Source organism: Salvelinus fontinalis, chromosome 27, assembly GCF_029448725.1.
Source record: "Salvelinus fontinalis isolate EN_2023a chromosome 27, ASM2944872v1, whole genome shotgun sequence".
Taxonomy (NCBI): Eukaryota; Metazoa; Chordata; class Actinopteri; order Salmoniformes; family Salmonidae; genus Salvelinus; species Salvelinus fontinalis.
Genome location: NC_074691.1, coordinates 17996721 through 18140899, shown reverse-complemented (window position 1 = coordinate 18140899; position 144179 = coordinate 17996721). Strand labels below are relative to the sequence as shown.

The 144179-nt window shown below is 44.0% G+C and overlaps 3 protein-coding genes across 5 annotated transcripts; all 3 read left to right on the top strand.

Moving 5' to 3' along the window:
- Positions 1-69457: 69457 nt before the first annotated feature.
- Positions 69458-89554, top strand: LOC129825202 (adenylate cyclase type 3-like). The gene is made up of 20 exons (XM_055885103.1): positions 69458-71292; positions 73118-73267; positions 74258-74388; positions 74592-74703; positions 75357-75484; positions 75654-75812; positions 75936-76101; positions 76238-76339; positions 76444-76553; positions 76670-76831; positions 85579-85666; positions 85766-85882; positions 86757-87028; positions 87150-87231; positions 87441-87599; positions 87765-87911; positions 88144-88260; positions 88370-88496; positions 88559-88683; positions 88854-89554. Exons 1-20 carry the CDS (start codon positions 70615-70617, stop codon positions 89040-89042), a joined length of 3321 nt encoding a protein of 1106 aa, XP_055741078.1. The 5' UTR covers positions 69458-70614; the 3' UTR covers positions 89043-89554.
- A 5483-nt stretch (positions 89555-95037) lies between these two features.
- On the top strand, positions 95038-116412 carry LOC129825199 (WD repeat-containing protein 26-like). 2 transcript variants are annotated; one of them, XM_055885100.1, is made up of 14 exons: positions 95038-95784; positions 97745-97844; positions 98418-98474; positions 102292-102428; positions 102950-103047; positions 110003-110159; positions 110746-110884; positions 111174-111314; positions 111666-111785; positions 112207-112352; positions 112645-112723; positions 112853-112982; positions 113301-113495; positions 113583-116412. In XM_055885100.1, the coding sequence occupies exons 1-14, from the start codon at positions 95501-95503 to the stop codon at positions 113606-113608; spliced, it is 1809 nt and encodes a 602-aa protein (XP_055741075.1). In that variant the 5' UTR covers positions 95038-95500; the 3' UTR covers positions 113609-116412. The 2 variants fall into 2 exon arrangements, with proteins under 2 accessions (XP_055741075.1, XP_055741074.1); XM_055885099.1 differs by having other exon boundaries at positions 110003-110177.
- A 904-nt stretch (positions 116413-117316) lies between these two features.
- On the top strand, positions 117317-143875 carry LOC129825200 (fasciculation and elongation protein zeta-2-like). 2 transcript variants are annotated; one of them, XM_055885102.1, is made up of 9 exons: positions 117317-117730; positions 129718-129826; positions 130037-130153; positions 130289-130430; positions 131290-131555; positions 134622-134702; positions 140006-140081; positions 140280-140345; positions 140784-143875. In XM_055885102.1, the coding sequence occupies exons 1-9, from the start codon at positions 117429-117431 to the stop codon at positions 140798-140800; spliced, it is 1176 nt and encodes a 391-aa protein (XP_055741077.1). In that variant the 5' UTR covers positions 117317-117428; the 3' UTR covers positions 140801-143875. The 2 variants fall into 2 exon arrangements, with proteins under 2 accessions (XP_055741077.1, XP_055741076.1); XM_055885101.1 differs by lacking the exon at positions 134622-134702 and having other exon boundaries at positions 117329-117730.
- Positions 143876-144179: the final 304 nt, after the last annotated feature.

Here is a 144179-nt window from a genome sequence, read left to right as displayed (position 1 = left end):
ACATATTGCAGCTTTAATACATTTATTAACCCTGACTGTGCTTTACTGAGCATAGTGTGTGTGTGTGTGTGTGTGTGTGTGTGTGTGTGTGTGTGTGTGTGTGTGTGTGTGTGTGTGTGTGTGTGTGTGTGTGTGTGTGTGTGTGTGTGTGTGTGTGTGTGTGTGTGTGTGTGTGTGTGTGTGTATTTATCATGTGCAAATAAATAGTATTGATGCTGAGGGAGAAGCATGAGAAAGTGGGAAGAAGTATATCTGGTGAGTATATCATGCGAAGTCAGTATTTGTGAGATAAAGACATTGGAGTGAGTGTTTAACAGTATGTAAGGCTCAGTACCGACAGAGGGTACGTCAACTAAACATACAGTAATAATCCCCCTAAGCCTCACAAACAGAAATATTACACCTGTAGCACAACAGTTATTGGACATAAACAAATCACAGAATAACCTGAAACAGAACATAAAAGCAGATTACATCACAAGGAACTGACACACTACCACAGTGTGTCATTGGGTTCTATTATTCTATGGTTACCTTCTAATTCCACATGCATTAAGTGTGACCTTGTCGCATTACGCTACATGTCGATCATGTATTGCCTATGCATTAGGATCATATACTCTAACACTAAGGGGATTAGCTGTAATCTCCTTACTACATACTTTAGTTTAATGTTCATGGATGGATAGCTATCGCCAAATCCATTCAAGAAATATAGCACCCATCAGTCAGACATGGGCTGTGTATTAAGCTGCGTTAGAGGGCCCACTGCTATGTCAGAGAACCTCAGGACACTCACCTCGCCAGGGGGCTTGCTACGTTACAGAGCTTATGCTCAGCATTTGAGAAGGGAAAGCTGATAATTTAGACGTGAATGTATTTGGAGGTTGTGTCCCAATACTCTTACCAAGGCAGCATTTCCTTATATCCTTTATCTACAGTACATATATAATGAAAGAAGGTCATTTGAAGGTATTGAAAGTATTGTTCAACCTGAAATATGAAGTGGTAGATTCCTCCCCGTTTGCCTAAAATGTCCTGTTGCAGTTTGCGATCATGCTCCAGTTTGTCTGGTTGGCTTGAGCCCAAGGTCAGACATAATACACACACACACACACACACACACACACACACACACACACACACACACACACACACACACACACACACACACACACACACACACACACACACACACACACACACACACACACACACACACACACACACACAGTCTAGACTAGACTAAATTAAATATTTGTCATATTCAGATGAGTGTGTACCTCAGAGAGAGGAGATTAAACATTTACTCACACAGACATATTCCAGTAACTTCTGTTGGAATGTGACGTTTGTATAGCACATGTGATAGAATATTGAGTATTGAGATATCAATACCAAATGTCTTAAATCTGCAATATATGAGATAAAGAGAGAGAGAGAAGGACAGAGGACTGGGGGAATCGAGTTTATTGTTAATGATTACTACACCTGTCTCTCTCTCTCTCTCTCTCTCTCTCTCTCTCTCTCTCTCTCTCTCTCTCTCTCTCTCTCTCTCTCTCTCTCTCTCTCTCTCTCTCTCTCTCTTTAACTGAAATAGGAGACCCCTACCCTCCTAAAGGTGGTACATGTACTCGTTGACACTAGATCACTGGCCCCTCTTTTTATACTTCATTCTCTTCCACTCCCCCTCTAGTTCCCTCTTTCCTATATTCTACACTCCTAGAAAAAAGGGTTCCAAAAGGGTTATTTATGGAACCCAAAAGTGTTCTACCAGGAACCAAAAGGGTTCTTCTACCGGGAACCAAAAAGGGTTCTCCAAAGGGTTCTCCTATGAGGACATCCAAATAACCCTTTTGGGTTCTAGATATCACTTTATTTTCTTTCCCTTTGCACCCTTTCCTACTCTACCCCTCGCACACTCTACCCCCCTCTCCTCCCCTTTCTGCTGTAAGGGTGTCTTATTTTAGCAACATGTGTCTCTGTAAGCTAAGAGCTGTTGGCTTCCTCAGGACCCTTCCAACAACACATAGCCTGAGGCATCGTACATGTATGTGTAACACGGTCCATCTCTACCACAGTGGGTCACAACAACACAACGTTTTATTAAACTACCAACATCTTGCTAAACATATGCCCCCAACTGGTCAGTCTGTGCAGAGAGAAGAAGTGAAGATTAGCTGGAGGGCAGAGTGGATCGTGCTTTACAGGTTATTGTTAATATACGGCTCGAAGGACCATGATAAAGAGTGCTCCCCAATTAAAGAGGTTTCTTCTATACATGTGAGGACGCTGTGCTGTACAGAGGCGATGCATGGCAAAAAAAAGTGAAGGTACCAAGACAACTGCAGGTTGCTATACTGAAACAGATGTTGTTTGGGTGCTACTGTCCAAATGGACCATAATCAAGGAATTATGTGTCCGTTGTTCTGGTTGACTTATGCCTGCAGCGTTTTCTGTGCTCCCTATGAAATGGACAGAGAACGATTTTATCTCTGCGAACTCTGAAACTCTTCAACATCAGGCACAGCCAGAAGAGGTCTGGCCAGCCCTCTGAGCCTGGTTCCTCTCTAGTTTCTTCCTTGGTTCCTGCTTTCTAGGGAGCTTTTCCTAGTCATTGTGCATCTGCATTGCTTTCTCTTTAGGGTTTTAGGCTTTGTATCTGTATAGCACTTTGTGACAACTGCTGATGTAAAAGGGCTTATAAATACATTGATTGATTGAAACCCTTCCCTGAAAAACCTTCACATAGTCATTCCCTACACACCCCATGCTGCTGCTCAGGTATCAGTATATTAAAGAGAATAGAGAGTGCCAACCAATTCCTGGCAATGCACGGTGACTGTGTACGATGGCTGCACTGCTGTGTGTGTGTGTGTGTGTGTGTGTGTGTGTGTGTGTGTGTGTGTGTGTGTGTGTGTGTGTGTGTGTGTGTGTGTGTGTGTGTGTGTGTGTGTGTGTGTGTGTGTGTGTGTGTGTGTGTGTGTGTGTGTGTGTGTGTGTGTGTGTGTGTGTGTGTGTGTGTGTGTGTGTGTGTGTGTGAATACCACAGAGTTCTAAGAGGAACACCATGCAGTGGACACCAGTAGAAGTAAGACTGAGCATAAAAGGCCAAGGTGAGTATGAAGGACAGGGGAGAGACATGGAAAATATCCCCTGCTCACACTGATAGACCGACACACACACACGAAAACTAATGAATCAGCACGATAGATTAACCTTTTTTCTGTCTTCTGTCTATCCGTCTCTGTGCCCTTAGCTGTCCCTCTCTTTCTCTCTCTCTTTTGTCTCTCTTGCTCCCTCTGTCTCTTTTCCATCTCCCTCTGTCCCCCTTCCCTTCCTATTCGTCTCTCCCTCCCTTTCTCCATCACTCTAGCATTATCCTTTGTTGTACTCTGTGTGTATTACTCTCTCGCTATCCTCCAGTCTAACCCTTAGTATTCATTGCGCTCTCTCTCTCTCTCTCTCTCTCTCTCTCTCTCTCTCTCTCTCTCTCTCTCTCTCTCTCTCTCTCTCTCTCTCTCTCTCTCTCTCTCTCTCCTGGCTTGGTGTAATTGCTAAAGTCATTGTAAATACCTAAACCCTCTCCCCCAAAATGTCTCCAGTATTACACCATCCTGCCTGGTTGGCAGGACAAATGGCAGTTTACAAACGAGGGCAGAGAGGAGAGAGAAGCCAAATATAACTCAGAATGTTGGCAGGAAAGAGCTAGGGGAAAGAGAAAGTGCCTCTGCTCTGATGGCGTGGTAGTTCTGGAACTGTCCTCCCCCATCTTTTCTTTATAATTCTCACTCCATTTTAATGTTTGTTCTCCCGTTTCCTTGCATTAACCTTGATGTAACTGAATGAGGGATATGATGTGTGGGACACAGTATAACATGCCATATACACAGGATACACATGCTAGGTTAGCCAAGGGAAGTACCATCTGACACACACACACACACGCATGAACACACACACACACATACACACACACACACACACACACGCAGAGAGAGAGAGAGACACACAGAGACATACCTAAAGTCACCCACTCCAGTAATTAGGGCTAGTGTAATTGGGGCCTGCTGTAAAGTGGCAGGGCTGAGTTGCTAAGGAAGATAGATGGTGTGTTTACCCGTGGGCTTATGGCAGTCAACAATATAGCCTTTAATGACATGTGTTTATCTACGTTTCCCAACGGATAAGGAAAAATGTGGACCTGTAAAACTCTGGCCAAGGAGATGACATCATAATCTCTGGATCATCATCATAATTCCCACCTGTATCCATATCCCCATTACAATTATTTGTCATTATCGTTATAATGATCAGTGAGTTAAGAATAAGTATCAAGGCATGATACATTAATAAGAATGGTATGGTAGTAGGACAGATAGTGGTGATACACATAGCAGTGCAGAACATAAACAGACATTATAACACCGCATTTGAAGAGCAAGCAGTAAGTTACCATAATGGAGCTCCCACTAAACAAACTCCCCTAGTATAACAAGCAAACCACCATTAGAGAGAGAGAGAGAGAAAGAGAGCGAGAAAGAGACAGAATGAAAGACAGAGAGAGAGAGAGTGAAAGAGAGAGAAACAGAAACAGATAGAGAGAGAGAGAGAGAGAGAGAGAGAGAGAGAGAGAGAGAGAGAGAGAGAGAGAGAGAGAGAGAGAGAGAGAGAGAGAGAGAGAGAGAGAGAGATAGAGAGAGAGAGAGAGAGAGAGAGAGAGAGAGAGAGAGAGAGACAGAGAGAGGCATTGCCTGATTGCTGTGAAGTCTTGTAACCAATAAGGTTGTCATATTTTCTACATGTTTAGAATACTAAACCTCATGCTATCATCCTAAACATCCCCAGACAGCGTGTGCTTGCATGGGAGGTGGAAACAGGCATAGTACAGGATTTCCAGACAGGGTGAAGTATGGTGGGTGACGCTGCTACGCAGCACTACTCACCCGGGCCACCACAGTTACCATGTAGGCTTTGCAATGGACAAAAATCTCATTAACTAAGTGACCTCCTAATAGGAATCAACAATCGTTTTAGGACTCTACACCTGAAACGCCTAAAAATCAACATGCAACCATTATCAGCACCTATGCACCAACACTATACTCTGAGGAAGACACCAAAGATAATGCCAAAATACTCCAAAATACGCCAAAATACCAGCAACAGTGTGTGAAGACCTTGTGAAGACTTACAGAAAACGTTTGACCTCTGTCATTGCCAACAAAGGGTATATAACAAAGTATTGAGATAAACTTTTGTTATTGACCAAATACTTATTTTCCACCATAATTTGCAAATAAATTCATAAAAAATCCTACAATGTGATTTTCTAGGTTTTTTCTCATTTTGTCTGTCATAGTTGAAGTGTACCTATGATGAAAATTACAGGCCTCTCTCATCTTTTTAAGTGGGAGAACTTGCACAATTCGTGGCTGACTAAATACTTTTTTGCCCCACTGTATATATACACCGCTCAAAAAAATAAAGGGAACACTTAAACAACACAATGTAACTCCGAGTCAATCACACTTCTGTGAAATCAAACTGTCCACTTAGGAAGCAACACTGATTGACAATAAATTTCACATGCTGTTGTGCAAATGGAATAGACAAAAGGTGGAAATTATAGGCAATTAGCAAGACACCCCCCAAAACAGGAGTGATTCTGCAGGTGGTGACCACAGACCACTTCTCAGTTCCTATGCTTCCTGGCTGATGTTTTGGTCACTTTTGAATGCTGGCGGTGCTCTCACTCTAGTGGTAGCATGAGACGGAGTCTACAACCCACACAAGTGGCTCAGGTAGTGCAGTTCATCCAGGATGGCACATCAATGCGAACTGTGGCAAAAAGGTTTGCTGTGTCTGTCAGCGTAGTGTCCAGAGCATGCAGGCGCTACCAGGAGACAGGCCAGTACATCAGGAGACGTGGAGGAGGCCGTAGGAGGGCAACAACCCAGCAGCAGGACCGCTACCTCCTCCTTTGTGCAAGGAGGTGCACTGCCAGAGCCCTGCAAAATGACCTCCAGCAGGCCACAAATGTGCATGTGTCTCCTGGTAGCTCCTGGTCTCCTGGTACATTTTACTAAACACAAGTCATCATGTATTAAAGTAAAGGTCAATTCGGGGTCTGTGTATTTTAATTGTTTTATCAATGTGAATTCGCTTCTGAATCTCAGTCTTTTCAGCCCAGTGAGTGGGTTTATGACTCGTATTATGTGTCGTATTACATTGCATAGCCACCACTGCTTATTTCATTTGTTGAGAGGCCTGTCACTATTTGGCAGAAAGATACACTGGGAATCAATCTACATAAACTAGTCCAGGCATTGTTCTTTGACGAACACATAAGGATGCATATGAATTCAATAGAAGACAACACAGAGAGAGGGAAAGAGAGAGGCTGCCAGTTCCTTAATGTAGCCATTGGCTGTATTATACAGCAAAACATTTAGGAACTGGCAGCCTCTTTCTCTCCTTATCTCACTCTGTTTTTTTCTATTGAATTATATGTAGCCTAATATTTAAACACTTAGCTAAGTGGGTAGGGAGGAACACTTGACATGCACTAATTCAAAATATGTAGATAGGCTGTTATAAGGTATTATATAAACCATTTAGAAGGCATTTAGAAATTGTGTGTTCACCATTTACTAACAATTTATCCCACATTAATGAGCAATTTACTAATCACTAGTAAAGCATTTTTGCAGTCCCTGACCTAAAGTGAGTGCAATCTATACTTTCAATACCTTCAAACTCAACTCTGGACCTCGAAGCCAGTTCCACTGCATTTTTGCCTTGCACCTCTCTAATAAGTGACTGGTTTAGACCTGGGACACCAGGTGTGTGCAATTCAATATCAGGTGGAAAAGAAAACCAGCAGGCTCCAGACCTTGTAGGGTAAGAGCTGAATACCCCTGCCCTAGAAGGTATGTTGCTGTGCCCATCTCATGCAGCGCGGTCCCCTGGTCTTCTGGTCCCGGTGATGCTAGGCTTAGCAGCACAGACAGCTCAGCACAGACATCAGTCAAGTGTAGTGGACGTAGGGAGAAAACAGAGCGAGAGAGAGACTGACACATGTACTGGCAGTTTATTGATATTCTGGCTCTATATTATACACTAAGTGAACAAAACATTAGGAACACCTGCTCTTTCCATGACATAGACTGGCCAGGTGAATCCAGGTGAAATCTATGATCCATTATTGATGTCACTTGTTAAATCCACTTCAATATAGATGAGGGGTAGGAGACAGGTTAAAGACAGATTTTTAAGCCTCGAGACAATTGAGACATGGATTGTGTATGTGTGCCATTCAGCCAACTTGAACTGTGGGAAGCATTGGAGTCAACACCAGCTTGCATCCCTATGGAATGCTTTTAACAGCTTGTAGAGTCCGTGCCCCGATAAATTGACAAATTGTTCTGAGGGCAACAGGGGGTGCAACTCAATATATGTACTTAAGTACTTATGCTAAATAAGTAGTTGGGCTTTCATAAGGTATTATGAGCGAATGGTCATCTATTAGGTATTTATTCAGTGATCTCTCCTCTTTATCTAATAAATGTGTTTATTCCTTCACAACTAGGATGTTGCTGGGCCCAGTACAGGCAGTGGGGTCCCCTGGTCTTATGGTCCCAGGCAGTGGGGTCCCCTGGTCTTCTGGTGCCAGGCAGTGGGGTCCCCTGGTCTTCTGGTCCCAGGCAGTGGGGTCCCCTGGTCTTCTGGTGCCAGGCAGTGGGGTCCCCTGGTCTTCTGGTGCCAGGCAGTGGGGTCCCCTGGTCTTCTGGTACCAGGCAGTGGGGTCCCCTGGTCTTCTGGTACCAGGCAGTGTGGTCCCCTGGTCTTCTGGTGCCAGGCAGTGGGGTCCCCTGGTCTTCTGGTACCAGGCAGTGTGGTCCCCTGGTCTTCTGGTACCAGGCAGTGGGGTCCCCTGGTCTTCTGGTACCAGGCAGTGGGGTCCCCTGGTCTTCTGGTACCAGGCAGTGGGGTCCCCTGGTCTTCTGGTACCAGGCAGTGTGGTCCCCTGGTCTTCTGGTGCAAGGCAGTGGGGTCCCCTGGTCTTCTGGTGCCAGGCAGTGGGGTCCCCTGGTCTTCTGGTGCCAGGCAGTGGGGTCCCCTGGTCTTCTGGTACCAGGCAGTGGGGTCCCCTGGTCTTCTGGTACCAGGCAGTGGGGTCCCCTGGTCTTCTGGTACCAGGCAGTGGGATCCCCTGGTCTTCTGGTGCCAGGCAGTGGGGTCCCCTGGTCTTCTGGAACCAGGCAGTGGGGTCCCCTGGTCTTCTGGTCCCAGGCAGTGGGGTCCCCTGGTCTTCTGGTACCAGGCAGTGGGGTCCCCTGGTCTTCTGGTACCAGGCAGTGGGGTCCCCTGGTCTTCTGGTGCCAGGCAGTGGGGTCCCCTGGTCTTCTGGTCCCAGGCAGTGGGGTCCCCTGGTCTTCTGGTCCCAGGCAGTGGGGTCCCCTGGTCTTCTGGTGCCAGGCAGTGGGGTCCCCTGGTCTTCTGGTGCCAGGCAGTGGGGTCCCCTGGTCTTCTGGTCCCAGGCAGTGGGGTCCCCTGGTCTTCTGGTGCCAGGCAGTGGGGTCCCCTGGTCTTCTGGTACCAGGCAGTGTGGTCCCCTGGTCTTCTGGTACAAGGCAGTGGGGTCCCCTGGTCTTCTGGTACCAGGCAGTGTGGTCCCCTGGTCTTCTGGTCCCAGGCAGTGGGGTCCCCTGGTCTTCTGGTCCCAGGCAGTGGGGTCCCCTGGTCTTCTGGTCCCAGGCAGTGGGGTCCCCTGGTCTTCTGGTGCCAGGCAGTGGGGTCCCCTGGTCTTCTGGTCCCAGGCAGTGGGGTCCCCTGGTCTTCTGGTGCCAGACAGTGGGGTCCCCTGGTCTTCTGGTCCCAGGCAGTGGGGTCCCCTGGTCTTCTGGTGCCAGGCAGTGGGGTCCCCTGGTCTTCTGGTACCAGGCAGTGGGGTCCCCTGGTGTTCTGGTACCAAGCAGTGGGGTCCCCTGGTCTTCTGGTGCCAGGCAGTGGGGTCCCCTGGTCTTCTGGTACCAGGCAGTGGGGTCCCCTGGTCTTCTGGTGCCAGGCAGTGGGGTCCCCTGGTCTTCTGGTCCCAGGCAGTGGGGTCCCCTGGTCTTCTGGAACCAGGCAGTGGGGTTCCCTGGTCTTCTGGTACCAGGCAGTGGGGTCCCCTGGTCTTCTGGTACCAGGCAGTGGGGTCCCCTGGTCTTCTGGTACCAGGCAGTGGGGTCCCCTGGTCTTCTGGTGCCAGGCAGTGGGGTCCCCTGGTCTTCTGGTCCCAGGCAGTGGGGTCCCCTGGTCTTCTGGTGCCAGGCAGTGGGGTCCCCTGGTCTTCTGGTGCCAGGCAGTGGGGTCCCCTGGTCTTCTGGTCCCAGGCAGTGGGGTCCCCTGGTCTTCTGGTGCCAGGCAGGGGGGTCCCCTGGTCTTCTGGTACCAGGCAGTGTGGTCCCCTGGTCTTCTGGTACAAGGCAGTGGGGTCCCCTGGTCTTCTGGTACCAGGCAGTGTGGTCCCCTGGTCTTCTGGTCCCAGGCAGTGGGGTCCCCTGGTCTTCTGGTCCCAGGCAGTGGGGTCCCCTGGTCTTCTGGTCCCAGGCAGTGGGGTCCCCTGGTCTTCTGGTCACAGGCAGTGGGGTCCCCTGGTCTTCTGGTCCCAGGCAGTGGGGTCCCCTGGTCTTCTGGTGCCAGGCAGTGTGGTCCCCTGGTCTTCTGGTCCCAGGCAGTGGGGTCCCCTGGTCTTCTGGTCCCAGGCAGTGGGGTCCCCTGGTCTTCTGGTCACAGGCAGTGGGGTCCCCTGGTCTTCTGGTCACAGGCAGTGGGGTCCCCTGGTCTTCTGGTCCCAGGCAGTGGGGTCCCCTGGTTTTCTGGTCACAGGCAGTGGGGTCCCCTGGTCTTCTGGTCCCAGGCAGTGGGGTCCCCTGGTCTTCTGGTCCCAGGCAGTGGGGTCCCCTGGTCTTCTGGTGCCAGGCAGTGGGGTCCCCTGGTCTTCTGGTACCAGGCAGTGTGGTCCCCTGGTCTTCTGGTGCAAGGCAGTGGGGTCCCCTGGTCTTCTGGTGCCAGGCAGTGGGGTCCCCTGGTCTTCTGGTGCCAGGCAGTGGGGTCCCCTGGTCTTCTGGTACCAGGCAGTGGGGTCCCCTGGTCTTCTGGTACCAGGCAGTGGGGTCCCCTGGTCTTCTGGTACCAGGCAGTGGGATCCCCTGGTCTTCTGGTGCCAGGCAGTGGGGTCCCCTGGTCTTCTGGAACCAGGCAGTGGGGTCCCCTGGTCTTCTGGTCCCAGGCAGTGGGGTCCCCTGGTCTTCTGGTACCAGGCAGTGGGGTCCCCTGGTCTTCTGGTACCAGGCAGTGGGGTCCCCTGGTCTTCTGGTGCCAGGCAGTGGGGTCCCCTGGTCTTCTGGTCCCAGGCAGTGGGGTCCCCTGGTCTTCTGGTCCCAGGCAGTGGGGTCCCCTGGTCTTCTGGTGCCAGGCAGTGGGGTCCCCTGGTCTTCTGGTGCCAGGCAGTGGGGTCCCCTGGTCTTCTGGTCCCAGGCAGTGGGGTCCCCTGGTCTTCTGGTGCCAGGCAGTGGGGTCCCCTGGTCTTCTGGTACCAGGCAGTGTGGTCCCCTGGTCTTCTGGTACAAGGCAGTGGGGTCCCCTGGTCTTCTGGTACCAGGCAGTGTGGTCCCCTGGTCTTCTGGTCCCAGGCAGTGGGGTCCCCTGGTCTTCTGGTCCCAGGCAGTGGGGTCCCCTGGTCTTCTGGTCCCAGGCAGTGGGGTCCCCTGGTCTTCTGGTGCCAGGCAGTGGGGTCCCCTGGTCTTCTGGTCCCAGGCAGTGGGGTCCCCTGGTCTTCTGGTGCCAGACAGTGGGGTCCCCTGGTCTTCTGGTCCCAGGCAGTGGGGTCCCCTGGTCTTCTGGTGCCAGGCAGTGGGGTCCCCTGGTCTTCTGGTACCAGGCAGTGGGGTCCCCTGGTGTTCTGGTACCAAGCAGTGGGGTCCCCTGGTCTTCTGGTGCCAGGCAGTGGGGTCCCCTGGTCTTCTGGTACCAGGCAGTGGGGTCCCCTGGTCTTCTGGTGCCAGGCAGTGGGGTCCCCTGGTCTTCTGGTCCCAGGCAGTGGGGTCCCCTGGTCTTCTGGAACCAGGCAGTGGGGTTCCCTGGTCTTCTGGTACCAGGCAGTGGGGTCCCCTGGTCTTCTGGTACCAGGCAGTGGGGTCCCCTGGTCTTCTGGTACCAGGCAGTGGGGTCCCCTGGTCTTCTGGTGCCAGGCAGTGGGGTCCCCTGGTCTTCTGGTCCCAGGCAGTGGGGTCCCCTGGTCTTCTGGTGCCAGGCAGTGGGGTCCCCTGGTCTTCTGGTGCCAGGCAGTGGGGTCCCCTGGTCTTCTGGTCCCAGGCAGTGGGGTCCCCTGGTCTTCTGGTGCCAGGCAGGGGGGTCCCCTGGTCTTCTGGTACCAGGCAGTGTGGTCCCCTGGTCTTCTGGTACAAGGCAGTGGGGTCCCCTGGTCTTCTGGTACCAGGCAGTGTGGTCCCCTGGTCTTCTGGTCCCAGGCAGTGGGGTCCCCTGGTCTTCTGGTCCCAGGCAGTGGGGTCCCCTGGTCTTCTGGTCCCAGGCAGTGGGGTCCCCTGGTCTTCTGGTCACAGGCAGTGGGGTCCCCTGGTCTTCTGGTCCCAGGCAGTGGGGTCCCCTGGTCTTCTGGTGCCAGGCAGTGGGGTCCCCTGGTCTTCTGGTCCCAGGCAGTGGGGTCCCCTGGTCTTCTGGTCCCAGGCAGTGGGGTCCCCTGGTCTTCTGGTCACAGGCAGTGGGGTCCCCTGGTCTTCTGGTCACAGGCAGTGGGGTCCCCTGGTCTTCTGGTCCCAGGCAGTGGGGTCCCCTGGTCTTCTGGTCACAGGCAGTGGGGTCCCCTGGTCTTCTGGTCCCAGGCAGTGGGGTCCCCTGGTCTTCTGGTCCCAGGCAGTGTGGTCCCCTGGTCTTCTGGTCCCAGGCAGTGGGGTCCCCTGGTCTTCTGGTCACAGGCAGTGGGGTCCCCTGGTTTTCTGGTCACAGGCAGTGGGGTCCCCTGGTCTTCTGGTCCCAGGCAGTGGGGTCCCCTGGTCTTCTGGTCCCAGGCAGTGGGGTCCCCTGGTCTTCTGGTCCCAGGCAGTGGGGTCCCCTGGTCTTATGGTGCCAGGCAGTGGGGTCCCCTGGTCTTCTGGTACCAGGCAGTGTGGTCCCCTGGTCTTCTGGTGCCAGGCAGTGGGGTCCCCTGGTCTTCTGGTCCCAGGCAGTGGGGTCCCCTGGTCTTCTGGTCACAGGCAGTGGGGTCCCCTGGTCTTCTGGTACCAGTGCTGTGGGACAGGGTGCTAGGCTTAGCAGAGACAGCTCAGAGGTGAGTGCATGTACTGTAGATAGGAAGAAAACAGAGGGACACAGATGTACTGCAAGTTCCTTAATACGTTGGCTCTATATGTAATTGCAAATAACACATAGGAGTGCCAGATGCGCTCGGTATTGTGAGCTGGTGTGGCTCTAATGCCAGGGCTGAAGTTTTGTCCCAGCCCACCCCTGTGTGTGTGTGTGTGTGTGTGTGTGTGTGTGTGTGTGTGTGTGTGTGTGTGTGTGTGTGTGTGTGTGTGTGTGTGTGTGTGTGTGTGTGTGTGTGTGTGTGTGTGTGTGTGTGTGTGTGTGTGTGTGTGTGTGAGACCATGTGTTTACCTGTGACTGCAAGCAGACCGTTACTGAAGGAAACCGGGCATCAGATAATCTACCATCCATCATATCTGCCCTCCATCTCACACTCGATCTGTCACATTCCTACACCAAATATTACCATAATGAACTTTCACAACAATATTTCCATTCTTAACATTTCCACACCAATCACTCAAAGTCCCATATTTCCAACCATTATTCCCATTTACAACATTCTCAAATTCATAGTCCCGTGTCCCATACTTCCAAACATGTTATTCGCTCCAGTGATAAGTCTGCAGAGGATTTTTTCTCTCTCTAAACAACAGCCGCTCTTCAGTAATTCAAAGGAGTGAAGGAGTGAGCAGTTTGCGAGTAGTGACATCAATATCAAGGTGAGAGATTAGGCATATTGCAGCTTTCCTGGAGAAAAACATTAACGTTTCTCCAAGCTGCTGACCCCTGGTTGACTGTATGAGACTGTATGTTGCAACATGTTACATAGACGTTTTTAGGAATAATAAGGACTGGAAGACACATACAGTACACTGGAACGAACTTCAAAAATCACTGAAGCTGGAGACTCATATCTCCCTCACTAGCTTTAAGCACCAGCTGTCAGAGCAGCTCACAGATCACTGCACCTGTACATAGCCCATCCAACTACCTCATCCCCATGCTGTATTTATTTATTTATTTTGCTCCTTTGCACCCCAGTATCTCTACTTACACATTCATCTTCTGCACACCTATCACTCCAGTGTTTAATTGGTATATTGTAATTACTTCGCCACCATGGCCTATTTATTGTTTTACCTCCCTTATCTTAACTCATTTGCACACACTGTATATAGACTTTTTCTACTGTATTATTGACTGTGTGTTTGTTTATTCCATGTGTAACTCTGTGTTGTTGTATGTGTCGATCTGCTTTGCTTCATCTTGGCCAGGTTGCAGTTGTAAATGAGAACTTGTTCTCAACTAGGCCTACCTGGTTAAATAAAGTTGAAATATATATATTTTTTAAATTAACACAGACACTCTACATACATACATACAGTATATACCGATACGCCACACACACACACACACACACACACACACACACACACACACACACACACACACACACACACACACACACACACACACACACACACACACACACACACACACACACACACACACACACACACAAATCGAGTAGGGCACAGTGCCAATGGTATATGTTTCAGTATGTTCAGCATAGCTTCAGAGGGTCCCATTAATATCTACTGTATGTGTAGAAAAGGCTGTCCTGCTTCCCTCCTCTCTACCTAACTTTCCCTCACAGTCCCGTTAGGGCGATATCTCACTATCTCAGCTGTCCAGCAAAACCCTTTGGTTTCAGCCAATCAGCGTGCCTAAATGCTCATCTGGACTCTAACCCCTCCCACCCCAGGTCAGAGTGTTTTTAGTTGTCGAGTGAACAAGACACAAGTTTGGGTTGGAGATTAAAGGCACCCGCAAACTATGTTCAATTTGCTCCTAGCAGATCTCAGCTGTTCTCTCATACTCCCTAAAGACCTTTGCTTGAAAAAACAGTATTACTAAATCAAGTTCTTGCTGAGGAGATTTTAGTTGCACAATTTTGCAGTATTTCTCAAGTAAAAAAAATGTGCGTGAAAAGACTCCTAGACATTTCCACTTCACAATAACAGCACTTACAGTTGACCAGGGCAGCTCTAGCAGAGCAGACATTTGACTAACTGACTTGGAAAGATGGCATCCTATGACAGTGCCACGATGAAAGTCACTGAGCTCTTCAGTAAGGCCATTCTACTGCCAATGTTTGTCTATGGAGATTGAATGGCTGTGTTTTCGATTGGGGTGAAATAGCCAAATCCACTATTTGAAATGGTGTCCCACATACTTTTGTATATATAGTGTATGCGCAAACTTTATCAACTAGGAAGCATACGGTAAGCTTAAGCTTAAATTGACTGTGTTTACTCTGAAGATTGTGCATGCATCTAAGAAAGTGAGTTGTGGCGCCTACTGTTGTGGGGTTTATGCTGCTAAATTATGCTTAGTTACTACTTGTAGCTAATTTTCTACACGTGTAACTGTATTGTAATAGTATTATGCCATCTTGCAGCTAAGGTTTGTGTATATTTTAGATTGCGCATATTGTTTATATTGCCTTAGTGCCGGTATCACCTTGATTGCACAAGTGTTTATGCAGGAAATGCTATTGATAGAGGGCATAGCCTGTATGCACACGCTACCGCTGCATTTTCGTAGTTCATGCTTCCTACTGCCATGCCGAGTTTCTAGAACCTTCTACAAGTTTCAGAGATGGTCCTCAAAGCTCGCATGCAGTCTACGACTCTGTGGCACCAGACACAGATCTGAAAAACTCTCCACCAATAGCCAAAAGTGTGTGATTGTGGGGCATTTTTGCATGTGGGCATTCCATGCAATTACATTGTGGGTCAAAAGGGAAATAAAAGTATTATCTGAGTTTTTCGGAGGCAAAAGGACACTGTCTATTGGTGTCTTAGCTAGCTAGCACTGGTGTCATCCTCACCTCCCGCTTGCTGTGTACCGGTGTCCTCCTAACTAGCTGAATGATACAGGAGCAGAGAGGGAGGGATACTAGCTAGCCTGTCCTTGCCATCATTACCAGAACTGTGGAAAAGCAGTACCCGACATGCAGGGGCAAAGGACACTGAAATATAATGACATTTCAAAAGGAGGAAAATAATTAGTAGGAAAACCTTTTGTCATAAGTTTTATGTTGCCAGATTGACTTTAGATGCATCATAAACTTAGACAGCTAGCTAGCTAAGATTGGGAGGAGACCACCGGATTTTAACTAGCTAACGTTAACGTCAGCATTGCTAGCTATTTTTGACAAACTTTGCTAGCTAATGAAAACATTGCCATCTGTCTAAAGTACATTTGACGATATGATACACATTTGCCTAATTCAGCAATGTAATATTTCCAGGCCACTATAGTATAATTTAGATGAAACTGTCGTTAGCCTCCGTCTAGCATGACTTTTGGACACCACTATGGCGCCGCCTGCAGAGGGTGGCTTGAGAACGTTCATAACAATGGCATGACTTGACCCAGTGACAGAGTTGCAACCTATGAATAGCAACATTTGTTTAGCATTTGTCTTTTTTCCCCAGCTCTCAGACTTTGTCTGTCTGCCTGCCTTCCTTGCCACCCTGTCTGTCTATGAGTTCCAAGAAATGTGGCTAGAGGAGTTGTGGTGGCCACTGGAGGGCAACTTTACTGGAGCACATGTAGGAGCTCATTGTCATTAAGTTAATCTGTAACAGCTGATACAAGTACGCATCCCATATAAGGTACTACTACAGTACTAATTCATATTTCATTAATGTACAGGGTCGACTTTGACCCAAGAGAACAATCCAGAGAGGATTGCAGGAGAGGTGAGCGTGTATCAGATCCCCCTGCTGTTCTTCACCCCTTGGTGCAGTCTGCTGACCATCGCTGAGGCCAGGAAGAAGTCCGCCAGCCGAAGTAGAAGCCAAGTTCATCACCATGCAACGCTCTATTGTCCGAGGTAGGCTATGCTTTGAGTAGCAACTGACAGACAAGTCAGTCAGGCAGGCAGAGGCACACACACTCACATTTGACTTGACCTTATATTTACAGCACTTTACTCACAGATACCCCCCTCTCCCTTTCCCTCCCTTTCATCTCCCCCTTTCTCCACCCGAGGTGCCATGTCGTCTCCCATCTACTTCATAGTGGCCTCAGCTGGACTCCACCGCATAACCTCTTGGTCTAGCCAGATTAATCAAGAGCTTCAATCCGGGCCGGCTTTGGTTTCCAGTTGGGTTACAGTTACAATCCCCATTGCTTCCACCCACCTCAATTATCTACTAGGGGCTTCACATTCTTCTTGAGGCGCTGATATTACTTTCTAAATTAAATGTTATCATGGTCGGATGACTTACAATCGTATATGATTATATTCCCTTAAGGGACAGTACCAGAGACTGTTGCCTTATTAGAAATGTACAGAAGTTATTTTTTGAATAAACTATTTTCTATATTAGTTTTGGGCTAATCTAATCCTGGCCTGACACATGATATTTTGTTTTACAACCGTCAAGAGACTCTGAGAAGGGAGTGGTGGGCAATCTGACCAACGCCATTGCTGTGTGTGGTTAACTCCAGCAGCTCCTCTAGGTGCTCCAGCACACCTCCTCCTGTCTTTTAGATCCTACTGAAACGGGTTAGGGTTAGGGTAATGTGAGATGAAACGGTTCACTATCAGCCAGGCTCTCCATGGAAAAGAAGGGCTGTTGTGGCACCAAAATAGATGAGTTGCCTGGGTAGCACCTCCTTTGTCCAAAAAGTTTAATTTAACTCTGAAAATCTTAGTGCATTAAACGGACAACTATGTACAAGATCAAAGTAGTACTAAAAATAACATAAGGCAGAACAAAAACACAATAAATATAAATAAACAATAAGAAGAACACAAGAAGCTAAGTAAGCTATATACATGGTCAATTCCAATGTCCAGGGATATTGGAGTGACCTTTTTTTTAAAGAAATGCCTTCTGGAACATGTAAACTTTCATGTGCCTTAATTAATATCAAATGTGTATGCCTTATGTAAATACAAATAAAATTGTCAAATTACGAGCCTAGTTGGTTTAGCCACGGGAAAAGACAGAGCAACCTTCCCGCTAGCCATTATTGGCTGAGATCATGGATGAGCTGGACATACTGAGAGATGAGTTCAGAATGGTCTGCCATGTAGCACTCTTCTGTCTATAGCATGAGCTGGTCAGTATTTGTAGGTAATCATTTCTAATACAGCTTTTTTGAAAGATATCACTTAGTACAGTGGTTCCCAAACTTTTTATAGTCCCGTACCCCTTCAAACATTCAACCTCCAGCTGCGTACCCCCTCTAGCACTAGGATCAGCACACTCTCAAATGTTATTTTTTTGCCATCATTGTAAGCCTGCCACACACACTAAACGATACATTGTAAAGGCTGTCGCTTTCCTCATCCTCAGATGAGGTGAGGAGAGAAGGATCTTCAGACCAAAATGCGGAGTCAGGGAAATAAGCCATCTTTTATTTTATAACAACGATGAACTGATGAAGATGGCAATACGAAAAAACAAACACTTTAACAAACTTACAAAATAACAAAACGACGTAGAACGGAACCTGAACATAAACTCACATCACAAACGTAAACTCACGAACAGGAACGTTACATCAAAACACACGAACAGCCAAACAGCTCCGAAAGTGAAAACACATCGAACACAACGAAGACATCACAGGAGACAATCACCCCCAAACAAACAGTGAGAATGCCCTACCTAAATATGACTCTTAATTAGAGGCAAACGCAAACCACCTGCCTCTAATCAAGAGCCATACCAGGCAAACCAAAACCAACATAGAAACAGATAACATAGACTGCCCACCCAAAACACATGCCCTGACCATAAACACATAAAAACAACATAAAACAGGTCAGGACTGTTACAGTACCCCCCCCTCAAGGTGCGCACGCCGGGCGCACCAGCACAAAGTCCAGGGGAGGGTCCGGGTGGGCAGTTGACCACGGTGGTGGTTCCGGCTCAGGACGCTGTCCCCATACCACCATGGTCACTCCCCTCTTCTGTCTACCCCTTCTAATGACCACCCTAACACTACCCTCCCCTAAATAAACGGCCAGCACCGGAACAAGGGGCAGCACCGGGACAATGGGCAGCACCGGGACAAGGGGTAGCACCGGGACAAGGGGCAGCACCGGAACAAGGGGCAGCACCAGGATAAGGACCAGCACCGGAATAAGAGGCAGCACCGGGACAAGGGGCAGCACCGGGACAAGGGGCAGCACCGGGACAAGGGGCAGCACCGGGACAAGGGGCAGCACCGGGACAAGGGGCAGCACCGGGACAAGGGGCAGCACCGGGACAAGGGGCAGCACCGGGACAAGGGGCAGATCCCGGCTGAAGGACTCTGGCAGGTCCTGTTTAGACGGCTCTGGCAGGTCCTGACTGGACGGCTCTGGCAGGACCATGCAGGCTGACGGCTCTCGACGCTCATGGCAGACTGACGGCTCTCTACGCTCACGACAGGCTGACGGCTCTCTACGCTCACGGCAGGCTGACGGCTCTCGACGCTCATGGCAGGCTGACGGCTCTCGACGCTCATGGCAGGCTGACGGCTCTCGACGCTCATGGCTCTCTGACGGCTCTGGCTGCTCATGGCTCTCTGACGGCTCTGGCTGCTCATGGCTCTCTGACGGCTCTGGCTGCTCATGGCTCTCTGACGGCTCTGGCTGCTCATGGCTCTCTGACGGCTCTGGCTGCTCATGGCTCTCTGACGGCTCTGGCTGCTCATGGCTCTCTGACGGCTCTGGCTGCTCATGGCTCTCTGACGGCTCTGGCTGCTCATGGCTCGCTGGCGGCTCTGGCAGATCCTGTCTGGTTGGCGGCTCTGGCAGATCCTGTCTGGTTGGCGGCTCTGGCAGATCCTGTCTGGTTGGCGGCTCTGGCAGATCCTGTCTGGTTGGCGGCTCTGGCAGATCCTGTCTGGCGGGCGGCTCTGGCAGATCCTGTCTGGTTGGCGGCTCTGGCAGATCCTGTCTGGTGGGCGGCTCTGGCAGATCCTGTCTGGCGGGCGGCTCTAGCGGCTCCTGTCTGGCTGACGGCTCTAGCGGCTCCTGTCTGGCGGATGGCTCTGTAGGCTCATGGCAGACGGGCGGCTTTGCAGGCTCATGGCAGACGGGCGGCTTTGCAGGCTCCTGGCAGACGGATGGCTCAGATGGCGCTGGGGAGACGGATGGCTCAGATGACGCTGGGGAGACGGATGGCTCAGATGGCGCTGGGGAGACGGATGGCTCAGATGGCGCTGGGGAGACGGATGGCTCAGATGGCGCTGGGGAGACGGATGGCTCAGATGGCGCTGGGGAGACGGATGGCTCAGATGGCGCTGGGAAGACGGATGGCTCAGATGGCGCTGGGAAGACGGATGGCTCTGTAGGGAGGAGAAGGAGAGACAGCCTGGTGCGTGGTCTAGGCACCGGCTGCGCTGGAGAGGAGGAAACAGCAGGAGAGAGAACCCGGAGAGACAGCCTGGTACGGGGGGCTGCCACCGGAGGACTGGTACATGGAGGTGGCACCGGGTCTACCGGACCGTGAAGGAGGACACGTGCTCTTGAGCACCGAGCCTCCCCAACCCTACCAGGTTGAATGGACCCCGTAGCCCTGCCAGTGCGGCGAGGTGGAATAGCCCGCACTGGGCTATGCAGGCGAACCGGGGACACCACCTGTAAGGCTGGTGCCATGTACACCGGCCCGAGGAGACGTACTGGAGACCAGATACGTTGAGCCGGCCTCATGACACCTGGCTCAATACTCAATCTAGCCCTACCAGTGCGGGGAGGTGGAATAACCCGCACTGGGCTATGCACTCGTACAGGAGACACCGTGCGCTCTACTGCGTAACACGGCGCCTGCCCGTACTCCCGCTTTCCACGGTAAGCCTGGGAAGTGGGCGCAGGTCTCCTACCTGCCCTTGGCCCACTACCTCCTAGCCCCCCCCCAAGAAATTTTTGGGAATTACTTACGGGCTTTTTCGGCTTCCGTGCCAGACGCGTTCCCTCATAGCTCCGGTTCCTCTCTCCGGTAGCCTCCGCTCTCCTCAGTGCCTCCAGCTGTTCCCATGGGAGGCGATCTCTACCAGCTAGGATCTCCTCCCATGTGTAGACACCTTTTCCATCCAATAAATCCTCCCATGTCCATTGCTCCTTCTTCTGTCCCTTACTCCGTTTATTTTTCCCTGACCGCTTGGTCTTAGCGTGGTGGGTGATTCTGTAAAGGCTGTCGCTTTCCTCATCCTCAGATGAGGTGAGGAGAGAAGGATCTTCAGACCAAAATGCGGAGTCAGGGAAATAAGCCATCTTTTATTTTATAACAACGATGAACTGATGAAGATGGCAATACGAAAAAACAAACACTTTAACAAACTTACAAAATAACAAAACGACGTAGAACGGAACCTGAACATAAACTCACATCACAAACGTAAACTCACGAACAGGAACGTTACATCAAAACACACGAACAGCCAAACAGCTCCGAAAGTGAAAACACATCGAACACAACGAAGACATCACAGGAGACAATCACCCCCAAACAAACAGTGAGAATGCCCTACCTAAATATGACTCTTAATTAGAGGCAAACGCAAACCACCTGCCTCTAATCAAGAGCCATACCAGGCAAACCAAAACCAACATAGAAACAGATAACATAGACTGCCCACCCAAAACACATGCCCTGACCATAAACACATAAAAACAACATAAAACAGGTCAGGACTGTTACATACATGAATTAAACATAAGAATGAGTGTGTTTTTGTCGCAACCCCGGCTCGTGGGAAGTGACAAAAAGCTCTTATAGGACCAGGGCACAATTAATAATATAATAATAATCAATAATGTTGCTCTTTATTTAGCAATCTTACATATAAAACTTTATTTGTTCATCGAAAATTGTGAATAACTCACCACAGGTTAATGAGAAGGATGTGCTTGAAAGGATGCACATAACTCTGCAATGTTGGGTTGTCACGCGGGACTAGGTGGGTGAAAGAATCAGACGCAGAGAGAAAGCCGCTTGGGAAAAATATTCCTTTTTACTACTTCACAAAAAATGATGAGCCCGAACATACAGGGCGCAGAGAAACACTTGCAAAACCCAAAACACACGCACGTAACCAAAAGACAATCCCACACAAACAAGGGCGGGTCAAACTCCTAAATATAGGGAAGCTCGTTTACGAAACCAAAAAAAACACAGGTGCAACTAATCAGACAAAACAAACAGACAAACGAAAAAGGGATCGGTGGCGGCTAGTAGGACGGTGACGACGACCGCTGAGCACCGCCCAAACAGGCAGGGGAGTCAACTTCGGCGGAAGTCGTGACATGGGTTGTATTGGAGAGAGTCTCAGTCTTAAATCATTTTCAACACACAGTCTGTGCCTGTATTTAGTTTTCACGCTTGTGAGGGCCGAGAATCCACTCTCACATAGGTATGTGGTTGCCAAGGGCATCAGTGTCCTAACAGCGCAATTTACTAAGTTAGGATACTCTGAGCGCAGCCCAATCCAGAAATCTGGGACTGGCTTTTGATTAAATTGAATTTTCACAGAACTGCTTGTTGCAATTTCAATGAGGCTCTTGTTCATATATCGGTAAGTGAACTGGAGGCAGGGCATGAAAGGGATATCGAATCCAGTTGTTTGTGTCATCCTTTTCGGGAAAGTACCTGCGTAATTGCGCACCCAACTTGCTCAGGTGCTTCGCTATGTCACATTTGACATTGTCCATAAGCTTGAGTTCAATCATACAATGATGGAAAGACCTGTGTATTGTTCTTGTTAATGCAGACAGAGAAGAGCTCCAACTTCTTAATCATAGCCTCAATTTTGTCTCGCACATTGAATATAGTTGCGGAGAGTCCCTGTAATCCTAGATTCAGATCATTCTGTCAAAAAAAAAATGACCCAGACAGGCCAGTCGTGTGAGAAACCCGTCATCATGCAAGCAGTCAGACAAGTGAAAATTATGGTCAATAAAGAAAACTTTAAGCTCGTCTCTCAATTCAAAAAAACGTGTCAATACTTTGACCCTTGATAACCAGCACACTTCTGTATGTTGTAAAAGCGTTACATGGTCGCTGTCCATATCATTGCATAGTGCAGAAAATACATGAGAGTTCAGGGACCTTGCTTTAACCATTTTCACTGCAGTGTCCAAATCATCTTTCAAGCTGTCAGGCAATCCTTTGGCAGCAAGAGCCTCTCGGTGGATGCTGCAGTGTACCGAAGTGGCTTCGGAAGAAACTGCTTGCACGCTCGTTACCACTCCACTATGTCTCCCTGTTATGGCTTTTGTGCCATTAGCACAGATACCAACACATCTTGACCACCAAAGTCCATTTGATGTCACAAAGCTGTCTAGTACTTAAAAAATATCCTCTCCTGTTGTCCTGGTTTCCAGTGGTTTGCAGAAGAGGATGTCTTCCTTAATTGACCCCCCATAAATGTAAGGGACATATACCAGGAGCTGTGCCAGGCCCGCCACGTCTGTTGACTCATCCAGCTGTAACGCATAGAATTCACTGGCTTGTATGCGAAGCAGTAATTGTTTCAAAACATCTCCTGCCATGTCACTGATGTGTCGGGAAACAGTGTTGTTTGATGAAGACTTTGTCTGTATAGTTTTTTGGGGCCTTTTCCCCCAGCATTGTACCAGCCATATCCGCGGCAGCAGGAAGAATTAAGTCCTCCACAATAGTATGGGGCTTGCCTGTCCTAACCACTTGGTAGCTCACCATATAAGATGCTTCTAGCCCCTTCTTATTAATGGTATCTGTTGCTTTCATACATGTCTTACTACTCGAAAGTCATCTTAATTCTCGCTCGAAAAACTCCCGTGGCTTATTTTTCAAATTGGCATGTTTTGTTTCTAAATATCTGCGCAAGAGTGAAGGTTTCATTGAGTTGTACTTTTGCACATATAACACACTGTGGCTGAGGAAGGGCACTACTCCCAATATACACTACCGTTCAAAAGTTTGGGGTCACTTAGAAATGTCCTTGTTTTAAAAGAAAAGCAAGGCCAGCATCCCGGAGTCACCTCTTCACTGTTGACATTGAGACTGGTGTTTTGCGTTCATCCATGTATACTGTTAAGAAAGTCTAGCTACATTTTCAGATATGATACATTTCCAATTTTGTCAGCAAGTCAAGATAAAGCGTACTGTTAGCTAACTAGCTAATGTTAGCTGGCTGGCTCGCTACCTAACGTTAGGAGTAGGATCTGTGTAGTAATATTATTCGTATCTAAGAGCCATTTGCATTGCTAGTTATAGCCTAATGTGAGCTAGCTAGCTAACATTGAACCTGGTTGGTTAGCTACTTGCAGATTCATGCAGGAGAGTAATGTTATGAGTGGGGATTATGGTTCATTGTCTAAACAAAAGATTCCACTATACAAGTAACCATTTCTCTGTACCGTTTAGACCTTCTGTATCCTGCGCATGTGACAAATAAACTCACATGTTTTATTTGATATAGTATGTGTTTACCAGAGACGGTAATGTGAAGAACAACTTAACCTGGACCAAAGTCTAATTAGGATAAAACGCTAGCCAACAAGACGGTTTCCAAGTTCAAAAATTTTCTGGTAGAATGGCCTGCTTTTATTTAATCACATTCACAACCGTAAGCTATTTTCTGTAATTGGCTCACCATTAACTTATAAATAATGATCTTGTTGTGGGTTTATTTTACTGTAATAATAAATACAAATGAGCTAAAGTGAAGACGTTGTTAGCCATATGAAATGGTCATTATTTGAACTGGCTAGCCAGCTAACTTAACATTAGCTAGCTAGCTAACGAGCTAGAAACTAACCAAAACTTTGTTTAGAAAGTTGCTTTTAGATGCCTGGTTTGCTAGATCAACATATTCTAAATTCATTTTTAAACAGGTGGGTGGGTTTATTGCTGTTGAAATACACCAGTTATGCTATTTTTGACCACCAGGCTGCTGATGTCATGCAGCCTGTAGTTTTGTGTTTATACTTTTTCATAACGACAACGACAAGTTTGATGTCGGACGACAACTGTCGATAGACGTAGTATAAACCAGCCTTTAGTCTTGAAATCTTTGGTTGTCTAGTACATGGCCTCACATGTGAATCCTTAAAAAGATGGGTGGGCAAAGGCTTAAGAGGGTGTGAATGATGATAAATGGGTGTAGACAACGAAGAGCTCTCCAGTTGGTTTACCAAAACATTCATGGATCATTTTCTCAAAAATGGGGTTACAAGTTCATTAACTTACAAAGCAGAATGACTTTCCCATTGTTCCTAAACTGTAGTGTATGATACAGCTAGCACAGTGGATCTGGGCCGATTCCAGCTGAGTGTCAAGGCACTCTGCTGAGAGTCAGACTCGGGCGACGTCATGTGGCCCGAGTCTGGGCCGCCTTTGGCAGTATTACTTCAATCAAATTCAATAAAATGTATTTATAAAGCCCTTCTTACATCAGCTGATGTCACAAAGTGCTGTACAGAAACCCAGCCTAAAACCCCAAACAGCAAGCATTGCAGGTATAGAAGCACGGTGGCTAGGAAAAACTCTCTAGAAAGGTCGGAACCTAGGAAGAAACCTAGAGAGGAACCAGGCTATGAGTGGTGGCCAGTCCTCTTCTGGCTGTGCCGGATGGAGATTATAACAGAACATGGCCAAGATGTTCAAATGTTCATAGATGACCAGCAGGGTCAAATAATAATAATCACAGTGGTTGTAGAGGGTGCAAAAGGTCAGCACCTCAGGAGTAAATGTAAGTTGGCTTTTCATTGCCCGATCATTCAGAGTATCTCTACCGCTCCTGCTGTCTCTAGAGAGTTGAAAACAGCAGGTCTGGGACAGGTAGAATGTCCGGTGAACAGGTCAGGGTTCCATAGCCGCAGGCAGAACAGTTGAAACTGGAGTAGCAGCACGACCAGGTGGACTGGGGACAGCAAGGAGTCATTAGGCCAGGTAGTCCTGAGGCATGGTCCTAGGCTTCAGGTCCTCTGAGAGAGAAAAAATGAAATAAAGAAAGAGGCAAAGAGAGAGAATTCGAGAGAGAGAGAGAGAGAGAGAGAGAGAGAGAGAGAGAGAGAGAGAGAGAGAGAGAGAGAGAGAGAGAGAGAGAGAGAGAGAGAGAGAGAGAGAGAGAGAGAGAGAGAGAGAGAGAGAGAATTCGAGAGAGCATACTTAAATTCACACAGGACACCGGATAAGACAGGAGAAATACTCCAGATATAACAGACTGACCCTAGCTATTGCAGCATAAATACTGGAGGCTGAGACAGGAGGGGTCGGGAGACACTGTGGCCCCATCCGACGATACCCCCGGACAGGGCCAAACAGGCAGGATATAACCCCACCCACTTTGCCAAAGCACAGCCCCCACACCACTAGAGAGATAACTTCAACCACCAACTTACCATCCTGAAACAAGGCCGAGTATAGCCCACTAAGATCTCCCCCACGGCACAAACCCGGGGGGGGGGGGGGGGGGCAACCCGGACAGGAAGATCACGTCAGTGACTCAACCCACTCAAGTGACGCACCCATCCTAGGGACGGCATGGAAGAGCACCAGTAAGCCAATGACTCAGCCCCTGTAATAGGGTTTGAGGCAGAGAATCCCAGTGGAGAGAGGGTAACCGGCCAGGCAGAGACAGCAGGGGCGGTTTGTTGCTCCAGTGCCTTTCCGTTCACCATCACACTCCTGGACCAGACTACACTCAATCATAGGACCTACTGAAGAGATGAGTCTTCAATAAAGACTTAAAGGTCGAGACCGAGTCTGCGTCTCTCACAGGAATAGGCAGACCATTCCATAAAAATGGAGCTCTATAGGAGAAAGCCCTGCCTCCAGCTGTTTGCAGTCAGGAGGCCTGCATCTTGTGACCGCAGCGTACTTATGCTCCTCATACTTATGGCTAGGATGAAGGGATTGAGCTTGGGCCGAGTTGCCTGGCCCAAGTGTATTACTTGGGACTCGGGCCGATTGTGGCTACTCTCTGGCAGATGATTACACAGACTGCTTTATATAATTAACATTTCATTATTTATTTATTTTTCCATATTTTGTCATTGTTTCTGTGATAAAAAAAAATCCAATTAACATTAAAATAAAATTCTTTAAGAGTCCTGTTTAAGTAGTATTTTAGTATTTTGATACTTTGTGCAACGCAATTGACAAGCATTAAAAACTTTGTGGATGGGGCCTCCCGAGTGGCTACAGATGCTGGTTCAATACCTGTGCCGGCCGCGACCGGGAGACCCGTCAGGCTATGCACAATTTGCCCAGCATTTTCCCGGGTTAGGGGAGGGTTTGGCTGGCATGGATGTTCTTGTCCCATCGTGCTGTAGTGACTCTTGTGATGGGCCAGGCGCATGCACGCTGACACAGTCACCAGGTGCATGGTGTTTCCTCCGACACATTGCTGCGGCTGGCTTCCGGGTTAAGTGTGCATTGTGTCAAGAAGCAGTGCGGCTTGGCGGGCTTGCATTTCGGGGGACGCACGGCTCTCGACCTTCGCCTCTCCTGAGGGAAGTATCCCAGCGATGGGATATGACAATTGTATAAAATAGGGATATGACAAAAGCGATGGGATATGACAAAAGGGGGTAAAAAAATAAAAATAAGTACAATTATTAAAAAATATTGTGGATGGGTATAATTTGCATCTATAAAATATATAATAGTAATATTTAAAATGACTAAATCGGGTAATATTTTACATTTATTTAAAATTGCATCGGGCCGCTTCTGGGGGGATTCTGGTAAGATGCCGGCAAAGTAGGCTGAATTCCTGTTGACGGAAATGGCCCGATGTACTTGGGCTGATTCTGAGCAGTCATTGATTTTGATTCCGGGCTGAGTCGAAAACACCCGATTCCGGGCCGATTCAGTCATTTCCGGCCCCCGGAAGAGGGCTGCTTCTGGGCCGATTTCTCATTGCTAGCTTGGCTAGCAATTTTATTTATTTTTTACATTTTATTCAATGTAAAAAACACCATATCAAATGTTGCTACTTAAGACCGAATCAATCCGGTCGGTCACATTTCTCAACAGAGTGAATCACATTTGTGGAATGACATGGAATTAAAATCACCGTCAACATGAAAAGTAGCCTCTGGGTGCAAGTTTTACAACTTATTTATAGCTTCGTTCAGTTCATTAGGTGCTAGCTTGTTGGTTTTCTTGTCCTGAGGTGGAATGTGTACAACAAAATTGGTTAACAATGGGTCGAACCTACCACTGCACTCGAGTGAGCACACCATTTGTGGCAAACCCCTTCCCCTCTCTATTTCCCTGACTCCACTGTCCTGTCCGCTCAGTGAATGGAGAATCCATGTAGTTGGATAGCCATGGGGGTTATCTTGTCCAAAAGCCATGTTTCAGAAAAGCAGAGAATATTGCAGTTACGAGAGTCCCGTTGGTAGCAGATCCGCCATTGGAGGTCATCCATCTTATTTTCTATTGGCCAATAGAATGGAGGGAAGAGGTGGCCGGTTTTCCCTTCGCCTTAATCTCTTGACTCTGTAACGCCGGTGTACCTCTTGGATACACCGAAGATTGGGTCGGAATTACATAAAAAGCCAGGGCAGATGAGTTGAAGTCGAAGCTGAAGCCAGAATTGAGGTAAGTAACAGCCGATCTGATGTTCAAAAGTTCTTGTCAGTTATAAGAAATGATAGTGGATACATTTCGTGACAATTAAGTCAAAATAAATGACCAAAAAAATCCCAAAATAGCTAAGTTGGGTCACAGCTATCAAAGCAGCGGCCATACAGTCCTGCGTCATCTTTTCGCTTTCATTCAGAATCTGCAATATATTAAAGTACTAAATCAGATCCTCCTCATCCCCACTTTAGGTACGCTATTATAACGTTTTGCTCAGTTCTGGCATTCTCCCTACATGTCATCTGCCACTACTTTATCATGCACTTTTTATATTATGGGTCTCCTAATTTATGAGCTTCTTCCCTTCTAGAAACCAGAAACCTTCCTTTTATTTATTTAACCTTTATTTAACTAGGCAAGTCAGTTAAGAACAAATTCTTATTTACAATGACAGCCTAGGAACAGTGGGTTAAATGCTCTGTTCAGGGACAGAACAACAGATTTTTACCTTTTCAGCTCGGGGATTCAATCTAGCAACCTTTCGGTTACTGGCCCAACGCTCTAACCACTAGGCTACCTGCCGCCCCAATCACAATCCGTCATATCACAACCAACGCGAAACTCCAACTACAGAGTATCCACTCTAATAAACTGTTTAATTGTGTGAACATTTTAACCACCATCCACCTTTGATTGGAGCATCCTACTTACAGTGCTTTCAGAAAGTATTCACACCCCTTGACTTTTTCCACATTTTGTTGTGTTACAGCCTGAATTTAAAATGGATTCAATTGAGATTATTTGTCACTCGCCTACACACAATACCCTATAATGTCAATGTGGAATTATGTTTTTCGAAATATTAACAAAAAAAATACTCTCTCTCTCACTCTCTCCGGGATATGTTTGTACATACTGTACATACTGAGTATCCCTTATTGGTGTAATCCTATGGGATTCATTCCTGTGAATATATTCCTATTGCATGTGCAACTTATTAATATGGTCATATGTATATTTTCCTTTGCTTTAGAACCACAAGTCATTCAGAGTATGACAACAGTTCAACTGCTATTCCAAAATCCATTGTAAATAACCAGTGTGTATGTCTGTGTACCTAATGTGTGGAGGTGATGAAGAAAAGCAATAAAAACCCTGAATGGAGAAGCTTCCTCCTTGTTCTTATCGGACATCCTGTAGAGTCATAACTCAAGTCAGCTTCAGCAAAAGTGTACTAGCGAGTGAGGTCATTCACTGCCGACTTCTCAGAAGGGTGAGAAAATGCCAGCCAACTGTTTTTTGCTATGTGCACTTGTTCCTCTTTCGCTTATCCCCGCCACCCCGCTATAATTCTTTATCTCTCTCGCTCTCTCTCTCATCCCCCTCTCTCTAATTCTTTATGTCTTTCTCTCTCTCAATGACCTAATGTACCCTCTGGGCAGCAAAGAGAGCTCTGAGCTTCAAGGAAACTCTGACACGGACTTAACTCAATCAATACACACTACAGAATATAGTACCAGAGTGTGGTGGACTGGTGGAGACTGGAGATGTCTCCAAGCACAGGTCCAGAACCAGTTTTATAATTTCACCAGTTGCGTTTATAGTCTAAATCAGGTTTATAAAGCTGATCCTAAAGCAGTTCTTAGCTGAAGAAAACTTTAGAAGCAGAACCCTTAGGGAGCTTTCATAATTTGGTGTGAGAAAATAAGATGCAGTATAATGACAGACAGTTGTAAACAATGGTGTCGAGAAGGAATGGTAAGACTTGGATCATCTGGGTCTGTGATGTTGTGGTAAATACTGAGTGGGGATGTGATCTGATCCCCAACACTGGGTCAGGCTGTCATGGCCCCCTGCTAGTCAAAGGCTCTTTCAAGACACAGACGTGTATATCACGCTTGCTTGGTCAAAGGCTCTGTCTTACAAGAGCTTTGTGATTTCTGTCTTTAAATGGATGGAAATTAAACAATAAGAAGCCTTATCATTAGTCTTATCATTAGTAAAGGTTTAAAAATCTGTCATCAGGGTACCTCCAAATGGGGAAAAACACTAAAAGACAAACTAAATTAACTTCAGATGGTCCACCTGCAAGTTAATGGTAATTAGTTTGATGAAAATTATAACACTCTACGATGATTGTCGAAGCTCGTTCCATGATTCTAATAGCATGAATCATAGTCTCGTTCCATGATTCTAATAGCATGAATCATAGTCTCATTCCATGATTCTAATAGCATGAATCATAGTCTCATTCCATGATTCTAATAGCATGAATCATAGTCTCGTTCCAAGACTCTTCTGTTGCCTCCAAGCCACCGCAGCTGTAACAGACCGTTACTTTCTGGCTCGCTATACAGCTACGTGCCTGTACTGTTAGCCAGCCAAGCTACAGTGGCAAAATGTTTAAAAGCCATGGGAGATACAGCACTTTGCTCCGTGTGTTACATGTTGGCATAGTAGACATATTACTCATATATACAGTATGTGGAAGTCTTTACATATCCTTGTCCATGTGATAATTTGTCTTATCTGTGGCTAACTGTCTCTGTTACAGAGCAAAGAGGACGTTTACGTCAATATTTTGAAAGTGTCTCTTTTGACACAAAGCGTCCACTGTGTTTGTTACATGCTGCACTGAGAGCATAGCTGTTCAGATACTGGCTCCAAGGTTGTGAACTCAAGTCTAGAGAGAGTCCCACTAGATAGAGTCCAACTCTGGTGCAGGTGTGCTCCACAAAGCAGGAGGGCTTAAGTTTGGCAATAGGTCCCAGTATGCAGGTGGGCCCCATGGTGCAGGTGCCAATATTAAGGTGGGCCCAATTGTACAGGTGGGTTCCACAGTGCAGGAGGGCATACATCTAGGTCCCAGTGTGCAGGAAGGCCCCAGCATGCAGCAGCATCAGAGGGACTCTGCTCTGATTGTGCCAATATAACAGGTGTCTCTGCACCCTGATCTGTGTTTGGTCAACTGTGTAACCAACTGATTATGGAAGTCAAGGAACAATTTCTTTCTTTCTCTCTCTCTCTCTCTCTCTCTCTCTCTCTCTCTCTCTCTCTCTCTCTCTCTCTCTCTCTCTCTCTCTCTCTCTTTCTGTCTCTCTCTCTTTCTCTCAATGACCTGATCAAATCAAATCAAATCAAGTGTATTTTATATAGCCCTTCGTACATCAGCTAATATCTCGAAGTGCTGTACAGAAACCCAGCCTAAAACCCCAAACAGCAAGCAATGCAGGTGTAGAAGCACGGTGGCTAGGAAAAACTCCCTAGAAAGGCCAAAACCTAGGAAGAAACCTAGAGAGGAACCAGGCTATGAGGGGTGGCCAGTCCTCTTCTGGCTGTGCCGGGTGGAGATTATAACAGAACATGGCCAAGATGTTCAAAATGTTCATAAATGACAAGCATGGTCAAATAATAATCAGGAATAAATGTCAGTTGGCTTTTCATAGCCGATCATTAAGAGTTGAAAACAGCAGGTCTGGGACTGGTAGGGGTTCCATAACCGCAGGCAGAACAGTTGAAACTGGAACAGCAGCAAGGCCAGGTGGACTGGGGACAGCAAGGAGTCATCATGCCCGGTAGTCCTGACGTATGGTCCTAGGGCTCAGGTCCTCTGAGAGAGAGAAAGAAAGAGAGAAGGAGAGAATTAGAGAGAGCATACTTAAATTCACACAGGACACTGGATAAGACAGGAGAAGTACTCCAGATATAACCAACTGACCCTAGCCCCCCAACACATAAACTACTGCAGCATAAATACTGGAGGCTGAGACAGGAGGGGTCAGGAGACACTGTGGCCCCATCCGATGATACCCCCGGACAGGGCCAAACAGGAAGGATATAACCCCACCCACTTTGCCAAAGCACAGCCCCCGCACCACTAGAGGGATACCTTCAACCACCAACTTACAATCCTGAGACAAGGCCGAGTATAGCCCACAAAGATCTCCACCACAGCACAAACCAAGGGGGGGCGCCAACCCAGACAGGAAGATCACGTCAGTAACTCAACCCACTCAAGTGACGCACCCCTCCTAGGGACGGCATGAAAGAGCACCAGTAAGCCAGTGACTCAGCCCCTGTAACAGGGTTAGAGGCAGAGAATCCCAGTGGAGAGAGGGGAACCGGCCAGGCAGAGACAGCAAGGGTGGTTCATTGCTCCAGAGCCTTTCCGTTCACCTTCACACTCCTGGGCCAGACTACACTCAATCATATGACCTACTGAAGAGATAAGTCTTCAGTAAAGACTTAAAGGTTGAGACCGAGTCTGTGTCTCTCACATGGGTAGGCAGACCATTCCATAAAAATGGAGATCTATAGGAGAAAGCCCTGCCTCCAGCTGTTTGCTTAGAAATTCTAGGGACAATTAGGAGGCCTGCGTCTTGTGACCGTCGCGTACGTGTAGGTATGTACGGCAGGACCAACTCGGAAAGATAGGTAGGAGCAAGCCCATGTAACACTTTATAGGTTAACAGTAAAACCTTGAAATCAGCCCTTGCCTTAACAGGAAGCCAGTGTAGGGAAGCTAGCACTGGAGTAATATGATCAAATTTCTTGGTTCTAGTCAGGATTCTAGCAGCCGTATTTAGCACTAACTGAAGTTTATTTAGTGCATTATCCGGGTAGCCGGAAAGTAGAGCATTGCAGTAGTCTAACCTAGAAGTAACAAATGCATGGATTAATTTTTCTGCATCATTTTTGGACAGAAAGTTTCTGATTTTTGCAATGTTACGTAGATGGAAAAAAGCTGTCCTTGAAACAGTCTTGATATGTACATCAAGAGAGAGATCAGGGTCAAGAGTAACGCCGAGGTCCTTCACAGTTTTATTTGAGACGACTTTACAACCATCAAGATTAATTGTCAGATTTAACAGAAGATCTCTTTGTTTCTTGGGACCTAGAACAAGCATCTCTGTTTTGTCCGAGTTTAAAAGTAGAACGTTTTCAGCCATCCACTTCCTTATGTCTGAAACACAGGCTTCTAGCGAGGGCAATTTTGGGGCTTCACCATGTTTCATCGAAATGTACAGCTGTGTGTTGTCCGCATAGCAGTGAAAGTTAACATTATGTTTTCGAATAACATCCCCAAGAGGTAAAATATATAGTGAAAACAATAGTGGTCCTAAAACGGAACATTGAGGAACACCGAAATGTACAGTTGATTTGTCAGAGGACAAACCATTCACAGAGACAAACTGATATCTTTCCGACAGATAAGATCTAAACCAGGCCAGAACTTGTCCGTGTAGACCAATTTGGGTTTCCAGTCTCTCCAAAAGAATGTGGTGATCGATGGTGTCAAAGGCAGCACTAAGGTCTAGTAGCACAAGGACAGATGCAGAGCCTCGGTCTGACGCCATTAAAAGGTCATTTACCACCTTCACAAGTGCAGTCTCAGTGCTATCATGGGGTCTAAAACCAGACTGAAGCATTTAGTATACATTGTTTGTCTTCAGGAAGGCAGTGAGTTGCTGCGCAACAGCTTTTTCTAAAAATTTTGAGAGGAATGGAAGATTCGATATAGGCCGACAGTTTTTTATATTTTCCGGGTCAAGGTTTGGCTTTTTCAAGAGAGGCTTTAATACTGCCACTTTTAGTGAGTTTGGTACACATCCGGTGGATAGAGAGCCGTTTATTATGTTCAACATAAGAGGGCCAAGCACATGAAGCAGCTCTTTCAGTAGTTTAGTTGGAATAGGATCCAGTATGCAGCTTGAGGGTTTAGAGGCCATGATTATTTTCATCATTGTGTCAAGAGATATAGTACTAAAACACTTAAGTGTCTCTCCCGATCCCAGGCCCTGGCGGAGCTGTGCAGATCCAGGACAGCTAAGCCCTGGAGGAATACGCAGATTTAAAGAGGAGTCCGTAATTTGCTTTCTAATGATCATGATCTTTTCCTCAAAGAAGTTCATGAATTTATTACTGCTGAAGTGAAAGCCATCCTCTTTTGGGGAATGCTGCTTTTGATGCCTTTTTATTACACCCCCCAAACCCCCACTCTCCCTCGGTCTCTCTCTCTCCCTCTATCTCTCTCTCTCTCCCTTTGTCTCCCTCTCTCACCCTGTCTCCACCTTGGTCTTTCTCTCCCTTGGTCTCTCTCTCCCTCGGTCTCGCTCTCCCTCTGTCTGTTTCTCCCCCTGTCTCTCTCTCTCTCTCCCTCTCTCCCTCTGTCTCTCTCTCTCAAAAATTAAACTTTCTCTTTCCAAGTCTCTCTTCAACTCCCCTTTTCTTTAATTTCTGCTCTCTTACTCTCTATCATACTATACTTGTGTATATGAGGGACAGTAGGTGAAACTTAATCAGTGTTAGTGTGCCACGCTTACAGCAGGTATTCCATTAACAGCTAAAGTCACTCTGCAGCATTCCAATGGTATTCCATTAACAGATGATTGTTCCCCAGGGTTAATGTTTAGAGGCATTACGTCTGCAGTGATAAAAAGCCGCAGCCCAGAAGACTGAATGTTATCCCTACAGCCACTGTTTGATCTTTTCCCTCTGGAACAACCAGGAAGGAGGGGTTGGACCAAAGACAAGACACACACAGATCACTTAACCACTCCAGTCTACCTGAGGCAAAGTCAAAAAGCTTACGTAAGGAGACTCGCTCACCTTGGTGCTGACAGAAGTAGGTCATCAGAGAGAGGAAGGAGATAGGATAGGGTACAAGACATAACAGCTTTTGATTGTGATTATTTATTAAGCATTCTCTTTCCACATTGAAGTTATAACAGGAACTCTTGTAGGAGCAGGTGTCGGAAGATTGATAGTAGTTATCATTAATGTTATCATGAATGTGGTAATAAAGAATGGATAAAAAGCTATAAATAATTTCTGTTCAACACAAACACCCCACACATGCACCAATAGGGTTAAACCACTTGGTGATAATTGTAACGCTAACCATAATGCAAAGTTACTGTTTGTAGTTAGCATGCTAGCTAGTGTGTTGGGGTGTCAGTGTAAGTTTGTGTGAGTGTGTGGGTAGAGTCCAGTGTGTGTATATAGTCAGTGCAAGAGAGTGCAAAAAAGGCTAATTGCAGGTATTCCAGGTAGCCAATTGATTAGCTATTTAGCAGTAATGTTTAGCAGTCTTATGTCTTGGGGGTAGAAGCTGTTCAGGGTCCTGCTGGTTGAAAACTTGGTGCACTGGTACCACTTGCCGTGTGGTATCAGAGAGAACAGTCTTTGGCTTGGGTGGCTGGAGTCTTTGAAATATTGTTGGGCCTTCCTCTGAAACTGCCTGGTACAGAGGTCCTGGATGGCAGGGAACTCGGCCCCAGTGATGTATTGGGCCGCACTTACCACCCTCTGTAGCGCCTAGGAGGTCGGTAGCCTTGCAGCTGCCGTACGATGTGGTGATGCAGCCAGTCAAGATGGTCTCAATGGTGCAGCTATATAACTTTTTGAGGATCTGAAGGCCCATTCCAAATCTTTTCAGCCTTCTGAGGGTGAAGAGGCGCTGTCGTGCCCTCTTCACAACTGTATAGGTAAGTGTGGACCATGTTAATTCCTTAGTGTTGTGGACACCGAGGAACTTGAAGCTCACAATCCGCTCCACTACAACCCCTTTGATGTAGATGGGGGTGTGCTCGCCCCTCAGTTTCCTATAGTCCATAGTCAGCTCCTTTGTCTTGCTGACATTGAGGAAGAGGTTGTTTCTGACCTCCTCCCTATAGGCTGCCTCATCATGATCAGTCCTACCACCGTCATGTCGTAAGCAAACTTGATGATGGTGTTGGAGTCATGCGCGGTAAACATGGAGTACAGGAGGGGACTAAGAACAGACCCCTGAGGGTCCCCAGTGTTGATGATAATTGTGGCGGATGTGTTGTTGCCTACCCTCACTGCCTGGGGGTGGCCGTGAGGAAGTCCAGGATCCAGTTACAGAGAGAGGTGTTAAATCCCAGGGTCCTGAGCTTGGTGATGAGCTTAGAGGGGACTATGGTGTTGAATGCTGAGCTCTAGTATATGAATAGAATTCATACATAGGTATCCCTTTTGTCCAGGTAGGTGAGGGCAGTGTTGGGGCGGATTGCAAATTGGATTGGGTCCAGGGTGTCTGAAATAATGGTGTTGTTGTGAGCCATGACCAGCCTTTCAAAGCATTTCATGGCTATAGATGTGAGTGCTATGGGGCGATAATAATTTAGGCAGGTTACAATGACTTTCTTGGGCACAGGGACTACGGTTGTCTGCTTGAAACAAGTTGGTATTACAGACCAGTTCAGGGATAGGTTGAAAATGGGTTAGGTTGAAAATGGCCTTACGAATGTTAACCTGTTTAAAGGTGCTACACTTTATTTTTGTGCATTGTAATTTCAGAAAATGTCCATAATATATCAGCAGTAATAGTGTAATGATAGTTTTTCACAGTATTACTTACCCGCCAGTGTTGTGATTGGCTGTGATATTCGCCTATGTATTTCTCCCGCCGAGTCGGCATCTGTTGTCAAAATGGGAAAGCTGTCTTTACTTTGTGGCTGTGTTGTCTAATGGAAATCAGTTCAAGTGGCCAATGTAGAAATTGCTCTGTTCTTGGTTGTTAAAATTCAACACTTTTTGCTCAATTTCAGTTTATGTGAGAAAACAAGCACTGAATAGTGTAGGGGATCATTTTACCATCTACACTGAGTGTACAACACATTAGGACACCTGCTCTTTCCATGACACAGACTGACCAGGTGAATCCAAGTGAATTGTGACCAGGTGAATTTGAATGTGTGCCATTCAGAGGGTGAATGGGCAAGACAAAATAGTTAAGTGCCTTTGAACGGGTTATGGTAGTAGGTGCCAGGCGCACTGGTTTGTGTCAAGAACTGCAACGCTGCTGGTTTTTCATGCTAAACAGATTCCCGTGTGTATCAATAATGGTCCACCACCCAAAGGACATGGAGCCAACTTTACACAACTGTGGGAAGCATTGGAGTCAACATGGGTCAGCATCCCGGTGCAACTCAAATGTCCTTAATGTTTTGTACACTCAGTGTATAATTTAATTGGGCAAAGAGTCAAGTCACCAACGATTTGAGGCTGTTCTGAAAGTATTCAGACCTCTTTAATTTTTCCACAATTTTGTTAAGTTACAGCCTTATTCTAAAATAGATTAAATTATTTTTTTCCTCAATCTACACACAATGCCACATAATGACAAAGCAAAAAACAGGTTTTTAGAAAGTTTTGCTAATTTATGAAAATTAAAAACTGAAATACCTAATTTACATAAGTATTCAGACCCTTTACTCAGTACTTTGTTGAAGCACCTTTGGCAGCGATTACAGCATCGAGTCTTCTTGGGTATGACGCTACAAGCTTGGCACACCTGTATTTGCTGAGTTTCTCACATTCTTCTCTGCAGATCCTCTCAAGCTCTGTCAGGTTGCATGGGCTCCCCAGTAGCTGCACAGCTATTTTCAGGTCTCTCCAGAGATGTTCGATCGGGTTCAAGTCCGGACTCTGGCTGGGCCACTCAAGGACTTGTGTCGAAGCCACTCCTGCGTTGTCTTGGCTGTGTGCTTAGGGTCGTTGTCCTGTTGGAAGGTGAACCTTCATCCCAGTCTTAGGTCCTGAGCGCTCTGGAGCAGGTTTCCATCAAGTATCTCTCTGTACTTTGCTCCATTCATCTTTGCCTCGATCCTGACTAGTCTCCCAGTCTGTGCCGCTGAAAAACATCCCCACACCACCATGCTTCACCGTTGGGATGGTGCCAGGTTTCCTCCAGACATGAGGCTTGGCTTTCAGGCCAAAGAGTTCAATCTTGGTTCATCAGACCAGAGAATCTTTAGGTGCCTTTTGGCAAACTCCAAGCGGGCTGTATTTTTTGGAACCCTTCCCCAGATCTGTGCCTTGACACAATCCTGTCTCGGAGCTCTATGGACAATTATTTCGACCTCATGGCTTGGTTTTTGCTCTGACATGCACTGTCAACTGTGGGACCTTATATAGACAGGTGTGTGCCTTTCCAAATCATGTCCAATGCATTGAATATACCACAGGTGGACACCAATCAAGTTGTAGAAACATCTTAAGGATGATCAATAGAAACAGGATACACCTGCGCTCAAGTTCGAGTCTCATAGCAAAGGGTCTGAATACTTATGTAAATAAGGTATTTCTGTTTTTGATTTTTAATAAATCTGCAAACATTTTATTGAACCAATTTTAGAATAAGGATGGCTGCAATGTAACAACATTTGGAAAAAATCAAAGGGTCTGATTACTTTCTGAAGGCACTCTATATCAGTGGTGGTCGGTACCATTTGAGATTAGGGAGGACGATTTATATTGTAATGAGCATGGCCTTATTTCTATTACAGCATAGCATGGATGACTGTCTATCATTCATATTCCATTAATTCAGCTCAATATAACATTGATAGGTTTAGGCTACTATATTTGCCCTATACTCATCATGAGTTTTCTACAACCTAGCCTACAAATTAAATGACGTAGGTGCACTGGTCGAGAGACAAATTGGAATAATCAAGGTGACAGACATTGACACATTCAATACTCCCTTGCATACTCTTACCTGTATCAAGCGGATCTTGGGTTTAATCATTAGTCCAAACATTTGAGAAACTTTACATATTGCAACTAAAATTAGAGTTTCTTTTGGACAGGTTCAGGTAGGTCCATCCCCATTTCGTTCCATTTAAGAAATGTTTTGCAACATAATTGGAGGAATGAATAGACCCTTTCTTCCCTGCACACACAGTTCACTTTCATAGCCGCCATACAAACAGCATCATCAAATCAAATCAAATGTATTTATAAAGCCCTTCTTACATCAGCTGATATCTCAAAGTGCTGTACAGAAACCCAGCCTAAAACCCCAAACAGCAAGCAATGCAGATGTAGAAGCACGGTGGCTAAGAAAAACTCTCTAGAAAGGTCGGAACCTAGGAAGAAACCTAGAGAGAAACCAGGCTATGAGGGGTGGCCAGTCCTCTTCTAGCTGTGCCGGGTGGAGATTATAACAGGACATGGCCAAGATGTTCAAATGTTCATAGACGACCAGCAGGGTCAAATAATAATAATCACAGTGGTTGTAGAGCAGGGGTGTCAAACTCATTTCGCATCGTGGGCCACATACGGCCTAGGGAGATGTCAAGTGGGCCGGACCATTAAAATTATACCATACTCTGCTATAAATAACCAAAATATCATGTCTTTCCTTTGTTTTGGTGTAAAGAAGCACAAGAACATTAGGAAAATATTGAAATTTAATGAACTATCCTTTTACAAAACATTTCATGAAACACCTCATATTTCCTTAGACAAATGTGCAATTTACTTTTATCATTCACAAATATGCATTGCAACTGATCCCACTGATTGTACAAAGGCACAAAACTTTAATTGGTACTGAAAAATATAGTAATGCACTTTAAGATTAAATGAGACTTTTAAAGAAAGGAATTTTTAAACCACTTACACATACGCATATAAAATCTAAATGTAATCCCTGCGTACACCTTACAAACTAAGGAGAGTGATTTTAAATGTGTAATGAAGAAAGTGTTCGCCTGTCCTGTAAATCTGTAAACTTCATACATGAAACATACATACACATACAATACATACTGAAAATTTATGGAGTTGTATGAACAGTAGAATTCCATCACACAACTTTTGTTTTGAAGCTGCTGACTAACATTAAAGTGCACATTTTTTAAATCACCACAGTAAGGATTCATCTTCACAGAGCTGTATTCTTTCAATGCAAACAGTATCTAAGGCAGCATTTTAAAGGTGTTAGTCTAGTCTGGACTTGTATTTGTTCCTGAAACTTGGCATCTTTTGGCCTGTACAAGTGCATCAACACCAGGTGTCATGTCCTGACTAGCTGTCACTTTCAGAATGTCATTTAAGTGCTTGTTTGTGAGCCTTGAACACATTTTTGTTTTATTGATATTCATCACTGAGAAAATTTGTTCACAAAGGTAGGTTGTCCCAAACATGCACAAAATTTTAGCAGCCAGGGCTGTTAATTTGGGGTACCCTGGTAGTAGATACTGATAAAATCTGTCCAGACCTACAGAGGCAAGTTTGCCCTTCAAATCTGCATCACACTGCAAATCAATTATCTCTAGCTGAATTTCGACCGGCAGATCAGAAGCTTTAACTGTGAAAGGTGAGCGAAAAACTGAAAATTCTGTCTCAAGTTCACCAAATACCTGAAAACGTTTCTCAAACTCCCGCAGTAATCCTGCAATTTTGTCTTTGTACCGTTTCATGTCCGCATCAGGTCTGGTCACACACACATCTCTCAGACAGGGGAAATGAGCAGGGTTGCCATTTGCCAGTTGCATCTCCCACAAAGTCAGCTTCAACTTAAATGCATGTATGTTGTCAGAAAACTGTGTGACAACTTTTTTGCGGCCTTGCAACATTTTGTTCAGATTGTTCAAGTGTTCAGTAATATCAACCAAGAATGCAAGGTCCCGTAGCCATTCCTGAGATTGTAATTCCAACACCGGTTTTCCTTTTTTCTCCATGAACTGTTCGATTTCCTCTCGTAGATCAAAGAAATGCCTCAGCACAGCGCCTCGGCTTAACCATCTCACTTCAGTGTGGTATGGCAGGCTGTGGGTAATGTTGCTGTCGCTGAGAAGTTTGTCAAACTGACGATGGTTCAGACCTCTGGACCGGATGAAATTTACAGTGCGAACAACCACCTCCATGACGTGGTCCATTTTCAGCGACTTGCAACACAATGCCTCCTGGTGCAAAATACAGTGAAATGTCCAGAAACGATCTCCTCCATTAAGGGCTTGTACTTTGTCTTTGAACTTTGTCGCGACACCTGCTTTCTTTCCGACCATGGATGGCGCGCCGTCTGTAGCCAGGCTGACAGCGCGGGACCAGTCCACTCCAACTCTGTCCAATGCAGCAACGACAGAGCCGAAAATGTCCTCGGCTGTTGTGGTGTCCATCATTGGCACCAACTCAAGAAACTCTTCAGTAACAGTCAATGTCTCATCAACTCCTCGAATAAATATGGCCAGTTGGGCCACGTCTGTGATGTCAGTGCTCTCGTCAATTGCCACGGAAAATGCAATAAATGACTTGACTCTCTGTTTCAATTGACTGTCTAAATCTGCCGATAGTTCCGAAATCCTCTCTGCTATAGTATTCCTCGTCAGGCTAATATTGGCAAAAGCTTGTCGCTTCTCGGGACATACAAGTTCAGCCGCCTTCATCATGCATCGTTTAACAAAGTCACCGTCGGAATACGGCTTCGATGCTAATGCTATTTCGCTAGCAATTAGGTAGCTGGCTTTTACCGCTGCTTCACTGACTTCTCGGCTCTGGATGAAAGTTGACTGCTGTTTCCTCAGACCCGCCAGCAATTCGTTAATCTTATCTCTTCTCAGTTGTCCTTGCGAGCCGTCATATTTTTCGCTGTGATGAGTCTCGTAGTGGCGTCGAATATTATATTCCTTCAATACCGAAACTTGTTGCAAACACACCAAGCACGAAGGTTTTCCGTGCATCTCTGTAAATAAATAGGACGTGGTCCATTTTTCTTTGAAAATTCTACACTCCTTATCTACTTTTCTCCGTTTGGATAACGACATTTTGGCTAATGAGGGTGTAGCGGAGAGGTAGAGACCAAGGTATTAACAACGTCGTAACAAGCAGCAGATGGCGCATTGATACCGTCTGCTGTTTTCAGTCTGTCTCAGTGATGCGGCTTGTCTTCTACTCTGATGGAAAGAGTGCGCCCCTTAGCGGATAATCCATGAATTGCAGCGAATTAAAAATATTAATTCCATGTCTTTTATGCATTTTTTCCACTTTCAAATTATCCTGCGGGCCTGATCGAACCTCCTTGGGGGCCGGTTCCGGCCCGCGGGCCGTATGTTTGACACCCCTGTTGTAGAGGGTGCAAAAGGTCAGCACCTCAGGAGTAAATGTAAGTTGGCTTTTCATTGCCCGATCATTCAGAGTATCTCTACCGCTCCTGCTGTCTCTAGAGAGTTGAAAACAGCAGGTTTGGGACAGGTAGCACGTCCGGTGAACAGGTCAGGGTTCCATAGGCGTAAGTCTGTGCTCTGTTAGTGTTTCTTGTTATGTTACGTTTATTTTATCAAAACACTTACTCCCTGAACTTGCTTCCCGACTCTCAGCGCACAGTTACAACTATGTTCAAAAAGAGCTTTCATTTCTAAACGGTTCACCCGCTATGTATGTAAATACTCTGAAATTAAAGCTGACAGTCTGCACTTTAACCTATAGTCATTGTTGGATTTCATAACCAAACTTTGGGAGTATAGTGCTGAAAGAGGAAAAAATGCTTCACTGTCCCAATAATTACGGAGGGCACTGTATATAATGAAGGTCACTGCAAACTGAATACACAAATGAAAAAGTATGAAAAAGTATGAAAATGTATGCACTCACTAGTGTAAGTTGCTCTGGATAGAGCATCTGCTAAATTACAATTTTTATTTTATTTTGTATTATTCAACAAAAAGGACTGGTCTCCAAATGCGGAAAAAACTAGGCACGACAACATGGCACATTGACATTGGCCCTTCTTGCTTTTCCCACACTTCAGTCTTGGTCCAGATTGGGGGAGCCTGAGTTTTGTGCTGATGCCCAGAGACTGGAGTTTGAATACAGTCAGAGAGAGAAAGAAAACAAAGCGAGAGAGCCAAGTAAACCAGTAAAATGAAAATACAGTACCAGTAAAGTACAGTTAGAGAGTGGGCCCATGCGCACACCGTGCACACACACACACACACACACACACACACACACACACACACACACACACACACACACACACACACACACACACACACACACACACACACACACACACACACACACACACACACACACACTCAGGCAGGTAAATTTGTTTGCACTGTAGGATGCCATCCTGGAGTTGTGGGCCTATCATTTACTGTGTTCCCAGAGGGACTGAGAGGCACAGACCGAGGGAGATAAATACAGAAAGAGGGAGGGGGAGAGAATGTAAGGGTGTGGTAAAGAGCAGAGCTCAGTTATCATGCCCTCTCTGCGTGTGTGTATCCTTTGCACATAATTGTGTGTGTGTGTGTGTGTGTGTGTGTGTGTGTGTGTGTGTGTGTGTGTGTGTGTGTGTGTGTGTGCGTGCGTGCGTGCGTGCGTGCGTGCGTGTGTGTGTGTACATGTGTGTGTGTACATGTGTACGTGTGTGTATGAGTGTGTGTCAGCGGTTTCTGGCTGGCTTCTCTGACTTTGACCCACACAGTAGGCAGCTGACAGCCTGGCACGTCGCCACACACTCACTTAACGCCACAGCAACGTGCAGCTCGCCTCATACACGGCCTTGACAACGTAATGTCGTGGAGATGGCTGTGGCTGTTCGCTGAATCAACAGCAGCCACTGCCGGGCAAACGGGAAACTCATTCATAAAAATCACACAGCAGTGGAATATGGCATTAACTTTGCCTACACATACATCCATATATGGCAATATATGCCTACACATAGTCATAAATAGACATACAAGTCACATAAAGATTAACAGAGATATTACACATACAGCAACATATTTTAAAAGTTAGAATCTGTGAATCTAGTTGACATTATTTTAAAATGGTCCATTCTGACAATTTTTTCTTTCTCTGTCTGTCTCTCTCGGTGTCTCTCTGTATGTGTGTCTCTGTCTCTCTCCCTGTGCATCTCTCTCTGTGTCTCTCTCCCTGTGTGTCTCTCTCTCTGTGTCTCTCTCTGTCTATCTCTGTCTCTCTCGTGGTCTCTCTCTCTGTCTCACTCACTCACTCACTCACTCACTCACTCATTCACTCACTCACTCACTCACACTCACACTCACCCACTCACACACTCACACTCACACACTCACCTACTCACTCACACACACACACACACACACACACACACACACACACACACACACACACACACACACACACACACACACACACACACACACACACACACACACACACACACACACACACACACACACACATACACATACACTCACATACAGTGCTCCCATGTTTTAACACAGTAGGCTATATTATTCACAGTATTTATAGGAATGTAAACATATCAGAAAAGACAGACACACAGTTTTACAAGCACGCACAGCTTGGCAATACTCTTTTGGGGATTGTACAGTACAGGAGGGGATCACGCTCCCTTTGAAAAGCAGGATGACCCACATCATCTCTCCTCTATCCCCACCCCTCCATATCCCCCAGCCCCCCTGATGTAGCCACATGCCACCTCCACGTCAGGTCTCTCTTGGTGATTGAGGCGAGAGGCAGAAAGCATGACTGGGAGCGTGACTCTGGGGTAGGTGGAGGGAAGGACCAGATTTTGGGGGGGGGGGGGTAGCAACTGCAGCTCTGCAGCTGTGGGCCTACGTGAGCATCGGCAGGAACACATTATTTTCCCCTCTCCCTGCCTCGTTCCCTTACTCTCACATCTCTCTTCTTCTCTCTCATCTCTCTCTCCCCCTCCCTCACCCACTTGCCTCCTTGTCATACACACCCTTTCTTTCGCTACCCCTCTCTCTTGCTCCCTCTCTCACACTCCCTTGCTTCTCTCTCCGTCTCTTCTCGTTCCCAAAGGGCGGAGACCTTGACAATGAGAGATGTGTCACATTCGTCCAGCTGGCGGATATCTGAGACGAGTGAAAGGAGAAAAAAGGAAGGCAAAGATCCCTTTCCCCCAAATACACACAGACACCAAATGTGGCCTGAGACGACCTGCCACACCATGTGTCCTTGTGTTTGTGCATTTGCAGTAGCACATACAAAATTCTTATTCACACGTACCAATACATCTTATTCTTAATCTACCCAGTATAATCTGTAATGTACTCAGACAAAATAAGCCATATAGCTTGCAACAACACATTCTGTGTACTCTACATATCCAAGGCCCTATAGCATAAATACAGGCCCTCTGTCTTTCATTGCGATTAAGAGTAATCAAGTACGCTTATGTGTGTGCATGCGTGTGGATATCAAGAGAACCCCTTCTTCCCTCCGGACAGGCAAATCGCTCCCTGAGTTTACTTGTGTCACACAACACACACACTGATGTGTCTACCATCCAATCATGTGACCAGACCAAGGGCTGAAATCTGATCTGTGTTCACACACTCCTTTCAGACCAAGGTCAGACACAATACAATTCACAAAGCACGGGAGGAGGAGGAAGAGGAGGAGGAGGAGAAAGGGAGGTATTGTCTGTCATTGTATGATGAAGCCTGTGCATGACACCATCTACAGTTTATGTGTGATTGCTTTTTTGTGTCTGACACTCCAGCAATTCCATTGCTGCTCAGCTGCATTCAAAAACTGTCTCAACAGCAGTGAACTGTGGTCTACTGCTACCTCTACTGGTTAAATATAGATCTACAGCAAACATCAATAGAGCTTCCCAGATAGTGGCTTGGAAGCCAAGACCAACTGGTGAATGTGTGATGTGTGTGTTTTATTTTAAGACCAGCACAGACTAAACAAACAACAATCCTCAGGTTCAAGGTACGAGCACAGCCTCTTTCAAAGCACAGCTTACCCTCCACAACAGCATACTGTCTGTTATAAACTGAGTGTACCAAACCTTAGCAACGCCTTCCTAATATTGAGTTGCGCCCCCCCTCCGCAATACACACGGAAAACTGTTAAGTGTGAAAAACCCAGCAGTGTTGCAGGCACTTAAATCTTTTGTCTTGTCCATTCACCCTATGGATGGCACAGATACATAATCCATGTCTCAGTTGTCTCAAGGTTTAAAAATCCTTCTTTAACATGTCTCCTCCCCTTCATTTACACTGATTGAAGTGGATTTAACAAGTGACTTCAATAAGGGATCATAGCTTTCACCTGGTCAGTCTATGTCATGGAAAGAGCAGGTGTTCTTTATGTTTTGTATACTCAGCGTATTATAGCTATTTACAAAGGCCCATTGTCGTGCCATTCATCTGCCGCCATCACCTCATGTTTCAGCAAATAGTTTTAATTGAATAATTCAAGCAAATGCATTTCATTTACTACATATAATGAACTTGTAAATAAATGTTTTGATATGCATATATCAAACCTAAAACTGTTTTGATGTGACTATATTCATTTGATATAGAATTAATGAATAAAATATTGTTCATTTTCTTTAAATTCATTTAATTTCAGGTTCTTCATTTTTGCCACTTCCCTTCTTCAAGCTTTAGAGGATGTTTACTACAGTGCTCTGTTGTTCCAGTAGTTGTTTCATCATGGCCAACTTCTCTGTGTGGCATGTCTGTGCTTCCAATGCCCTTTTCCAGCTGCCAGCTGGCGTGTATCAACCTCCACCCTGTAATCTTTAAGCCAAGCTGGCTCCTCTGCAGGTTTCCCTTTCTTCACATGTGGTGGCTTCACAGACACCTGCTTGTGTCAGGTCAGGTTGAGCGGTGGGCTTTGGAGCAATTGGTAGACCTAACATGGGCTGTAACCCACGGAGGTTGCTGACTATTGACACAGGGTTGATGTTGGGCGATCTATGAAGGAGCGTATCTGGTGCATTAAAATATGGGCCTGTTGCCATTCCTCAGCATGCTTTTTTTGCTATTTGCTATTATTGGAGGCCTGTGACCTGTTGGCCTTTCTTCTGCATTTCTAGTGCTATGAGCTGCCAGGCAGCTTTTTTTTTCCTTTTTTAAGAATGGAAATTTCATCTGTATTGTTCGTAAAACGCAATGAGGAGATAGACCACTGCCTGGTCCCAGGTGAACCCTGCTGCCCCTGAGTCAATGGCTCCGTGACTAACTGCTGAGGTTTTCTCACTGGCTCCCTGAATCCGTGACACCCTTTGGCTGGTTGGCTCCTGCAGTGATCCTGACTCTACAAAAGAAAAATAAATACAAAAATAAGGTTACTATCATAGTAAAGTGCTATTACATGGTGCAGTTCTCTATTGGCCCAGCTGATTCATTAATAGGTTGATGATAACAACCCCTAGATCAATTAGAGGATGGAGAAACTTGAACATCTGGCTAGTTAATGTTAGCTAAATTAGTTAGCTTGCTAACGTTAGCTAAGTTAGCTTACCTAGTAAGTGAACGTAATAAATTACATACACATGAACACATAATGTATATACACTATATATCTCTGGCACTCTAGAGTTAGCTTACCTAGTAAGTGAACATAATAAATTACATACACATGAACACATAATGTATATACACTATATATCTCAATTACCTCCTGGGTTTGTTTTACCATTACGTTTGGCAATATGTTGAATTATTACTTTAAGTGTATCAATATAGCCACATCCATCACATCTTGCCGTTACGGACACTGCCATTTTCAAATTGGATATAACTCTCTCAGACGCTCAGATCAACCCTACTCCTTGGCAAGAGCGTCCAGTGTGCACACTGAACAATCCGAGAGAAAAGTGCTCTGAATTTACAAACAGACAATCTGGCAATGCTCTGAATTTAGGAACGCCCAGAGCGCACTCTGAGCGCTCTCTGGCACTCTAGAGTGAATTTACTAATGCATCCCAAAATCTCATTCTAGTTCTGTGGGAGGTTCGTCTGTGACATCATCCACTGTTGTCAGAGCTGTTACTAACAACAACAGATTTAACTAATTTTGGCCAAGGGATCCATGGAATAAGTTAAGAGGGTGTAATACAATGTCATACTATTAATCTACAATGTATGTTCTTAACCCTGGGCAACATGGGCCTGGGAGGCTCACAGGGATATTGGTAACCACAGTACCCCACCAATTTTCAACTCAATATTTCTTGTATTTTTCCGAAAATTATTTGTTTAAACATAAATGCACTGTCATTTAAACTTTAAAGCTGCAAATTGTCTCTCTAACCTATGATAAAATGTGTACAATTGCAGAAAATGAGCTTGAAAACTGTAACATTTTCTCTCCGATGCCAAGAAATGGGCCCATTAAAATGTTTCTTCCCAGGGCCCTGAGACTTGGTTCGTATGACCATGCACTACCGAAGTCATAGTATAGCTCCTTCTGTTCTGATTATGAGGGGGTCACTGATGATTTGTTATTACAAAAGTGGCCTTAGCAGACAGAGGGCGCCAGAACACAATGACAAACACTACCACAACCAGGAGTGAGACAGATAAATAGAGAGACAGAGAGAAAAAAAATACTTATATCATTAAAACAAACTTTATTTCCTTTTAACAGACTAGAAAGTTAAAACATCTCCCATAATCATACCCTCACTCTTCTCCCAGTTCACCTTAGCTGATGCTTCCCCCGCAAACACTAAAGCCCTGCTAACCTCTTCTACATCTCCCTCCCCTCTAACAAATACTGTTACATCATCAGCATAAGCTGACAATGAAACCGACTCCCCACCTACTACCCCTAGAACTGACAACCCCTGCAACATCTCCCTCAGCCTACACAGCAGTGGTTCTATGGCTAAACAGTAAAGCTGACCCGAGAGTGGACACCCCTGACTAATCCCTCTCCTAACTGGGACTGGCCGGCTCAGCCCACCCCACACTTTTCCCATACCAGAAGCCCCACAATACAATAACTTGATCCATGATCTAAACCCACTTCCCAGGCCAAACACTTCCATGGTCCTAAACAGACAGGCATGACACACTCTATCAAAAGCTTTTTCTTGATGTATCGAAATGATTCCCAGGTCCTGATCATACATCCTAGTGATGTCTCTCAAAAGAAACAAGTTGTCCATTAGTGTCCGCCTAGGCACACAGTATGCCTAGTCCCTATGAACTATTGTGTTCAAACAACCTTTTCAGTCGATTTGCCTAAACACTTGGACAGTATTTTGTAATCCAAGCAGAGCAACAACACCGGCCTCCAGGTCTTCAATAGAGCTACGTCCCCCTTCTTCGGCAGTAGTGACCACACTGCCCGCTGGCAGCTGACTGGTAGTACAGAGCTCTCAAAGGACTCCCGAAAGATCTCTAAGAGGTCCCTCCCCAATATACCCCAGAAATATTTATAAAACTCAGCTGTCAGTCCATCGATCCCCGGCACACGGCCTGGGGAGAGCTGCTGCACAGCCGCTGTTAGTTCCTGAAACTAAAGATCCCCCTCCAGCCCAGCACTCTGCTCAGGCCCAAGCTTAGGCAACCCCCTATAGAATCTTCTGAGCACACTGTGGGTCAGTGTTGCTGTCACCGTTGTCTGCGTAGAAGTCCATAGTCATCTTCCTCATCGTCGCTGGATCTGACATCAGAGACCCTGATGGACGCCGCAAATGGAACATCTGCTTCTGCTGCGCCGACTTCCTCTCCAAGTTGAAGAAGAATGCACTCGGAGCATTCCTTTCCGTCAGGGTAGCCATCCATTCTCTAATAAGCGCACCCTTTACCTGATCATGTAAAAGAAGACCCCAGCTGCGTCCGCTTAGCCCTCAACTCACTCTCTGACCCTAAATCCTGCATCCCAATAAGGCTATCCTCAATGCCTCTAATATCCTGCTCCAACCTCTGAATAGTAGACCTTATCCTTGCTGTCCCATGGGAAGAGTGCTGCTGGCAAAAAATCCTTACTTGTGTTTTCCCCATTGATTTAATGGGTTGGTGATAAAACCTACAGCATGCATTTCATGTAATTAGTTGGTGGTTGTGTAATGTAAGGTAGAGGCGAAAGAAACGCACACCTAGTTAGGCGAGGTGCTGGCTAGCGGAGTGGAACACTTAAAAAAATAAAGGAGAGCCACACACTCTAGGAGCTTAGATGCAAAAATATTTATGTCCAACGTTTCAACAGACAAGCTGTCTTCATCAGGGTATAATGACAAACACTGCGGGATGACTCATTTATATAGTGTCAAAAGACACACAGGTGTCTGTAATCATGGCCGGGTGTGGCCTGATATCATTGGTTCATTCTCATATATTAAAATAGCATACAAAAAACAAATGGATAGCGTACGATCATAGATACAATTTGGCTACATAAGCCTACAAACATTTACAATAGCAAAATCACAAGAATAGCTTCAGATCAAAGTCTACGTTGAGACCGAAGGGAGCAAGGGTCTTTAAATTAAAGATCCAAGCAGCCTCTCGTTTTAACAATAAATTGTCGAGGTCACCCCCTCTCCTGTAATGTAAGGTACCAGGGAGAGATGGCTTGGGTATGGATAATGATAAGAGGAACCTTGTCTTAGGGGCTAAACTCTGGTTTCTATACAATAACAACAGTCTTCACAGTAAATGCTATCTGGCTGGAGGATACTCCTTTGTCATATATCAAGTCTCACCTTTTGACCCATTCAACACATCTGCTGTTTGTTATGTAGACTAAGAGGGTGTATCTCTGCTTTAAATATATGTGTATTCTTTCTATATCAGAGCTGCTCGGCACAACAATCAAGAGTGTTGGGTCGACCAGCCTCACCGGCTGCCTTATTAATACGTTTTGAATTAAGTAATATCCTGATTGGTGATTGACCTTGTCTCTCCTCATTATTGATTAGAATTTCTACGACAGTGTCCTGTAAGAACACCACATTTAAAAGTTTATGCCTACTAAACTCATACAATATAACCCTCCTATTCCTGTCTCTTCCCCCATTTATGTTTCAAAAGCCTTAAAGTCTCCAGAAAAAGATATGAAAAGGAAAGCAAGAAAAACAAAAGAGGTAGCAGATGAGGGAAAGAAATCACCCTGTGATGCATGATTATACCCACATTTTGTTGTTAAGCTTTCTTTTCTACCACTTTCTTTCCTTTTGCTGGACCTTTTCCTTTCCTTACTTCTGCAACATGGCCATTCAGACCCTGACTTATTTTATCCAAACCCACTGATGTCTAAATATGATTGACTGTCCTGATAAACTTCTCTACATAAGGAAGAAAAATCCTGTATGTCAATTTTCTTATCAAATTCATCCTGCAAGAAATCGTCAACCTGATGTAATGTGTACAGTGAACCTGACTGGGACTCAGAGACGCTACATCTTCATTGATGGGGATATCCGACAGCTGGTCAATCTCTTCCTCCATCCTCATTGAGCAGCTCCTCCGAATCCGATAAATTACCAACAGTGTCACCAGCAAAGCACACCCACACCATCACACCTCCTCCTCCATGCTTCACGCTTGGAACCACACATGCAGAGATCAGACGTTCACCTACTCTGCGTCTCATAAAGATACTGCAGTTGGAACCAAAAATCGCAAATTTGAACTCATGAGACCAAAGGACAGATTTCAGATTGTTCTAATGTCCATTGCTCGTGTTTCTTGGCCCAAGCAAGTCTCTTATTATTATTCGTGTCCTTTAGTAGTGGTTTCTTTGCAGCATTTCAACCATGAAGACCTTATTCACGTAGTCTCCTCTGAACAGTTGATATTGAGATGTGTCTGTTACTTGAACTCTGTGAAGCATTTATTTGGGCTGTAATCTGAAGTGCAGTTATGTGTAATGAATTTATCCTCTGTAGCAGAGTTAACTCTGGGTCTTCCTTTCCTGTGGCGGTCCTCATGAGAGCCAGTTTCATCATAGAGCTTGATGGTTTTTGCAACTGCACTTGAAGAAACTTTCAAAGTTCTTGAAATGTTCCAGATTGATTGACCTTCAAATGTTAAACTTCTTAAGGATCAACCCCTTTTTTCCAATTTTCGCCTAAAATGACCTATCCAAATCTAATTGCCTGTAGCTCAGGACCTGAAGCAAGGATATGCATATTCTTGATACCATTTAAAAGGAAACACTTTGAAGGAGAATATAGCACATTAGATCTGGTAAAAGATCATCCAAAGAAATATAAAATGTCAAATATTTTGTGTGCCATCATATTTGAAATGCAAGAGAAAGGCCATTATATGACTTAGGACTCAAGGCGCAATTTAGATTTTGGCCACTAGATGGCAGAAGTGTATGTGAAAAGTTTTAGACTGATCCAATGAACCATTGCATTACTGTCCAAAATGTTGTGTCAAGTCTGCCCAAATGTGCCGAATTGGTCAATTGATACATTTTCAAGTACATAACTACTGAGTAGATACAAAAATGATATGGTACTAAAAATTGTAAGTTTACACACTCCCAAGAATGTCATAAATTATGGATAATTAACTTCCCTACAGAAAAGACTAACCTCCACACATCTAGATGGGGGGGGGGGGGAGACACAGCAGGGGTTCAAACTGTAGAACCCAGTTCCTACATTTGAATATAAAAATTGATTTTATTTTTAAAAACTATAATACATCTTATCTCTGGGACCCTCAGGATGACAAATCAGAGCAAGATTACTGAATGTAAGTATATTATTTACCTTCAGAGGTGAATGTATCAAACCAGTTGCCATGACAAAAGTGTTTGTTTTTGTGTTCTCTCCACAAACAATAGCATGGTATTTCTTTCACTGTAATAGCTACTGTAAATTGGACAGTGCAGTTAGATTAAAAATAATTTAAGCTTTCTGCCCATATAAGACATGTCTATGTCCTGGGAAATGTTCTTGTTACTTAAAACGTCATGCTAATCACATTAGCGCACGTTATCTCAACCGTCCCGGGGGGGAGGACACCGATCATGTAGAGGTTAAAGTTTTTCATAGCTTATTTGAGCTGTTTTTGCCATAATATGGACTTGGTCTTTTACCAAATAGGGCTGTCTTCTGTATACCACCCCTACCTTGTCACAACACAATTGATTGGCTCAAACCCATTAAGATGGAAAGAAATTCCACAAATGAACTTTTAACAAGGCACACCTGTTAATTGAAATGCATTCCAGGTGACTACCTCATGAAGCTGGTTGAGAGAATGCCAAGAGTGTGCAAAGCTGTCATCAAGGCAAAGGTTGGCTACTTTGAAGAATTTAAAATCTAAAATATATTTTGATTTGTTTAAAACTGTTTTGGTTACTACAGAATTCCATATATGTATTTCATTCAGTGCACCCCCTACCGGAATTACAGCCTGGACAGAGTGTAAGAGTCAAGCTGGACAGAGGGAAAGGATGGAAAACACCAGCAGTTGTCATCAGCAAATCTTCAGAGCTAAGATCCTACATTGTGTAAACTGAACACCTTCAGGCTTTTCCAAAGTCACCTACTATCACGACTCAGGATAAGATGCAGACACAGGAGGCAGATAGTTCAAATCTCAGAAAGTTTATTTTAACACAGGGGGCAAGCAAAGGGCAGGTCGAGGGCAGGCAGAGGTTCGTAATCCAGGAGAGTCAGGCAGGTACAGGACGACAGGCAGGCTCAGGACAGGCAGAGGTTCGTAATCCATGAGAGTCAGGCAGGTACAGGACGACAGGCAGGCTCAGGACAGGCAGAGGTTCGTAATCCAGGAGAGTCAGGCAGGTACAGGACGACAGGCAGGCTCAGGACAGGCAGAGGTTCGTAATCCAGGAGAGTCAGGAAGGTACAGGACGACAGGCAGGCTCAGGACAGGCAGAGGTTCGTAATCCAGGAGAGTCAGGCAGGTACAGGACGACAGGCAGGCTCAGGACAGGCAGAGGTTCGTAATCCAGGAGAGTCAGGCAGGTACAGGACGACAGGCAGGCTCAGGACAGGCAGAGGTTCGTAATCCAGGAGAGTCAGGCAGGTACAGGACGACAGACAGGCTCAGGACAGGCAGAGGTTCGTAATCCAGGAGAGTCAGGCAGGTACAGGACGACAGGCAGGCTCAGGACAGGCAGAGGTTCGTAATCCAGGAGAGTCAGGCAGGTACAGGACGACAGACAGGCTCAGGACAGGCAGAGGTTCGTAATCCAGGAGAGTCAGGCAGGTACAGGACGACAGGCAGGCTCAGGACAGGCAGAGGTTCGTAATCCAGGAGAGTCAGGCAGGTACAGTGTCAGGACCCGGTGCGAGAAACAGTCACTAATAATCGTCAGAACCCAGAAGATGAGGCAGACACAGCAGTACTAGAGATGGTGGTTTAATTAAAGAACAAAATCTTCAGGCAAAGAATCTAAATCCACAATGTCCAAACATAAAGCCAAGAAGCACAAAATGGATATCCTCCAAAATACAAAGAAACTCCACAAAGTGGAAAAAACAGCAGGGAAAAAACAAACCTCAAAAGACTACTCAAAAAAAATACACAAGAACTAAACCAGAGAACCTCTGGAAAATCCAATAAGAGAATCATATGTTCAGAACAAGGCCTGGGCTGGGGCTGGGTGCTAACATACAAACACTGAGCAAGGAACTGAGGAACACACAGGGTTTAAATACTAACAAGGGAACGACACACAGGTGCAAACAATAATTAGAGCAAGGAAAAACAAAAGGTACAAAAAAGGTGCAATGGGGACATCTAGTGACCAAAACCTGAACAGTCCTGGCCAAAACCTGACATACAGGACGACAGGCAGGCTCAGGACAGGCAGAGGTTCGTAATCCATGAGAGTCAGGCAGGTACAGGACGACAGGCAGGCTCAGGACAGGCAGAGGTTCGTAATCCAGGAGAGTCAGGCAGGTACAGGACGACAGGCAGGCTCAGGACAGGCAGAGGTTCGTAATCCAGGAGAGTCAGGCAGGTACAGGACGACAGGCAGGCTCAGGACAGGCAGAAGGGTCAGAACCAGGAAGACTAAAAACACAAACTTCAGAAACAAGAAAACTGGAAAAAACACGCTAGTACACGCTAGTACGATCTGACAAGGCAAGACGAACTGGCAACAGACAAACAGAAAATGCAAGTATAAATACACAGGGGAAAATGGGGAAAAATGGGAGACACCTGGTGGGGGTTGGAGACAAGCACACAACAGGTGAAACAGATCAGGGTGTAACACCTACTCCAGAGAGCAGCAGAACAACGAAAGAGTCACCCGGTATACCAGTGAGGACAGCACACAGGTCCTGCCTGTGAGCCAGCCAACTCCCATCCCCTCACTCAATCCACCACTTCAGCCAGCCTCACCACAACTGGTGAGAATGACCTCCAGAGGTCGAGAGGTAAAACTACCACTGAGGTTCAGAGACACAAGAAAGAAAGAGAAAAGAAAGGAAGAGGTATAGGAACAGCAACCGTTTCAGAGCAGAATAATCCTTATGTTGCTGTGGACAAAGGGCTGTCCACCCCGATGTCCGAGTTGACACAGTTATGTCGAAACAAAACTTGTTTTATCAAAAAAAAGATATGTTATTGAAATACAAATAGATTGCATTGAAACAGTCCACAGGGTGAATTATTAGGTATCAGGTAGAGAGGATATTATAGTTTTTATTGCTCTCAGAAAAGGGGAGATGTACTGACGTCTGATAGATATCTCCGTAACTGATTGGTTATGCGTGTCATCATTATCACCAGATAGGACTAACCTTGTGTCATAACTCTCCTGTGAAGATCTGAAGGATCAGGTCACAGTGGGTCCGCTCTACAGTGTCCTCTCTCCTACAGAGTTGGAGGGGGCCTCTTTATGGCGGTCGTAATATACGCTGCTTCTGGGCTCTGTAGTATTGAGTTTGGAACGTGACTGTGGAACACAGAGAGACACTTGGACATCAAAAGGTTGAATAATTGAACAGTATTTCTGTATTCCAAGCAGTTGGAGCAGTCCGTGGACACTTAAGAACAGTCATGTCGAGTTTGTTTCATTTGGTGACCTCATGAAGGACAGGAGACAAACAGTACTGTTTCTTTGTTTGTATACACTTTTCAATTATGGGGTTTGCATCTGAATGTTGTATAAAATAAATGATTGAGTATAGGAATACTTTTGGAAAGATAACAATGTGATCTTAGTCTTCTAAATGAGAATTGTTTTTCATCGTAACTTAGGATCAGTCAGTGGCCACGCCCCTGTGAGCACAGATGTTACACGGCGTCATGGAACACCCCCTTTTCTCCTAAAAGTATAAAACCCACTTCCGACAAAATTTACATTAGACCAGAAAACATGGAAGCTGTCGCTACATGTTGAAATGGTTGGCAACTCCAAAGGATAAGACCAGAGAACGTGGAGATCATTCCCACGTTGAAATGGCTAAGAAATCTACAAACTAAAAAACAATTATTCAGGCTGCAGCTGTACTTTAGTCTGATAAACGCTACCGGTCAAACGACCGAATAGTACGTCTGACGTATCCATTACAACAGACACTATCCAGAGCCAGCTGAGAAAACTACAGCTACGAAAGACTTTGATCTCTGGTGGACAAACCAGAGACTTTCTGTCGACAATCTATCCAGCAGACGGACCGGCGTTCGCAGAGAGGGACAACAAAGGCATACACTCATAAATATGTAAATTGCTATTTATTTTCGAATGAGCGGTTGCTCATGTTCAAAGTATTAGCATTTCCATGAGTATAATTATCAAATCTGAATATACCACTCTTGAGCTGTCCCCACCCCTTTCCTTTGTCTACCAAGCCGTCATATCGGTTTCGTCCACTAGGGACTTTTCTTTGCCACATGTTAGTAACCAATGTATGGTCTTCTGTAGGTGTGTTTATGTAATTGATTAGTTAGTTAGTAAATAAATAATTAAGCCAATTTGTATATCGCTGATTCATGATTTATGTCAGGATTCGTGCAGATATCCAAGGGTTTTGTCACGATCGTCGTTGTAAGCATACTCAGACCAAAGCGCAGCATGATATCGGTTCGACATCTTTTTATTTTAAGAGAACCGAACAAAAAACAACAAAGAATACCGGACACATGAAGCTCATGCAGTGCTCACAGGCAACTACACAGAAACAAGATCCCACAAAACACAGTGGGAAAATGGCTGCCTAAATATGATCCCCAATCAGAGACAACGATAAACAGCTGCCTCTGATTGGGAATCATGCCAGGCCAACATAGAAACAAAACCCCTAGATAAGATCACCCCCCCTAGTCACACCCCGACCTAACCAAAATAGAGATTACAAAAGGCTCTCTATGGTCAGGGCGTGACAGGTTTGCGACATTCAGGAATGAGACTGATGAGGTAATAATACATTAATAGAAGACTGTAATCGATAAGATAATAAAATATCTGAAGAGTTATATTCGGGAAATTGTAACTCTATAAACAACATTTTCCGATGGTGCCTCGACTTCCTAGTTCATTACTATTCCGTGATTAATTTAATCAATCAATCAATCAATCAAATTTATTTTATATAGCCCTTCGTACATCAGCTAATGTCTCGAAGTGCTGTACAGAGACCCAGCCTAAAACCCCAAACAGCTAGAATGCAGGTGTAGAAGCACGGTGGCTAGGAAAAACTCCCTAGAAAGGCCAAAACCTATGAAGAAACCTAGAGAGGAACCAGGCTATGAGGGGTGGCCAGTCCTCTTCTGGCTGTGCCGGGTGGAGATTATAACAGAACTATGCCAAGATGTTCAAAAATGTTCATAAGTGACAAGCATGGTCAAATAATAATCATGAATAATATTCAGTTGGCTTTTCATAGCCGATCATTAAGAGTTGAAAAACAACAGGTCTGGGACAGGTGGCGGTTCCATAACCGCAGGCAGAACAGCAGTAAGGCCAGGCGGACTGGGGACAGCAAGGAGCCACCACGCCCGGCAGTCCCGACGTATGGTCCCAGGGCTCAGGTCCTCCGAGAGAAAGAAAGAGAGAAGGAGAAAATTAGAGAGAGCCAAGATTTTCAAAATGTTCATAAATGACAAGCATGGTCAAATAATAATCAGGAATAAATCTGTTGGCTTTTCATAGCCGATCATTAAGAGTTGAAAACAGCAGGTCTGGGACAGGTAGGGGTTCCGTAACCGCAGGCAGAACCGTTGAAACTGGAATAGCAGCAAGGCCAGGCGGACTGGGGGCAGCAGGGAGTCGTCATGCCCGGTAGTCCTGACGTATGGTCCTAGGGCTCAGGTTCTCAGAGAGAGAAAGAAAGAGAGAACGAGAGAATTAGAGAAAGCATACTTAAATTCACACAGGACACTGGATAAGACAGGAGAAGTACTCCAGGTATAACCAACTGACCCTAGCCCCCCGACACAAACTACTGCAGCATAAATACTGGAGGCTGAGACAGGAGCGGTCAGGAGACACTGTGGCCCCATCCGAAGATACCCCCGTACAGGGCCAAATAGGAAGGATATAACCCCACCCACTTTGCCAAAGCACAGCCCCCGCACCACTGGAGGGATATCTTCAACCACCAACTTATAATCCTGAGACAAGGAAGTATAGCCAACAAAGATCTCCACCACAGCACAAACCAAGGGGGGGCGCCAACCCAGACAGGAAGATCACGTCAGTAACTCAACCCACTCAAGTGACGCACCCCTCCCAGGGACGGCATGAAAGAGCACCAGTAAGCCAGTGACTCAGCCCCTGTAACAGGGTTAGAGGCAGAGAATCCCAGTGGAGAGAGGGGAACCGGCCAGGCAGAGACAGCAAGGGCGGTTCGTTGCTCCAGAGCCTTTCCGTTCACCTTCACACTCCTGGGCCAGACTACACTCAATCATATGACCTACTGAAGAGATAAGTCTTCAGTAAAGACTTAAAGGTTGAGACCGAGTCTGCGTCTCTCACATGGGTAGGCAGACTGTTCCATAAAATGGAGATCTATAGGAGAAAGCCCTGCCTCCCGCTGTTTGCTTAGAAATTCTAGGGACAATTAGGAGGCCTGCGTCTTGTGACCGTAGCGTACGTATTGGTATGTACGGCAGAACCAACTCGGAAAGATAGGTAGGAGCAAGCCCATGTAACACTTTATAGGTTAACAGTAAAACCTTGAAATCAGCCCTTGCCTTAACAGGAAGCCAGTGTAGGGAAGCTAGCACTGGAGTAATATGATCAAATTTCTTGGTTCTAGTCAGGATTCTAGCAGCCGTATTTAGCACTAACTGAAGTTTATTTAGTGCTTTATCCGGGTAGCCGGAAAGTAGAGCATTGCAGTAGTCTAACCTAGAAGTAACAAATGCATGGATTCATTTTTCTGCATCATTTTTGGACAGAAAATTTCTGATTTTTGCAATGTTAAGTAGATGGAAAAAAGCTGTCCTTGAAACAGTCTTGATATGTTTGTCAAAAGAGAGATCAGGGTCAAGAGTAACGCCGAGGTCCTTCACAGTTTTATTTGAGACGACTTTACAACCATCAAGATGAATTGTCAGATTTAACAGAAGATCTCTTTGTTTCTTGGGACCTAGAACAAGCATCTCTGTTTTGTCCGAGTTTAAAAGTAGAACGTTTTCAGCCATCCACTTCCTTATGTCTGAAACACAGGCTTCTAGCGAGGGCAATTTTGGGGCTTCACCATGTTTCATTGAAATGTACAGCTGTGTGTCATCCGCATAGCAGTGAAAGTTAACATTATGTTTTCGAATAACATCCCCAAGAGGTAAAATATATAGTGAAAACAATAGTGGTCCTAAAACGGAACCTTGAGGAACACCGAAATGCACAGTTGATTTGTCAGAGGACAAACCATTCACAGAGACAAACTGATATCTTTCCGACAGGTAAGATCTAAACCAGGCCAGAACTGGTCCGTGTAGACCAATTTGGGTTTCCAGTCTCTCCAAAAGAATGTGGTGATCGATGGTGTCAAAGGCAGCACTAAGGTCTAGTAGCACGAGGACAGATGCAGAGCCTCGGTCTGACGCCACCAAAAGGTCATTTACCACCTTCACAAGTGCAGTCTCAGTGCTATGATGGGGTCTAAAACCAGACTGAAGCATTTCGTATACATTGTTTGTCTTCAGAAAGGCAGTGAGTTGCTGCGCAACAGCTTTTTCTAAAATTTTTGAGAGGAATGGAAGATTCGATATAGGCCGATAGTTTTTTATATTTTCCGGGTCAAGGTTTGGCTTTTTCAAGAGAGGCTTTATCACTGCCACTTTTAGTGAGTTTGGTACACATCCGGTGGATAGAGAGCTGTTTATTATGTTCAACATAGGAGGGCCAAGCACAGGAAGCAGCTCTTTCAGCAGTTTAGTAGGAATAGGATCCAGTATGCAGCTTGAAGGTTTAGAGGCCATGATTATTTTCATCATTGTGTCAAGAGATATAGTACTAAAACACTTAAGTGTCTCTCCCGATCCCAGGCCTTGGCAGAGCTGTGCAGATCCAGGACAGCTAAGCCCTGGAGGAATACGCAGATTCAAAGAGGAGTCCGTAATTTGCTTTCTAATGGTCATGATCTTTTCCTCAAAGAAGTTCATGAATTTATTACTGCTGAAGTGAAAGCCATCCTCTCTTGGGGAATGCTGCTTTTTAGTTAGCTTTGCAACAGTATCAAAAATAAATTTTGGATTGTTCTTATTTTCCTCGATTAACCTCTACAGAGTACCTAACCCGGATCCGGGAGCACCCCCCACACCCCCCACACTGATTAGCATCGCTAGCATAGCGTCACAATTAAATAGTAGCATCTAAATATCATTAAATCACAAGTCCAAGACACCCAATGAAAGACACAGATCTTGTGAATAAAACCACCATTTCAGATTTTTTAAATGTTTTACAGGGAAGACACAATATGTAAATCTATTAGCTAAACACGTTAGCAAAATGACACCATTTTCTTACTCCAACAGTTTCTTACTCCATCAGGTGCTATCACCAATTCGGCTAAACTAAGATATTGATAGCCACTAACCAACAAACAAATTCTTAAGATGACAGTCTGATAACATATTTATGTTATAGCATAGTTTTTTTTTTTTAAATGTGCATTTTTCAGGTATAAATCACAGTTCTACATTGCAGCTGCAATCTGATATAGTGCTGATGCAGCTAGAACAATTACAGAGACCAACATTATATAACTAATTACTTGTCTTAAAACATTTCAGAAAAAATACACAGCGTACAGACATTGAAAGCCCAACATCTGGTGAATCCAAACAATATTTCAGATTTTTTAAATGTTTTATAGCGAAAACAAAATGTAGCGCTAAATTAGCATAACCAGGCCAGCCAGAACCAGCTGGACGCGCCCGACCAGTTCACATGCACGACAGATATATGAAATAACATCGTAAATTGGGTCTTACTATTGCTGGTCTTTCATCAGAATGTTGATCAAGGTGTCCTTAGTCCTGATGAGTCGTTCAATCCATTCACAATGGCAACTTCCCCTCTTCATTTAGCCTGGGTACTGGTCGACTGGCACGGCCCCTGTCCAAAGTTAAAAAACTCAAAGAACGGAACACGGCAAAACTCCCGAAAAAATTCTAATAATCTGATTAAACTATATTGAAAAAACATACATTACGGTGATATGGTCACATGTATCAAACAAACTTCGAGACGGAGATAGTTTTCATCCGTAACGTCAGCATAACAAAAGTCAATGGCTTCTCTAAAACGCGCATCTCAGGAAACCGGAAGTTGTCGGTCACGCTAAAGAAATAGGTCTTATTTCACGTCAGTACAAGATAAACAAAAAATTTCTCCTCTGACGTCTTCCAGACACCCAGAGGAAGAAGAAGGAAGTGTGTTTCGGGTCATAGGTGGCGTGACCATATATAGGCAGAGCGTTGAAGCGAGCATACACATCTTGCAATCTTCTTCTGGCTCAGGGAAAGTGCTGTGAAATGACCTGTGTTTCACTCACAGACAAAATTGGAACGGTTTTAGAAACCATAGCTTGTTTTCTATCCAATGGTATATGGTTATATGCATATAGTAACAGCAATAATTGAATAAGAGGCAGTTTTATCTGTAGAGGCAATTATGCTAATGTGAAAACAGCACCCCCTGTATTCTCAAGAATTAAGTTGGAAAAGTAGGATGATCGAGCAGCAGTGAGGGCTCTTCGGTACTGCACGGTACTGTCTTTCCAAGCTAGTCGGAAGACTTCCAGTTTGGTGTGGCGCCATTTCCGTTCCAATTTCCTGGAAGCTTGCTTTAAAGCTCGGGTATTTTCTGTATACCAGGGAGCTAGTTTCTTATGACAAATGTTTTTCGTTTTTAGGGGGGCAACTGCATCTAGGGTATTGCGCAAGGTTAAATTGAGTTCCTCAGTTAAGTGGTTAACTGATTTTTGTCCTCCGACGTCCTTGGGTAGGCAGAAGGAGTCTGGAAGGGCATCAAGGAATTTTTGTGTTGTCTGAGAATTTATAGCACGACTTTTGATACTCCTTGGTTGGGGTCTGAGCAGATTATTTGTTGCGATTGCAAACGTAATAAAATGGTGGTCCGATAGTCCAGGATTATGTGGGAAAACATTAAGATATACAACATTTATTCCATGGGACAAAACTAGGTCCAGAGTATGACTGTGGCAGTGAGTAGGTCCAGAGACATGTTGGACAAAACCCACTGAGTCGATGATGGCTCCGAAAGACTTTTGGAGTGGGTCTGTGGACTTCTCCATATGAATATTAAAATCACCAAAAATTAGAATATGATCTGCTATGACTACAAGGTCTGATAGGAATTCAGGGAACTCAGAGAGGAACGCTGTATATGGCCCAGGAGGCCTGTAAACAGTAGCTATAAAAAGTGATTGAGTAGGCTGCATAGATTTCATGACTAGAAGCTCAAAAGACGAAAACGTCATTTTTTTTTTTGTAAATTGAAATTTGCTATCATAAATGTTAGCAACACCTCCGCCTTTGCGGGATGCACGGGGGATATGGTCACTAGTGTAACCAGGAGGTGAGGCCTCATTTAACACAGTAAATTCATCAGGCTTAAGCCATGTTTCAGTCAGGCCAATCACATCAAGATTATGATCAGTGATTAGTTCATTGACTATGACTGCCTTTGAAGTGAGGGATCTAACATTAAGTAACCCTATTTTGAGATGTGAGGTATCATGATCTCTTTCAATAATGGCAGGAATGGAGGAGGTCTTTATCCTAATAAGATTGCTAAGGCGAACACCGCCATGTTTAGTTTTGCCCAACCTAGGTCGAGGCACAGACACAGTCTCAATGGGTATGGGTATGGCTGAGCTGACTACACTGACTGTGCTATTGGCAGACTCCACTAAGCTGGCAGGTTGGCTAACAGCCTGCTGCCTGGCCTGCACCCTTTTTCATTGTGGGGCTAAAGGAGTTAGAGCCCTATCTATGTTGGTAGATAAGATGAGAGCACCCCTCCAGCTAGGATGGAGTCCGTCACTCCTCAGCAGGTCAGGCTTGGTCCTGTTTGTGGGTGAGTCCCAGAAAGAGGGCCAATTATCTACAAATTCTATCTTTTGGGAGGGGCAGAAAACAGTTTTCAACCAGCGATTGAGTGCAGAGACTCTGCTGTAGAGCTCATCACTCCCCCTAACTGGGAGAGGGCCAGAGACAATTACTCGATGCCGACACATCTTTCTAGCTGATTTACACGCTGAAGCTATGTTGCACTTGGTGACCTCTGACTGTTTCATCCTAACATCGTTGGTGCCGACGTGGATAACAATATCTCTATACTCTCTACACTCGCCAGATTTAGCTTTAGCCAGCACCATCTTTAGATTAGCCTTAACGTCGGTAGCCCTGCCCCCTGGTAAACAGTGTATGATCGCTGGGTGATTCGTTTTAAGTCTAATACTGCGGGTAATGGAGTCGCCAATGACTAGGGTTTTCAACTTGTCAGAGCTAATGGTTGGAGCCTTTGGCGTCTCAGACCCCGTAGCGGGAGGAGTAGAGACAAGAGAAGACTCAGCCTCAGACTCCGACTCGCTAAATAATGGGGAAAACCGGTTGAAAGTTTCTGTCGGCTGAATGAGCGACACCAGTTGAGCATTCCTACAGCACTTCCCTCCAGAAGCCATGAGAAAGTTGTCCGGCTGCGGGGACTGTGCGGGGGGTTTATACTAACGTTACTATCTGTACTTACTGGTGGCACAGACACTGTTTCTTCCTTTCCTACACTGAAATTACCCTTGCCTAACGATTGCGTCTGAAGCTGGGCTTGCAGCACAGCTATTCTCGCCGTAAGGCGATCGTTCTCCTGTATATTATGAGTACAGCGACTGCAATTAGAAGACATCATGTTAATGTTACTACTTAGCTTCGGCTGTTGAAGGTGCTGACGAACCATGTCCAGATAAAGCGTCCGGAGTGAAAAGGTTGAATGAGGGGAAAAAAAGTTGCGATGGAAAAACTAAAAATATAAACGGTACTTAAAAACAAAAACAAAAACAAAACGTAAAGTTGGCAGCTAGCAAAGTAAAGTTGGCAGCAAAACGCACAGCAAAACAGCAAAACGCACAGCAACAAAACGCACAGCAGACACGTCTGCAAATTCAACAGGAAGTGAATCACAGAATAATCACAGAACAATTATACATAGAGAATTGATTTGATAATACAACAGTCTTCACATTAATAAAAAGTCACGTTACGACACTAGCAATGAGGACCAGTAGCTCGGTGGACTCCATGTTAATTGTCTGATTGAAGAGTTATTAAACCTAACTAAACCGGATAATTCACTGCCTGGTCTCCATCATGACAACCACTAAAATATATCACTTAACCTACCTACCCAAAAAATATTTATAGAAAGACAGAAATAAGCAAAAAAAGGGACAGCAAACCCTTTCACCACTCTCACACCAACATGTGAGAGTGTCTATGGTGTGGAGAGAGAGAGAGAGAACAGACTGTAGGGACATCTTGCTTGTTGAAGAACCAATCAGTGATGCTCAGCACAATAAGCCTATGAGTCCTTTATGTTGCCATAGTTATGCCACAGGTTGTAGATCTCTTCTAGCTGGTTGTAGTTCGCCTGGGGAAGAAAATGTCAAATACTTCATATTGTCTGTATATAATATGGATTGACTAACGATAGGGTTTGATAACCCATCCTTATTAGTCATATTGGATTTACCTATGGAAGGAGTCCACCCTGGTAGGTGGGCTGTCACACCCTGACCTGAGATATCTCTGTTTTCTTTATATTTTGGTTAGGTCAGGGTGTGACTAGGGTGGGTACGTTAGTTTTTGTATTGTCTAGGGTTTTTTGTATGTCTAGGGTTTTTGTAGGTCTAGGTGATTTGTATGTCTATGGTGGTCTGATATGGTTACCAATCAGAGGCAGCTGTTTATCGTTGTCTCTGATTGGGGATCATATTTAGGTAGCCATTTCCTCTTTGGTGTTTGTGGGTTCTTGTTCTATGTTTAGTTGCCTGTCTGCACTACTCATATTAGCTTCACGGTTCGTTTTGTTATTTTGTTCGTTTGTTCAGTGTTCATTCTTAAATGAAGAAGAATGTACACATATCACGCTGCACCTTGGTCTCCTCCTTACAACGGCCGTGACAGAAGAACCCACCACAAAAGGACCAAGCAGTGTATTCAGGAGGAATGGTAATGGGAAGAGATTTTGGATGGAGCAGGACCCTGGACGCAGGCGGGGGAGTATCACCTTCCGAAGGAAGAAATAGAGACCGCGAAAGTGGAACGGCGATATTACGAGGAGAAATACAAACAAGGCAAGCACGAGAGGCAGCCCCAATAAAAAAATTGGGGGACGCACATGGAGCAGTCGGCGGAGCCAAGGAGCGAACCAGAGCCAATCAGGGAGTCGGATGAGGAGTTTGACGCAAGATTCCGGAGAGAGGTGCTAGCAGTGAGAGTGCTGCAGAGCGGGCGTGCTGGGGATCGTGTGACTGGTCAGACACCGTGTTACGCAGTGACGCACATGGTGTCACCAGTTCGCATTCATAGCCCGGTGCACTCTATTCCAGCTCTTCGCACTTGCCGGGCTCAAGTGAGCATCCAGCAAGGACGCAGTGTGCCAGCACTAAGCTCCAGATCTCCAGTGCGCCTCCACAGTCCAGTACGGCCTGTGCCTCCTCTCCGCACTCGCCCTGAGGTGTGTGTCCCCAGCCCGGTACCTCCAGTTCCGGCACCAAGCATCAGGCCTCCAGTGCGCTTCCACAGTCCAGTATGTCCTGTGCCTCCTCTCCGCACTCGCCCTGAGGTGCGTGTCCCAAGCCCGGTACCACAAGTGCCGGCACCACGCATCAGGCCTCCAGTGCGCCTCCACAGTCCAGTACGGCCTGTGCCTCTTCCCCGCACTCGCCCTGAGGTGCGTGTCCTCAGCCCGGTACCACCAGTTTCGGCACCACGCATCAGGCCTCTCTCCCACTCCAATTTCGCTCCAGTACCGCTCCAATAGTATTCACTTCACCAGCTCAGGGCATGCCCGGCCCAGCATGCATTTGTAGGCTATTTGTGTGCTTCTATAGCCCCTTGCTTTAGCTACTGTCATGGAGATCGCTAAATATTTTCAGGAAAAAAACAAATAAAACCCTGAGGTGCAAAATCAAGGTAAACATACACTGAACAAAAATATAAACACATGTAAAAAGTGTTGGTCCCATGCTTCATGAGCTGAAATAAGAGATTCCAGAAATTTTCCATACAGACAAAAAGCCAATTTCTCTCCGATTTTGTACACAAATTTGTTTACATCTCTGTTAGTGAGCAATTCTCCTTTGCCAAGATAATCCATCCACCTGACAGGTGTGGCATATCAAGAAGCTGATTAAACAGCATGATCATTTCACAGGTGCACCTTGTGCTGGGGACAATAAATGGCCATCCTATAATGTGCAGTTTTGTCACACAACCCAATGCCACAGATGTCTCAAGTTTTGAGGGAGCGTACAATTGGCATGCTGACTGCAGGACTGTCCACCAGAGCTGTTTCCAGAGAATTGAATGTTCATTTCTCTACCACAAGCCGCCTCCAACGCCATTGTAGAGAATTTGGGAGTATGTCCAACCGTCCTCACAATTGCAGACCACTTGCACGGCGTCGTGTGGGCGAGCGGTTTGCTGTCAGCATTGTGAACAGAGTGCCCCATGTTAGTGGTGGTGTTATGGTGTAGGCAGGCATAGGCTACGGACAATGAACACAATTGCATTTTATTGATGGCAATTTGAATGCACAGAGATACCGTGAGGCCCATTGTCATGGCATCCATCACCTCATGTTCCAGCATGATAATGTACGGCTCCAGGACAAGAATTCCTGGATGCTGAAAAATTTCCCAGTTCTTCCATGGCCTGCATACTCACCAGATATGTCACCCATTGAGCATGTTTGGGATGCTCTGGATCGACGTGTATGACAGCGTGTTCCAGTTCCCACTTAATATCCAACAACTTCGCACAGCCATTGAAGAGGAGTGGGAAAACATTCCACAATCAACAGCCTGATCAACTCTATGTGAAGGAGATGTGTTTTCTGATCCAAAGATCAGAGCCTAATGATTTTATTTAAATTGACTGATTTCCTTATATGAACTGTAGCTCAGTAAAATCTTTGAAATTGTTGCATGTTGCGTTTATATTTTTGTTCAGTTGTAATAACGGAGCTGTGAGTCGGGAAGCAGGTACAGGTGAAACCTTTAATAAACAAAACCAGAAACGATACAAGTCCATGTGGCTATACGCCAGTACACAATAATAATACCAACTGGGGAGAAAACATAAGAGAGTGACATATAAAGGGGAGGAAATTATGAAGGTAATGAAGCCAAGGTGTGAATCATAAAGATTAACAGGTGCGCGTAATGATGTGTGCCAGGTGTGCGTAACGATGAATCCCAGGACCGGTGTTTAGTACTCTGGCGACGTCGTACACCGGAGGGGAGGAGCAGGAGAAGATGTGACATCAGTATATACAAAGATGAGAGGGACCAAGAGCAAGAGAGAGAGTGTGGTGTAGTAGTGTCCAGAACTAAAGAATCATTAGTAGGGTTATCCCAAAAGCATGATGGTATACTATGTGCACATCCTAACAGAAAGGACAAGGTGGGAAGCTAGCTAAGTGTGTCATTGTAGCAAAGTATTTATAATTGAAAATCGGATCTCTTAAGAGTTTCCTTAATTTTAGTTCTATTATCTATTCAATAGGCTATCAATGATTTTGTCCCAATAGGCCTGACATATTACCTCTTTCAATGAGCTTTCTGTTTTGATAGGGTTATTTTCCCTAAAAACCTTTAGGCCTACCTGTAGAAAAATACAAAAAAACAACTCTGCATCCCTGCTCAGCCTGACAAGAGTGGCCTGATGGGTGCTTAGCATCCCCAGTGGCTCTGCAAGCGTGGAGAGGGTATTTTCCGCTGCTGGCCTACTCTCCAGGCACCATCACATGAGCCTGAAGCCACAGACTCTGGTCAAACTCGTGTTTCTAAAAGTGATTTCAAAGGCCCTGTAGGCTTAGACTAATAAGGTGTTTTTTGTTACATAATTTTATTTAATTCTAAGTAATTCACAGCCTATATGCGCAATTTATAGACTATAATGCTGAGTTCTTAATGTTCCTGCCAGCCTAGTGTGTCGCAAATACTTCACAATTAATTTCTTTGTAGGCTATAGCCTTGTAATAATTAAAATAATAGGCTAATAATATATCCAAAATCATTCATTTTGTTCCTTCTTAGGCTACCTGTCTGAATCCTGACCTATTTAGACTGTTTACATGCTGTTAGTACAACATGTAGTTGATTTGAAATGATGCGCTTCTTCACATTTTCATGTTGTTTATTAAAATACTTTTCATTCAAATCATATGGTTTCGTTTCAATACTTCAAAAGGGGGGTAGGTGTGGGGAGCGCCGGTGGGTCCTAGCCAGAGGTGACTGTGATGCTCGGGTCAGTGCTGTGGATGGGGACGCTAGCTGCATGACTGCTAGAAGCTGTTCTGGGAACTGTGGCTGTGGTGAGTTTTGGACCAAAAAGGGGCAGCGAGGGTGACGGTCATTCTCATCTGCCCTGAGAGTCATTCACCCAGGATGCTCTTTGCTGGGTTCGAGGGGCAGCATGTGGGGGGGGGGGGGGGCTGTTAGGGGAGTCACGGCTGCAGGGATGTCACCGGGGGCCGCAAATTTAGAACCTCTGTAGCAGTAGGGGCGGTGCTAAGCTTGCAGGGCCTAGCACAGGGAACTGTCATACTGGGACCAGCAGAATTAATAAAAGTAACCCTTGTTGCAGTGGTGTCCTTCATACTGGGTGCACCAAAGAGTCCGTTCCATACAAATGAGAGGTGAGGTCCTCACAGGGGCCAGCCTGATGGGAGGAATCGGCATGGAAACTGTAACTGTGGCAGCTGCACTTTAAGCAGGGGCACTGGGAGCAGCAGTTCTAGGAACAGCTGCACTGGTGAGACTTGGGACATTGGGAGTACTGGTGGCAGCAGAACTAGGAAAAACTATATGTGGACTGGCTTACAGCAGCAGACTGTGTTATCTCTGCTGATGCTGTGTGTGTGTGTGTGTGTGTGTGTGTGTGTGTGTGTGTGTGTGTGTGTGTGTGTGTGTGTGTGTGTGTGTGTGTGTGTGTGTGTGTGTGTGTGTGTGTGTGTGTGTGTGTGTGTGTGTGTGTGTGTGTGTGTGTGTGTGTGTGCGTGCGTGCGTGCGTGTACACCTATTTGTACTTTACTGAGACTTTACAGAGTGCACTGACATTATTTGCTGACCATGGCCAGTTAATGACCTAGAAATCATAATAAACATGAAGGATAACTCAAGGTGTGTATCCTTTGTCTATGATTATGATTATGGTCATTATGAGGATGCAGGATTCATAACTTACTTCCCTAACTAAACCCACAATAAGTATGAACACTACCACCGTCTCCTTCCTTCTTCTCTCCATTCCCTACCTCCCTGCTCCATCCTTCATTCCTCCCCCAAGACACAATAACAATTCGGTAATTAGTTTGGTTTCAACTGCGTTAGCAACATCAGGGAGAGAGAGGGGAGGGCAGAGAGAAAGAGAGGGAGAGTGAGAGAGATTGGTCTGTTTGCTGGAAAGAAAACAGTTTAAAGAATCCTTCTGATTCCAAGAGGATTAAAAGCAATGATGCAATTGACAATTTTTTGCCACCGTTGATCTAAAACCAGTCGTGAGTACTTATGGAATCTGTTGGATATTTACCTCAATCTTGACTAATTAGAACATTTTAAGTGATGACAGTTGTCACAGCTATTTGAGTTTATTAAACAAACCTGTTGTCAAGTCTTTAAATACCACATTTGAAATAAGATTGTAATTGTTTTAGATAATATTGAATATATTGAGTTTTATCTATTTCAAATGGATATGTCTAATGCTTTTAGATTACTTTGGCCTACTTCAGAATGAATGAATAATGATATTGTGTATTTTAAATATTTCAAAGTATTATCATTATTTTGTTTTCATACTGTAGTGTTGGATATGATGTGTCTGCGTTATGTGTAACTGGATAACTATCGGTTGTTATTCATCCAAGGCAAAGTGAATCAAGACAAGAAACAAGTTATGATGTCTTTTTGAGGTCACCGAGTATCAGTCTTTATAAAAGGAAAACCAATATGATTGTATTGCATGCTGCTCTACACTGTGAGATTGCGAGGTTTGCCATGGAAACGGTGGACAGTGGCGCAGAGATAGTGACTGCGTGATCTGGTAGGCGAGCTAGAAATCTTCAAGCATCGCAAATGTTATTATTTTACAGAGCTGACATAATGGTGAATCGGAAAACTTGGACATATTTTTTCACAACGGTAAGGGGAGGTCATGTCAAACTTGGTGGTGTTAGTCAGACCAAGTCTTCACAAGATATGGTGGACGTCGTTAAAATGAGGGTCTGATGCGATTCACTGGAGACATTTTTAGTTAGCCTACTGTGGTTAGGCTATGTCATCACGTCATTAATTCCCCTGAAAAGCAATGACAGGGTTTTCCTTTCATGGCATCTCACTGAATCTCTGAAACGAAACACTCCCTGTCTGCTTGCGCACTCAAGGATCTAGTGCGCTTTGGAGAAAAATAGGATTACGGATTACCTTCACTGAGACTGGAACTCTTACTCTGAATCCAATATGTCTCTAAACCGGGTTTACACGGACACGGAGCAGTCTGCAGAGGATTCTGGAGAATGTTCGGCCACAGTCTCGTCGGACAATGGGCACGGGGCAGGTCGTACGCACGAGGTGACCGTGCGCAACACCGGCTGCTGCGTGTGCCTGCCGCGCATCATGCGCCTCACCTTTGCGCCCGAGTCCCTCGAGCGGCTCTACCAGGTCTACTTCCGACGGCAGCGACAGGAGACTCTTCTCGTGCTGGTGGTGTTTGCGGCGCTTTTCAACTGCTATGTCATTGTCATGTGCGCAGTGGTGTACACGACAGACAAACGTGCAATGATCGTGGTCGCGGCAGTTGGACTTGCTGCGGATATTGTACTCTACACGCTTTGCCGACTGCGCAAGCTCCCCGCGGCGCCTGTTGTGCGCTGTGCGATACCATACATACTCTGGCTGATGATAGCCGTGCACGTGCTGTGCTACCTGGGGCTGAACTACCAGCTTTCCCCCCAGGCCAGTGACACAGCGGGCTGGCAGGCCTTCTTCAGCTTCTCTTGCTTCCTGACGCTGCCCCTGACCCTGGTCCCTCTCCTGCTGCTCACAGCTCTGTCCTGTGGGATCCATACCCTGGTGCTGGGGGTCACCATCGCCCAAAGGCACCAGGACAGCCTGCAGGGAACCATACTGCTCAGACAGGTAAAGGAGAGGTGGATGTGGGGAAAGATTGGGATGGGGTGGTGGGAAACAAAGGTGGTCAAAAAGGGAAGGGGTGCTGGTAGGTGAGTGCTCAGAAAAATCTATGGTGTACATTTAACTCGGAAAGTATTACATTTACACTATTTTCAGTGAACATATGAGTCCCACTGAACTGGTGTTAAAATAACACTTTTGAAAGTGTTAAAGATGTAACTCTATTGCAGTGTTCCACATTCAACTCTTAAAGTTTTCAAAGGAACTTGATTGTGGTGTTTTCATAACTCTACTGTAGAATAATATGCAACACCTACAGTGTAAAACATAACACTTGATATAGAGTAACATTTACTTACTTTGCTTAGTGCTGTCGCTGTTACACAGTGTTCAAAATTAACACCTGTAGTGTTAGAGTAAATCATTTTGGGGTGTTGTTTTAACACTATATGGTGTATAGCCTTATTTAATATTTTCCAGGGCATCTTTTCAAGGGAATTGTAGAGTTACCACCCATGATTGTAATTGTTAGTGACAGAGACATGGTTATTGAATCATTTTTATTTTAAAGGTCTGTGGCTTTCACCAAGTCAGTACATAGGCGAATGCCATCATTATGCCATTAATGACAATACAATACTTATATGATTAAGACTTACTTTGAGGGCCTAGTTTCATCCTAACACAGTGGTGTTTGGAAACTCCTGGTTTTCAGGCCACACCAGGCCTGCAAGTCGCATTATGCTGGCTTGCAAAGTGATATGTTATGCCAATTGGAATCCAGCCAGAGTTAGGATATCCAACAGTTGGAATTTTTATTCACCCTCAACCTGTATTCAGAATGACTGTCAGGGTTAGGTGAAGTTAGTAAGAAGACTACCTAAACCATTTAAACTGGCACAATCATTTCAGTAACGGTGCAATAAATATAGCGAACTGTTTGGATTCGTTTAGAAAAATGTATGTAATTTGTCTTTGTGTAGCATGTGATTAATCAATCAAAAACACAGATATTAATAATAATCCACTAAAATAACACTGGGAGTTAATTTACTCCACTGAGTGTTCATTTCACTCTTATAACAGGACCCTGAACAGCTTCAACCCCCAAGCCATAAGATTGATAAGTAGTTATTAAATAGTTAACCAATAGCTACCCGGGCTAACTGCATTGACCCTTTTTGCACTAACTCTTTTGACTCATCACATACACTGCTGTTATTATTTATTATCTATCCTGTTGCCTAGTCACTTTATCCCTGCTTATGTGTACAAACAGTATGCACCGCAATTACCTCGTACCCCTGCACATCGACTCGTTAATCATTGTGTATTTATTCCTTGTGTTATTATTTATATATTTTTCAAATATTATGTCTTCATCTGCATTGTTGGGAAGGTAAGTAAGCTTTTCACTGTTAGTCTACAACTGTTGTCTCCAAAGCATGTGAAAAATACACTTACATTTAATTTGACTTGAATCAACACTAGAAATGGTACACTTGTGGGAAAGAGGACAGGCGCAACACTGGCTGTTGAGATAGAGCATGATACAGGTGAGAAGACCTGAAACATCACACACACTCCAAACTCAGCTAATCACCATTAAGTTGCCTTTGTGTGCCAGGTTATGCAAGCCAGCTGTGCAGGGATCTGTGGGACACCCTTCGAGCTGAGGGTAATTTTGGAAAATGTTGTTGAACCTGCTCACTGTACTCAGTGAGAGCTGTCACTTAGGAACGCAACGCTCCCTCTGCATCCCTCACAAACTCAGTCAGTCAGGACTTAGTTTTCAGCTACGTGTTATGTTCATCCCTTCCCACTTCCCCAGCTCCTGGCTAACTGGGTGTTGTACCTGTGTGCGGTCACTGTGGGCGTGATATCATACTACATGGCCGACAGGAAGTATCGAACGGCTTTTCTGGAGGCGCGCCAGTCCCTGGAGGTCAAACTCACCCTGGAGGAGCAGAGCACCCAGCAGGTAGATCTGTGTGCGCGTGTGTGGGCGTCTGCATCCGTGCGTTTGTGTGTATGTGTGTTCCCTGATGCCTGAGTGCCCTGTTACCGGCTGTTTCCTCTAGCTGTTAGCAGTGTGCTGTCACCTCTAGCTGTTAGCAGTGTGCTGTCACCTGTAGCTGTTAGCAGTGTGCTGTCACCTGTAGCTGTTAGCAGTGTGCTGTCACCTGTAGCTGTTAGCAGTGTGCTGTCATCTCTAGCTGTTAGCAGTGTGCTGTCACCTCTAGCTGTTAGCAGTGTGCTGTCACCTCTAGCTGTTAGCAGTGTGCTGGATAACCCAGCACTGCTCTAATTACAGTGTGTTGTCTCTGGCTCTGGTCTAATGGGCTGATTAGACAGACTGTTGTTATCTTTACAGTAGAGGCATTGTTGAGGAGGTCACATACATACTGAGGTATACAGAGGTGTGGGACCAGGGCTAATGTCTATTTCCATCACTTCCCTCTTTCTTTCTTCTCTTGCCTTTTCCTCTCTCCATTTACTGCTTTCCATTCTCTCTCTCTCATCTCCCCCTTCTCTCTCCTCTGTCCCCTGTCCCCTCACACAATCCTCTCTGTCATTACTGTCAAATTAACTGAGTCGACCCTAATTTACTGCAGCTGATGAGCCAATTATTATTGTGTCCCTTCCATCCTCTGTTATGCTTTTCCCTGACTGCTACTATTTGTAGAGCAAACAGTATGGGCCCTGGAGAGAGAAAGTGAGACAGAGGGAGAAATAAGTTAGAAAGACAGAATTCCCAGAGTGGCAAAGAGGCAATGGAGGCTTCTGGGAGACGGGTGCAGCCAGCCAATCAGAACACATGTGACTGCTTCACATTGCCATGACGACGCGGCCCTGAGAGGATGCTCACCGAAATTATACTCCTGTCTCAAACATGCAGTATGCGCTGTGCGCAGGCACGCACGCACACACACACACACAAACACATCTATCTCTGTCTTTGTGTGTGCAGGAGGAGTTGTTGCTGTCCATCCTACCCAAACACATAGCAGAAGAGATGCTGGAGGGCATGAAGAAACAGGCTAACCAGAACGAAGTGCAGCAGTTCAACACCATGTACATGTACCGTCATGAGAACGTCAGGTTCGACAAAGTTAATATAACGTAATGCGAACGTGAAGATGTGCTATCGTTCAGAAATACTCATGACAATAATCTGTACTTTATCACATGGATATTGAGCGAACCCATTAAGCAATTTAGTTTTCTCTGCCTCCCCTTTCCCCTTCCTCTCTCTCTCTCTCTCTCTCTCTCTCTCTCCCTCTCTCCCTCCCTCTCTCTTACAGTATCCTATTTGCTGATATAGTGGGTTTTACCCAGCTCTCCTCAGCGTGTAGTGCACAAGAGCTGGTCAAGCTGCTCAACGAACTGTTCGCCCGCTTTGACAAGCTTGCTGCTGTGAGTTTCTCTATACCAGGAATCATCAACTAGATTCAGCCACGGTCCGATTTGTTTCTGGAGTGGATGGTCGGGGAGCCAGAGCATAATTACAAATCATTTTTAAATTGCAAATTGACCGTAAAAAGCCCAAACAGATATAATATTTGACTAAACCATAATAATTTAAAATGATTACATTTGTACATTCGATCACGTGTCTTCTCTATAGGGAATAATTGGGAATAGATTTCCAAAATGAAAATCACTTGGAGTGGATTTCCTGGTGTGGGTACAGTCTTTTCTGTCCAACAATAAAAAAGTAAAAAATTATTGCTCGAAAACTTGGGGAGCAAAATAAAAACACCCACGGACCAAATTCGGCCCACCGGCCGCCAGTTGGAGAACCCTGCTCTTTACCTTGCTTTGTCTCATGGTCGTGTTTCTCTGCCTCCTTGTGTTGTTCTCCTTATCTCTCACAGCAATACGTTATCTTAGGTGACTTTCACATTCATCCGACTCACCTATCTCTTCTATAAGGATACTTCTGCTCTCTTTAAAATACGTAGTTTATTTCTCTCGCAAACACGCACAACTCATAACATACTGACATTCATATCATTCCTGTCATTGTGTCTCTCCTCTCTCTCTATCTCCACACTCCCTCCATACAGCAACATCACCAGTTGCGTATCAAGATCCTGGGAGACTGTTACTACTGTATCTGTGGCCTGCCTGATTACCGTGATGACCACGCAGCCTGTTCCATCATGATGGGCCTGGCCATGGTGGAGGCCATCTCGTAAGTGAGGGGAAGGAGGAGAGGAAGGAAAAGGAGGAGGAAGGGGGGAAGAAGGGTGGGATAGGTGGGAGAGGAGGGTGGAAGAGTGAGCATGAGGGATGTACAATTTAGAAAAGGATAGCATTTAGAAAAACTGAATTGAATTAACCCCTTTTCCATCCAAACTCAGGTATGTGCGTGAGAAGACTAAGACAGAGGTTGACATGCGTGTGGGGGTGCACACAGGCACTGTGCTGGGAGGGGTGCTGGGACAGAGGAGGTGGCAGTTTGATGTCTGGTCCACTGATGTCACTGTGGCCAACAAGATGGAGTCAGGAGGGATACCTGGGTAAGAAATGTACAGCAAGACCACTGGCCCTGGGAGAGGTCACTAGTAATGTCTCTGAGTGTCACTTTCATTGCCAAGAGGGTACATAGACAGTGTGTGTCTATGGGTGTGCATGTTCTCCAGGCGTGTCCACATCTCCCAGAGCACCATGGAGTGTCTGCATGGAGAGTTTGACCTGGAGCCGGGGAACGGAGGGGAGAGGTGTGAGTACCTGCTGGAGAAAGGCATAGATACCTACCTGGTGCTGTTCTCCAAGGAAACCACCCAGGTCAACGGACTCAACCGGGTAGTAAGTGATGACCTCTCTGTCTGGCCTGGTTCTATAAATTAAATGTTTTATATTCCTCTCTCTGTCTGGCCTGGTTCTGTAAATTAAATGTTTTATATTGCTCTCTCTCTGTCTCTCCCCACTCCTCATTTTTCAGAATAGAAACTCTCCCCAGTTGATTAACACCACAGAGACCAATGGGAGCGTCAGTTCGGTCCGGGGCACGCCCACAGAGCGCAAACAGGAAGCAAAAACACAGGTACACCTAACCCCTAACTTCCATCTTTTCTTTTAAGATTTTGATTAGATTTGACTAATTGTATGAATTTAACTCCATGACCTCTTCTGACGTGTGTTGCCTAGGTGACGAGCCCTCAGCGTCAAATAAAAAAGAAAGTGGATGCCAGGGAGAGTGAACAGGAGCTGAACAGACTACTGCACCTGGAGCTGCTGGAGAGAGAGAACGAAGAGACGTAAGGGAGGAGGAGAAGGGGAAAGGGAGGATAGGCTGGGGGGACAAAGCAAAGAAGAGGGAAAAGTATATACTCATCCATCTCTCACTCTTTCGATCTCTCTCTCTTTCTATCAGTGCGAAGGAGCGTCGGACCAACCCTGTGACCCTGCAGTTTGTGGATGGGGAGTTGGAGGGGCGTTACTCTGCAGAGAAGGAAAGACAGAGTGGTGTAGCTTTCTGCTGCAGCTGCCTGGTCCTCTTTTTCACTGCAGGCATGGAGGTCCTCATAGACCCAATGTGAGTTCACACATTATATTCAACACAAAATATTAAATATACTTTACTACAACATAAACTCAGCAAAAAAAGAAACGTCCCTTTTTCAGGACCCTGTCTTTCAAACATAATTCGTAAAAATCCAAATATCTTCACAGATCTTCATTGTAAAGGGTTTAAACACTGTTTCCCAAAATTGCAGAACTTTCAGAACGGCGTAAAGTTCTGTATCCAATTTTCAAGGAAAATAGATTAAAAGGGAAACGAGTAGCTCTCGTCGTCGATAAACTATATATTGATAACCAGTTGTTCAGAGACACAAAGACTAGTCCATGGTTATTTAAAAAATTACAAAGTTCTTATAGACGGGGAAATTTATTTAACACAATTCTAGCCCGGTTATGGATTGTAACAATAAAATAGAAATCTATATTTTTTATTGATCTCCAAATATAACTAATTGGAACACACTGTCACTAATTCAACATGGTGAAGATAAAAACTCAGTTAACAGAAGGCACAGTATGTGTGGATGGTGTGGTGTGTTTATTTATTTGTTTGATGTTTTTTGTTATATTTGGGAAAGTGTGGCGTTGAGTGACCTTGTACCTAGCCGGTGGGGCTTCCGGTGGGCTGCCCCCACCCAGGCAGGGGCAGTGCTGGCAACACTAGCTGCAGTAACCCATGGGGAGGGGGTCACACTCGGACATTCAGAGAGGGGACATATTATTGTGGCCCTGGTGGCACAAAATCAAAAGTCTGACTGCATGGAGATGCTTGGGAATATGGTCAATACAGGGGACTGTGTTGTGGGTGTTTCAGGGAAAAGGTGTACATTTGGCCTCCATCATCTAGGACGTGACAATGGTTAATAAAGTCTCCCAATTTCAGCCCATTGTTTTGCACAATTTTAGATGAAGTTGGGTGGGAAAAGGACTGGCACGGCGAAATATATTTCTCCATGGGCAAAGAAATTCTAAAGGGGTGATGGTTTTAATTAATAGTAATTTTGATCCAAATGTGCAAATTGTCCAAACAGATCATCAAGGTAGATGGATTATTTTAAATATGTTATCGGACAATAAACAGATATGGCTTATTAACCTATATGGTCCAAATAATGATGATCCAAGCTTATTTGAAAATATATATAAGAATTTATCAACTCTACATGCAACACTAGACTATTATTATTATGGTGGGAGATTTTAATACGGTCTTAAATACCTCTACGGACCGGAAAGGAAATCAAACTACAAACTATCACCCTCCGGCACATAAGGAAATCATGAATGTCATGGATATATTGGAATTAGTGGATATATGGAGACTTAAATACCCTGACCTAGTGAGATATACATGGCGGAGGCTTAATCAAGCTAGTCGTCTTGACTACTTTCTTATGTCATTCTCTCTGGCACCAAAAGTTTAAAAAGTGTTGATAGGGGACAGAATGTGGTCAGATCATCACATAATTGGCATATATATTACTCTTACAGAATTTCCACGTGGGCAAGGATATTGGAAATGTAATCAAAGCCTACTAGATGATAAATCGTTTAGAACTAGGGCAGAAGAATTTATAACTGACTTTTTCAGACATAACATAGGTACAGCAGATCCCCTCATTGTATGGGACACTTTTAAATGTGTCTTTAGAGGCCATGCAATTCAGTACTCATCTATAAAACAAAAGCAATTTAGATCAAAAGAGTCCATATTAACAAAGGAAAATTGGAGGACTAACAGTACAGTTAGATAGCAATTAAAACTGTACCATAGAGGCTAGAGTAAAAACAAAAAGAAATGGAGGAACTTATTCAAGGAAGATCCAGTGTAATATATTATAAAAAATAAAGCGAACTGGATGGAATATCGGGGAAAATGCACCAAATTCTTTTTCAATTTTCAATATAGAAATGCTACCAAAAAATGTTTTGAAAATTGTCACAAATGATGGAGTCACGCATGATTCACCAAATTATATTTTGAAAGAGGAAGTAAAGTACTTTAAGAATATGTTTTCGTTTCAGTCTCCTACATCTCCACTAACTGAAACTGTATGGATTTTTTCCCTAATAATAATGTAAAATTAACATCTGTACAGAAAGACTCATGTGAAGGCCAAATTACAGAGGAGGAACTTCTTGATGTAACTGGGGCCTTTAAGGCTGGGAAAACTCCATGGCTCGATGGCATACCAGTGGAAGTATACAATTTTTTTATATATATATACTCAGAGGACCTTTATTAGCATGTTTTAACCACTCCTATAAAAATGGTAGATTATCAGACACGCAACATGGTCTGATATCATTATTACTGAAACAGGACCCAAGTGATATATATAAAGATCCAGTCCATTAAAAAAATTGGAAAACTCTTACACTTCAGTGTTGTGATGCAAAAATCCTAGCAAAATGCTTGGCGCATAGAATTAAAAAAGTATTGTCAGATGTTATTCATCCTAATCAGACAGTTTTTTTTTACATGGACGATACATTGGAGATAATATAAGACAAGTACTGGGAACAATGGAATACTATGAAATATCGGGGACACCAGGCCTGGTTTTCATAGCTGATTTTGAAAAGGCTTTTGATAAAGTACGACTGGCGTTTATATATAAATGCCTAGAATATTTCAATTTTGGGTAATCTCTTATAAAATGGGTTAAAGTTATGTATAGTAACCCTAGGTGTAAAATAGTAAATAATGGCTACATCTCAGAAAGTTTATAACTATCTAGAGGAGTAAAACAAGGTTGTCTACTATCGGCATATCTATTTATTATTGCCATCGAAATGTTAGCTGTTAAAATTAGATCAAACAATAATATTAAGGGATTAGAAATCCGTGGCTTAAAAACTAAGGTGTCATTGTACGCTGATGATTCATGTTTTCTTTTAAAACCACAATTAGAATCTCTCCACGGCCTCATAGAGGATCTAGATACTTTTGCTATCCTCTCTGGATTAAAACCAAATGATGATAAGTATTATCAATATTACGTATTGGATCACTAAAAAATGCAAATTTTACATTACCGTGTAGTTTACCAATTAAATGGTCTGACGGAAGTGTGGACATACTCAGTATAAAAATCCCAAAAGAAAGAAATGATCTCACTCCAATAAATGTTTATAGAAAGTTAGCAAAAATAGATAAGATCTTGCTACCATGGAAAGGAAAATACCTGTCTATTTGTGGAAAAATCACCCTGATTAACTCTTTAGTCATATCACAGTTTACCTATTTGCTTATGGTTTTGCCTACACCTAGTGACCTGCTTTTTAAATTATATGAACAAAAAATATTCAATTTTATTTGGAACGGCAAGCCAGACAAAATTAAAAAGGTCTATTATATAACGAATATGAATTCGGAGGGCAGAAATTATTAAACATTAAAGCATTAGACCTCTCACTAAAGGCATCAGTCATACAAAAGTTATACTTAAATCCAAACTGGTTCTCTAGTAAATTGGTAGGAATGACCTCATCCTATGTTCAAGAATGGCCTTTTTCCCTTTATTCAGATTACACCTGCTCACTTTCGGTTGTTTGAAAAGGAAATAATCTCCAAAATATCGTTATTTTTTAAACAAGCCTTAAAAAGTTGGTTTCAATTTCAGTTTAATCCACCAGGAAAGACAGAACAAATAATACAACAAATATTGTGGTTAAACTCAAATATACTAATTGATTTTTTAAAAACGTATTTTTAGAAGAAATGTTTAAAAAATGTATAATTTTAGTGATTGATATCATAAATAGGACTGGTGGAGTTATGTCACCCATGCAGCTAACACAGACATGGAAATGTCTGCTCTACCCAAAATTACAACCAATTAATTGCAGCATTACCACAAAAATGGAAGAGGCAAGTAGAAGGGGGAAAAAGTAAGGAACTTGTATGTCGGCCCTATATTAAAGAACATAAATGGTTAAGGAAAAGTGTGATAAATAAAAACATATACCAATTTTATTTAAGGACCAAAAAACTGACAGCTGTTCCATATAAAATTGCAAAATAGTTGGGAAGAGATTTTCGATGTACCCATTCCATGGCACATGGTTTATGAATTGATATCCAAAACAACGCCGGATTCAAAACTTCAAATTGTTCCATTTAAATTACTATACAAAATTCTTGCAACCAATAGAATGTTATATATATGGGGGATTCAATCTTCCCAACTATGCAGATTTTGCTGTGAGGAGGCAGAGTCATTAGATCATTTATTTTGGTATTGTCCATATGTAGCTCGTTTTTGGTCACAGGTTCAGGAATGGCTGAAGAATTGCAACATTTGCCTAGAACTAACGCTGCAGATAGCAGTACTGGGTGATTTGAAAAGCCATAGTCAATCAATCAATAATATAATTTTTTTAAATTTATTTTTTTATCCCATTTTCTCCCCAATTTTCGTGGTATCCAATCGCTAGTAATTACTATCTTGTCTCATCGCTACAACTCCCGTACGGGCTCGGGAGAGACGAAGGTCGAAAGCCATGCGTCCTCCGAAGCACAACCCAACCAAGCCGCACTGCTTCTTAACACAGCGCGCCTCCAACCCGGAAGCCAGCAGCACCAATATGTCAGAGGAAACACTGTGTACCTGGCCCCCTTGGTTTAGCGCGCACTGCGCCCGGCCCGCCACAGGAGCGCGATGAGACAAGGATATCCCTACCGGCCAAACCCTCCCTAACCCGGACGACGCTATGACAATTGTGCGTCGCCCCACGGACCTCCCGGTCGCGGCCGGCTGCGACAGAGCCTGGGCGCGAACCCAGAGACTCTGGTGGCGCAGCTAGCACTGCGATGCAGTGCCCTAGACCACTGCCCCACCCGGGAGGCCAATATAATAATTATTTTAGCAAAAATGTTTCTTTTTAATTTACAGTCTGTTGTAGAAGCTATGAGAATAGAAAGGTTCAGTACTTTTGTGAAGCATCACAGCACAGTTGAAAAATATATGACAAATAGAAATCCAAAATGGATGATGTTGAGAGATACACGCAACAAGGTCTGATATCATTATTACTGAAACAGGACTCAAGTGGTGTATATATAAAGATCCAGTCCGTTTAAAAAATTGGAGACCTCTTACACTTCAGTGTTGTGATGCAGGTTTTTTTACATGGACGATACATTGGAGATAATATAAGACAAGTACCGGAAACTTTCCATACGTCTGTGTTAGCTGCATGGGTGACATAACTCCACCAGTCCTAATAACAAGATAACCAATGTAACACATACGGGGTCTGTAAAATGTATATAGGTTCAGAAATGTTGTGAAATAGCACAGTTACAAATAGAAATCAAACTGGATGGACATCAGAAATAGACGAAGGACTAAAAAATATATATATATAACTATTGTAAAATAGATTGTGTCTGTAAAATGTGTATAAGAGGTATAAATTGAAGGTAGAAGCCTAAGTGTTTATTAGTTTACGCCAATTGGGGGAAGGGTGGTAGGGTTTGAGGGGAATAATAAAGGTATATTCCTAGAAAAGTATGTATATCTATATAGGTATGTGTATGTATATACAGTGGGGCAAAAAAGTATTTAGTCAGCCACCAATTGTGCAAGTTCTCCCACTTAAAAAGATGAGAGAGGCCTGTAATTTTCATCATAGGTGCACTTCAACTATAACAGACAAAATGAGAAAAAAATATCCACATTGTACAATCACATTGTAGGATGTGAAAAAAATCCACAATCACATTGTAGGATTTTCAATGAATTTATTTGCAAATTATGGTGGAAAATAAGTATTTGGCCACCTACAAACAAGCAAGATTTCTGACTCTCACAGACCTGTAACTTCTTCTTTAAGAGGCTCCTCTGTCCTCCACTCGTTACCTGTATTAATGGCACCTGTTTGAACTTGTTATCAGTATAAAAGACACCTGTCCACAACCTCAAACAGTCACACTCCAAACTCCACTATGGCCAAGACCAAAGAGCTGTCAAAGGACACCAGAAACAAAATCGTAGACCTGCACCAGGCTGGGAAGACTGAATCTGCAATAGGTAAGCAGCTTGGTTTGAAGAAATCAACTGTGGGAGCAATTATTAGGAAATGGAAGACATACAAGACCACTGATAATCTCCCTCGATCTGGGGCTCCACGCAAGATCTCACCCCGTGGGGTCAAAATGATCACAAAAATCCCAGAACCACATGGGGGGACCTAGTGAATGACCTGCAGAGAGCTGTGACCAAAGAAACAAAGCCTACCATCAGTAACACACTACGCCGCCAGGGACTCAAATCCTGCAGTGCCAGACGTGTCCCCCTGCTTAAGCCAGTACATGTCCAGGCCCGTCTGGAGTTTGCTAGAGAGCATTTGGATGATCCAGAAGAAGATTAGGAGAATGTCATATGGTCAGATGAAACCAAAATATAACTTTTTTGGTAAAAACTCAACTCGTCGTGTTTGGAGGACAAAGAATGCTGAGTTGCATCCAAAGAACACCATACCTATTGTGAAGCATGGGGGTGGAAACATCATGCTTTGGGGCTGTTTTTCTGCAAAGGGACCAGGACGACTGATCCGTGTAAAGGAAAGAATGAATGGGGCCATGTATTGTGAGATTTTGAGTGAAAACCTCCTTCCATCAGCAAGGGCATTGAAGATGGAACGTGGCTGGGTCTTTCAGCATGACAATGATCCCAAACACACCGCCTGGGCAACGAAGGAGTGGCTTTGTAAGAAGCATTTCAAGGTCCTGGAGTGGCCTAGCCAGTCTCCAGATCTCAACCCCATAGAAAATCTTTGGAGGGAGTTGAAAGTCCGTGTTGCCCAGCAACAGCCCCAAAACATCACTGCTCTAGAGGAGATCTGCATGGAGGAATGGGACAAAATACCAGCAACAGTATGTGAAAACCTTGTGAAGACTTACAGAAAACGTTTGACCTCTGTCATTGCCAACAAAGGGTATATAACAAAGTATTGAGAAACTTTTGTTATTGACCAAATACTTATTTTCCACCATAATTTGCAAATAAATTCATAAAAAATCCTACAATGTGATTTTCTGGATTTTTTTTCTCATTTTGTCTGTCATAGTTGAAGTGTACCTATGATGGAAATTACAGGCCTCTCTCATCTTTTTAAGTGGGAGAACTTGCACAATTGGTGGCTGACTAAATACTTTTTTGCCCCACTGTATGTGTATATGTATGCATACGTGTATGTATATGGATATATATAATTACCCCAAAAATATATGGGGGATTGGAAATGATGCAGACAATTACATTGATGGCAACAATCTTTACACAATATTAAGCTGATCCACCCCTTAAAGAAATCATTTTAAAAAAACACTGTTTCCTATGCTTGTTCAATGAACCATAAACAATTAATGAACATGCACCTGTGTAACGGATGTTAAGACACTAACAGCTTACAGACGGTAGGCAATTAAGGTCACAGTTATGAAAACTTAGTACTCTAAAGAGGAATTTCTACTGTCACTGAAAAACATCAAAAGAAAGATGCCCAGGGTTCCTACTCATCTGAGTGAACGTGCCTTAGGCATGCTGCAAGGAGGCATGAGGACTGCAGATGTGGCCAGGGCAATAAATTGCAATGTACGTACTGTGAGACGCCTAAGACAGCACTACAGGGAGACAGGACGGACAGCTGATCGTCCTCACAGTGGCAGAACAACACCTGCACAGTATCGGTACATCCGAACATCACACCTGCGGGACAGTTACAAGATGGCAACAACAACTCCCCGAGTTACACCAGGAACGCACAACCCCTCCATCAGTGCTCAGACTGTCCGCAATAGGCTGAGAGAGGCTGGACTGAAGGCCTGCTGTAGGCCTGCTGTAAGCCAGATCCTCACCAGACATCACCGGCAACAACGTCGCCCATGGGCACAAACCCACCGTTGCTGGACCAGACAGGACTGGCAAAAAGTGCTCTTCACTGACGAGTCGCGGTTTTGTCTTACATGGGGTGATGGTCCGATTCGCGTTTATCGTCGAAGGAATGAGCATTACACCGAGGCCTGTACTCTGGAGCGGGATTGATTTGGAGGTGGAGGGTCCGTCATGGTCTGGGGCGGTGTGTCACAGCATCATCGGACTGAGCTTGTTGTCATTGCAGGCAATCTCAACGCTGTGCGTTACAGGGAAGACATCCTCCTCCCTTATGTGGTACCGTTCCTGCAGGCTCATCCTGACATGACCCTCCAGCCTGACAATGCCACCAGCCATACTGCTCGTTCTGTGCGTGATTTCCTACAAGACAGGAATGTTAGTGTTCTGCCATGGCCAGCGAAGAGCCCGGATCTCCCATTGAGCACATCTGGAACCTGTTGTATCGGAGGGTGAGGGCTAGGGCCATTCCCCCCCAGGTGAGGGCTAGGGCCATTCCCCTCCAGAAATGACCATGAACTTGCAGGTGCCTTGGTGGAAGAGTGGGGTAACATCTCACAGCAAGAACTGGCAAATCTGGTGTAGTCCATGAGGAGGAGATGCAGTGCAGTACTTAATGCAGCTGGTGGCCACACCAGATACTGACTGTTACTTTGATTTTGACCCCTCCTTTGTTCAGGGACACATTATTCCATTTCTGTTAGTCACATGTCTGTGGAACTTGTTCAGTTTATGTCTCAGATGTTGAATCTTGTTATGTTCATACAAATATTTACACATAAAATAAAAAATAAATGCACTTGACAGTGAGAGGTGTTTCTTTTTTGCTGAGTTTAGTATGTGTACATCTGTCTGACAGGCTGGTAGTGAACTATGTGACCCTGGCGATTGGAGAGGGGTTGCTGCTCATTCTCACTGTCTGCTCCATGGCTGCCGTCTTCCCTCGTGTGAGTCTCCTCCTCTGATGATGATAATGATGGAGGTGGTGATGATAATGGCAGTGATGATGGTGATTATAATAATGTTTGTCTGTGTCTGTGTAAAAGATGTTCTCGAAGAGGCTCGTGTCGTTCTCGATGTGGATCGATCGAACCCGTTGGGCACGGAACACCTGGGCCATGGCAGCCATCTTTGTTTTAACCATGGCCGAGATTGCCGATATGGTAAGCCAATTTTTTCAGCTTGTGTGTGTTCTTACCTTGTTGCTATCATACTCTTCAGTGCCTTCTAAACGGTTTGTGTCTGAGTACCTATCCGGTTGTGACAAGATGGAGTACAGCTACGACCGGAAGTGATTTTTTTGTAACAGGTTAGGAGAGCATTTTAGCTAACCCTAACCATTTTCCTAACCTTAACTTGCTATGTTAATTATCCTAACCTGCTGCGTAAGTTCTCCTAACCTGCTGCAAAAAAATCACTTTCAGTCGTAGCCATATACCACCAGAGAGGAAGAGGCGAAGCAACAGGGTTCCCTCTCACAAAAATCTGTCCAAAGCCCAATGCGTTTCTATGGGCTTATTTTGGACTTAAGCTTGTTGCCTGTCTTCCCGCCTTTGGGACAACAACTCCCATTGTTAGGGCGGAGACATGAGCATTTCATCATTATATACAGGTTTCTGATACCACGTAGTCAAAACCTACCCATCCCCATAGGGGTCCATTACAGAGAGTTAGCTGTCTCTCACTGCCTGCGCGCTCATTTGGAAGGCCCAACAGAGACAGCCTGTTCCACACTTTACTGCTTTTTCTGTTAGGCAGGAACAGGACTCCCAAATGTCAAGAGAGGAATTATCAGTGGTGCAGAGATGTCTATTGGAGTGTGGAGCATAGAGAATGTGCGGCCACTGCAATGTTGCCCAAATTATGCTTGAGTTAAAATATTGCTTTAGTTTGTTTTTGTTTAAATGTTACACTGACGTTTTTGTAGCATTATATGTTAACCTAGCATTAGGGGAGTTATAGTGCATGCCATTACTGGAATATTGCCTTAGTTTATCGATTGAACATTTCTCCCCCCAACCCCTCTTGACATTGTAGCTGAGCTGTGTCCAGCCTCCCTTCCTGTTCCTCAACACCAGTACTGGCCTCAGCAGGGAGTCTCTAGGTGATGGAGGTTGCGCAGAAAACCCTAAACACTACAGCTATATGGCAGTGCTGTCGCTTGTGGCGACCACCATGCTGGTGCAGGTGAGCCACCTGGTCAAGCTGGGGCTCATGCTGCTGGTCATTGTGGCAACGGGCGCCGTCAACATCTACAGCTGGAGGGATATCTATGACATGTATGACTTCATACGATTCACCAGCTACAGGTGAGGAACTATAATCACTCAAGTGGTGCTAAAAACATGTACTTACATGGTAGTTATATTGGCAGGTAAAGTAGAAAGCTGTGGATACTCAATATGTTCTCTCTCCCTCTCGCATCCTCAGGATGTCTATAGTCCCTTCCAAGTACCTGATGACAGTGATGATCATGATCATGATGATCTGCTTCTACTACTTTGCCAGACATGTGGGTTACTTCCTCCTGAACATCCTCACAATCACACCTCCGATTCACATTGAGTCAGACTTCCATGAGCATCAGCCTCTAACTCATCAATAATACAAACTGAGAAAGACTTGCTGTTGTTACTGATCCCCCTGACAGCACTAGTCTGTATGAGCTTGCTTAAAACACTCCCTCTCTTTCTTTCACTCCACCCTCCTCTTTTTCACCAGGTAGAGAGGCAGTCGCGGAAGCTTTTCCTTTGGAAGATTGAGGTGCATGACCAGAAGGAGAGGGTGTTTGAGATGAGGCGCTGGAATGAAGCGCTGGTCACCAACATGCTGCCTGAACATGTAGCCAAACACTTCTTGGGTTCTAAGAAGAGAGACGAGGTGAGAGAGGGAAAGGGGAGTAGACAGAGAGAGAGGGACAATTAAAATACAAACAAGAATGGAGAGAGACTCAAAGAAAGGGCATTAAAATACAGGAAATTGTAAGAGAATGTATGACGAGCTTGAGTGTTTTTCTTACCCATCAATTTTGTTTCTCCTCTGTAGGAGCTGTACAGCCAGTCATACGATGAGATAGGAGTGATGTTTGCCTCCATCCCCAACTTCTCAGACTTCTACACAGAGGAGGGCATCAACAATGGGGGCATAGAGTGTCTGAGGATCCTCAATGAGATTATCTCTGACTTTGACAGTGTGAGTGATCTCTCTCTCTCTCTCTGTGTGTGTGTGTGTGTGTGTGTGTGTGTGTGTGTGTGTGTGTGTGTGTGTGTGTGTGTGTGTGTGTGTGTGTGTGTGTGTGTGTGTGTGTGTGTGTGTGTGTGTGTGTGTGTGTGTGTGTGTGTGTGTGTGTGTGTGTGTGTGTGTGTGTGTGTGTGTGTGATTTAGTACAGTAACGGGATAATTAATTTCCTTGGTCCCCTGCCAGCTGTTGGACAGGAATGAGTTCCGCTTCATCACTAAGATTAAGACTATAGGAAGCACCTACATGGCTGCGTCTGGAGTCACACCCGAGAGCAACACCAATGGATACTGCAATCGCCCGGTAACCACAGCAACTGACAACACAGAATACATCATCAAGCTTAATGTATATCAGCATGACTAATGGTGTTGATGATGATAATGATGAAGGCTCTATTTCTCCCCTTCAGATAGAGGAACAGTCATTGTTAGAACGTTGGCAGCACTTAGCTGACCTGGCAGACTTTGCTCTGGCCATGAAGGTCACTCTCACCAAACTCAACGACCAATCCTTCAACAACTTCATGCTACGCATCGGTAAGTGTGTGCGTGTGCGTGTGAGTGTGTGTGTGTTTGAGTGACATGTCTCTTCCTCTTAGGTCTGAATAAGGGCTCGGTTTTGGCTGGAGTGATTGGTGCTCGTAAACCTCATTATGACATCTGGGGCAACACAGTCAATGTAGCCAGCAGAATGGAGTCTACAGGGGTGATGGGCAACATCCAGGTAACACACATTTCCTCACCTGTCTACTACCTTCCTCTCTTTCCCCCTTATTTTCCCACCTCAGTCTTTTCCCATCTTCTCCTCTCTTTTATCTTGATAAACAGTTTTCCTTCTACGTCCTATATTGTCCCATTTTTATCCGTCATTACCCTATGATGTGCTTCCCCCAGGTGGTGGAGGACTGTTACGACATCCTAAAGGAGTACGGATTCCGCTTCGTCAGGAGAGGCCCCATCTTCGTCAAGGGGAAGGGGGAGCTACTAACCTTCTTCATGAAAGGGAAAGACAAAACTAGTAGCAACGGCACCGGTCCCACCACTACTACTGCCCTTCCTCACCAAGTAGTGGACCATTCCTGATCCTGACCCACACCTGCTGAAACAACAGACAGTAGAGATTACACACGGATTCATCATTCTTATGTAACATACTCTAGACATGCTATGACAGATCAAACTTAAAAATCATAGACAAGTGTACAGTTAATGCATAGGCAAGCATACTGTTTCGACAGGCTAAGAAAACAAAAACACACTCAATTCTGTACTCCAGTAGCCGCTTCTGGATTCTATGGTAACTGATAATTCAAGTGAAAAATCATACCTTTTGATGGGTGGGTACATGTACAAAATATGAGCTTTTGTGTATATATTTAGATATAGGCAACTACTTCATAGAACAACATATCACTACACCCTAAGTTCATATTGACATCAACTAAACTCACTAGTGTGACATTTTGCCTTCAGTTTGATTATCCTCTGTTCTTTTATTGTTTTTAATCAGTCAAGCTCGGGTTTTGTAAGATAATGCCGCTTGAATGATTTTGTATTTATAATGTGTTGATAAAAAATGTTTTCATTAACTTTTATGCGGTTTGTGTGCAGTGGCGATTTTTTTTACCTGTAATCTCTTGGTGGGGTAAACAAAAATTAGTGGGCTGCTTGCCAGCTAAGCCACAACACAACTGTAAACAATACATGAATTGCACTATAACGGTGACAAACATGACAATCGGTGCCCACAAACTGTTAGGGCCTACATAAAGCTGTCCCAACACCTTACCACTGCTACACCTGGCTTTCATCTGAGACTTGTATGGCAGCAAAACAGCTCATTCAGCCTCATTTACTGCCTTTTTAAAAAACATAGCTGATATGACTGACTTGCTTAAACAAATGTGGTTTATACTGACAATTGAGATGTACAAACTATGGCATAAGAGGATGACAAGCGGAAAAGAGGCAATCTGTAATTTCAATTAAGACATTAATGAGCGAGTGACGGCGGAAATAGTCAACAACTATTTTTTCAGCACTTTTGAAATGTACAGCGACAGAATTCAGAACATGGGCCGTTCTTACAGTGTACTCCCTGTAAAACAAATCAGAACCGTGGGATGAATAAAATGGGCATATAAAACAGACAATGAAAGCTCTAACAATATTTAGATGATTACATTTTTCTAAACCAGGTTATAGGCTGCATATGCACCACCAAGTTAGAACAGTAGGAGAACTGAAGAGGTGAAAATAGCACAAATTATTAGGGTGAGGCACATTGAACACTGTTTGGGTCGTTGCATGTCATACATCATATAACACTACTTGACGTGTTAAATAAGCTTTTAATTTGACACTTAGAATAAAAAATTATATAATAGAATTGTGTTATTTAACCAGGTAGGCAAGTTGAGAACAGGTTCTCATTTACAATTGCGACCTGGCCAAGATAAAGCAAAGCAGTTCGACACATACAACAACACAGAGTTACACATGGAATAAAACAAACATACAGTCAATAATACAGTAGAAAAATAAGTCTATATACAATGTGAGCAAATAAGGTGAGATAAGGGAGGTAAAGGCAAAAAAAAGGCCATGGTGGCAAGGTAAATACAATATAGCAAGTAAAACACTGGAATGGTAGATTTGCAGTGGAAGAATGTGCAAAATAGAAATAGAAATATTGGGGTTCAAAGGAGCAAAATACATAAATACAGTAGGGGAAGAGGTAGTTGTTTGGGCTAAATTATAGATGGGCTGTCACGTTCCTGACCTGTTTTCTATTGTTTTTGTATGTGTTTAGTTGGTCAGGGCGTGAGTTGGGGTGGGTAGTCTATGTTATGTGTTTCTATGTTGGGTTAATGTGTTGCCTGATATGGTTCTCAATTAGATGCAGGTGTTTGACGTTTCCTCTGATTGAGAACCATATTAAGGTAGGCTGTTCTCACTGTTTGTTTGGGGGTGATTGTCGCCGTGTCTGTCTTTTTGTTGCACCACACGGGTACTGTCTCGTTCGTTCGTTCGTTCGTTCGTTCGTTCGTTCGTTCGTTCGTTCGTTCGTTCGTTCATTCATTAATTTTCCTGTTCGTGCGTTCTTCGTTTTATGTAGTTCACAAGTTCAGGTCTGTTTAACGTCGTTTGTTGTTTTGAAAATTATCAAGTGTTTTTCGTGTCAGTGTTCGTCTTGTTTAATTAAATCATTATGTATTCATCACCCGCTGCGTCTTGGTCCACTCTCTCAACGAAAGACGACCGTTACATGGGCTATGTACAGGTGCAGTAATCTGTGAGCTGCTCTGACAGCTGTTGCTTAAAGCTAGTGAGGGAGATAAGTGTTTCCAGTTTCAGAGATTTTTGTAGTTCGTTCCAGTCATTGGCAGCAGAGAACTGGAAGGAGAGGCGGCCAAAGGAGGAATGTTGTGTGTGCTGAATTTTCACGTGCAAGCCAAGCGCCACCACTACTATCAGTAGCACTTTCAAAGCTGTACAAAAAAAAGGTTGGCAAACAAGCACACACCGGGCCACGAACAATGTGTTTACAATACCGCGTGGGTGAAAATAGACCAAATTATTAGAGTAAGGCACATGGGCTACTAACAGCTTACTACACAACATACACTTATTATTACTGTCTTGGCTACAGTATACATATCTCCCATGCATATTACATCCTTACGCAGCAGCATACAATACATTTTTGGACTCACCTTGTGAAGGTGGCGCAGTGGTTCTTCGTGGGCAAATTTTGTCATCAAAGTGGCAATTTCTGAATTTATGGTGGAACCTCTGAAAAAAAAAAAACACACAGCCACTCCATTGAATAACAGGCTAACGTTAGTGGTTGCTTTGCAATGATTGCAGTTAGCCACTGATTCCTTTCAAATGACTCATTGTTGAATTTACGATTTCCAACTTGTGTAATCTTTAAGTCCAATGGCCGATGAACACCGATACGTTCTTTCTATAATTTCTCTTCATTATTTTTCTTCATATGACAACAATTAAAAAGGATTTGCCAGTAGATTGTCCACTTGATTCATGATGATGACTGCAAGCTAAGACAGTGAAAGTAAGATGTTGACATGATCAGTCCAATCAAAGCTACTGTACATATAACGTGATTTGACGTCATTTTATCTGTGGCCAATGACCTTGAGCCTTCTTGGAAGGGCACTTGTAATAAATCAAATCAAACTTTATTTGTCACATGCGCTGAATACAACAAGTGTAGACCTTACCGTGAAACGCTTACTTACAAGCCCTTAATCAACAGTGCAGTTCAAGAAGAGTTAAGAAATATTGACCAAATAAACTAAAGTAAAAATAAAAAGTTACACAATAAAATAATAACGAGGCTATATACAGGGGGTACCGGTATTATAACTCTATGGCAGGACCCAAAGGGCTGAAATTTTGGATGTCTACCCTTACTAAGCACTTAAACTTGGTGATGACGTACTGTCCCAATGAGTGACAGAACACTGAGCCAATCACGGGGCAATGCTCCTATTTTCTGCTGGCTCGCCCCAGCACCACAGAAAGCACTGAGCTAGGCTGAAACACCTGCATTTTGGAGCTACCTCAAGAAAACAAAAAACAGACCATGTGTGTATGCAGCTTTATTAACTGAATTATACATATTTTTTTACATTGTTTGCAAACTGATGTGTGACACGTATTAATGCCAACATAACATGCAAAATAGGCAAGCCCAAAAAAATTGATAGTGAAATATTGATATACACTACTGCAAAAATGGACTGTTATCGAACCCACAAACTAATCTAAAGAAGGCCAGTTTTATTGCTTCTTTAATCAGGACAACAGTTTTCAGCTGTGCTAACATAATTGCAAAAGGGTTTTCTAATGATCAATTAGCCTTTTAAAATGATACACTTGGATTATCTAACACAATGTCCCATTGGAACACAGGCGGGATGGTTGCTGATAATGGGCCTCTGTACGCCTATGTAGATATTCTATTTAAAAAATCAGCCGTTTCCATCTACAATAGTCATTTACAACATTAACAATGTCTACACTGTATTTCTGATCAATTTGATGTTATTTTAATGGACAGAAAATGTGCTTTTCTTTAAAAAACAAGGACATTTCTAAGTGACCCCAAACTTTTGAACGGTAGTGTGTATATATATATAAAAATTGCAAAAAAATGTCGTGCTCAAAACAGCCCTGAATGATGGGTTGCCGTTGTCTGTGTGTATTTCAACCTACAGTACAGTACAGTATTTCTGCAATCCTCGGCACAGTGAAATGACCGTAAACTGCAGTATTATTTCTGGCCTCTGGGGGCCATTGTTGCACCATGTATGCATTTTGCATCCCATACTAAACGACCTCGCTTTGAAAATCTGGCAGACTGCATATTTTCTCCTTGAAGCATTATGCCTTACAGGAAGGGACTATGAGACAGTATGAGGATGTGACTATGACTATGTGACTGTTTTTCACCCCATTGTAAAGCTCTCAAACATTCAGTTCAGATTCAAATGTAAGAGGAAGACGTGTAACAGATCCACAGATACACTGAGAAGACTAAAAACGGATGTATGTCGTATTACTTCGCAATGCTTTCAGAAAACTATAGTAATTGTTGGTTTTCAGAATATCACATATTTGCAATTGTTTTGGTTTTGGAAGCACTGCAATGTTTTACACACCGTGAGACTGTAGGATGTTACCAATAATTTGTTGGTGGGATGGCGTGTCGTGTACCGTTAAACCAATAGCCTACAACAGAAACATTAATTCATTTGATTATCTGTCTTCGTTGTTTAAATTCAGATTTTGTTTGAACGAGCCGTACACGGATCGATACATTTTTTATATTTGAAATATATACACTGCTCAAAAAAATAAAGGGAACACTTAAACAACACAATGTAACTCCAAGTCAATCACACTTCTGTGAAATCAAACTGTCCACTTAGGAAGCAACACTGATTGACAATAAATTTCACATGCTGTTGTGCAAATGGAATAGACAAAAGGTGGAAATTATAGGCAATTAGCAAGACACCCCCCAAAACAGGAGTGATTCTGCAGGTGGTGACCACAGACCACTTCTCAGTTGTGGCCTGCTGGAGGTCATTTTGCAGGGCTCTGGCAGTGCACCTCCTTGCACAAAGGCGGAGGTAGCGGTCCTGCTGCTGGGTTGTTGCCCTCCTACGGCCTCCTCCACGTCTCCTGATGTACTGGCCTGTCTTCTGGTAGCGCCTGCATGCTCTGGACACTACGCTGACAGACACAGCAAACCTTTTTGCCACAGTTCGCATTGATGTGCCATCCTGGATGAACTGCACTACCTGAGCCACTTGTGTGGGTTGTAGACTCCGTCTCATGCTACCACTAGAGTGAGAGCACCGCCAGCATTCAAAAGTGACCAAAACATCAGCCAGGAAGCATAGCAAACCTTTTTGCCACAGTTCGCATTGATGTGCCATCCTGGATGAACTGCACTACCTGAGCCACTTGTGTGGGTTGTAGACTCCGTCTCATGCTACCACTAGAGTGAGAGCACCGCCAGCATTCAAAAGTGACCAAAACATCAGCCAGGAAGCATAGGAACTGAGAAGTGGTCTGTGGTCACCACCTGCAGAATCACTCCTGTTTTGGGGGGTGTCTTGCTAATTGCCTATAATTTCCACATTTTGTCTATTCCATTTGCACAAGAGCATGTGAAATTTATTGTCAATCAGTGTTGCTTCCTAAGTGGACAGTTTGATTTCACAGAAGTGTGATTGACTTGGAGTTACATTGTGTTGTTTAAGTGTTCCCTTTATTTTTTTGAGCAGTGTATATACACTACCGCTAAAAATGGCCTGTAATCGAACCCACAAATAAAAACACTGACAGTGACCCCTCTAATAAAAACACTGACAATGAGAAGAACATCACGAATTAATTCTATGTATCTGAAGAAATTTCTGTCTGCCATTTTCTCATAATGTATTTATTGTTATCATAACCACAATCAATATGCGAAATTGGTTCTCATGCGCCACCTATTGGTTATATAATTCTACCCGGAAGCAGGGTAATATGTGAATTTCCGGTAATGTTAGCGTGTCTGGACCAATGATGTGTGTCTGGACTCCATTAGGGGGTTGCAGCTGTTTTGAGAGAAACAACAACAAAAACGGAGCGACTGAGGGTACTAGTTACCACAGAGTCAGTGCGTTCTCAGCCGGTTACGAGGGCTGAATCCTGGGAGCTAAGACCTCCTTTCCCACCCGGGGCTTCGCCGGCTTCTAATCACGGCCGCTCTCGGTGAGGAAACTCTGGCCTCCGCTTCCTTCTCCTCCGGCTCGGACACCGACGGAGCGTCGCCGCCCCCGCGGAAGAAACACCGAGCCTCGGCGGCGGAGGGAGCAGGAGAGCCCGGGGCTTCAACAGTTGCGACAGGCCTTTCTGGAGTTGTTTTGGGATTTACTACTACTTCTCCGCATCACCAAGCCACCTCTGCTATTCACTTTAACAGAACCCCTGTCAACAATCTTAGCGGCAATAACATGCAATCAAACGGGGAAGGACAAGGACAGGATTCGGAGCTTTCCTGCCTGAACAGCGCACAAAACGGGGAGTCATCCTCGGCGGTGGGAACGCACTCCAATGGAGTTCTAACCAGCACAAACAATGGGAATAGTGTTGGAGCCGGACTGGGGTCTGGGACCTGTGTCGCCTCCACATCCTCGGGTTCGGAGGTTGGCTCCATGAAAAAGAAGAAACGACTTTCGCAGTCTGAGGAAGATGTCATCCGATTAATAGGACAACATCTCGACGGGTTAGGGCTAAAGTAAGTTTACACGATGTGTCATTCGAACGATAAGCTCATGAAGTATACAAGCACATTAAATATTATTTATTTGTACGTGTTTTGAGCGAAACTGCATGGCGGCAGTTGATAACTGAATTCTGCGGTTGACGGACAAACATGGGGGAGGGGGTAGTTAGCTAGCAGGCTAACGTTAGTTGAAGGAGAAGGGGTCCATCTTGCACAATACGGAGTGGTAGCTAGATAGCGCAACTAAATGTTAGCTAGCCTTCGTTGTGGGGGTTATTCTCACGTTTATACAGAATAAAAACACAATTTGGTTGGCTACATTTACCTCGAACCAACTTTCTTCAGTGAGTAGCTAGGCTAGCTAGTTAGTTGAACTATGCGTGTTGTGGGTTGTATTGACGTTATCTAGCGATATTTTTTTTTGCACGGATTGAAATCGCATTACATCACTTTGTAATCCAGCGAAACATCCATAATGACTTGTGTGGCTACAAATTACGTATATAACCATAGGACGTATTTGACCATAGCCTGTCATGAGGGCCGATTAAATTTGGCCTGTTTTATTTATACTGTGGCACCATGTAGAGTAGTTTTCTGCAATGAAATATCTGCATTTAGAGGATTGCGCAAAAGTGCGTAGGGAGAACAACAATACCCTGTTGTAGAGCGGCGATTCGTTTTTCGTTGTGCGTTATCCCTTTATTTGTCACTTTCGATGCTTTGGTTTTATTATTACATTGACATTTGGTGTTTACAAAGGGAACGTCGGTATAAGTTTTGCTTGATAAATTGTTGTAAAGTAGAAAAACGGACGGGGTCATTTTGTATCCACTCAGTGGTTCTTTTGAAATATTTTGAGTGGCGGTCGTCTTCAACGACAACAACCATTATCTATCATACAGCCAGCCCCCTTATCATACCATTGCACTGTTACGTTTATCTTTCGAACTACTTATGTGATCTGATCAGACGTTGTCATCTTTATTTTTCTGTAATTAATAGTCTGTATCACTCATGTCAATAATGTCAGTAGTACAAATTAAGACATAAAAATCCCAATTTAAAGCACTAGATGCACTTGAGGTCAGAGTGATATTTACCTCGTTTTATCATTATTGGTGGCTGGTGAAGTAGTCAGAACGGCATCCCAACTGGGGTATGGTTTCATTGTGGCGCTTGAATTCGCGTCTAACCAGCAGTTTTAGATTAGAAACGTTGGTTGAATCTAATAATAGATGGCGCAAGCTGAACCCATCAGGACTCGGCAGGAAAACGATATTTTGAGCCCTCCAAGGCTAAATTGGCCCCTGTCACCACAATGGACTGTTAATGCAGTGTTCGATAGACCCAGGCTGCTACTGCTCGCCACTGACTGTGTGGTAGTGGGACTGACATTACACGGCCTGTTTGGGTGTGTTTAAATGGGCAATATACATTGTCTGCTATGGAACTGGCGACCCTACGTTTCAAATGTGGAACGGCAAGTGAGAACCTTGTCGGACTCAGCAGGGTGAAGCTGAAAACACTCTGCTGCGCCACTCTTCTTTGATACCTGAGGATGATGTCATCATGCCTTGGCATCAGTACACACCCTCCCTCCACTCCATTTTAGCACAGACACCTTTTCAGCACACTTATAGCACTCACAGTTGTCTGGTCTAGAATGATAACAAATGCCACTTCTTATTGCTGGATATGGTTTAGGTGTTTGTTTTTCTCCCTCATTCTTTCCTTTGTCTGTCTGGTATAACATATCATGTCCATTGTCTGTCTTGTTGGCCAATATTAAGCAAACGTTTGCTATAAACAAACATTTAGGCAGTCAGTGTTTAATCCACCTCTGTGATCAATCGGATTTTGGGCTGACATTTCAGTTCCTTTACATTCTGTCTGTCTTGTTGTTCTAATGTTCAGTTAATGTTTGCAGTAAACATTGAGGTAATGTTTCCCCCCCCTCTCTTCTCCGCAGTCAAACAGTGGACCTGCTGATGCAGGAGTCGGGCTGCAGACTGGAACATACCTCAGCCACGAAGTTCCGCAACCACGTCATGGAGGGGGAGTGGGACAAGGTGGGTCCCTGGTTACCATAGTTACACCTGCACCTATAATGCTACGCTTAAGTTTAGAGACAGTACCGATAACACGGTTCTGTTACTAAGTGTAAGTATCTATCACATGTACAACACCAACGTTAGTCTACATATGGAGTAAATGAACAGTGCTATTAATAAACATAGGTGCCAATCAATAAAAGCTTGCAACTCTGTGAAACAAATATATATGTACGTTCCTAGTAAGGGATCTTTAGGAATGTGTTATTTGATCATAAAACTAGCTCCTTTGGCTGCACTTTCTCTTCTACATTGACACAAATTGCTCACATTCCAAGAACCTTGGGTTTGTAAAAATGTACATATTTTATTTTTTATCCCATAAATGTACAGATACTACTGAGCACTATCTGAACTGTAGCAACAAAATGGCTTCACACTCCATGAAAATGACAGTTTTTGACTTCCTACACTGAGAAAGTGTTGTTACTGGTGGTGCCTTGTAGTAGTAAACTGTTTTGATTTGCCGTTTTTGTGGAGAGGAAGTGCTGAGCCAACTATTTGTCTGCCCCTCTCTTTGTTTTGGTCCAGGCTGAGAATGATCTCAACGAGCTGAGAGCACTGATGCATTCTCCGAACGCTATTGTGGTAAGCCCAAACCTGACCTCATAGAGTCAGCCATGCAGTGAAAGGGGTATACACAGGTTCTAGAACGGTTCTGTCCCAAACCTGACTGTTCTAGATTAGAACGTGGGCGGCAGGTAGCCTAGCGGTTAAGAACATTAGGCTAGTAACTGCGAAAGGTCACTGTTAGAATCCTCAAGCTGACTAGGTGCCTGTATGAGCAAGCCACTTAACCCTAATTGCTCCTGTATGTTGCTCTAGGTAGGAACGCCTGCTAAATAATTAAAATATAAATTCACCCCTTTGTGAGGCATATCCTTTCTGGCTGTGGAATTTCAAGTGTACCCGGAATGCCTTGGAGGGACTGAATGGAATGTTTATAACAGATATTCTCATACATGGGGGTATAATATCCTGCATTTAGTCATTTGCTAGTCCGATGGTAAGTGTAGGGAATGTTTCTCAATTACATTTTGCCACCACTAGTATTATTTGACAACAACAAAAAATAATCCATGCATATTCTGATGGAGCCCTGAAATGGAGTTCATATACAGTACCAGTCAAAAGTTTGGACCTACTCATTCAAGCGTTTTTCTTTATTTATACTATGAACTATGAAGTAACGTATATGGAATCATGTAGTAACCCAAAAAGTGTTAAACAAATCAAAAATGTTTTTTTATATTTGAGATTTTTCAAAGTAGCCACCTTGGTGACAGCTTTGCACACTCTTAGCATTCTGTTAACCAGCTTCATGAGGTAGTCCCCTGGAATTAATTTCAGTTAACAGGTGTGCCTTGTTAAAGTGAATTTGTGGAATTTCTTTCCTTAATGTGTTTGAGCCAATCCGTTGTGTTGTGACAGTGTACAGAAGATGGCCCTATTTGGTAAAAGACCAAGTCCATATTATGGCAAGAACAGCTCAAATAAGCAAAGAGAAACGACAGTCCATCGTTACTTTAGGACATGAAGAAGGTCAGTCAATGCGGAACATTTTAAGACCGTTGAAAGTTTCTTCAAGTGCAATCGCAAAAACCATCAAGCAGTATGGTTAAACTGGGTCTCATGAGGACCGCCACAGGAAAGGAAGCCCCAGAGTTACCTCTGCTGCAGAGGATAAGTTCACTAGAGTTAACTGTACCTCAAATTGCAGCCCAAATAAATGCTTCAGAGTTCAGGTAACAGACACATCTCAACATCAACTGTTCAGAGGAGACTGCATGAATCAGGCCTTCGTGGTCGAATTGCTGCAAAGAAACCACTACTAAAGGACACCAGTAAGAAGGAGAGACTTGCTTGGGCCAAGAAACACGAGCAATGGACATTAGACCGGTGGAAATCTGTCCTTTCGTCTGATGAGTCCAAATTTGAGATTTTTGGTTCCAACCAAAGTAGGTGAACGGATGATCTCCGAATGTGTGGTTCCCACCGTGAAGCATGGAGGTGGTGGTGTGGGGGGTACTTTGCTGGTGACACTGTCAGTATTTTATTTAGTATTCAAGGCACACTTAACCAGCATGGCTCCCGCATCAATACGCCATCCCATCTGGTTTGCGCTTAGTGGGTCTATCATTTGTTTTTCAACAGTACAATAACCCAACACACCTCCAGGCTGTGATAGGGCTATTTGACCAAAAGGCAGAGTGATGGAGTGCTACATCAGATGACCTGACCTCCACAGTTGGACCGCAGAGTGAAGAAAAAGAAGCCAACAAATGCTCAGCATATGTGGGAACTCCTTCAAGACTGTTGGTAAAGCATTCTAGGTGAGGCTGGTTAAGATAATGCCAAGAGTGCAAAGGCTGGCTACTTTGAAGAATATAAAAAGTTTTATTTGTTTAACACTTGGTTACTGCATGATTCCATTGTTTTTTTTTCATAGTTTTGATGTCTTAACTATTATTCTAAAGTGTAGCAAATAGTAAAAATAAAGAACAACCCTTGATTGAGTTAGTGTGTCAACTTTTGATTGGTACTGTATATCATTCAGTGCTTCTGTGATTTGTAAATTATAGGAGTTTCCTCTCCCATGGGTACAGCAAGTTCATATGTCAACTAAAGAACACTGAGGACTGCAGCTAGACTAAATTATACGTATCAGACCTAGCTAGCTCATTAGGACACAGGATAGGCTAGATATCAAAATGGTCTCCTATGGCTTAGCTTAGTCTTGCACCTGTGGAGTTTCATTTTGCACTTACTAGCTAGGCTTGTTATTGCGAATATAATCAATTTTAACTGTAAGATGTAGGCTATCCTATTTTATGAATGTTTAAAAACAAATAGCAAGTTTTTGCCCTGCATTATACCAAGACTGCATGCAATATACACACACACACACAAGTATGTGGACACCCCTTCAAATGAGTGGATTTGGCTATTTCAGCCATACCCTGTTGCTGATGGGTATATAAACTTGAGCACACAGCCAAGGACAAACATCAGTAGAATGGCCTTATAGAAGAGCTCATTGAATTTTAGTGTGGCACTGTCATAGGATGCCACCTTTCCATAAAGTCAGTTTGTCAAATTTCTGCCCTGCTCAAGCTGCCCCAGTCAACTGTAAGTGCTGTTATTTTGCAGTGACAATGTCTAGGAGCAACAACAGCTCATCCACGAAGGGGTAGGCCACACTCAAAGAACTGGATGGCTAAAAATTGTCTCTCCTCGGTTGCAACACACACTACAGAGTTCCAGACTGCCTCTGGAAGCATCGTCAACTGTTTGTCGGTAGCTTCGGGATATGGGTTTCCATGGCTGAGCAGCCTCACACAAGTCTAAGATCACCGTGCACAATGCCAAGCGTCGGCTGGACTGGGTGTAAAGCATTGGACCCTGGAGCAGTGGAAACGCGTTCTCTGGAGTGATGATTCACTCCTCACTATCTGGCAGTCCGACGTATGAATCTGGGTTTGGTAGATGCCAGGAGAACGCTACCTGCTCCAATGCATAGTGCCAACTGTAAAGTTTGGTGGATGAGGAATAATGACCCGGGGCTGTTTTTCATGTTTCGGCTAGACCCCTTAGTTCCAGTGAAGGGAAATCTTAATGTTACAGCATACAATTACATTCTAAATGATTATGCCCTTCCTGTTTCTGCATGACAATAACCCTGTGCAGTGAATGAGGTCCATACAGAATTTTTTTGTTGTGATTGGTGTGGAATAACTTGACTGGCCTGCACAGAGCCCTGACCTCAACCCCGTCGAACACCTTTGGAATGAATTGGAACGCCGACTGTGAGCCAGGCCTAATCATGTGTCCACATACTTTTGGTCATGTAGTGTATGTCAACCTAGAATGGCTGCTCTTATGATCATGGTTGGCACTTGACGATGGTAATTTATAGACCAGAGTCATAGATATAATTGAAAACATATGTGTCTGTTTTACGGTGCGTTACCTCGTTTCTTGGGCTATGATAGACACTGCAGGCCCATGATAAGACAGACTCCCTTTTATTAATACCAGAAGTATCACAACTGACCAAAATACCCAGACTGGTTAACACTCTTGTTTGTTGTTACAAGTATTAAGTTGAACAAGGAAGTGGCCAGTTACAACTGGCACAGTGAGGTCTCTGGGGTTAAGCCAACAAGGCCAACCATAGGCGCCCGTTTATTCTCACCGTGGCAATGCTGCCTGTCACACAAACGATGTCAGTATGAGTGCCTGCCCCCTTTGGAGCACAGGATTAGTCATCGGGGGGGTTGTTTTTGGAATCTATCAACACCCCTCCTCCCACTCATTTTCTCATATTTCCTCACCCCTCTTTCCATCTCCACCTTCCTCTTCTCCGTCTATCTCTACCCCTTTCCTTCCCTCCCTCTCTCTGTAGCGTATGAAGTTCCTGCTCCTGCAGCAGAAGTATCTGGAGTACTTGGAGGACGGGAAGGTTCTCGAGGCGCTGCAGGTGCTCAGGGGAGAGCTCACACCGCTCAAGTATAACACGGACCGCATCCATGTTCTCAGCGGGTACGTCATCACATCAGTGCCCCCCCCCCCACACACACACACACACGCGCAGTCAGTATGCCATTGTAGTCCCTTCCGATCACATCAATCAACTATCGCTAACAGGATTCACATACTCAGTTCATCTATCACTTGATTAACATAAATCAAGTAGTCAACACAAGTCAATCATCAACTTTTACGCTGTCAAGTACAACGTGGACAGCATCCAAATATTCAGCATGAAAATAAAACAATAATGCCAACTACTGCATACAGATACTCAGTGGGTATATCAGTCTGTCCATTAGGCAGTTATTGAAAACATATAAATTATAAGGACAAACTAATAACCAACTTTGCATCAGTGGTTGATCATTCGTCACATTGTCCTAGTTCAATCTGTGTCTTTGGAGTAATAACCAGGTTATACAGTGTTACTACAGTAAATACAGGTTAATGATACTGTTATTACGGGTCATGCATAACAGTGAAGTATCCAGAGGTGTGTGTTGTAGTCTGATTCACGTTGTTTTGTGTAGGTATCTGATGTGTAGCCATGCAGAGGACCTGCGCGCCAAGACTGAGTGGGAGGGCAAAGGCACAAACTCCCGCTGCCGACTACTGGACAAGCTACAGAGTGAGAACACTGACCACACACACATTTTAAATATTACATTACATAGTAAAATATTTGAATCCACAAATCACATTACATAATAAAATATTCAGATATTTCAAAGGTCGTTGATGCAAGGAAACAAAAAGCACCTTTTCCTCCACACAGCTAGGCTGCCCATAACAGCTGGAACAGAGCAGACTACCTAGCCAGTTGTTTTGCTCTACTCTTAGGTAGGCCTGTAATCTGAAGGCCATTTACCATAGGCCTACGTACAGAACCAGTCAAAAGTTTGGACACCTACTCATTCAAGGGTTTTTCTATTTTCTACATTGTAGAGCAATAGGGAAAGGGGATACCTAGTCAGTTGTACAACTGAATACCTTCAACTGAAGTGTGTCTTCCGCATTTAACCCAACCCCTCTGCCTTAATCGACATCCGTGTCTTCGGCGCCCGGGGAACAGTGGGTTAACTGCCTTGCTCAGGGGCAGAATGACAGTTTTTTTTTTTTTTACCTTGTCAGCTCGGGGATTCAAGAAGACATCACAACTATGAAATAACACACGTGGAATCATGTAGTAACCAAAAAAGTGTTAAACAAATCTAAACATATATTTGAGATTCTTCAAAGTAGACACCCTCTTCCTTGATGACAGCTTTGCACACTCTTGGCAGTCTCTCAACCAGCTTCACCTGGAATGCTTTTCTAACAGTCTTGAAGGAGTTCCCAAATATTCTGAGCACTTGTTGGCTGCTTTTCCTTTACTCTCATCCCAATCCCAATGTACTCATCCCAATGTACTTCCGGCGCCGACAGAGATGGCCGCATCGCTTCGCGTTCCTAGGAAACTATGCAGTATTTGTTTTTTTTTTACATGTTATTTCTTACATTGGTACCCCAGGTAATCTTAGGTTTTATTACATACAGTCGGGAGGAACTACTGAATATAAGAGCAACGTCAACTCACCACCATTACGACCAGGAATATGACTTTCCCGAAGCGGATCCTGTGTTTTGGGGCACACGAAGCAGTCTTCTGGTCAGGCTCCGGAGATGGGCACATCGCGCACCACTCCCTAGTATACTACTCGCCAATGTCCAGTCTCTTGACAACAAGGTTGATGAAATCCGAGCAAGGGTTGCCTTCCAGAGAGACATCAGAGACTGTAACGTTCTTTGCTTCACGGAAACATGGCTCACTCGAGAGACGCTATCGGAGTCGGTGCAGCCAGCTGGATTCTTCACGCATCGCGCCGACAGAAACAAGCATCTTTCTGGTAAGAAGAGGGACTGGGGGGTATATCTTATGATTAACGAGACGTGGTGTGATCATAACAACATACAGGAACTCAACTCAATTCCTCACAATCAAATGTCGCCCGCATTATCTACCAAGGGAATTCTCTTCGATTATAATCACAGCCGTATATATTCCCCCCCAAGCAGACACATCGAGGGCCCTGAACAAACTTTATTTGACTATGTAAACTGGAAACCACATATCCTGAGGCTGCATTCATTGTAGCTGGGGATTTTAACAAGGCTAATCTGAAAACAAGACTCCCTAAATTCTATCAGCATATCGATTGCGCAACCAGGGCTGGTAAAACCCTGGATCATTGTTATTCTAACTTCCGCGACGCATATAAGGCCCTCCCCCTCCCTCCTTTCGGAAAAGCTGACCACGACTCCATTTTGTTGCTTCCAGCCTACAGACAGAAACTAAAACAAGAAGCTCCCGCACTCAGCTCTGGTCAGACCAGCGTTGAACAATCTGATTCCACGCTTCAAGACTGCTTCGATCACGTGGATTGGGATATGTTCCGCATTGTGTCCAACAACAACATTGACGAATACACTGATTCGGTGAGCGAGTTCATTAGAAAGTGCATCGGCGATGTCGTACCCACAGCAACTATTAAAACATTCCCAAACCAGAAACCGTGGATTGATGGCAGCTTTCGCGCAAAACTGAAAGCGCAAACCACTGCTTTTAACCAAGGCAAGGTGACCGGAAACATGGCCGAATATAAACAGTGTAGATATGTGGCTGGGTCTACAGTCAATCACGGATTACAAGAAGAAAACCAGCCCCGTCGCGGACCAGGATGTCTTGCTCCCAGACAGACTAAATAACTTCTTTGCTCGCTTTGAGGACAATACAGTGCCACTGACACGGCCCGCTACCAAAACCTGCGGACTCTCCTTCACTGCAGCCGACATGAGTAAAACAATTAAACGTGTTAACCCTCGCAAGGCTGCAGACCCAGACGGCATCCCCAGCCGCGTCCTCAGAGCATGCGCAGACCAGCTGGCTGGTGTGTTTACGGACCTATTCAATCAATCCTTATCCCAGTCTGCTGTTCCCACATGCTTCAAGAGGGCCACCATTGTTCCTGTTCCCAAGAAAGCTAAGTTAACTGAGCTAAACGACTACCGCCCTATAGCACTCACTTCCGTCATCATGAAGTGCTTTGAGAGACTAGTCAAGGACCATATCACCTCCACCCTAGACCCACTCCAATTTGCTTACCGCACCAATAGGTCCACAGACGACGCAATTGCAACCACACTGCACACTGCCCTAACCCATCTGGACAAGAGGAATACCTATGTGAGAATGCTGTTCATCGACTACAGCTCAGCATTTAACACCATAGTGCCCTCCAAACTCGTCATCAAGCTCGAGACCCTGGGTCTCGACCCCGCCCTGTGCAACTGGGTACTGGACTTCCTGACGGGCCGCCCCCAGGTGGTGAGTGTAGGTAACATTTCCACCCCGCTGATCCTCAACACTGGGGCCCCACAAGGGTGCGTTCTGAGCCCTCCTGTACTCCCTGTTCACCCACGACTGCGTGGCCATGCACGCCTCCAACTCAATCATCAAGTTTGCGGAAGACACTACAGTGGTAGGCTTGATTACCAACAACGACGAGGCGGCCTACAGGGAGGAGGTGAGGGCCCTCGGAGTGTGGTGTCAGGTAAATAACCTCGCACTCAACGTCAACAAAACAAAGGAGATGATTGTGGACTTCAGGAAACAGCAGAGGGAGCACCCCCTTATCCACATCGACGGGACAGTAGTGGAGAGGACAAACTGAATTGGTCCCCCCAACAGACAGCGTTGTGAAGAAGGCGCAGCAGCGCTTTATGTTTATATACCCTACATTACTCATCTCATATGTATATACTGTACTCGATACCATCTACTGCAACTTGCCTATGCCGTTCTGTACCATCACTCATTCATATATCTTTATGTACATATTCTTTATCCCTTTACACTTGTGTGTATAAGGTAGTAGCTGTGGCATTGTTAGGTTAGATTACTCGTTGGTTATTACTGCATTGTCGGAACTAGAAGCACAAGCATTTCGCTACACTCACATTAACATCTGCTAACCATGTGTATGTGACAAATAAAATTTGATTTGATTTGAACCCATCTCAATTGGGTTGAGGTCGGGGGATTGTGGAAGCCAGGTCATCTGATGCAGCACTCCATCACTCTCCTTCTTGGTCAAATAGCCCTAACACAGCCTGGAGGTATGTTTGGTCATTGTCCTGATGAAAAACAAATGATAGTCCAACTAAGCGCAAACCAGATGGGATGGTGTATCGCTGCAGACTCCTGTGGTAGCCATGCTGGTTAAGTGTGCCTTAAATTCTAAATAAATCACTGACGGTGTCACCAGCAAGGCACCATCACACCACCTCCTCCATGCTTCACGGTGGGAACCACACATGCGGAGGTCATCCATTCACCTACTCTGCGTCTCAAAAAGACATGGCGGTTGGACTCAGACCAAAGGACAGATTTCCACTGGTCTAATGTCCACTGCTCGTGTATCTTTGCCCAAACAAGTCTCTTATTATTATTGGTGTGCTTTTAGTAGTGGTTTCTTTGCAGCAATTTGACCCTGAGGGCCTGATTCATGTAGTCTCCTCTGAACAGTTGATGTTGAGATGCGTCTGTGACTTGAACTCGGAAGCATTTATTTGGGCTGCAATTTCTGAGGCTGGTAACTCTAATGAACTTTATCCTCTGCAGCAGAGGTAACTCTGCATCTTCCTTTCCTGTGGCAGTTCTCATGAGAGCCAGTTTAATCATAGCGCTTGATGGTTTTTGCGACTGCACTTGAAGAAACTTTCAAAGTTCTTGAAATTTTCCGCATTGACTGACCATGTCCTAAAGTAATGATGCATTGTCATTTCTCTTTGCTTATTTGAGCTCTTCTTGCCATAATATGGACTTGGTCTTTTACTAAATAGGGCTACCTTCTGTATACCACCCCTACCTTGTCACAACACAACTGATTGGCTCAAATCTGTTAAGAAGGAAAGAAATTCCACAAATGAACTTTTAACAAGGTACACCTGTTAATTTAAATGCATTCCATGTGACTACCTCATGAAGCTGGTTGAGAGAATGGCAAGTGTGAAAAGCTGTCATCAATGCAAAGGGTGGCTACTTACATTTACATTTAAGTCATTTAGCAGACGCTCTTATCCAGAGCGACTTACAATTTGGAAAGTTCATACATATTCATCCTGGTCCCCCCGTGGGAATTGAACCCTGGTCCCCCCGTGGGAATTGAACCCACAACCCTGGCGTTGCAAGCGCCATGCTCTACCCACTGAGCCACACGGGACCAATATATACTTAAAATATATTTTGATTTGTTTAACACTTTTTGCTTACTACATGATTCTACATGTGTTATTTCACAGTTTTGATGTCTTCACTATTATTCTACAATGTAGAAAATAGTACAAATATAGAAAAACCCTTTAGTAGGTGTTCAAACCTTTGACTGGTACTGTACGTGGCCCAAACTGCCAAATATAATCGCCACCAACTTGCATTTGTATCGCAGGCTTTCCAAGCGTGACATTAGGGGCTGGTATTGAAGGAACTTTTCTGAAAAGGCCTGCTCCATGTAACAATGGAATGAGCAGCCCACTTCCAAAATCAGCACTTCCCTCTGGCTTCCTCCCACAACAACAATATCTGACTTATTCGGCATACAAGAAAACACATTTTCGTCAAAACAGGCTCTTTTGACAAGAGCATGGTTTGAACAGTGCATTGAGAAAATATTCACGCTTTGATTTACAAGGTGGAATTCAAATGTATCTTTTTTTTGTGTCAACTATCTACATAAAATAATCAGTGAAAGCAGAAGAAAAATTCTAACATTTGTTAATAAAAATGTAAAATATTGAAAAAGAGAACACATCTTGGTTTTCATAAGTATTCAACCCCCTGAGTCAATACATGTTAGAATCACATTGGCACCAATTACAGCTGCACGTCTTTCTGGGTACGTCTCTCTAAGAGTTTTCCAATCCTGGATTGTGCAAAAGTTGCCCATTTTTATTATCTGTCAAATTGGTTGTTGATCATTGCTAGTCCATTTTCAAGTGTTGCCATAGATTTTCAAGTAGATTGAAGTCAAAGCTGTAACTTGCCCACTTTGGAACATTCACTGGCTTCTTGGTAAGCAACTCCAGTGTAGATTTGGCCTTGTGTTTTTAGGTTATTGGTCTGCTGAAAGGTGAATTCATCTCCCAGTGTCTGGTGGAAAGCAGACTAGCAGGTTTTCCTCTAGGATTTTGCCTGTACTTAGCTCCATTCTGTTTTATTTTATCCTGAAACTCTCCAGTCCTTAACAATTAATGTGTTTTATTGGATTTGCACTTTGTATCCAGGACAAAAGTGAATTACTTTGCCACATTTGTTGCAACAAGTGCCTTGTTGCAAACAATGTATGTTTTGGACTATTTGTATTCAGTATAGGCTTAGTTTTTTTCACTCTGTCAATTAGGTTAGTATTGTAGAGTAACTAGAATGTTGTTGATCCATCAGTTTTCTTCAAGCATATACATTAAACTCTATAACTGTTTCAAAGTCACCATTTGCTTCATTGCAAAATCCCTGAGTGGTTTCCGTCATCTCCGGCAACTGAGTTAGGAAGGATGCCTGTATCTTTGTAGTGACTAGGTGAATTGATACACCATCCAAAGTTTAATTAATAACTTCACCATGCTCGAAGGGATATTCAATGTCTGCTTTTCTTTTTACCCGGAATCTACAAATAGGAAACCATTGGAAAACCTCTGGTCTTTGTGGTTGAATCTGTGTTTTAAATTCACTGCGGGACCTTGTGTGGGTTACAGAGATTGAGGTAGTCATTCAAAAATCATGTGAAACACATTGCACACAGAGTGAGTCCATGGAACTTATTATGTGACTTTTAAACCACAATTTTACACCTGAAGTTATTTAGGCTTGAATACTTATTGACTCAAACCATTTCATTGTTTATTAATTTGCACAAAAAAAATGAAAAACATAATTACACTTTGACATTATGGGGTATTGTCACTGGTCTACACACAATCTCAATTGATTATATTTCAAATTCAGGCTGTAACACAACAAAATGTGGAAAAAGTCAAGGGGTACATTTAACTCTTAAGTGTAAAGTACAAAACAAGATCATATACGGTACCAGAATGCTAGGTTGTATTTTGTGGGTCGAACTTGCAGCCTCGCCTTCACAGTAAAGGTGAGAATGTCCTCGCCAATGGCAGTATTCTGGTACATGGAATGGGAGACGGTGGTCAGCGCACAGCAGGGAGTTTCCCCTGCAGCCTCAGGCCAGTTCAGTGCTGCTGTAGCCGTCTGATACCTAGCAGTGTTGTCTTCGATGTAGGATATGTTCCATAACCACACTATCATACATACATGGTACCTCATAAACAGGTGCCCACACACACATTCTACTGAACATAAATACACACACTACCTCACTCACAACCTCATCACACCTTATACACACACACATTATCACATAGCTTCACAGGGGTCTAGGGATGTACTTCAGACTGGACTCTAGGGATGTACTTCAGACTGGACTATAGTTTAACTCCTGCCTTTGGTCCTTCTCTCCAATCCACTCCCTCTCCAGCGTACTTGCCCCCGTCAGTGATGCTGCCGCCACGTCGGCTGCAGACCCTGTTGAGACAGGCTGTGGAGCTGCAGAGGGACCGCTGCCTCTACCATAATACCAAACTGGACAGCAGCCTGGACTCTGTCACCTTGCTCCTGGACCACGTCTGCAGCCGGTCAGCAACACACTCAGGGTGACAGTTTCTGCCAAACACAGATGAAATGTGCAATAACAACTTAACCTGACAACCTTTTCTTTGTACGGTTCTTACTGTAGACATCGGCAAAGATGGTGCCAATAATCTATGCAGATATAAAGAAAAGCATGTGTTTTAATATAGGGTCTTTGTGTATTATAGAGTTTTCCTGACCCCTTGACCTGACTTGGGGGAACTCAGGGCCCACATGGTCAGGAAAAGCTCAGAACCTATGTATAACCATTGCATGTAATGCAATAATGAGCTGCAATTTTCTGAACTCGTTTTGTACGCCCGTGTCCTGTGTGTTTGGAATGGTACGTTGTTTTTTTATTTCTGTCATTTTTGCGCACTACAGGAGTTTAGTGGACATAAAATATCACCCTCAATCGTTTACCAACTCCCTCTCACCCGTAGCGCCTCTATCCTCCACTCTCCTCTTCATTCTATACCTTTCTCCACTATCCTCTTGTATTTTCTTCTCATCCTCCCCATTTTCTCTCGCCTTTTTATTTAAACCTTGGACCTTGGATGACCTCTCTCTCCTGGTTGACCACACCCACAGGAAGCAGTTTCCGTGCTACACACAGCAGATCCTCACAGAGCATTGTAACGAGGTGTGGTTCTGTAAATTCTCCAACGACGGCACCAAGCTGGCCACCGGATCCAAAGACACTACCGTCATCATCTGGCAGGTGGACCCTGTGAGTACCACGCTGAGCCCATTTTCCCCCACACCACCTGCTGTGTGCATTCCCACTATATGCCATATAGGAGGAGTCATCTCCTGCATCAATGGCAAAGATAGCCACCATCTACTGCAGGTGTAGGCAACTAGATTCAGCCACGGGATGATTTTAGTTGGAGTGAACATAATTATAATAATTTGCACACTGCAAATTGACCGCAACTATGCCTCTTGCAGACCCCTGATCCACTGTCTTCCCATTAGTGCTTTACGCTAACCCAGAGCCTGGTCTGTGTGGTGTCTAGGAGAGCCACCAGTTGAAGCTGCTGCGGACCCTAGAGGGCCATGCCTACGGTGTGTCCTACCTAGCCTGGAGCCCTGATGACACCTACCTGATCGCCTGCGGGCCTGATGACTGCTCTGAACTCTGGCTCTGGAATGTCCCGGTATGGCAATCTCCACACTTATACATACACACTGGGACATCCCTATATGGCAATCCCCACACCCACTGGAACATCCAGGTATTGCAACCCACACACACACACACCGCCCGGCAACGTCGTCTGTTATTGCTGGTATGAAATTTGTGCGGGCATACACTGCAACCGTCCAGGATGAGGATTGATTGATTGGAGTTAATTAGATAAATAGAAACATCAATTAATGTAACTTATTGGCCAGATAGTTCCTGATTTTATTGGGACTGATAAAAACAGCTGTGCAGTGGACCTCCAGGCTGGGAACTCTTCAGTGGCTGTGTACTGACTGAGTGGTTTTTGTCCCCTGCTGGGCAGACGGGAGAGTTGCGGACCAAGATGAGCCAGTCCCACGAGGACAGTCTGACCAGTGTGGCTTGGAACCCTGATGGTAAACGCTTCGTCACCGGGGGACAGAGGGGACAATTCTACCAGTGTGTAAGTATTGGTGCGGGAAGGTGTGTGTGATCTATCCACCAGATATACCAGTTGGTTCTTCCAGTTTGTCCTGCCAGTGTGTGAGTAGTGGGGAGAGTACAGGGTGATCTGTAAGGAGGATATAGGACAGTGGGGAGGGACTAATACAGCATTGCATATGGACAGGCTACTTTTAGATTTGCATCTTGACACCTTTATTGATTAGCTGACTAGACAGGAACCTGCTGACCTCCAAAAAGATTGTCAGGATCTAATGTGTCTGTGTTTCTAACAAACTCTATTTGTGCCGTTACCAAAATGTGTGTCTGATTTTCTAGGGGCATAGGCGATACCGTTTTGGACTGGCCTGTGTGTGATTTGATTGATTCCCAGAATCTGGACTATATCCATTTGGACCTATGTATTGATTGTGTTGTGGTAGGACCTGGATGGTAACCTGTTGGACTCATGGGAGGGCGTGCGTGTGCAGTGCCTCTGGTGTGTGGGGGACGGCAGGACAGTGCTAGCGTCTGACACACACCAGCGGATCCGGGGTTACAACTTTGAGGACCTAACGGACAGAAACATGTGAGGGCTGTATTAATCAGTAGATAACTGAAAATATGTAAAGGGCATGTTGACAGACGTATTAGTAATAAATGCATGATTTATATATTAACAAATGATACATGAGTTACTAAGTGTTTACTGCTGTTTATTGTTTTATAAATAGTTTATTAATAGACCTACAAATTAAGCAATACCGGAGCACATAATGTGCTCTGAATTACTAATCTTACATATAGAATTGTCTATGCAGGTATTGAACAGAACACAGACTAGTAATTGATCATCTTTGTTGTGAATTTGTCTTTTACAGAGTTCAGGAGGACCATCCTATCATGTCTTTCACTGTTTCCAAGAACGGAAGATTAGCTTTGTTAAATGTAGCAACTCAGGTGAGTGGGGATATGGTGCCATACTTGAACACTGAGTGTCTGGGAGGGAAATTAAGGAGTTTGTGGTAGTGCCAATGTGTGTCTTTAGTGTCTAACTGCTCCCATTACCCCCCCCCCCCCCCTCTACAGGGAGTGCATCTTTGGGACCTGCAGGACCGGGTGTTGGTTCGGAAGTACCAGGGTGTGACTCAGGGCTTCTACACCATCCACTCCTGCTTCGGAGGACACAATGAAGACTTCATCGCCAGCGGCAGTGAAGGTACACCCACAGACCCAACAGCAGCCATTTTAGGCATCAACTACTCCTTATGGTCAGGATTGGGGTAATGACTGATATTGAGCCCGAGAACAAAAATGTTCACCTCTGTGTCCCTCACTAGGGTTGCATCCCAATTATCTCTCAAACGCAAACACATTCAGTGACTTTGCCCTTCAGCATATAATAGGAAGGTCGACATTGCCACTTTTTTCTATATTAATACCATTGTACCCCCTCTTCCTCTCCTCTCTCTTACGTCCTCCACCTTTCCTCTCCCGCTCTCTTACTCTTCCTCCCCTCCTCACTTTACCCCCGCAGACCATAAGGTGTATATCTGGCACCGCCGCAGTGAGCTGCCCATCGCTGAGCTGACAGGGCACACTCGCACAGTCAACTGCGTTAGCTGGAACCCCATCATCCCAGGCCTCATGGCCTCCGCCTCAGACGACGGCACTGTGCGTGTCTGGGGCCCCGCACCCTTCCTCAACACACAGGAGGTGGACGGACTCAACGGTAACTACCACTAGCATTTTGTTAGCACAGTGGCTGTAAAACAGCTAAAGGTGTTACAAGTAATTCATGTCCCTCATCTCTCCCCAGAGAACTGCAGCAACATGGACAGTTGATGGTGACTTTGGAATGGAAGACTTTTTCTCTTTTACCAACCGACAACAAATAAAAATCAAAACGAATCCTGGACCTAACAAAACAGAAATAAAAGTAAATAATTTGCGTCTCATGACCTGGCATAACTGTGGAGGTGAGGATGAACACACTCTTAGAAAACCAGGTCTTCATCCAGAACCAGTGACCCGGAAAATCCGATCCACTGGTACTCCCTGTGGCTTCCTCCTCCTCCATCCCTCTCCCAAACAAGGCCACAGCCAAACCAGGGGCTCTCCCCTGAATCTTCCCCCTGGAAGCCCACCTCCTGCCGGGGTCACAGGCACGGTGTCACGCACCTGATCTCTCCAGACAGCCATTACAGACCAGCCGCACTAATTGGACCGCGTCTGTCTTCTGTCGCTCTATCATGTACCCATGTGTTTGTGGGAAGGGGGGGGATATTGCAACTCTTCCTTCTATTTGTTTTTATCTTCTCCTTCTGACTAGCTCTTTTCTTTGCACTTAAGTTGTTGGGCGAAGGCTGAAAATCTGCACAAAACCAACCAACCGACAAAGTAAAACGCTATGCTTATTTTGATTATTATTATTTTTTACGATAGTAAGCATTTAACAGGTGAATCCTAGGTTTGAACTAGGAGTAGTGGCTGTGGAGTGCTTCAGCGTGAACAATACGCTCTCAATTAGGAAAAGCTATTTTTATCCCTTGTTTAAAGTCTAACACGAACAAACTCTCTACAAAGTCTCACCCTCTGACTCCCCCATCTCCCCCCTCCCACTTCGGCTGTTAACAGCACAGCACATAGTTCCACAAGATCTACCTGTGGGGAGGGGGGGAAAGGTGAACTGTCAAAGGTAAGGGGTCAGTGGTAGCTGGTCTCATGTGACGCAGCCCTTGTGTTGAGTATCTCTAAGAAGTACATACTGTTGGCTGTAGAGGTCTGTACATGCAACTTTTGCGGTACACTGAGGACTGCATCTGTCCTTCCTCTTTGTGTATGTGCGTGTGCCCTTCTGTGTCAATGTGTGTCTGGGTGCGCTTCCTTGGGGTTTGTTTGAGTGAGTGAATGCAGGTGCATGCAGACCTGTGTGTTTTAAGTCACACCAGCAGAAGATCATGCCCCCCCCCCCCCCCCCTCCCAGTGAAATTTTAAGAGGCTTTTAAACCCATTCAGAATTAATCCAAAGCCCCATAGTGACATCTATCTGTGGAACAAAGAATACTTTAGAGCCATTTTCAAAACTTATTTTTTATTTTTAGCTGGGGCTTTTCTTTTTACATTTGACTTTGCTTTTTATATTTCTTACCACCACCTACCATTGGAAAGGCCCTGAGGTATTGGAATTACATCTGTTTTGTGGAAATAAAGTGGATGACATGCATTTCAACGAGCTGTAAACTGTGTTGTGAGAAAAGTGTCATTTCATATGAGGAGGAATTAACGATTGTAGTGTTGGAGACAGAGGTTTAATGTTCCATGTGTAGAATGATGACTTTAGAGCGTTCTACCCCCTTACACAAACACTCCACAAATCCACATGTATACCCAAAACACAACGCTGCGCTTTGAGGTCTACCCCAAGTCACACCTACAAACACTCAATTTCAATATGATCACCTGCCACAATTCCATGAACCTTACACAGTAGTACAGCATTATTGAAGTTACAGAACCAAACAACCTCCCACATATTCAAACGCACACAGGCATAGCTGCACTCTTACGTATGTACAGCCCATACGAAGCGAGACCGACTTCTGCACAACACCCCTTTCCGTCTCTCCAGACCTCAGTGGTGAAAGCACCATACAGAGCTTTCTTCCTCCAGATTCGGGGTATGTAATGACGATTTTCTGTGAACTGATATTACATGTTTAAAAAGAACTGAATATTTTGTTACTTTCATTTTTTGGTCTTATTTCATAATTTTTTGGGGTTGACCCCCTCCCTGTATTATCATATTAAAATATAACCAGACAAGTGGTGTCCTCTTTTTACTTTTTTTTTATCCCGCTTATAATTCGTTTTGTCTTTTGGGTAAAATGTTTACCTTATCCACCACTTCTTACATGTAATCAGTGAATATGCGCAGTAACACTCATGCCAATATAATATGAGTGTGGTGGGTTATGCTTTGGGAGTGTGTTACCTTATAAGAGTCAGGTTTAAACTGTCCACGCCTCGCCTTTAAAAAGAGACTCTGTACGGTGATTGAATACTTGCATGTCTGTGGAATAAGACCGGGGGGGGTCTATTTTTGTGCCACTGTTGGTTGCGGTTGCCATTTCTGACCTCACCAAAACGCTTGAGACCCAAAAGTGGCTGTGTGTGTAATTCCATGGTGTAAGGTTAGTCTGGAATGGTGCTTCTCCCATTCTTGACCCTTCCATCTCCTGGACCCCTGAATGGACTTGAACTCCCCATCCACACCTTATGTCATGTCTGAAGAATTGAGGCAAATCAAAAGTGAAGAACCCAAAAGCTTTCACAAAGTTACAATGTCACCAGCAGGTGAATTATGTCTGTATGCAACTTGGTGTCTACTCTGTTCTTTTGTCTTTTGAGTTCCTAGAATTTTTAATGATTTTGATGATGCTAATAACTATTTCTCTCTTTGGAGGTGGTAGGGCTTGGTGGGGGAGTAAGGGTTTTTGGTAGCAGATTAAAATAGTTATTGTGGGATGGGGACCTGTTTGCGTTTTTAATGTGTTATTACAAAAGTGATTGTACTGTTTTGTATTGTTGTGTAGGAGAAGTGTCATGTATGCATATTTTCAATAAAGCATTCAGGGTTTTGAAAAAGAGCTGTGGCCCAGAATATCAAGGGGCTGGAACATAGTCACTCCCTAAGCACAGATACAGGATCAGTTTACCCTATCCAATCCTATCCACAGTCCCCCATAATCATGAGGGGTTACAGAGCTAAACTGACCTTCGATCAGTGTGAATGGACAACACGTCTCATCAGACTTTAGAGGAAAGCTTGAGTTCCCAGACTGAAAAGAGCTCTCCATTTTCCTGTGTTTAACTTTGTATTGTTGATTGAGTCACACTTGAAAGTTTGATGACATTTGGAGTAATTCAGAGAAGCCGCATGGCAGGAAAGAGGCATAATGTGCATCAGAGGGGATCAAATGCCAAATGTAGGGGTAAACAAGATCTGTTGCCAATAAAATGTAACTATTTTGACTAAACAATCTTGTTTGAAATACATTTCTAATTTGAGATGCATTTGTGTTGAAGCCATTTTATCGGCCTGTTATTATACAGATCATAGACTAATTGCAGAACCTCCATCTATAGACCCAAATGTCTCAATTCCACTTTACATTAGCTCACCACCGCCCCCAGGTGGGAAATTATATGCTTGCAATAACATTTTCCACAGTATTTTATTTACATAACATAGCCTACATACAAGAACCCAGTCTATGGTTCAAAACCTAAATACCCAAGTCAATACAATATTCAACAATTATTCCCTTGAAGACCTTTTCCTCCTTTGCAACAATAGGGAAAATATTACCAAATGTGCATTTTAACTGAGAATCCCGTACGCTACTGACCACAGTCACACATACTCGAAGATGAAATAGTACAATTGCATAGTTTAAAAAACAACAACTCTAAAACACGTTCAAAACCATGTTTGTTTTGATCTTCCTTCGTAGAGGATGGAGGCCCACCACGCGTGACGTCAGCAGCGGCAGTAATAGAGCTTCCACCTACTGTTCTAGTCTCCCGGTTCATTACTGCCATATCGCGGAGGATAGAATACCATCCAGGGTTGGCGCAGTCAAACCGAGTCCCTGCATCAGTCATGGCGGCGCCGTTAGCCCACTTCGACGAAGACTGGCAGGATTTCAATGAATTCAAGGCGGCCTCCGGGTCGCCGAACCGACTGGACCAGCTGAACTCGAATATGGCTGATACGGGACTGGTGGATGATTTCTCAGACCTCGACAGCTTCTCGGGGGATATATGCAGCTTCACATCAATGGAGGACCTTGTCCACGACTTCGATGAGAAGCTGACAGTTTGCTTTCGAAATTACAACACCAAGACTGAAAACATAGCCCCTATTAAACCTATCACGGAAGATCATTTCCTCAAAGACGACGAGTGAGTGTGAATTTTGTAGCTACTACTTTATCAGTTAAGCATTTATAGTTTGTCTACAATCTCAAACTAGTTAGTTAGCATATCATTGCTAATGTGAACCTGCTACTAGTTAGCCATTTTACAAACGGGTTGTTGGTGTTAGCTAGCTAGCCAATGTTATTTGGAATGCATGTAAACCCGTAAAGATAACTTACAACATCAGGACTTCAAGAGAAGAGCCTTCAAGATAAGCTTAAGTGTTTTGTTGTTTGTTAGCAGGTAACGTTAGTTAAAATACATTAGCTGAGCTGTGTTTTCAAAGTAGTTAGCTAGCAGCTAGCTACCCAATTTAAGTTTGTAAATAACTTGATAGTTAGAAGTTTCACATGCACAAGTACAGTGACATTCCTTTCTTGCAAACTCAAAACTCAACAATACCATCATTAATAACAATGTAATACTAGAAAAAAAAAAAACGAGAAATATGAAGAATGCAATAAGTAAGTAAGTAAGCATACTAACGTTATATACATAACGTAAACTCGTACATCGCCTTGGTCCGTACAATTGCCCTTATTTTAGCGCCCCAAAAACGTAATACTTCCAGATCAACTGTAATGTCAATACCATTGTAAAGCACAATTTCCCCCCTTTCCAACAGAATCAATTACATGACCTAAACACTGCCCGTTTCTGCATAATTCAAGCAAGCAATGAGCCTGTCTGGTCTTTTTAAAAATGGCGGGTGGGGAAGCGAAACTAATGCGTGATAGTGAGAAGGAGAGATGTCATGTGGGAAAATTGCTTTTTTTCACTCAATCTGTCCAACTTATCGCCTCTAAAATGTAAATAAAACACTATAAAGAGTTTATATAATGTGTGATTACATACCTATTTGAAGGTTTGTGTCGAATTTTGAATCGGGTTTTTATGGCGGTGCTAAAGTGATCTCAAAGTAAACATTCTTTGAGAATGATGATCGCATGCAATAATGATGCAAAAAATGACTAGGTATCCCCCCTTACCCCCGTCACTGTCCATTTCTTGTTTTTAAAGGATGAGAGAAGTGCTACACCTGGTGGAGAGAGATTGTAAGACAGAAATAGTTGCTTTATGCGTGCTGCACGTTACGACATAACACGTCACGATGTAACGGAGGGTCAGTTTTCTCAACTTTTCTCCAATACTATAGAGCCATTACCATGTTGATCAACGCTTGAATAGAAACCTAGTTCACACCCCAGATTTTGAAGTCAACACAGTCGCTACAGTCCCATTTGTTTTCTTTGTAGCCTCGTTTGAATGTAGCGGTTGCGCACATTTGTACGGAATGGGGTGAGTTTACGTTACTCAGTTCCAATACCACATTTACAATGTCAGCGATACTGGAGTGTTGAAGGTGGATATGTTATAGGTATAAGGTGACTGGAAAACAGAATATAAGAAACAGAGTAGCAGCACCTTCTATGTGAGTGGGTGGGTGTGCGTGTGTGTGTGTAGACTAATGTGCATATTATGTGTTAGTGTGTAAGGCCCTGGTGAGTGCGCATAGAGACAGTGCAAAATTAAAATGTCAATAAAGATGGAACGTTAACTCCAATAGTTTGTGTAGCTATTTAGCAGTCTTGTTGATTGGGGGTGAAAGCTGTTCAAGAGCCATACCGCCTGATATAGATGTCCTGGATTAGAGGTTGACCGATTATGATTTTTCAACCATACCGATTATTGGAGGGCCAAAAAAAGCCTATACCGAATAATTGGCAGATTTTATTACTAGTATTATTATTATTTTTAAATGATATGTATATATGTGTATGTATGTATGTATGTATGTATGTATGTATATATGTATGTATGTATGTATGTGTAATAATGACAATTACAACAATACTGAATGAATACATTTATTTTAACATAATACATCAAATCTATCTCAAATAAATAATGAAACATGCTCAATTTGGTTTAAATAATGCAAAAGCACAGTGTTGGAGAAGAAAGTAAAAGTGCAATATGTGCCTTGTAAAAAAAGCTAACGTTTAAGTTCCTTGCTCAGAAAATAGGAAAGCTGGTGGTTCAGTATTCCCAGTTCTTCAATATTCACAGTTAAGAGGTTTTAGGTTGTAGTTTATTATAGGAATTATGACGCGTCAACTATTTCTCTCTATACCATTTGTATTTCATAGACCTTTGACTATTGGATGTTCTAGTAGGCACTTTAGTATTGCCAGCCTAATCTCAGGAGTTGATAGGCTTGAAGTCATTAACAGTGCTGTGCCTCATGAATTGCTAAGGGCTGCTGGCAAATGCAGTAAATTTTGAATGAATGCTTACGAGCATGCTGCTGCCTACCACCGCTCAGTCAGACTGCTCTATCAAATCATAGACTTAATTATAATATAATAAACACAGAAATACCAGCCTTTGGTCATTTAATATGGTCAAATCCGGAAACTATCATTTCAAAAACAAAACATTTATTCTTTCAGTGAAATACGGAACCCTTCCGTATTTTATCGAACTGGTGGCAAACCCTAAGTCTAAATATTGCTGTTACATTGCACAACCTTCAATGTTATGTCATAATTACGTAAAATTCTGGCAAATTGTTCGCAACGAGCCAGGTGGCCCAAACTGTTGCATTATACCCTGACTGCGTGCAATGAACGCAAGAGATGTGACACAATTTCCCAAGTTAATTTTGCCTGCTAACATGAATTTCTTTTTACTAAATTTGCAGGGTTAAAAATATATACTTCTGTGTATTGATTTTAAGAAAGGCATTGATGTTTATCGTTAGGTACATTCGTGCAACAATTGTGCTACTGTTAAATCATCACCTGTTTGACGAAGTAGGCTGTGATTCGATGATAAATTAACAGGCACCGCATTGATTATATGCAACGCAGGACAAGCTAGTTAACTACACATGGTTTATGATATTGCTAGGTTAACTAGTGATTATGTGAAGATTGATTGTTTTTTATAAGATAAGTTTAATGCTTGCTAGCAACTTACCTTGGCTCCTTGCTGCACTCGCGTAACAGGTGGTCAGCCTGCCACACAGTTCCTCGTGGAATGCAATGTAATTGGCCATAATCGGCATCCAAAAATGCCGATTACCGATTGTTATGAAAACTTGAAGTTGGCCGATTTAATCGGTCAACCTTTATCCTGGATTGCAGGGAGCTCAGCCCCAGTGATCTACTGGGCTGTCCGCGCCTTGCGATCGAGGGCGGTACTATTACCATACCAGGCAGTGATGCAGCCAGAAAAGATGCTTTGAGGGCCCATGGCTAACTTTTTCAACCTCCTGAAGGGGAAGAGGCCCTTTCACGGCTTCTTCACAACTGTGCGTGTGTGTTTGTACCATTTTCAGTCTTTAGTGATTTGGACACAGAAGAACTTGAAGCTCTCGACCTGCTCCACTGCAGTCCCGTGGGCGTGCTCGCCCCCTTGTTTCCTGTAGTCCACGATCAGGTCCTTGGTCTTACTGACGTTGAAGGAGAGGTTGTTGCTCTGGCACCACACTGTCAGGTCACTGACCTCCTCCCTGTAGGCTGACTCGTTGTCGCCAGTCATCAAGCCTACCACCGTTGTCGTCAGCAAACTTGATGATGGTGTTTTGAGTCATGTGTGGCCACGCAGTCGTGGGTGAACAGAGAGTACAGGAAGGGACTAAGCACAAACCCCTGTGGGGCCCAGGTGTTGAGGGTCAGCGTGGCGGAGGTGATGTTGCCTACCCTCACCACCTGGGGTCGGCTAGTCAGGAAGTCCAGTTGCAGAGGGAGGTGTTCAGACCCAGAGTCCTAAGCTTGGTGACGAGCTTGGAGGGGATGGTGGTGTTGAACGCTGAGCTGTAGTCAATGAACAGCATTCTCACATAGCTATTCCTCTTATCTAGGTGGGTGAGGGCAATGTGGAGAACAATTGAGATTGTGTCATTTATGGATCTGTTGGGGCAGTATGCAAATTGGGGTGGGCCTAGGGTGGCTGGGATGGTGAAGTTAAGGTGTGCCATAAACAGCCTCTCAAAGCATAACCGGCCTCTCATGATTACAGAAGTGAGTGCTACAGAGCGGTAGTTATTGTGGTATGAAACCTTCAAGTTCTTAGGGACAGGAATGATGGTGGTCAATGAGACAAGGAGAGGTTGAAAATTACTGTGATATTTGCATTGCATGATTTTGTAAACATTCTCTCCTTTCACATTAGTGACTTAAAAATATTAGCTAGGCTACCATTTTCTCATGCATTAGCTATGCACAGCAATTCAATTTCCCAATTCTAGCACTGTAGCTAGTTATTGTATTGATTACTGACTTTGATCTGGATTATAGACTCATCTGAGTCTGTCTAAATTGACAGAACAGATAAGGAGTCTGGGTTGTCCATTGACTCACTGTTGATGATCCAGATCATTTATTTACTGTGACATTTAAACAAATTCACACACACACACAGGGTTTCATACACAGAGATAAATCTTTGTAATTGTTTTTGAAAGGGCACGCTTCAGCTTAGTCTGATTTAATCTGGCAGTAATACACAATTAATGGGTATATACAGCCTGAAACGAATCCCTGCAAAATCATGTAAATGTACCTTACAAGCCAGAATTTTGAATAAAAAGACATTTAAACTACTGGTTAAGACAAAATATCTCCAGGAAAGTATTGTTTACCCTACTGTTTAGATCGATGGTGTGTATATGGTGTTTCAACCTGGTCTCAGAGCATTTCTTATTATTCTGTATGTAAATCTGAGACACTCCATTTAGTACCGGTATGTGGATGTCCATCATCCATTTCGTATAATATGTTACGAATGACAATTCTTATGTTACGAATTTGCAAAACCTACAATCTGTTACAAATGTGCAAAACTTGTATTTTACAAATTACAATTTGTTACTAATGTTAGTTAGGTGGCTAAGTGGGTAATGCTAACGTTAGCTAAATGGCTAACGTTAGGGGAAGGGTTAGCTAAAAGGGTTATAGTTAGGGTAACATGCTAAAGAAAATGCTAAAGTGGTCCGTGATGATATTTGGAAAAACGCAACTGTTGGTTTGCTAGAAATTAGTGTTATACGTCCACCCATCCACCTCGACCAATCGCCCTCCTTTCCTTTTTGCCTTAAGTGTGTTATGTAACCAAACATAACATGTACTAATTTATGTGTCCCGGATTTACATGTACTATGTTACGTCGAGCCTATACCAAGCTTGATGGTTCGCAGCAAGATAAAATTTGTTTTATATTGGATATTTGGTGTTCTCTAGTTAATTAATAGCTATTGAACCAAGCATGCCATCACAATGAACATTTAATATTCTGAATCCAAATAAAATACTTTTTTTTCATTGTCATGGTATGCTTGGTTCAATAGCCTTTGAAGAGACAGAACTGAATATCCAATAAAGAACTAACATTAACATATACAGTGCCTTCAGAAATTATTCATACCCCTTGACCATAGATTACACATTTTGTTACAACAGCCTGAATTCAAAATGGATTAAAAATACAATTTTACCAATCTACACACAATACCCCATAATAACAAAATGAAACCATGTTTTTAGAAATTGTAGCAAGTTTATTGAAAATGAAATATGTAATTTACATAAGTATTCACACCCCTGAGTTGGTACTTTGTAGAAGCACCTTTGGCAGCATGTAACGGGTGACGCTCTCCTCATCCTCGGAAGAGGTGAGGAGAGAAGGATCTTCAGACCAAAACGCAGGCTCAGGGAAATAAGCCATCTTTATTATAAATTACGATGGCACACGAAACGAAACAAAACACTTTCCAAACTACAAAATAAGAAAACGACGTTGACGCAACCTGAACATAAACTTACATAACTAAACATAAACTTACGTACAGGAAAACAGACGACAACGAAACGAAACAAACAAACGCTACAGTCCCATGTGGTACGAACAGACATACGGACACAGGAGACAATCACCCACAAACAAACAGTGAGAATGCCCTACCTAAATATGACTCTTAATTAGAGGCAAACGCAAACCACCTGCCTCTAATCAAGAGCCATACCAGGCAAACCGAAACCAACATAGAAACAGATAACATAGAATGCCCACCCAACCTCACGTCCTGACCAACTAACACACAAAAACTAACATAAATAGGTCAGGAACGTGACAGTACCCCCCCCCACAAGGTGCGAACTCCGGACGCACCAGCACAAAGTCTAGGGGAGGGTCTGGGTGGGCATCTAACCACGGTGGTGGCTCAGGCTCCGGGCGCGGTTCCCACCCCACCATAATCCATCCTAGCCCCCTCCCTTCAAGAATGTCCACCCTCTTACTTCCCCCACAAAATCCTCCTAATAACATATCTAATAATGACAATACCGGGACAGAGAGATAAACCAAGACAGAGGGATAGATAAGACTATAGAGGTAGATAAAGATAGAGAGGGAGATCAGGATAGAGGGGCAACTCCGGACTGAAAGGCAGCTCCGGACAGAGAGACAGCTCTGGACTGATGGGCAGTTCTGGGTATCTAGCCTTTTCAGGCTGAAGGGCAGCTCATGGCTGACTGACGGCTCTCGACGCTCATGGCAGGCTGACGGCTCTCGACGCTCATGGCAGGCTGACGGCTCTCGACGCTCATGGCAGGCTGACGGCTCTCGACGCTCATGGCAGGCTGACGGCTCTCGACGCTCATGGCAGGCTGACGGCTCTCGACGCTCATGGCAGGCTGACGGCTCTCGACGCTCATGGCAGGCTGACGGCTCTCGACGCTCATGGCGCTCTGACGGCTCTGGCTGCTCATGGCGCTCTGACGGCTCTGGCTGCTCATGGCGCTCTGACGGCTCTGGCGGCTCTGGCAGATCCTGTCTGGTTTGCGGCTCTGGCAGATCCTGTCTGGTTTGCGGCTCTGGCAGATCCTGTCTGGTTGGCGGCTCTGGCAGATCCTGTCTGGTTGGCGGCTCTGGCAGATCCTGTCTGGTTGGCGGCTCTGGCGGATCCTGTCTGGTTGGCGGCTCTGGCGGATCCTGTCTGGCTGACGGCTCTGGCGGCTCCTGTCTGGCTGACGGCTCTGGCGGCTCCTGTCTGGCAGACGGGCGGCTTTGCAGGCTCATGGCAGACGGGCGGCTTTGCAGGCTCATGGCAGACGGGCGGCTTTGCAGGCTCCTGGCAGACGGATGGCTCAGATGGCGCTGGGGAGACGGATGGCTCAGATGGCGCTGGGGAGACGGATGGCTCAGATGGCGCTGGGGAGACGGATGGCTCAGATGGCGCTGGGGAGACGGATGGCTCAGATGGCGCTGGGGAGACGGATGGCTCTGGCCGGATACGGTACACTGTAGACCTGGTGCGTGGTGCCGGAACTGGAGGCACCGTGCTAATGACAAGCACCTTCCTACTAGTGCGGGGAGCAGGGACAGGGCACACTGTATTCTCAAAGCCTACTCTATCCCTGATGCGTGGTACCGGCACTGGTGACGCCGGGCTGAGGACAAGCACATCAGGATTAGTAGGGGGAGAAGATACAGTGGGTTCAGGGCTCTGGAGACGCACTGGTAGCTTAGTGCGTGGGGCCGGAACTGGAGGCACCGGGCTAGATACACGCACTACAGGGAGAGTGCGTGGAGGAGGAACAGGGCTCAGGATACGCACTGGTAGCCTAGTGCGTAGTGTATACACTGTAGGTACTAGGCTGGGGCGGGGAGGTGGTGCCGGAAATACCGGACCGTGGAGGCGTACTGGCACTCTTGAGCATTGAGCTTGCCCAACCTTACCTGGTTGAATGCTCCCGGTTGCCCGACCAGTGCGGGGAGGTGGAATAACCCGCACCGGCCTATGTAGGCGAACCGGAGAAACCATGCGTAAGGCCGGTGCCATGTATGCCGGCCCGAGGAGACGCACTGGAGACCAGACGCGTTGAGCCGGCCTCATGACACCTGGCTCAATACTCAATAATCTAGCCCTACCAGTGCGGGGAGGTGGAATAACCCGCACTGGGCTATGCACTCGTACAGGAGACACCGTGCGCTCTACTGCGTAACACGGCGCCTGCCCGTACTCCCGCTCTCCACGGTAAGCCTGGGAAGTGGGCGCAGGTCTCCTACCTGCCCTTGGCCCACTATCTCCTAGCCCCCCCCCAAGAAATTTTTGGGAATTACTTACGGGCTTTTCGGGCTTCCGTGCCAGACGCGTTCCCTCATAGCTCCGGTTCCTCTCCCCGGTAGCCTCTGCTCTCCTCAGTGCCTCCACCTGTTCCCATGGCTTTTCGGGCTTCCAGCCACGTCTCCTTGCTGCCTCCTCAAACCACCGTTCCTGGGCTTTAGCTGCCTCCCTCTCTTCCTGAGAACGGCGATTTTCTCCTGCCTTAGCCCAGGGACCTTCTCCATTCATTATCTGTTCCCATGTCCAGAAATCCTTTCTCTCCTGTCCCTTACTCCGTTTAGTTTCCCTTTGCTGCTTGGTCTTAGCTTGGTGGGTGATTCTGTAACGGGTGACGCTCTCCTCATCCTCGGAAGAGGTGAGGAGAGAAGGATCTTCAGACCAAAACGCAGGCTCAGGGAAATAAGCCATCTTTATTATAAATTACGATGGCACACGAAACGAAACAAAACACTTTCCAAACTACAAAATAAGAAAACGACGTTGACGCAACCTGAACATAAACTTACATAACTAAACATAAACTTACGTACAGGAAAACAGACGACATCGAAACGAAACAAACAAACGCTACAGTCCCATGTGGTACGAACAGACATACGGACACAGGAGACAATCACCCACAAACAAACAGTGAGAATGCCCTACCTAAATATGACTCTTAATTAGAGGCAAACGCAAACCACCTGCCTCTAATCAAGAGCCATACCAGGCAAACCGAAACCAACATAGAAACAGATAACATAGAATGCCCACCCAACCTCACGTCCTGACCAACTAACACACAAAAACTAACATAAATAGGTCAGGAACGTGACACAGCAATTACAGCTAAAATTCTTTCTGGGTAAATCTCTAAAAGCTTTTCACACCTGGATTGCGCAACATTTACCCATTTTATTATTTTCATAATTCTTCAAGCTCTTTCAAATTGGTTGTTGATCATTGCTTGTCAACCATTTTCAAGTGTTGCCATAGATTTTCAAGTAGATTGAAGTCAATGCTGTAAATTGGCCATTTGGGAACATTTACTGTTTTCTTGCTAAGCAACTCCAGTGTAGTTTTGGCCTTGTGTTTTAGGTTATTGTCCTGCTGAAAGGTGAATTAATCTCCCAGTTTCTAATGGAAAGCAGACTGAACCAGGTTTTACTCTAGCATTTTGCCTGTACTTAGCTCTATTCCATAAATTTTTTTATCCTGAAAAACTCCCCAGTCCTTAACGATTACAAGCATACGCATAGCATGATGCAGCCACCACTGTGCTTGAAAATATGGAGAGTGGTACTCTGTATTGTGTTGTATTGGATTTGCCTCAAACATAACACTTTGTATTAAGGGCAAAGGTAATTGCTTTGCCACATTTTTGTTGCATTACTTTAGTGCCTTGTTGCAAACAGAATGCATGTTTTGGAATATTCTTTTTCTGTACAGACTTCCTTTTCACTCTGTCAATTAGGTTAGTATTGTGGAGTAACTACAATGATCTTGATCCATCCTCAGTTTTCTCATATCACAGCCATTAACCAGTTAATTGTAATCAAAAATATAATCTATGTAATCCCCCAAATAATGATTTATTATGAGAGGGCCATAAACAATACCTAGTAATGCTGCATACTCAGGATGGTTAAAATCATCTCACCTTTCTGGTACAAAATAGTTATAAATGGCTGAGGTGTACTGACTTGAGGACACAAGCTCAAGTACACAGTACAAATGTGATACAAATAAGAAAATGACATTTTATATAATGTATTTCCTATTCAACAAAACTGTATCGATAAGGCTTGAAATTACTTATGCTTTCTAAATATAGTATATTCAAATTATAAACACGACTAACTATATAAGATTTCACCTTCCTTATATCTGTAAAATACATAAATGTGTATTTTTTTCTGGTCTCGCTTGATCAAAACGTCTGCTGCCATCGCTGTGAACGTCTCACAGAGCTCTATCTTGGCTTCCTGAACTTGTTAGGAACTCTCCTTTCATCTCATATTAATCTTGTCCGTCTATGACAGCGTTTTTTCAAATTTAAAATCTATTAATTATTTTTAGATGAATTGCTATGAATCGACCTCAATGTGCTACCGTGATGAAACCACTCTCCTGCTGTGCTACGATGTCAGTGACTGTAATGTAGGGTTCCGCCAGGAGTTGGGCAGTCAGAAGAGCGAATGAAACGGTAGGAGGGACATCCCAGCTTCAAGTGGTAAACAATACTTTCCTGTGGATATTTTCCCTCACATTTCGGGCAGCTGAAGAACAAACCGCACAAACAACTTAAAAAATAAAAAGTGTTGCTTAATCGCTCAGCACAAACACACACACATACACACACAAAGATTGTGTCAGTTGAAATTGACAGTCTTCTATGTTGCTTCAGTTGCTCTTGAGTCACATCCAAATAATCTTTGGGAAACACTGCACTCTTTTACAGTAATATGAGCTCCCATATGTAAGCCTTAACTGAACAATCCCTGTTATCTTAGAATGGGGTTATTTTTTGTAATAGTAACATATGTTATAACAAGGGTAGCTAGGCTATCCATATCCTTTTGACTCATCAACAGCATGATCTGACTTCAGCATAGTCAGTGTCACCTTCCTAAAATGGCCTCCTAGGCTGTCACACTCAATAAAGATACAGCGGTGACATTGTCAGCTCCGTTTTGGTAAAAAATATTAATTTCCATGAAAGAAGAGTTAAATTCACACAGACACGTACACACACAGACACGCACACGTACACACACAAAGAGCTCATATACACACAGCGACTAGGGTGACGAGGATGTGTTGGTGAGGGAAACAGAGGATGGTGAGAGGAAGGTGGAGGGGGTAGTTTGGATAGAAGCCTTAGCAGGGCTGAAAGAGCAGTGCACTGAGGGCAGCGGAGTCCTTTCATGAGTGACTGCCCTTTTTGGAGGACGTGCCTTGCCTACTAACAAGCTCTACTGTAGCTGGCTAATGACCTACCTCCAAGCAGAGACACACAGCGAGGATGACAAGGAGACAGGAAGGAGTGTGTGTGTTCATATATCGATGTGCTTTAGGGAAAAGTTTCATGATCAACTTTCCTTGGTGTAGGACTACCCATGGAGATACACAAAGAGCCACTGGCCACATAGAGGCTTTTGTGTGCTTGTTCTTATTTATGCAGGGCTTGCATGTGTGCGTGCGTGTTGTTGACGGCCTACAAATATAGTAATGCCTGAATCACAGGGTGACAGCCGCAGGGCCAAAGCATTTCCTGCCAGCATTTCCCCATTTAGAGAACCTATCCTTGAACTGTGTGTTGTTGATGATAATGCTGCTTTGTTAGTAAGAGGGTTGGAGAGACTAGGGTTATATGAAGAACACGTGTGTGACAAACTCTCTGATTCAAAACCTTTCTGACACATGGGTTCACAGTGCCCATCCTCGCATCGCTCGCAGCAGTCCTGGTCAGACACACACTCATCCTCACATTACACATGTTCACTCCCATTGTGTAGCGGGATCTAATTACAAAATGTATTCTGTATTTCCTGTAGTATAGCACAAAGCAAAGCCCTTTTGAGAGAGAACTTGGACAATACATTTGGCATAAAAAAATTACTAGGCTATTAAAAGGCTAGATTCCTGCTCTCTTATCAGGCAGAGTCGAGCTGCGTCACGGACAGAGACGTGTGTGTGTGTGTGGGTGGTGAGGAAAGAAGATGATACACTACTGCCAGCTAATGCTGTGTCACTGGGGAAATGTTTCATGTGCAGTGTAACATTTTCTGTCTTCCTCGTTTTTCTCTTCATTCCTCTCACCATTTCTCTTCCATGTTCTTTCTCTCGTTCTCCCCCTCAGGGTGTGGAATGCTCTGACAGATAACTATGGCAACGTGATGCCAGTGGACTGGAAGACATCTCACATTCGCTCCCTGCATCTCCCCACACTCAACCTCTGCAAGCAGGGGGTAAGACACACATACAGGCTAACGCCCACACCCATAGGCAAACACTTACACACATGGTCTGCACCTCCCCACTCTCTGTACACATTCCCCCGCTCAGCACACCTGTTCGTTAGCTCAGCCAAGCTGACTCTCATCTCCCTTTTTGCTCTCTCCCTCCCTATCTCTCTATTTGTCCCTCTTCTCGCCCTCTTCTCTCTCTCTGATGGACAGAAGCTGGACAACATGCCTCTGGACCTGTCTGATGATGAGGAGCTGAGGGAACAGATGGACATGCACTCCATTATTGTGTCCTGCATCAACGATGAGCCGCTCTTCACTGCTGAACAGGTACACGCACACAGTTGACAGACAACACACACATACACACTCGCTCTCTTTCTATCACGTCTCAAATTCACCACACTCTACTACTTACAAAGCCACACTCTTAACACAAGCTATGCGTGTGTGTGTGTGTTGCAGGTGATTGAGGAGATTGAGGAGATGATGCAGGAGTCTCCAGACCCAGAGGATGATGAGAGCCCGTCCCAGTCAGACCTGTCCATGCTCTCCCAAGACCTCAGCAACCTCAAACGCTCCAGCTCCAACACCAGCTATGAGGACCGTGAGTTACTCCTAACTCTCATCGAATCACTAACAGCTCAAGTATAAACAGCTCCCTGCAGCTGTATTACACAACCCCATCCCATACATATATACTGAGTATACCAAACTTTAAGTTCCAAATGGGATGCTGGCCCATTTTGACTCCAATGCTTCCCACAGTTGTCAAGTTGGCTGGATGTCTTTTGGGTGGTGGGCCGTTCTTGATACACACAGGAAACTGTTGAGCACGAAAAACCCAGCAGCGTTGCAGTTCTTGACACAAACCGGTGTGACTGGCACCTGCTACCATATCCGTTCAAAGGCACTTAAGTCTTTTGTCTTGTCCATTCACCCTCTGAATGGCACACATACACAATCCATGTGTCAAGGCTTAAACATCCTTCTTTAACCTGTCTCCTCCCATTAATTTACACTGATTGAAGTGGATTTAACAGGTGACATCAATAAGGGATCATAGCTTCTCCTGGATTCACCTGGTCAGTCTGTCAGGGAAAGAGCAGGTGTTCTTAATGTTTTGTATATTTAGTGTATATACAACTGGACTGCAGATACAGGCTCACAGTAGCATTGTTACATAATAGACACTAGATACAACTGGACAGCAATTACTGCATACTTGTTATGTAACTTTAAATGCAAAACATATCAAGATGTAATGCAAACGTTTGGGACTGACCATGTAAGTATGTGCTAGTATGTGATGTGTTATCCTGCCATGTGTTAATGGAATTTGTCAAGCCCTATATAAGTATGTATTAGGATGTGGTGTGTTATCCTGCCATGTGTTAATTGGGTTTGTCAAGCCCTATAATAGTATGCGTTAGTATGTTTATGTTCTAATCCCTACCTCCTCCCAGGCTTGCGTCGTCTTTCGGTCTCAGAGCTGAGCGAGGCCTTGGAGGAGGTGGAGACTGCCATCAGGCGCTACAGTGAGGAGCTGATCCAGGCCCTGGCCCTGAGGGACGAGCTGGACTTTGAGAAGGAGGTGAAGAACAGCTTCATCTCGCTGCTCATCGATGTGCAGAGTCGGCAGAAGGAGCACCGCGAGCTGCTCCGCAAGAAGAAGAAGATCAGGCCCACAGGCAGCGCTCAGAGGGCAGACAGGACACATGTCCCTGGGACGGTGAGCGAGATGGGCACTGATAGACACAGATTCGTACCCATAGTATTGTATGAATTGAAATGCATATAATACACGTTGTGATGCACATACGTGCATAGATACAGTGGGGTCTGAAATTATTGACACCCTTAATTAAGATGAGCAGTACTGACTGTATAAAATAAATAATGCAAGTACTGAGCTATATTGTATGCCCAAATCATTTCCCAATGTATTATTTTATACTAATACAATTGCTCAGAGAAGTAGATTTTGTTTAACAAGTCATAATTTTTTTACTCAAATGTAGTGGTCAAAATGATTGACCCCCCCAAAGACTAAATAAAGTAGTCACAAGTTTAGTATTTGGTCCCATATTTCTATCACACAATGACTACATCAATATTTGTAGTTTTTTTGTGCCCAATATATTTGTATTTTATTTTACCTTTATTTAACCAAGTCAGTTAACCTTTCTAGCCCACATCATTCCGCTGAAAAGGCAGCGTGTGAAATTAAAAAATATATTTTTTGAAATATTTAACTTTCACACATTAACAAGTCCAACACAGCAAATGAAAGATAAACATCTTGTTAATCTTCCCATGGTGTCCTATTTCAAAAATGATTTACAGTGAAAGCACAACATATGATTATGTTAGGTCAGAGCCAAGTCACAAACACACACAGCCATTTTTTCAGCCAACAATAGGAGTTAGAAAAAGCAGAAATATAGTTAAAATGAATCACTAACCTTCGATTATCTTCATCAGATGACAGTCATAGGACATCATGTTATACATGTATTGTGTGTTTTGTTCGATAATGTGCATATATATATTAAAACAAATCTCAGTTTACATTGGAGCGTTACGTGCAGTAATGTTTTGATTCCAAAACATCCGGTGATTTTGCAGAAATACTCATAATAAACATTGATAAGATGCAAGTGTTATTCACAAAATTAAAGATAAACTTATCCTCTATGCAACCGCTGTGTCAGATTTCAAAATAAACTTTAAGAGCAAAAGAATAATCTGAGAACGGCGCTCAGAGCACAATCCAGCCAAAGAAATAGTCGCCATTTTGGCGTCAACAGAAGCTACAAAAACACTATAAATATGCACTTACCTTCGAATAACTTCATCAGAAGGCACTCCCAGGATTCCCAGTTTGACAATAAATGACTGAAAAGTTCCATAAAGCCCATCATTTAGCCACTTGTTGTTAGCATGTTCAGCCCACGAATCCATTTTCATGACGCACGAGCAATCCCTCCAGACAAAAACTCAGAAAGTTCCGTTACAGGTCGTAGAAACAAATCAAATGATGTATGCAATCCATATTTAGGATGTGTTTAACATTAATCATCAATAAGGATCCAACCGGAGAATTTCATTGTCTGAAGAAAGAGCATTGGAACGAGAGCACTCTCTCTCGCTCACGTGCAAAATGAGACAGATTTCTGAAGACCATTCAGTAAAATAGCTCCTATGAGCCCCTCCTTTAAAGTAGAATCATATAACCAAAATCTAAAGACGGTGACATCTAGTGGAAGCCCTAGGAAGTGTTTGCTTATCCATAACTATATGGGGTATCATTTGGCACTGTTTTGAAAATCGAGTTCTCACTTCCTGTTTGGAAGTCTTCTCAGGTTTTTGTCTGTCAAATGAGTTCTGTTCTACTTACAGACATAATTCAAACAGTTTTAGAAACTTCAGAGTGTTTTCTATACAATAGTAATATGCATGTATTACCTTCTGGGGCAGAGTAGGAGGAAATTCCGTTTGGGTACGCAATTTGTTCAAAGTGGGAACACTGCCCCCTGTCCATAACAATTAAGAACAAATTCTTATTTTCAATGACGGCCTAGGAACAGTGGGTTAACTGCCTTGTTCAGGGGCAGAACGACAGATTGTTACCTTGTCAGCTCGGGGATTCGATCTTGCAAACTTTCGGTTACTAGTCCAACGCTCTAACCACTAGGCTACCTGCCGCCCCTAAATTAATGGTAAATAATGTATTGTGTCATTTTGGAGTCAATTGTATTGTAAATAAGAATAGTATATGTTTCTAAACACTTCTACATTAATGTAGATGCTACAATGATTATGCATAATCCTGAATGAATCGTGAATGATAATGATATCTTAGCATGTCTATTTACCATTCATTTCTATTGGGCACAAAATAATCCGTTTTTTTTTTTTTTTACCCAAAACAAACTGCAAATGCATCCATCAAGTATGTAGTCACAAGCTTGATGTAGTCATTGTTTGCTAGGAATATGGAACCAAATACTAAACCTTTGACTACTTTATAAGAATTTCTGGGTGGTCAATCATTTTGACCCCTACCTTTTTCAGGAAAAATATTGACTTGCTAAACAAAATCTCTTTCTCTGGGCAATTGTATTAGTATAAAATAACATAATTTCCCAAATTTTTTGAGCATACAATATAGTTCAGTACTTGAATTATTTATTTTATATGGCCATTAATGCACATCTTTATCAAGGGTGTCAATCATTTTGTACCCCACTGTTAGTGTATTGTGCACACGCCTTCATTCATACAGGCACACACCAAGGGAAGATGCATGCACTGGAAACAGAAGAAATTAATGAGAGACATGCATGGAAGTGGAAAACAACACCCTGCAGTAGTCCTGTACTAACTTCTGCACTCACCCTGCAGACCCTGCTGGGTCTCTCTTTTTGTCTCTCTCCTTCTGCTTTATTCTACAGTCTGCTACTATTTACTAATTACATTGTAATTATTGGGCTTTGTTATATGCCATTTTGACATGTCTTTGTAAATACCAGCTGAAAACAGGACAGTAAAATAAAGCACCCTGTAGGTCTGAATTCACCTTGCCATTGTTTTTGTCCAATCTGAACTGTTGGACATCCATGTGGATAATTTGTCCTTTTCGGAACCAGAAACGATGGCGGGTTGAATCCAGTTCTATACCCCTCTTCTTATTCTCCTGTTCTCTAGAGCTCTCATGTCTTTTTGGAGGGTTTCTCATTCTTTCTCTGGTAGTTTTATCTCTCTTGCATTCTCTCCCTCCTCTCCCTTCCTCTAGCTCTTCACTATGGAAGGGCTGTCCACTGTCATTCAGAACGGCCTCCGTCAAACTTTCGGCATCACAGGAGGGGACAAACAGGTGCCCCTCTCTCTCTAGCTATCCTCATCTTTTTAAAAAAAATTCTTGACAGTTCTTTTCTCTACAGCTTTTGACGCTGCTGTGTTCTCCACATGTCCTCTTTATTTTACCATCTTTCATTTTCAGTTTAACTCAAGCCCTCCTTTCTGCTCTCTCATCCTGTGGCTCATTCTCTCTGTCCATCAAACACAAATTAAGCAGCTCTCCTTCTCAGCTTTCATATCCTTCTCTTTTTATGACTTGTTTTTTTTCTTCCCTTTTCCAGTCTTGTTGACTGAGCATTTAGCCTTGAGATTGGCTGTAACTGGATGCTGAATCATCCAGTAGTGTGCACTCCTTATTTCCTGCAAACAAGCATCCTCCTATTACTAATGCCCAGTTGTCTCCCACTAAGCTAAAACCAACCAATGTTAACCCAATCGCTCACCTACAGCCACACGCCAACCAATCACAACTTACTTTCACTCATTATTGGCTCAGTCGATCAATGACTCTCTCACTCTCAAATAATCCGTTTCTTGACTTCAACAATTCATACAAATGGTGATGGCAAGGTTTAGGATTGTGACAGTCATGGAATTTTGGATGACTATAAATGGCCAGCGAAATGACGAGGTCTCTTTTAACCTGTCTAGCCCCCACCCCCACTGAAAAGGCAGAGCCGCGAAATTCAATTTTTTTTTATTTTTTTTTTATATTTAACTTTCACACATTAAAGTCCAATACAGCTAATGAAAGACACAGATCTTGTGAATCCAGCCAACATGTCCGATTTTTAAAATGTTTTACAGGGAAGACACAATATGTAAAGATGTATTAGCTAAACACATTAGCATAAGCCACCATCTTTTCTTTGTCCACCAACACCAGTAGCTATCACCAATTCGGCTAAACTAAGAAATTGATAGCCACTAACCAAGAAAAAACCTCCTCAGATGACAGTCTGATAACATATTTATGGTATAGGATAGGTTTTGTTAGAAAAATTTGCAAAATTCAGGTAGATGTCATAGTTTACAATTGCACCCACCGTCACAAATGGACTAGAATAATTACAATGAGCAACGTGTTTACCTAACTACTAATCATCAAACATTTCGTAAAAATACACAGCATACACTAATCGAAAGACACAGATCCTGTGAATACAGACAATATTTCAGATTTTTTAAGTGTCTTACAGCGAAAACACAATAAATCGTTATATTAGCATAGCACGTGTGCAAACATTACCCCAGCATTGATTCTAGCCAAAGAGAGCGATAACGTAAACATCGCCAAAATATATTAATTTTTTCACTAACCTTCTCAGATTTCTTCAGATGACACTCCTGTAACATCACATTACAACATACATATACAGTTTGTTCGAAAATGTGCATATTTAGCCACCAAAATCATGGTTAGACAATGAGAAAAGTAGCCCAGCTGGTCAGAAAATGTCGTGCGCCATATTAGACAGTGATCTAGTCGTATACATAAATACTCATAAACGTGACTAAAAAATATAGGGTGGACAGCGATTGATAGACAATTTAATTCTTAATACAATCGCGGAATTACATTTTTTAAATTATCCTTACTTTTCAATACAGTTTGCGTCCTAAGCCACTAACATTTTTCGACAGAAACACGATTTATCATAATAAATTGTTCCTACTTTGAGCTGTTCTTCCATCAGAATCTTGGTCAAAGAATCCTTTCTTGGGTCTAATCGTCTTTTGGTCGAAAGCTGTCCTCTTGCCATGCAGAAATGCACATTGCGTTCGGCATGAACTGGAACGGTGCCCAGAGATTCACAGTGGCTCAGAAATAAATGTCCCAAAATCGCACTAAACGGATATAAATTGCTATAAAACGCTTTAAATTAACTACCTTATGATGTTTTTAACTCCTATAACGAGTAAAAATATGACCGGAGAAATATAACTGGCTACACTAATGCTTGGAAAAACAGTAGGTCGGTATCCTCCGCGCGCATGACGCACCTAGAAAAGAGTTCCTACCTACAGGATTTTTTCATTTATAGTGGCAATCGATACCATTCAAAGCGTCATCACGTAAATGCATCCAGGGGAAGACGTAAGCAGTGTCCGTATACTCATAGGAATAACAGTGGCCTTAAAACTGACTCCAGAACAGGGGCCAAAATGTGTGAAATCTGACTCCATGTCAGGGAAATTGCTGTAGAATGAGTTCTGTTCCACTTAGAGACAAAATTTCAATGGCTATAGAAACTATAGACTGTTTTCTATCCAATAATAATAATAATATGCATATTGTACGATCAAGAAGTTTGTAGGAAGCCGTTTCAAAAATTACACGATTTCCATAAATAGTGACAACAGCACCCCCTAGCCTTAACAGGTTAATAACCGTTTGAATATCACATTTTCTCCCCTCCTTTGCGCCTGATTGCATGTGCTGCCATATAAATAGAATGAATAGAACGGGCCTCCGCATTCATGTCAATGATGGCATAATGGGTGGACTGGCGGCCATTGCAAGTGTACCTATAGGAGCAAAGCAGGAAGTAAAAGCAGGAAGTGTACCCATCAATATGTGCTGTCATTTTTTGATTCAACTCAACTGACATTACTTGAGCACTTCATTAAAAGGGGAACAATGGCAAATTTAGGGAATTTGTCTAACTGACTAAACTTCTCTGAATTAGTGTTGGACTATCTCAAAGTGCCCCTCCCCTGAGGAATACAGCAAATCTACTGACAGAAATTACATACACTGAACAGAGATATAAATGTAAAGTGCTGACATGAAAGATCCCAGAAATGTTCCGCACGCAGTAAAAAAATTAATAAAAAATTACTTAAGTGATAATACCACAGAAGCCGGTGTTTGGATATATTGGCACGTGTGTTGTTAGGTCCGAGACAAGTGTGGAGGATGAATCAGAATTAGTTGGGTAACATAGATAAATAAGATGTTTTATTTACATTATGCTTATGTGAGATACTTGTCATTAGAATGTATCCTTTTGGACTATAGTGTTGGCAGTTGCACTTTTCCCTCAGCTAGGGCTCAGTCATTTGGGGCCCAGAGAGGGGAGAGGTCAGGCTTGTCTTTTACATGTCCCTGGTGCTATGCAGAATATCAGAAAGGGAAGAGGACAGGATGGAACATTGTCTTCATATGTGAATGTATCTGTTAAACCATGTGAAGGGATGGCGTGATTAAGTGGGTACCAAATACTTGTCTCTACAATGTCTGTGCGCAAGTCACTCTCCCCAGTGAGCTTGTCCAGGAGTGGGGTCAAGAGGGGTTTACTTGAGATGGGAGTATCTAGAGTTGACAATTGAGTTATGCCTTGGATGAGGTAATGTTTTTGTACCAGGAACGAGATTAGAACCTCGCCTTAGAGACCAAACTGAACGATAATTTATAGCGAATGCTATCTGGCTATGGGATACTCCTCTCTCAAGTAAAAGTCTTTCTTTGTGAACTGTTCCTAAGATCTATGGTTCGTCATGTAAGTTGAGAGGGGTGTATCTTGGCTATGAAAGATCTTTGTATTCTACTGTAGGGACTCTCTCAGAATTCATTATAGACACTGAATTGATCTGAGAGTCAAAGGGCTATTGTAAAGCTCATATTATTAAAGATGACCTTTAACTCTGTATAACTCTTTTGTAACTCTTTTGTAACTCTCCTCATTTGGTAATACAGGAAATTGCCACTACACAAGTCGGGGGCCTGAAACCGTGCCAATATATCCCCGAAACACCGGCTTCGAGGGTGTTATCACCTTTATACATCGTATTACCAACATATTAAAATAATGATTTGACATATTTTCATTAACTTTATTTTGATGAATTTATTCATACCATTTCATCTTTCCACAAGATATAGTCCCGACACAGATCTAGGGTTGCTACAGAAGCCGGCTGATCGTTCGTTCTATCGGTTCGGTTTCCAGAGACGCGACCCAGTCGTTCACTCTTTTTGTTCTGTATATATGGACCCGCACGACCCAGTCGTTGCTTCTAAATGTTATCCCTTGCTTGAGCAAACTACGGGTAACTTACAGTCATGTCATAAAGTGCAGCCAGAATAACAGCAATGTAGCTGCATTTGTTTAAGCTGTTTTCCAGTGACATTTATTTGGATACATCCAGAACAATGAGCTAATGAGGTGTGAGTTCGCCTGGTATAGAAAATGTGCTCTCTCATCAGGAAACTGTTGTTCAGAGGAGCTAGCCAACAACACAGCTAACACAGTCACTTCAAACTGAAGCTGGAAAGACTGCAAACTAGCTGCATTTCGTTTCGTTTGACCTTTTTTCAATTTACATTTCTTTATATACAGTGGGGAGAACAAGTATTTGATACACTGCCGATTTTGCAGGTTTTCCTACTTACAAAGCATGTAGAGGTCTGTAATTTTATCATAGGTACACTTCAACCAAATTCATTACTCAAAAATCATACAATGTGATTTTCTGGATTTTTGTTTTAGATTCTGTCTCTCAGTTGAAGTGTACCTATGATAAAAATGACAGACCTCTACATGCTTTGTAAGTAGGAAAACCTGCAAAATCGGCAGTGTATCATACTTGTTCTCCCCACTGTATATCCATACAAATTATGCCAGCTGATTCATGATTCCGACTGGCTGAGAAAAGCTGCCTGTCTGTCTTGTTCCTGCAAGTTCATTACTATATTGAGTAATTGAAACTGAAACAGCGCATCCCGAATGGCTGGAGGCAGCAAACAATGTACCAGGCCAGCTGTGATTTTACAACTTGAGAGCAATATTTGTTGGACTACCAAGAAAAATATTGGTGAATTATAAAATTCATGCATTGATATGCATCCATCAATTCTGACAACATTGCCTTACTGTCATAGAAGTCAAATCTAACCTATTTTTAAAACCTCTAAAGTTGGTTTTGTATCGTAAACTGGGAATAGTATATTTTTTATGGATGTTATGGTTGTCTGCAAAGTAGTTAAAATGCTGTTTGTTCCAATTGAAAGTTAAGATTCACCCATTTTGAATGTTATATCGTATTTGTGCATCACTGAGTGACGTTCTATCGATTCCCGGGTCATTTCATGTTTTTATGTGTATATTTGTCGTTCAAGCAGGCAGAACTACAGACGAGTTTTGCATCATATACAAAATTCTTAACTTTCTCTTTAATCATGGTGCAGTTTTTCTTTTTCTCTGTTCAACCTTTTTTTTTTTATCCCCCTCCATCCTTCGCCTTCCCTCTCTCTCTCCTGTGTCTTGTTCTCTCTCCTCTCATTCTGTGGTTGTGACGTGTGTTTCTCGCTCTCAGTATCTTACCACAGTTATCCCCTATGAGAAGAACTCTGGCTCCCCCTCTGTGGAAGACCTTCAGATCCTCACCAAGAGTGAGTACTGACATGTTCCTGTTTATTACAACGTTGTATTATTTATTTTACAAACCACACTTTGTTCACTTTTTAAATCACCCTAGGCCAACTGATGAAAGATGGAATGTGAAGACCAAAATGTCCTATTATGACCATGATAGTAACTCATCCCAAATCTGTTTTTTTTTTTTTTTTTTTGCTCTTCCCTCCATGCAGTTCTGCATGCCATGCGGGAGGACAGTGAGAAGGTACCCAGCCTCCTAACAGACTACATTCTCAAAGGTACTCCCTCCCTACCAGTTACAAAACTTTTACTCCCGTTCAAAACACCACACATTACAACACAAGGTGTACATTCTCAAAGGTACTCAATTACTTTGAGGAAACATTGCTCCCATTCAAAACAGCGCTGTTGTCTAGATTGACAGTCTCACTATGACCTAGTGCCTGAGAAAGAAACACGCACACACACGCAATGTGTGGAGAGCCCACTCTCACACACCTCCGAGACAGCCCCCTTCACTGGCTCTGTGCTGTAGTGTACCTGTGCTGTGATTGTGATTATGGTGTACACTTACTTTACTAACCCTCTATCTTACACACACTCCCTCCTACTCACACACACACTCTTGCTCACCCCCCCATCTGTTCTTAATTGCTCTCCTCCATGTGGTAGATCATTTTGACAGCTGTTTTTGGGTGTTCTTCTTGTCCCTACAGTGCTGTGTCCCACATAGACCCAGTGGAGGAGCCACCTGTTCTACAACACTCTGAACACTCAAGGCATAAGCACTTTTTTTTTTTTTTTTTTTTAGGAACTCAACTTACTGTCCCTGACCTCCAGGGGGCCCTCATTGATTTTGTTAGTCACTCTCACTCAGATATCAATAACATGGCATAAGTCATGGTAAAATGTGTTGAATTGTAGGAAATTATTCACCCCATGGTAAAATGGGTAGAAATGCAATAATGTCTCTCTGTCCCATGGCAAAAGTAGAATTTCATGAATTTTTCTTAGAAAATTGCTAAATGTTCTCTCGGCCCCATGGCAAAATGTGTAGAACTGCAGGAAATTATCTTTAAAACATGCATTTTTCTGACTGTCGTTAAGAGGGGTCCCATGAAACAAATTTGCCGTTCTTAGAGCCCCCAAAAGGCTAAAGCTGGCCCTGCGCTCAGGAGCTGCAGAGTTCTTGAACATACCAATGGAAGGAAAGTCTCACCCAGCCCCCTAATAAGGTGGACTCTTCCTGATGGAGTATTTATTTTCTCCACGACAACTTTTCCCGCAAACTTTTGAGATTCACATTTTAATGCCTGTTTTACCTTATAATTTTCTCACCTTTTACGTGTAATCTTAAATGTTTTTTAATGTTGTAATGCTATAATCTCACAATAGTTTTAATGTCTTCTCTGCATGTTAGCAGTATTACTCTCCATTGTCTAAAGTGACTTGCTGTTCTCATCTTCTATCCTCCGTTTGCACTGATGTGAAGGAACTGGAGATGGAAAACAAATTCCTCTACATTCACCTGCCTGCCTTTTCACACCAGTAAAGATTAGGGTGAGGAGACAAGGAGAAGAAGTCACTTGACAATTGGGATGCAGCTTTTCTCTGTTAAACTGGCCAATGCCCTCTGTGTGTGTATATATATGAGGGATGGGGAAATAAGGCTTCTTGAACCAGTCTAACTAGGGCAGGATCAGTCCAATGTGAGCTCGCCACTTTATCAGAGAGCTATTGGTTCAGAGCAATTAATGATTGACAGACCATGGGATTAGTGGGGTTCAGAAGCCTTGTTTTCACCATCTCTTAGGTTTTATGTTTCATAAACCCCCTGAAAGGTTGTGTACATCTTTGCATGCTGCTACATAGGATTAGGGAGCTACATCGGTCAAATGTTATAAAGCATTGTTTGTATACTACAATGTGAAATTGCACAGATGGAGGAAAAAAATGTTTAAGTGATAACTTCTTGAAAAAGGGAAAAATAATGACAGAAGTTAGTAAGAAGGTAACAAAGAACAAACTTGTACAGCTTTTTATTTTTCTGTAGTTTTAGAGAGATGAGGGACTTTTTACTGCCAGCAGTGTGTGGCCACTTATTATGACATTGCCATTGTTATGTAAACACTAGCCTTCAACCTCTGAGCCCTCCTAGGGATGTCACATGACATCCACCTCTATACTTGCCTCATACCTCCTCTATAACCTACAGTAAGTTAAGGGTTACAGCAATAATATTAGAATGTAAAATAATGGTTAAATTGCTGTGAGTTGATCCTGCCATGTTGTGTTTTTAGAACTAATAACTCTTTGATATTCCTTAAAGGTTGGGGATCTAGTGATGACATGTTATCTTGTCTTGTCTAGTGGACGTAGCAACAGTAGTAGATCACCAAATCATTGCATGTACTTATGTAGACAATTTAAAGGATGTAGGGAGGTTTCTGTACGAAAGCACGAGAGATTCTTCAAACATATTTCAAAAACCCATTGTCTACATCCACAACCACTAACCTTCAGCACTGTCTATAATATCACCTCTGTACAATCCTGTCAAATCATCAGCAGTAATTAAGCTCAGTGCACAATAATTACAATAACACACAAACCCATCAGGTCTGGTCTATCACTACTCTCAGGTACACCCAGAGCATCGGTTCTACAGCAGCCAGCCTGTCCACAGAAGTACAGCATTATGGATCGTGTTAGGAAGAAGAGTAGATGATGTTACGCCATGCTTGGGGATAATGTTGAAGCAAGCCCATCATCCTATAGCTTGAGTAGCCATGTAGTAGTTTTTGTCTGTCCTAGGCCTGAGTAGTAACATCAGTGAAAAGGCTTCAGACAAGTATAGGCTAGGACCTAGCTAAGTGGTCGTTGTAGCATCAGCTTGTAATAGCTCTGTACCAAGGCAGCCTGATACCTATAGACAGCAACTAGATATCCCAGGTGGGCCGCTGTAAGTCAATGGTAGTGCCAGTCCTCACTAGTAGAAGTCCGGTGTAGTTGGCGGGAATCACCGAGTTTAACGGAAGCTCTCTTTTTCCCTGTATCAAAGTGTATGTTATGAAGAGATATTGGGTTTTAGTTGAGGGTCTCAGAAGGCATCTTTCTTTAGTAAAGGAAGCCAGTAGACATCTATGTACTGTACAGAATCATATGTAACTATCTTTCAACTGTAGCAAGCTTCAGAAGCATTCAGAACCCCAAGCATGTGCTGCATGCACTTTATCTACTTTTACTTCAAGTAAATAAAATGAATGATAAATATTAAGGTCACACTAAAGGGATCCTTAGCATTGAACCACATTGTAATAAGAAAGTTAAGCTGAAATGAAATGTATACTAGCTTGGGTGGGGTTTGGACTCCTTGAAAAGAGTTGAGTTGAGAACCAGTATTATTCTGGTTGTCTTGGAGCGGCATGGGGTTGTCACAGAGATCAGAGAAGGTTATTGACTCAGGCTCAGCATGGTCCCTCTATTTTAGCAGACATATCAGCGTATATCCACGCTTTATCTAGAGATTTATATTTATATAGACGCAAGCAACAAATAAGGCTGCCTTTGTAAATGCCAGAACTTTTGTAAAATAGAATCTACTCATTTATTTTTAATGCAATATACTTCTTCCCCCATTTTGGGTTTTTATGTTTACTTGTCTTGTCATGAGGTACTAAAGTACATTAATTTATTCAGTAAATGTTTGTTTTGTAACCATATCGACTGTAGTGGTACAAACGTTTTGTGCCAGAATTAAATTGGAACTCATTTCAAATAAAATAATGTTTACTTTGGTGTCATGCTATTGGTTTGTAAGTGCATCCATGATCAATAATTGGTATTAAATCACCTTTTTACTCTACTTGAAGTTACTATCAAAATACATTGGTCCACACTTTTAATAGATGCAATCTGTAAACAGAAAATGTGCAGAAACCTATCAAAAGGCATTCTTGCATACAGAGCAACAGCAAGTCAATGTTCAAATATATTTGATATAAAAAATAAAAAGGCATATTCTTCTCTTTCTATGTTAGGTCAGTGTAGCTATAAGAACAAATCTGAATACAAATGGAATGCCGAAATGTTATTCTCTCTATCAGCCCTTT

Excerpts from the sequence above, each read along its gene's own strand:
- LOC129825202 (XM_055885103.1), top strand. The coding sequence starts at position 70,615 with ATGTCTCTAAACCGGGTTTACACGGACACGGAGCAGTCTGCAGAGGAT. Across the intron at positions 87,029-87,149 it reads ATACGATTCACCAGCTACAG|GATGTCTATAGTCCCTTCCA; the intron begins GTGAGGAACTAT and ends TCGCATCCTCAG. Across the intron at positions 88,684-88,853 it reads GGGTGATGGGCAACATCCAG|GTGGTGGAGGACTGTTACGA; the intron begins GTAACACACATT and ends TGCTTCCCCCAG.
- LOC129825200 (XM_055885102.1), top strand. The coding sequence starts at position 117,429 with ATGGCGGCGCCGTTAGCCCACTTCGACGAAGACTGGCAGGATTTCAAT. Across the intron at positions 117,731-129,717 it reads CATTTCCTCAAAGACGACGA|GGTGTGGAATGCTCTGACAG; the intron begins GTGAGTGTGAAT and ends TCTCCCCCTCAG. Across the intron at positions 129,827-130,036 it reads TCAACCTCTGCAAGCAGGGG|AAGCTGGACAACATGCCTCT; the intron begins GTAAGACACACA and ends TCTGATGGACAG.
- LOC129825199 (XM_055885099.1), top strand. The coding sequence starts at position 95,501 with ATGCAATCAAACGGGGAAGGACAAGGACAGGATTCGGAGCTTTCCTGC. Across the intron at positions 102,429-102,949 it reads CGCATCCATGTTCTCAGCGG|GTATCTGATGTGTAGCCATG; the intron begins GTACGTCATCAC and ends TGTTTTGTGTAG. Across the intron at positions 103,048-110,002 it reads ACTACTGGACAAGCTACAGA|CGTACTTGCCCCCGTCAGTG; the intron begins GTGAGAACACTG and ends CTCCCTCTCCAG.